Below are 144179 nucleotides of genomic sequence, written 5' to 3' on the forward strand. Positions count from 1 at the left end.
ATACACAAGTTCCGCCTAGGACCACGTATAGCTGAATGAACCCGCCTTATATCCTCTGGCATGTAAGGCTAAGCCGACAAATGAACTAACAGGTTAAAATGTCCCGCTGTGTGCACTCACATGACATGCAATCAATCCAGGACTCCGTCCGGGCTTGGGTCATACATAAGTGCTGCGTGTTTGGCTTTAAACATTGTAGGCTACCCGAGGAGTCAAAAAGAGGTGGAGTTCTCTAACACTGACACTTGCCGTGTCCAAGAGAGTTAATTGATTTGCTCACAAGCTATTGCCTAATGATTTGAAAAATATAACAGACCACATGGCGACTGACCAATGGATTTGTGAAAAAATATGCACCTACTATATTTAGACTATGGGATTTCCGCTCGACAGCAACGATGTGTGTTGAATTAATTTTATTATTTTAATAAACCCTTTAATAACCCTTTTCTACATTACAAGAGGTTCTGTATCTGCCTATGTGGTTATTATGATATTTTTACGGTCCTATTCACATAGAAAATGTTGGCGTAACCTGATCACCTGACAGTGCAAGGCTTGTTTGTCAATTTGCCAGACTGGTTTCTGCCAAGCCCGGGGTTCCGGCACAGTGTGGGAGTGTCCTTGGAGTCAGTCTAAACAAACACCTACTCAGACCATATTTAAAATGGAAAATTGCCAATAAATTAAATTACTTTGTATTTGTGTGGAGTAAGCGCTATTCTTAGCAGGAAGCTTATAAGGACCATTGGACAAATGAATACCACATACTGTTCCATATGTTCAGCCGCGGTAACATTGTGTCAGACATCAGGTTAAAATCTCGGTCATCACGAAGCAGAGAGTGGGCTTTGTTTGAAGAAGCCAAATGAATCGATGAACCAGTCTGACAGTGCTGTGCATGTTTGGTGTGGGCTTGGATGGAGGGAAAGATGTCTGATAGGCTGAAGCTAAGCGGGCCAGCAGGCAGTGTGCCATATGGTCAGGTCTAATCTGGGCTTGTGACATCACGGCTGATGAGTGCGCCGAGGCCCACCATCCGTTCCCGAGCCCTCATTTCATTATGGGGTTTGCTGGTGTCAGCTGTAAATAACAACAGTGAACCCGTGTGAGCCAGACAAACATAATGTCTCTTGTGCTTCCTTTTGTGAAAGCTTTCTCTATTTCTCTCCCTCTCTGCTGGTTTACACATGAGCAGCATGAGCTCCTACACGGGAACAGGATTTCATTCAGCTATGTCATTATTTATCTTTTCAGATAATTTCCTTGACAGTTCATGACTTTTACCGTAATTGTACTGTGATGTAAAAACTACATAATTAGACATGAATGGAAGCCTTTTATGTTTTGTCATACCCATAAAAACAGAGCTATGCAGAAGATTACCAGGAATTTCTCAGAAATGTCTCCGGAAATACCAGTAATTCATCCTGTCCCTAACAAAACTAAACAATACTGTGTATGATGCATTTTAATAGCAACAACCAGCACTCGACAATCTTTTAATAGCAACAATAAGCACTTGACAATGTTTTAATAATAACAGAAATGTAATGACTTAATTCAACATGATTTAATGCGGCGAACCAATTCACAATAATATTAGTTCACAGAGGGTAAAGAAGATGTGCATGTAAGTATTGTGATATTTTCTTTTTCTCTTGTTGCAGGCACGTGAACACAGACCCCAAAGGGGGCTTCGCTTTTTTCTTCCTCAAGAAATTATGGCTTTTTTAACTAGGGTGTTTTTATTTGATGTGAATTTTTATTTATTCGTTTTTTAATGAATTAATTTTACTTTGATTTTACCTATCGCTCTATTAAACACTGCCCTGCCGCCTTCGCTCTCCCTCTCTTGCAGCATGGCTGCGAGCACAAAGGAGTGGTGATGATGGAAGTCAACAAATGACAAGATCAAACATAGTTAATGTGTGTCTTGCTAACGTGCACGTAAGAGCACGTTAGCTGATGTGTTTGGTTTACCCAAAGCTCTTCATTGTCAGCGAAAATGTGTGGCTACTGGTGAATACAGTTATAGTAGTTGTATCTCATTTTGTCATATGTCTAATACATATATACTAATTAATTAAAATGCCCAATATGCATGAAGTTGTAGTTGCCAAATCATTGGAGGGATGAAGAATGATTTTTTTTTTTCTCTTCTCAAATGCACTGTGCAATCCAGTATGCTCAATCGAGTGGGGGTGTTTTTGCTCAAGAGGTACATAGTGTTCTAGTCAAATGTTTTTCATGCAAATGTTGTCAGACTGTTCATTTTCATAATGCTTTTTGGAGACGCTATTGGTATGGTATGCGAATGCGTCATGCCACTTCCTGTCCAGATAGTCCCGTTTTCCATGTGACTTATAAAAAGCACCCAAACACAATAGGCCCACCCCCTCCTCAGCGGCACAGGTGTTTCCTGGTTTGCCTCCATGTCCCAATAGGGCCGTGTGACTCATTTCAATCACATGACTCGATCACAGTTTGCACCCAAGTTTTAAAATATCAATGTTTCAAAAATTGATTAGACACGGCACGCAGAAAATATCTGGTTACTTCCTTTACTGTGACTGATTACTTCAACACAGATGAACAGCTAAGCACATTTTCAAGGTCAATTGCAAAAGTGTGTCGTATAGTGAAGCCAAATGTTGCAGCACTGAATTTTCTGTAGAGTAGAAAGTTGCATGTCATAGATTGCCAGTCTCTTGCCAGATTCCGAATACAACAGGAATGTTTGGTATGTATGAATTCAAGTCATGATCTGATGGCACATATGACACATAATGCACACAAACACAGTCAGCCACATACGCACATGCTTCAAAGGCTTGAGTCACTCCTCAGTCCCACACATTCGGTCGGCTCCGTTATGACTTGACTCTTCCACACGAGCCAATCCCTTGGCAAGACAAACGAGGGCAGAGAAATCAAATAAATACATGCGAATGCAGTAGAAGTAAGCTCACCCTTTGGCTGAAATCCATTATTGTTCTCACAGAACGTCACTCCAAGTGAAATTTCAGTAGATTAAAAATAGTTCGGGCCTCGGGATGTGACACATTTCGGTTGTTTGCGTTCCAGAGAAATGCGTGTGGTGGAATTTCATTAAGGAATTCTACGTGGTGTTGTTGTATTCTTCACTTCATGACACATATCCATGGATCACTATCCAGTGTCATTCTGTAGTTTGGGTTTAATTGGAAATCTTGTGTTCATTATAATTTTCACATATTGAATGTGCATTTGTGAAAATGAGCCGATACGGTAATCTTGCATGCTCACACTTGAAAAGCTGTGTCATAATTGCCTATAAACAAGGTGAGGCTTTATTGTTGTTTCTTGCAGAAAGGAGAGAACTCATTCAAAATATATACTCTCGCATTTTTTTCTCATGTTTATTTGCAAAAGTTGCTGCCAGAATAATTCATAGCAAAATTAACAATTTAAATTTAATAGTAGTCCAAACGGTCATATTTTGTAGTGTTTTAGTGAAGTTGAATGAAGTAAATATTGGTGTTTTCATTTTAGTTTGAACAAAACTTATAGTAAATTGGTCTTACTCCTTCTCAACTGGTCTAAGTTCATAAACGCACAGCCATGAACCTGTGATGTCACTTGCAAAAAATGCTAGCTCCTCAATTGAAGTTGCACAAAGGATGATAATGCTTTTTTAAAATTAATGCCATTATGTTTTTTTTTAATACAAGGAATGTGAAATTGAAACGGAAATGTATACTGTATTTGTATTTAAAAATTCCCATGAAAAATCTTTACACAAGAAAGTTGATGCTATGTACAGTGGGAATTTAATAAATAGAAACTGTTATAAAAGAAGGGAAAACACTGGTCAGTCAGTATTAAATGAAATGTTTTATTTTCTCTTTTTTATTTTCAATTGCTCTGTAATCAAGCAAAATATACTATTTTATCTGACTATTGGATCATTTTTTCATTAGCATACACGATACAAGATACTATTTAACACTTTGTCCTACATACATGAAAAATTACACAAAGCTCTTGTTTCTACCCAAAAGGACCTCTGCTCCATATTTCTCATCATCACAGACATTATGGCTCCTCTTGCACTAAATCCGTTCCCAGAGCCTCTTCCTGTTCCGACAGGATGTTGGATTAGAACATTAGAAGGTGAGAGGATCACTGACAAATATCACATCAACACCTACGCTTGACATTTCCATAGCAAACACCATTGCAACTCTTTTGCAAAGTTCAACTTTTTACAATGAATAAATGCACATGCATGTACACCATATCACTGCATTGGTTCGCAATAAAGAATGAGGAAGGAAGTCAGAGTTTGACTTCATACAGTTTACACAAAATAAACCAGGCAGGATGATGCTTTAAGAATAGAATACACACTGAGTGTGAAGTTCTGCTCCAAGATTCCAAGTCAGTCCTGTACACTTATGTAATAATTTTGTATTACTTTTCAGGCAGTAAAAGTAAAGTAATACATGCATAAGTGCCAAACAAATGAGAAGAGATGAGATATTCCTTTATTTGTCCCACATGAAGAAATTATGGTATACAGCAGCCATCTTTTACAAAAAAAAAAAAAAAGGTGTGAGTATTAATGCAAAATTAGAATTGGCTGTGTTAGGAATTATTTACTCAATGTCACTCTTCTATTAGGATTATATTTCATTTATCAGTGAAATGATAAATGTTGAATACTAATGATAAAGTGATACCCTAAACTCACTACATATTTGAGTAGCACAAGAAAATGTCTACCCAGAGCACGAGACAGCGGATAGGTAGTGATTCTGAGAACAGCCACTGTTTATGTAAACCCCGGAGTACGTTACGGTAATGAAAGGAAATGTCACAAATTTTCCCTTACACAAATGCTGATGATGACATAAGATTTCTTGTTTTCGTAACGCAATATTGTCGAGTGCCTCCCACGCCCTCTCTCCTGCCTGTTATTCGTTTCCCCCCTACACCGCTTGTTCACCCCCCCTGATGTCCAGCCGGCTTCCCCTCCCATCACCTGTGTGGGAGGCACAAAACCCAATTCACTCAGATGAGATTAAACTCACAAGGACCTTACAGATTGTGCTGATCTGCCGTACAGACAGACAGACAGACAGACAGACAGACAGACAGACAGACAGACAGACAGACAGACAGACAGACACGCTGACATGTACATTAACACTGTTCTCACAGTGACACAGAACAGAAGTGCTCCCACTCAGTGGATGGAAAGACATGCAGAGGCAGGGTTGGAAAGATGTAATAGATAGGAGCTCTGGGAGAGGGTGGCGATGCGATGGGGGAAGTAGCACACGTCACAGGAAGTGGGCACGGCTGTCACACGTACGCAAACCGCACACAGTGTAGGCACACACTGTTATCATTGGAGGCAGGTGCCAGTGTGTCAGAGAAAGGAACGTTTTGCACGGGAATACACATGGGCTTGCTGGAGAGTCGTGCGTTTGAAAGGAACATTAGAGTGGAACATTCTAAAAATGTTATCTGGAATAACCTCAAGGTGGATGCTTCCATTTGAAGAAGGATAAAAACAGACAGCGAACATGTAGTAGAATGAGAGTGGAATAATTTTGCTCATGATTATGCTTGTACGTAACACTATAAAAAGTGGTTTAAAATAAAGCAAGCAAGTTGCGTTGCTTTTTGTCACACCCTTTTGGGAAGTAACTAGGGCTGAAGTGCCTGTGGTGCCAGTGCCAGTATCAGTTTCTAATTTTAGTCTGGAGCTTGCCGTAGGCGGTGTAATGATAAACATTTCTGACTAGCCTGTAGCTATTCCAATCTCAGATGCGAGCGAGCATCACAACACAAGTCAATAGATCACACCAGTGCCAGTCCCAAATCAAGATAAAGCCGAGAAAGAGAAAAACAAATCATGGGAGATAAGAAAGCGTGTAACAGAATTAGTCAGACTCCATTTTTTATGGCCCATGATTTCAGGAACCAATTTTGAATGTGAACAGAGTTTTGAAACTTCTGCACAACATTGGCAAAGTAGGTCTCTAAGGTAGGGGGACAGTCTGGTGACTCATACGACATCTAACCTCCCCTCAATCAGTGAAGGAGGAGGGAGTAAAGGGCGTAGGTGGTTTTGACTCTAAATTTCCTGTCGGTTGGAGCTCCCAAGCCAACCACTTCAACACGCAGAGTCTACAGGGAAGGCTTGTTTGATTGAAAGGAGTGAAAGGTTATAATTTTCCTATTTTGGGAGCAAACCCATCTCATCGCAATCCTTCTTTCTTCTCATAGAGCCATCAAATGGAACAAGACACTACTTTTATCGCAACCCACAGTCTTGATTGCGAGGAACCGCTGCATCTTGATAAAGTTGTTCAGTATGTTTTTTTTTGTTTTTTTTTTTTTTTTTGTAGGGCTGTCCAAAGTAGAGGTTGAGTCAAAGGTCATCAAGAAACTGTTCAGGTGGCAGCCAGCATCTGATTTAAAATACAAAATGGGAGTCATGAGAGAATGAGAGAAAATGTGACCATTTGGTTGATTGGTTTGAAAAAAGAAACAGAATGCTCTTATGGATTAGTAAATAAATACAGTGCAAAAATTAATGAAGATTTCATCAAAAATTTGCTTAAGGATGCAAGTGGGGTTGCTCCAAATTGAATAAATGCAAATTGATTATACGTTATATCAAGGAATTCATTCTGGAAAAGCATGTCAGACTCAACTACACCTATCTGGAATGCGAGCATGTTACAAAATAACTATTGTGTTTAATTTGTTTTCCTTACTATGATTTTTTTTTTTTATACTGATCAAAGTATATCAATTCATGGTGCATCATTTTATATGGAAGCATTTGAATAACTGAACATGATTGTGAATTGGCATTAACATGTGATGAACGTGAATGACTGACTCACGGGCAATTCAACCATTGTCCAACTTAAACCACCTTCATGGTGATCTCTGGAAAACGTGACACAAAGTATCATGTACACCGGGTCAGATTGTGTAAGAATGGGTTCGATTTCAACAAAGTGCTTGTATCTGTGTATTTCAATGACACATACTCTATGTAGGGAGCGCCTTGAAATTGCAGTGGCAGTGACTGACAGGATGAGTCACTGTTAGCATTGACTATTTGCCATATTTATGTACACAGGACTGACAAAAAAAAGTAAAAAAAAAAAAATCAATATTATCCCAAACTGTCCTCCCCACGGATATTATGACCAATGCCAATCCTTGTCCATGGTCAGCTACCACTGTCATGACTCATGAGTAAGACTCATGAGTTGGAATGGCAAACGGAATGAACGTCAATTAAATAACAAACTGAATAGGTGGTTAAAGAAATGATTGTGTCTGAAAACACAATACAGAATTACATGGTTTTTAATGAGTTGAGGTGACATTTAAAAGACACTCTATGACTCAGCATGGGAGAAAGCGAATCCCACTCTTGAGTCAACGATGAGAGAAATGACGTGCAACAACAATCATAAAAAAAAAACTTCAACTTAGTGGTCAAGCTGAAATATACACAACTGAGGACATCCAGCTCTTGAGGGAGCGCCTCATACAGTCATCATGGGGGTTGGACGGCAGCGACCGGTTTACTTCCCAAGCAACAAAGAAGCAACAACAGCACGGAGGAGCTACATTAAAAGTGATGAATCTCATCTTAGTCATGTTGTTATTCACTGAGAATTCACAGTGATTTTTTTTCACAACAATCAACCATAAGGAACAATAAATTAGTAAAAAAAATAAAAGGCAGAAATTTCATACATTCGTTCAAAAATCCGAATCCACACAAGCTGTTAATATTGTAGCGTGCTCCACCTTCAAAGGCACATCATGTTGAGACACGTTCTCTGATGTTCTAAAATGAATATCTTCTAAATTTGTCACACCGCAAAGAATTTTATGCATCACTGGGCGCCATTTTACACGTTAAAAAAAAAATACAATGAAATGGTGATAAATAATTCAGCATGAAACGGTTTTTGCAAATGTTTTCAGGAAAAACAAATTTATGGATTCACTTCACAAGATGTTTCAGGTTTTTATAAAATGAACTGACAATATAAGACAAAATAGCAAGTTGATCCAAATAAAGAAAAAATATATAGCTATATACGACAGTTATTACGCAAACTAGAACCAAACATTTGTCATTTGTTTTTCACCGTTGATCATTTATTTACCCAGTTTATTTTCTGTTCTTCCTGTTTGTCCACTTTTCTACCTCTTATGCCAGAACAGTGTGAGCGCACGCTACATGCCATATCATTAAAGTCTCATTTTGTGTTCTCTGAATTGCTTGTAAATGCTTTGTTTATGTGCTTCACCAATGTCCCCTCCAGCTACAAGCCAATCATAATTTTGTAGATTGCCAAAAAGCAATTGGGCTTGTAAAAAAAAAAAAAAGGATGAAGAAAATAATTTAAAGTAATTTCCTGTCTTTTGTAAGACAAAGCAGTGACGTTGACTGATGGAACATTTAGCAGAAATCCCTCCCCTGAGATGAGAGCAAACTGACTTATCTCTTGTCTTTGTTTTACTGCCATAGTATGTAAACACTGGAGTCTCGTGTCCTCGAGATAACTTCTGGTCTTATATATATATATATATATATATATATATATATATATATATATATATATATATATATATATATATATATATATATATATATATATATATATATATTATATATAAGACTGCCATAGTATGTAAACACTGGAGTCTCGTGTCCTCGAGATAACTTCTGGTCTTTTATATATATATATATATATATATATATATATATATATATATATATATATATATATATATATATATATATATATATATATTAAAATGGACTTGACTTAATGTGAAAGGCTCCGTGATGTCTGCTCACAGAGGAAGCGATGAATGGCTGCAAATGAGGCCTTCTACCTGAATCCAATCAGGGCTGCTGCTCAAGCCTCTTATCATGAGCTCTTTCCAGGTCTGATGAAAGGGGACAAGGCAGGCAGACGTCCTCCAGGGAGCAGGAGTCGGGCGGGGTTAGACGCAGAGGAAGGAATTCGCTAGACAAATGGGATTCCTTGAGCAAAACGGAGTGCCGGATCCAGGTTGTGAACGTTGATGTTTAAACATTACGGTTTCTACACCAGATGGACAATTTGTGTTATTATACGTGACTTTACATAGTGTACGTAGCTACAATTTGACCCATTAACACACTTTTTGACAAAATCCAAGTTAACAGCTTTAAAGCTTCAAATGAAATACGCAACTATTACGATATTTATCGACTAAAACGACTGGCGTATTGACCACGCTACGTAATGAATTGTCACAGTTGATTAGTAGCCCATATTGATTTATTGATTCATGGGTTGCTAATCATTATAAATGAGTGGGGAGCAGCTGGAGAAACATGATTAGGTTTCCAACAATGTCTTTGCATCTACAGATGGATCCCTGTGGAACTACAAACATCCATGAAAGAGAGGGCTAATTATTTTTCCTATCATGTCATAAGACCGCGTATAATAGATTGTTAATTGACAAGTTAAATGGCAGGGAGAGGCTTTTAATTTTCCTATGCAATGTTGCAGTCTAGTGCCAAAAATGATGCCGCCAAAGCGAGAAAGCTTGAGTCAGAGGAATGAGCACCTCCTCCCCACCAACACCTAGCAAATGTGTCTTATTTTCTTACGTTTAATGACACTTACGTACCTTGCCTCTTGACTCATACCGCCATCTTGTACTTTCGTTTCATCCACCACTGAAAACCTGATAAATCTCTCCTCAAGTAGCTTTTAGTCTTCTCGAACATCTCCATCTGATGTGCGCTCTTTCTCATATAATTTATTGGCTCATATCAGTCAATAGGATTCATAGAGCCGGTGAAGCATCCGCACTCACAAAAGCAATTATGTAGCTCATTCCAAACTTCGATCTATTTTCCCTTAAATTGGCATTTCATTTGGCCAGGCTGCACGAGTCGGGCTTCACCCAATGACTCACCGCCATGCTGTTGCTTGTGTGAATTTGGAGTCATATTAGAAGCTGCCGTCGGCAGCGTGCTAATGATGCTTGCTGCTGAAGAGGGCTGATGCCTGTCTGAGGTCATGTTGATTTCGGTGGTGATTTCTGTGTTTCTAGTGTGTTCCTTTGAATGAAGAAGGAGGGAATGCGTGGTGATGTAGACACCGTGATGACGTGCAAGAATGTTTTTTTTTTTTTGCATTATTGATTCATCTTTTTTTCACTCCTTGCGTCCTCTATACATAGACTCTCTGTGGTATAAATCCATTTAAGGATTAGTAACTTTTGGTGCAGCATCAGCGGCAAAAGGGGGTTGTCTTGGGTTGCCTTTGTGAGATATTAAAATTGTGTTGATCAGAAAAGGGGCAAATAGTTTTTTATGGCATTGGATATTATTTCATTTGAGATGACTGTTGCAAGAATTCAAAGAAAAGCGAACTTAATTTATAAAACTCTGCGATGTATCATGAAGTAATCTGAAGTTAGCTGGACCCTAGAGACATAAAAATAAAATGCTGGATACATCATTTTAATTCTGAATATTACTCTTCACAAAAAAAAAAAAAAAAGAGGAAGTATTTGGACACTGTTGTAGACGCACAAAAAAGGAGGAAGGTAAATAAGACAAAAAGGTAGACTTCCTGTTTCCGAAACAACTGAAATGAAACCCTCCCTTTAGTGGAAATTGCTTATAAACTATGACGCCACTACAAATTTCACTGTGACGCTTTTATATATCAGATTTAGAATTAAACATTGTTTTTATGAGCAAACAATCCATTTACGCAATGTCCATTTCATTGTGGATTTTTGCGATTAAAATGACACTCCTAACAGCCTGCTCATTTTCATTTCATCATTATTCTAATTTGCATTTAAATTATACTCATACATGTGCGGCTATTATGATAACGTGGAATTACAGATATAAGCTAATCATTTATTCATTCAGTCAGTCTTTAATAGACTTTAACATTAGTCCCTGCTCATATATTGTGACTTATGATTGACTCCTATTACCTTGAAACAGGTTTGACTAGTTGTAGACTTCCTGTGTGGGTAAACAAAATTGTACATCCGGTAAGTACTACCACAGCTGATTATAAAGCTCATGGAAACAACAGAGTTGGACATTTGGCACGCTGAAAGAAATGAGTCCCTTCTGACCAGCCTACACTTCCTGCCCTACTACATTGCGGAATGACACAGGACCAGCTATGCATTTCCTCAACGGGAAGTGGACCTGCTTTTGTCGGGGGCTCGAGGGATGGCAAAACTTGCAATTATGATCCTATCCTGAGTTGAACTGCATGAATATTTTTGGTTTCGTTATTATAAAACGATTCTATCTTCCTGTCATGTCTTACAACCAAAGTCTTACACAGAGAATGAATGTAATGTAATAATATTCACATTACGGTTTCTCTTGTGTTGTTTCCCTTTTAGTGTACTTTCACCAAAAACACTTTAGTTCCCCTCTTGCTGATTAAAAACAGTCATCAGTAAAGTTGGCCACATGCAAAATAGACAGTGAAGAACATTTACATAGGAAAATCTTATAACAGCACTTATAATAAACAGTGACAACTGGAAAACGATGATATGGAGTCTTTTTGTCTGGAGTTTCTAAATTTGATTATCTATCCTGGTACCAATAACCCATTAAAAACTATATGGCAGCTTTTCTCACACTTGGATATCAAAGCCTCAGATTCTAGGCACTAGCAAATAATCCTGGCTCAGCCTTAGAGTAAGACAACAGAGAGAAATTCAGTCCAATCTGTTCATCAACATTCAAGTGTTTCTGCTCCTTTCAAGCAGTCTGCAGCAAAATGGAAAATTCTGCATTTTCAGTATCGGGCTCTTGTGTTATACTGAAAAACATAACCATTCACGTTTTTACTTTGTCATTTTTATGTCAATAGCCCCGAATGTGTCTTTTCCGGACTCAAACTCAGATTTCCAATCACCACCTCGGTTTAGACTGTTAGGTTTTCCACTTTAAAAGATTTCTGTGAGAAACCCAGAAAGCCACTAAATGTATTAAACTTTGAAGATATTGGACATAGCTACATTCCCTGGTAATTTCAACATATATATATATTTTAAAATAGTCAAAAATTCATTTATCTCAGAGAAAGTGTGTGGTTTGACCAAAAATTCCCTTTGAAACCACTTTCATCTTAATTTAGAAATAAAGGGGAAATAACATGACTTGTCAAATGCGTAGTGATGTTTTTATCAAAGTGTTTTCCAGACAATCAACAAGGGTATTTCCTACAGTTCCTCTTATAAATGCCACAGTGCTTCTCATTTTGCTACATTATGCAAATGACCTCAAGCATGGTGGTAGTATGCAGTTTTACATGGGTGGAAGTGATGGACGGGAGGCGTAACGGGCATTGACTCAGCCTCAAACAAGGTTTCCAGCTTAATAATAAACCAGTAAACGTTCCAACATTTCCATTAACGTGATGACGCATAAGTAGGAAATACAAGGCCTCGCATAAATAATTAAAGGTGTGCTTAGCCATCATCTGCACGTCTCGTGTTTGTAAACGGAAAAACAAACACACCCTTGGTGCTGTGTCTGAACGTGCCTTTCATGTGAATCCCCTGTCTGTGTTGTTGTGGATATATTTGCCATGTGTCACGTGACGCTCCCTTGAGAGAAATGAAAGTCTTTTGAGAGAGATGATGTGACCCATTGTCAACCTGTCAGCCCAAAGGTATAAATAAATAAATAAATAAATAAATAAATAAATAAATAAATACATAAATAAATAAAGATAGACTAGATTAATCACCATGTCTTTTTCTCAGTGGCGCAAGTATGAGAATCAATATCTCCCAAGTAGCCTTAATCATCTGCTCAAAGAATAACACCTAAACGCCAACCATTATTGTCACACGTTCACACTCGCATTGATGCTCTTCCTGTTTCTGAAGGGAACAGTTTTTAATCTCTCGGAAAACCTGCCTTGACGTCTGCAGGCACCAGTTCTCCCTTTGGGCCTTTGGATGACTCAAATCCCTCAGGGATTGATTCCAACTCTGCCTGGTCTCCTTAGAGCTGGAAGGTTCTGTCTATCATCTATTATCTCACAGGTTGGCTAAGTGTGATGTTTGTGACGTGTGTGTGCATTTAGTATTGGAAGGATGTTGTTTTGCCTTCTTACTGTATGTCAAGGAGGGGGTGGATGTTTATTTTAGATTTATGTTGGTGGTGTGAGTTGGGATGAAGGTTGTATAGTCTGCGTATTGGACAGCTTTGAGGGAGTCTGCCCATGCGCCTGCTTGGGAACATGTCATTGAGCTACATCATGGAGCCATACTTGGAAGACCATAAAAGGAACAAAAGTCTCTATTCCATCAATCCAATTTATTCCGCGGCTTATGCCAAGGCCTTCCTCCCGATGGCACATGTCCAGAACATTTCCCCACCCAAGTGGTGTCCAGGAGTCAACTAACCCAGCATCTCTACACCTGAACCCCGCCTGGGTGATCTAACTTCTCACCCAATAGCTACAAGAACTCCTCCGCTTGATTGAGGAATTTCTTTCCCTATTTTCAGAGGACACTCCATCCTTTTCTGAATTCTAATTGAGGACCTTAACCTCAGATTTGAAGGTGCTGTTAAACTGGATGGCCATATCCAGAAAATAACATATGTTAAGTGCATTTTGGGACTGCTCAATCAAATGTAAATAGACAAGCCTGCAGGTTCGCAAACAAGCAATGTCACAGCACCTCAGATAGTGGAAGGGACCCCTTCCTTCTCTTTGTCTGCTTTGCCTTATCTGTCTGACGCACATGAATAAATGACATCATTAGGGGGCGACCAGTGATCCACCTTCATGCTGATGTCACGTGTATACACTCTCCGCCCAGCCTCTCGCTCCCAATTTAGATGCAGTTTTATCTTCTAATTATGTCTTCAACATTTTTCTGACGTCAGACAGCATGAGGTTTTTGGTTCATGCACGTGTGTGTCTCTAGGTGCTGCACACTGAGGAAGCGATTCTTCGACTGGTTAGGAATATTGCATGGATGGGTGCGGGAAAATAGGACCAAATTGTTTCTGCTTTGGGGCAAAATTCTGTCAATTATCATTTCTATAAAGATGGTGATTGTTTTTTTAGAAACAGATAATGTATATTGGATTGGAAATACTGGAAATGATTGATTTTGCTGAAACATGCACAGCCCGGGGGCATACTCATCTACTAACAAAGAGATAATAATATACGAGGGGAAGGAAAGCCAAACGCAAGACAGCGAGGAAAGAAGCACACACACGTTCAGCAAGCCGTCATATATAATCGAGTGGTGACTCATCTTCGTCAAAACATTAACATGGATGTCACATGCGCTTGCAGAGACACATTCTAAATATCCTCTTTGAATGGCTTCGCTTGTGGATGTCTGAAATTGAAATATAGATTATATCTGAAAAAGGAAAACCATTTATTGCCTACTTATGAATGGCAAAAGTGATGTCATTTGTCTTCAGGGCAGAATGATGTTGCAGATTTCTGGACTCCACTTTGGACTGGAAGTAAAACAGAATTTACTTCTGAATTAAAATTTTCGCTATAGGTCGTTTTGACTAGTCACAATTGTGTTATCAATATCTTCAATGACAATTGCAGCTATTAAAAATGCAATCGTGACGAGTCAGCAAGACGTTTCGTTTCTATCATCTACAATCTCAAGTTAATAAATCCACTTATCATAAGAGTCACACACACAGGCAGATATCTGATGCATGCAAGGCCTACTAATTCCGATCTCAGAATATTTCATTTCATGCGTCCACACAAACAGACAATGCTGCTTTGAAACATATCTGAATTGTCACATGAGAACAAAAATTATGTCACTCCAACCATGCAATGTAAATCCAGCCAGTTCTTTTCTCCGGTTGTAACCAAGCAGTGTTTGCTACTGATAGTGACTGACCTTTCGTTTCAGTTGCGAATGAAATTACAGTTTGCACTTCAACCTTAAAATAAAGTCGATATAAACAGACAGCCTTGATATGACTTGCACAGTATAATGAAGTTCTGTATCAAATATTCTGATAGTAAAAAGATGCTTCATTACGAGTTCACAGTAATATCAGTTGAAAAAGGTATCCATTATTATCTTCATAGAACTATATTAAATATCATAATGTATCACAATGAGAGCCGTGTGTGTTTTTCCAGTTGTGTTCTATTTTTAGATTGTATAACCCCCCCCAGTCATTGTTGAAGATGCAACAACGGCGCCTTCGAAAAGACATTATTAAGATGCATGCAGCGTGATTCAACTTTTGTCACTTCCTGTCGGCCACATAAACATGAGAGAGGGACAACCGGAGTCTCTAATCAACATGTCAACTGTGTCACACCAGCAAGGTCTCATTAGCAGCTGTATGGTTTTATGATTAAGTGCCAATGACGTCGCACATCGGGCATATGACCCGATTCTTACATTGCCACGGTCTCACCGTTAATCGGTTTGGTGCTAACTACTCTTGAGTTATGATATTGTCGTTGTTGAGGGTGCTGCGGCTGCAATTGAAGGCTGCTCGGAGACAAAGGAGCAAACAATGGAATGTTTGAGAGACTCCTTTACACAAAGGACTCTCTAGTTCTGGCTGATCAAAACAAATACGCATTCTTTGAGGTATTAGGAATGCAGAAAAGCACACCCACATACATTCACTGTGAGAAATTAGAATTTCACTCACATCTTCACACAGAGGATGAGGTGAACTCTTGACATAGGTAAAATGATTCTTGTCTTCAAGTACCATAAACCTATCTGGGTGGTTTAAGTGCACAGAAGAAATCGTCAGCTGTTATCCGTGTACAAGTAGCTTTGCCCGCTCTGAGTAGGTGGTTGGAAAACTCTCCATACGGATTTGCATGAAGGAAGTGTCTTATTAATGCACAGCGGTGGCGGCAGAACTTCAATTCATTGAGCTATGTGGACACGTCTTGGGTAATGGAGGGTCACAATCTTGCTGATCAAAGGAAATATTGGAGCTATACATATTTTTGTCACAAAATTGACATTTCATTTGTACCAATTTATGTGGACACAAAGTAAAATAAAGTATACTGTTTTTTGTGGCCCATAACCCAAACTGTCCCAAAGTCAAAGATTACTATTTATTGTTGTGACTTTGAAATTGTCCCAACAGTCACGGTGAGTCACTCGCATGATTTGCTTTGCACTGGATTCCCTTCCTGACACAACCTACAAACTTCTTTCTTTCTTTTTTTTATTATTATTTTTTTTATCTGGCCTTTGGACCTGGAATGGCAAACAAATAAACTATAAATGAAAGCAAATCAAAGGGCACCAAAACTCGCAGTCATATAAAATATAAAAGCTGAAGCCGTTTCAGAGCTGCAATTGTCATTGTATCGTTAATTATTTATTGACTGAATCATAAAATGAATGATTTTTATTTTTTTTTATGCTGACAAGTTTTTTCGTTTGTGACTGATTCAGGTTATTCAGTGCTTGAGTGATTGATTGCATGCTGACAAGGTGAAGTGTGTCTTATTGATTAATTTGCATCTGATTGAGGTATTTCCTTGTTCGACATTCCGAGTATCTGTTTGGTGATTTCCATTGCAACCCACACGTGTTTTGTTCTGCCTGCACTCAAACCTGACAATTATTAACATACAAAAAAACAAAATTGAGACATCACATGATGTCATAATTTTGTTCATTTTGTCTGCACGATTTGTGTGATGTTGCAATGACAAAATCATGTAGCTGGAAAATCTTTTGTAAAACATTGTTCTGGTTGTGTGTGATTCAGAAACCTGATGGAATTCGAGGTATTTATTTTCTAACAATGGATTACTACAAAAAGACACAAAGCTAGAAATGGGAGAATTTGAGAAATACTGAGGCCGACGCTGCGTCTTGTGACATACACACACACACAGCAGCAACACGGGTGAGTCATCAAGCACCCATCCACGCCCCCAACCCTCCTTTCACATCACCAATACATTTCTTCAATTGTACTCCTTTGACTCATTCACTACCAGCCATTTTAGAGCGCTGTGACATTTTCAAGACCCACGGCATATTGTGGTCGAAGATTAGATACTATCATCAAATTAGATATACAAAGCAAACGGCAATAGGAAAGAATAGACCTGGGGAAAAAAAAAGATGATTCTGCCTTTTAGGAGAAAAATGTAGGTTGCACAAATTGCTGCTTCCAAACTGTACTGATCTAAAATGGGGCTTTTTATCATTTTATCAGCGCAATGTGGTCCCAGTGAAAACATCTTCTAAGTCTTCTAAGGTCACATACTTGTGGTTAATTTACTTCATGATGCATCCATGTCGCATCGCTGACACATGCCGTTGTGGTCATGCCATTGTTCTATCACAGACACACAGCTACATTCATAAAAACACATCATCGTAAACCCCAAAGCAAGAATGAGGCCTATGTGTGTTGTTGTTATACAATACTCTTCCATTTCATGACAAGCGACAGAAAGGAGTACTTAAAAGAAGTCGAAAGACACTCTAAACACAACCCACACCACAGTATAATCGCTCTGGAAAAATCTATGTTTGCGACATCCGTGAATTGGGCCTTTAATCGCAAGGGAGGAAAAATGCTCAATTAGGTCCAGATTGTCGGCATGCGTGTACATATGTGACACAGCTATCACCATCCTGCCTACACGCCCAGACATGGTGTAAACGCAAGCCAAACCAGATTACAGTTACAAAGTTGAAAACAACTTGATTTTCTATCAAATCATATGAATGTCATCTCTACTTTCTTAGTCAGTTCTTATAAATTATTCATGATTTGTTTTTAAACAACTTCTTTCTGTCATGAAGCCTCGCCACGCCTCGCCTCGCCTATCTCATCTATGACAGATTGTGCTCATCTTGCGGCCGCACACATCACCTGCCAAGGCTTGCAAGTGTGAGTCAACAGCACGAGTGTGGATGAATATCATCTGAGACATCACTCGGGCAGCTGCTGCAACGGCCGTGCCCTTCCATCAGTTTTTTTTTTTTTCCACATTAGCATCACTCTCGGAAATAAAAAGTGCAAACTCTCAGAGGAAAACAGGAAGTCAGATGCATCATTACAGAACATTAACACATTACAAAATGCAAACAATACTGAAGAGCCTTTCCACTCAAACTAGGAAAAAAAAAAATCACACAATAATCCCTAGTCAATCCCAATCCTTGTAATGGTTTAATGAACCAGGAACCGAGAATACCTCCTATGGGAGAATTCAAATACAAACATATTAAGAAGTTCCGCTGTTCAAGCTACGAATAAAACAGTAGTCGTGCTTCTGTTTTTCAGGTAAAATGCAGCCGCATTTAAAATGGAGACACATCGGGTTGGTTATGCGTAGAAATGACTCACGGCTCTCAGCGAACCGTCAAGTGTGAACAGCGCGGGAGCAACGAGTGCAAAGATTTAAGAATAAATGCAGCCGTGAGATTGAAGGCTGCCCGAGGCCCTCCTCTAACAGCTGAGTGACCGTCACCCCCTCGGAGGGCTGCGAGCAAGCCTCAGGCTGTCACACTGCATAGAGATGGCAAATTGTGAGCAAGGAAGAACTAATAATGGTCAAATGACATCGTGTGGAGGAAGCGTAAAGCTGAGCGGAACATTCACCTTGAGTGTCAAACAAGGTCAGCATGTGACATGGTGACCGAGTCAGCTCAGTGGAAGTATGCTGGTGTGTGTATGTCACCGTGTGTGTGTGTGAGCAAGAAATGACATGCCACTCATCAGCAAAGTGCTACTTCCCATTCAGCAACAATCCCGCTGAAGGACAGCAAAACAGGGGTGGGGGTGGGGGTGTGAAGCAGACTGAGACCTTGTCACTGAACCATGCATGACTAGCTGGCTGTCACAATGCATGGCACACAGGAAGGTAGTGTAGGCGGTAGATTGCTATGGACAGGAAGCCTGCAGTGAAAAAATGTTCAGTTGCTGTTTATTTGTCGGTCTACTATTTGTATGCAGTCATTTACAAGCATGTGGTTTTAGACGAAAACTTCTTTACTTGCTAATCAGACAGATGACTTCGCTAGTGAAGGGACAACGGCAGCATTTTACTATTATTTACTTGTGTTATCCTTAGTTTTACCGTCACGTACTCCACTTTATCTAGCTGAAGTCTATTTCAGTTGAGTTGTTTAACGTGTTAAACTTCCCTTATTCAAGCGTCTTGCACTGTATTTCCTTTAAAACAACATGGGAAGAATGTCTATTTAATATGTTAAAATGATGAATGAAATACTTTCAAATGATCAAAACAGGTTTGAAATCCTTCTGCCAGAGCGATGTACCGCAATTGGAATGAGAAATGAGATGGCACTCTTAATTCCAACACAAAGCCTCAACTAATGAGCAGCTTCAAAGTGCAACTGGTGAACACTTTTGAAAAGGCCCTTTCTCATGAAACCTGGTCCCACTTCCTTTCCGACTGCCAAGTACGTGCCTGCGGGTGCCCACTTCCTCCAAGCATGAATGATCCATCAGCTTGTCATCACGACCGACTGCCCTGGAGGGAGAGATAGAAATAGAGAGATAGCGATAAAGAGAGCGAGGGAGCATCAAAGTTGCTCCAATGTCAAATGACCAGTCGCCTTGGGTACAATGACTCATGCTTACCACTGGAGGAACCCCACCCACCTCCTCATTTCTATCACACTGCCCCGTTGGCCTCCTTTATTTTAACTCCTGGCAATCCCCATGGACTCCCACTAAGGACTTTCAGCATCGTAATTGGTGGCATGCGCTCCAGTGAGGCAAGGGGAGAGAAAACAACTACAAGATGAGCTACTGAGGATGAGTCATGATGGGACTTAAGGGGTTGGGGGCGAGAAACCCCAAAGCTCGCGCCCCCCCACTCCACTCCCTGTTTGTGATGCTCAAATGTGTCATCCATCACTCTTATTTCATTCCAACAACCGCAAAGTATGGATATAATGCTTCTATTTGGCAGCAGTCTATTTGGTGTCACGATACCAAAATTATGACTCCAATACAATATGTTGGACAGCTGCATAGTTGCAGTTTGGCATATATACATATATATATACACATTTACCTATTTGACAATTTTTCAGGCGAACCTATTCCGCTTTATTTAATATACCTAGATAAGGTTACTCACAACCAATGTGGAAACAATACAATGCCAATTTTTTTTTTTTTTTAAATTGTAATTTAGCATTTTTTTCATTTCACCTTCATCTCATTTAGATAAATATCTCCAATGCACATATTCCACTTTTTTTTTTTTTTGATAAGGCAATTGACAGAGCAAATGGTGGCGGCGCTCTGAAATACTGTGCACCTATAGCATAGCAGTGAAGACAAGTGCATAATTGCAAATCCATAGCTCCAAAAAAAAGAGTGAGTGTTTTTAATTATTAATAGTCGACAGGCATGGCAAAATGTTTTTAATGTATGTAATGGTGGCACTCTTAGAATTCTGTACACCTATAGCATAGCAGTGAAGACAAGTGCATAATTGTAAATGCATAGTGTTTTTAATTATTAATACTCGACAGGCATGGCAAGAGTTTTTTAATGTTTGTAACTCGTAGGAATACAGAATGAAGAGAAGTTAGTTAAGCATGGAATATCAAAGCATGGTATAATATTGAAAATAAAATTACTTACCCTTTGTAGACTGACAGACAGGCCAATGAGGCAGAACAAGCAAGGTGTTTGTAGAGCGATACTGACACCTAGTGGCGTTTGCGGTATTACTGGTATTACACGCTATTGTAGGTAGATAAATTAAAAAAATAACTCGCAGTAAAATGAAAGACTTGTTCTTCAGGCAGACTTGGTCCACAAGGTAGCCGTATTTTGTACAAGCGGTCCCCAACCTTTTTTTGCGCCACAAACTGGTTACATGTCAGACAATATGTTCACGGACCGGCCTTTATATAAATAAATAATACACCTATAAATACGATGAAATAAAATAATACGACTGGCATGAAAACAAATACAAAGTGCATAAAAATAAAACTCACCATTCAGTATCTGCTCCGTAGCTTTGTTTTAGTCGCTGTAACCGCAGAAAATCCCGTTGGAAAAGGAAGCAGGGTTTTCAGTGCTTTTGTGGCAATCTCGGGATATTCTGCCTTGATTTTAATCCATTTTTTTTTCTTAGAAATTGTAGCCTCTTCTGTCTCCACATTGGGCCTTTTCCTCTTTCCAAACATCTCGTTTTCTTACTCATTTTTGGTAACTTCGGGACGAGCGTCTTTACCTGAATTCACCTGTGTCAAGAGGCACAAGTGCACCGATGGATGTAATTGGGAGAGAATTCCCAATTTTTAATATATTTTTCAAAATAAATTCTTACTCATTTTTGCTAACTTTGCGGGCTCGACTGGGGAAACATGTCATGTGACCGTGACGAGCGTCTTGACATGAATTAATTGATCGTCGATAATATATTATATATACTATGTATATATATATATTTTCTGTGCGGCCCGGTACCAAATGATCCATGGACCGGTACCGGTCCACGGCCCGGTGGTTGGGGACCCTTGCTCTGTACGCTCCAACTCGAAAAGTACTACTGCTCACGGGGTTAAAAAATATTAGTGGGTCATCGATTTACGACAAGGACGACGTAACCCGGAATGCGCACTGGCGTCGGAACTCGCGTCTTCTATCACTACTACGCTATCAAATATTTATGCGAGCAGCCATTCGACGCCAGGACAATTAATGTAAAGAAAGCGGTAACTGGGCGTACATTATTGTGCCGTTTGACGTATTTCTGCAGAAACCAGTTCTTTGCGACAGTTCGTAACATCAAATAATATGTCAAGTCAAGTCAAGTCACGTTTATTTGTATAGCCCTAAATCACAAACAGTCTCAAAGGGCTTCACATAGACAAAAATTGACAATTATTTTCAAAGCATCCCCTGATCTTAAGCTCACAAAAGGGCAAGGAAAAACTAAAAAAAAAAAACCTACCAGGGGAAAATGAGAAACCTTGAGAAGGGACCACAGATGGAAGGATCCCTCTTTCAGGATCACCAGGTTGTAATGGATGCAGAGAGAGCACAAGTAATACATAATATGAAAATCAATGAAAAAATGGATGTCGGAGGTGCCCTCGATTGTCCTGGCAGTCCGTCAGCTCTACACAAAAAAGATACTAATGCTCACATTGCATGGAAAATAATGGGTGCATCAACTGTATCATATTTAGCAACAAGGGAGGGCTAAAGGAAAAAATAAAAAGATTGCAGTATGATCAAAACATAGGATCTGTCTTTGAAAGGCAACATTTTTTAAATATCGCCTTAAGCGAACGTCATTAGTTTGAAGGTGTATGATGACCTTTAGCGCTCTACTCACTATAAAGAGGATTTTCTTTTGTTTGAGATCTAGGAGGAACTTGTTGACTTTGACATCATTGAAAGAAGACTCTCTCCATGCAGTGACATGGTGCCTTTGTTCAACACGGGAGGTCGAGCCTCCCTTAAAGCACATTTGAAAAAACCCCGAAAAGGTCGTCACCGTTGCGGCCTTGAATTAAACATTATGTGTGTCTGCCCCAATTGTAGTAAATAAACAGGCAGCACAGTGATGCATGGGTTAGAAGCTCACCTTCACAGTTCAGAGGTGCAGTATTCGTTTCCGACTCTGGTCTTCCCGTGTGGAGTCTATGTTCTCCGGTCTTCATCCATTTTTCATAACAGATGACCTCACAGGGTTACAAATGTGCTGCAACTAACATAGTTTATTCTAGGTAAATAAATAACATTCAATGCATATTTTGTTAAATAACTGCTCAATTACATTTCATTACAATTAAATCAGACAAAGTAGAAAAGTGCTGGGTTTTTTTTTATGATCAACTCTTTCCCATAATTCACTTTATTTATTACACCTCATCTGCAAAAGATCTGGCATCGCTGTTACTTTTACAAATCTTGTGGCCCTACAGTGAGGAAAACGAATTAATGCCCATGCATGCAAAGTATTAAAATGTATTCTTTGATTTTGAGTTAAAATGTTTGTGCATAAAATGGTATTCATTTCAAAATGGTTATTAAACTTCAATTGAAGCGTAAAGTCTGCACATCGATCATATCATACATCTGTGTAATGCTATGGAAAGGTCGAGTCAGTGGTTTAGGTTTGAAAATCTCGTTTTTATTGTAAGTATTGCATTTCCAACTTTGCAACAAAACACGTTCATCAGAGTGCATGTTATACAAAGGATGGTCACAGGTTGAGAACAACCGGACGACTCCCCGCAAGGGACTCATCTCGTTGCCTTAACTTCACCTCAAGGACCCGTTTTCTTCAACGACACTTGAATGGAGTGTGGTTTCCCAAAACAAAATAAAAACTGCAACATCAACTTTTGGGGGGGGGCTCCCTGGACTCTTAAAAGCAGAACAAAGCCCATTTGCAAAGTTAACCACACGCTCAAGGTTGCTTGTTCGGGACCATATCCTCAGATGTAAAAAAACAAAACAAAACAAAAACCACGGTTTGTCAGAATAATTCTAGGACTTGTGTCACAAAATATCGCAATTCAAAACCAAATGACAAGTTTATTCCTATGGAAGTAATTTCCTGCAGTTACTAATACCGAGCATTTGAAGAGGACCTTCTTGAGCCCAAGATGTAATATAACAGAAATAAATCATAAGGTCACGAGAGTAGGGCGCTTAACATGACGATGTTCTTCTCGACCAGGCACTGTCAGATGCTCAGCGCATTGTCTATCTCGGCTTATAAATGCAATCGGGTTACCTCTGTGCATGAAATGATGTCTATATGCAGGATGTATTCAATCGGGATTCTTTAAATGTACGTTCTGTCCATTGAGGCATGTTATTCCAATTGTTTCACAAACCTGAATTCTGACCCGAATACTCACTGCATGTAAATGTCGTCCGCTCCACATATTATAATGAAAAACAAATCTTTTGTGACATAAAGTCCTGAAACATTTCTGACACACCCTGTAGCGTTGAAACAGTCAGAGAAGTGAAACAGCAGTCTTGGGAAAGTAACGTGAGAAGAAAATGGAAACAAAGATGGCTAAAAAGTCACAGAGGGGCAGAATCAATGTATGCTGTCCCTCAGGTAGAATGATAGAGAGAGAGAGCAAGAGAGCGAGAGAGAGAGAGGACACTGAGGTGTTCTGATGTGGTTTTGGCATTTGTGTTTGTAGGATCAAGCACCAGTGGTCACTTTCTGATTCAGTGCCAACAAGTTGAAACCCTACTGTTGTTTTTCTGTTGAATCACCTTATGGGGGTGTTGTAAGTCTAAGACACGTTATCAACTAAAAAGACAAGTCCTCTTGTATGAGGAAAGTGGCGTTTTGAAAGACCCCAGTTTGGGTAGTAGCTGGCTCAGCATATGCCTGTGGCGAAGACCCGTCCCCTTAGCCTACTTTCTCACACACACTCACAATAGTCTCCACTTGACTAGCAGACTGGCTTTGGAGGGAAGCCAATCCAGTTGTATAACATGTGGACGTGACTTTGTAGTGCGAAGCTGGCAGCGGCGAGGGGGCGGGGGTCAACCTCCAACCAAGACAGGTGACTTAAAACAGGCTCAGCAACTAAAGAGCAGCTTTGGGGTCATTTACATTTCAAGTGTCCATTGAATAAACATCCAAAGCAAAAGAAAATGGCTACATTATGTTACCCTCCCAAATGCCCCCAAAGACCAATAAAACATAAAATACATTATTCTTAAAATAAGGAATCAGGAATACGCATTGAAAGTTAAAGTAAGACAGGACAAAAATAAGTTATTTTTCTCCCTCTTGTCTGTTGTTAGAGGGATGGAGAAATAAATATTCAAATGATGTTCTGTTAGAAATCAAAAGGGCAGAAGAGAGGGGAGGAAAAAAAAACAGCGGGCGAAGTGCAATTCTTAATGCCAGTGGAGTTGGGATGGCTAACTTTGACAACCCGTTTATTTTCCCCAACATGTGGGATCACCTGACCACCAGTGGAATGCCATACGCGCACACACACACAAACGCGCACACACACACACACACACACTCCAAGAGAATATCACGTGTAATAAATTAAACTCTGCAGCTTCCAACCCGTTACCTTGCGCAGCACCAGACAGCAACACACTAAAGGATGTCAACCAGCAAAAAACTAAGTGTCCAAGCCACATCCACCGCGCTTCCACTTTCAAATGCACAATAAACACAAGTCAGCAACAGAGGCAAAAGTTCTATCCATGAGCTCTAACTTTTTTTCAACTTTAACATTAATTCAGTAAGCTATTTGTATATACAAAGGGAAAAAAAATAAAACATGACTTTGCTTCTTTTTGGACGGTCACAAAGGGTAAAAGATGAAGAGTTATTGCTTGTTACTGCTGGAGAAAAGGTGGACGTCTATTCCCATCGTATCTTGTTGCTGTAGTTTGTGCCGTGTCAGCTGAAAAGTATTTAAGTGCAGGATCGCTCATCGCTTGAGAGAGCATGAGAGAGAGAGAAGGCGCCGCATTTAACAGGAATGACTTGTGTGTGGTCGTCTTGCTCCGGGCTAGCGCGTGGAAGCGGACGCTTTTGCTTTACCAGCTGATGGAGGACTTGCACAATAGCACCGAGTCAAGTGTCCAAGATAAGACAGATTAGGCGGCGTGGGGTAATGTTACCGCTCTGTGTGCTTTCCATCGGCCTGAATCACCCATCAGCTTGGAGCGACTTCAACAGCAAATGGGCTTCAAGTGCATCTTGGGTCATACATGGGCTTGTATGCATGGGTTTACATTTTTTAATTTAAAGTATTTTGCCATAAAAACAGATTTTAGGGGTCCTAGATCAGGGGTCTCAAATGGGGGTCTGTGAGCCGCAAAATAGTTTTCAATAAATTATGCTGTGGTTTCTTTTTTTTTTTTTTGAAAGTGCAAACCTAGACATAGGGACGGGCTGCCCAATAAAACAATTGCAGTAAACAAATTATTCCTCCTGTGATGCACCACATTAATCTGACTAAAGGGTTGGAATTTGCTGAATCTTTCTAGGGATGCGTCCTTTGTTATTTGCCGAATTATTTTGCTATTTCTATGCTTGGGCCAAAGCAACAAAAATGGAAAAATTAAAAAAAAAAATGTTTTGGTGCCATCTTGTGGGATCGTAGTGCTTAAGTATGATATTAAGTTGAGGAGCTTCATTAAGACAAAAGTAGTGCTTTTCTACCTTATGTCATCTGTAGGCAATTAGAACCATTTATGGGGGGTGGGGGGGGGGGGGGGGGGGGAATTATTTGCAGACTTTTACTCTCTGGGGAAAGACTGCGTTTAGGTAGAAAAAATTACCGTATTTTCTGGACTATAAGACACAGTTTTTTCAGTTTGGCCGGGGGTGCGACTTATACTCAGGAGCTACTTATGTGTGAAATTATTAACACACTATTATATAATTTCACATGTTAATTTCACACTAAACCAGTGTGCCAGAGGGCGCTCTAGGCCTGTGGAATAATTGGAACTGCAACTGACGATGAGTCTGCCGTAAGCAACGTAGAAGAGGAAGTGCCGCATCTTCTCCCTCCAGAGTTAGTGGAGTTGTTTAAAAGTGTCACAGAGGATGAAGCTTTCAATGTATTTAGTGATTTGGAGTGACACGGATGATTTGGTAAACTTGTTGGCACGTTATTTATGCTATAGCTATCTGAATAACTTTTAATATGTTACGTCAGGCACGTTCTCAGTTTGTTGTTTATGTGCCGTGTAACATCAGCATACCGTACAATTATTCAGCCTGTTGTTGCCTCTATTCTATTTTTATTTTAAATTGCCTTTCAAGATGACATGTCTGTTCTTGGTGTTGGATTTTATCAAATAAATTTCCCCCCAAAATGCGACTTGTACTCCAGTGCGACTTATATATGTCTTTTTCCTGTTTATTATGCATTTTATGGCTGGTGCGACTCCGGAGTGACTTATAGTCCGGAAAATACGGTAGACAATAATTATTTTTGCTTCTAGGGGTTCACGTGGTAGCTAAAATATATTTAGTAGGCATAAGGATTAAGAGGGGCTCCTCATAAAAATGTCTCCCAAGTAGGTTCCCAGACTCAAAAAGTTTGAAAGCACCTGTCCAAGATACTGGGTTCGGCTTTAACAGTGCCTTTGCATGGTGATGGGCACACTGCAAGTAGGCGAACAGAGGCCCGTGGGCACGGCAGGATGGGAGCATGGATATACCGGGTGGGAGGGCTGGATGGGAGCAGCAAGAGGAGGGGCGCGAGGAAGAGGAGGTGTTTGCAGTGGTGGCATTGTGTGGCTTCTAGGAGGAGAAGGCAAGTTTGACACTGCAAGAGGAATATCCCTCATCACTGGCCATGCTCTGCAGGCTGCTGTGGTCATCCAGGTCGCTGGTGCTGGCTGTGCTCAGACTGTCCAGCTCTCCGTGGGATAACTCCGTGCTCTCCACGTCCACCTCGATCTCCTCTGTGGCAGAGAGAGGAACGTCAATTACTCGAGCGACGCTAGCAAGAAAGGAAGCGTGTAATTCCTCTGCTAACCACTAGATAGTGGCACATGATTTAGTGAGACTACATTTGAGTTTAGAAAACTGAAAAAAGGAAGTACGACAAATTCAATTCAAAGCAGTTTTTGCTGCAGATGATTAAATGTCAATTCTGCTTTTGACGTCCACAGAAAGCAACGGGGTGAAGGCGAGTTGGACCATTAAAGTAAATTCAGTTGATATTAACTTGGCGGCTAGCACTAATGTTACCTCATTTCTACTCGTATTTGCTTGGTCCTTTGATAAAATGTCAGTTTCAAGCTCACACACCCTGTCATGATGATGTCGGCTTTACTGCAAGTAGATCAAAACAACAACTGACCCTGGTCGGAGTCGGAGCGCTCAGAACCTAGAGTGGAGCCCACGCTGTTCATGCGTATCCTCTCGCCCTCCACGGCCGTTCCGCCGCCTCCTCTCAGCAGTTCTAGTTGGCGTTGGAGGTGCCTCTGCTCACGCTCCAGAGACTCCAGCTGGTACTGGCTCTTCCTGTCGGCTTCTTCAAGTTTCTGGAAGCAGGAGACAAAGTTGACGGGGTTAAATTGACATGTATTGACAGGTGAGGCAGAAAAGTTACTTTCACTGAAGAACTTATTGAGAAGCAAGCACTCCAGAGTGTATCCTGACTCTTGGCCTCAGAGCCCCTTTATTTTCATTCGTGTTGTCACTGGTGACAAGCGCGACTCTCGGAGACAAACTAAAACAATGGGGTCATCGTTGGTGAAACCAGGTGACAGCAGCAGACGAGTCGAGTGTTGGTGGATGTTGCCCGATCAACTAGGCAGCAACAATGTGGCCTTTGTTCCATCTCCCACCCTATTACACATGCACACTGCGCTCACATGTCAGGTTTTGAGTGCTCATCAACACGAGGTAGTTGAACTTCACAATTTAGACGCACACGTTTTCTCGATACGTTGAGCTTCTTTGGGAATCTTAGAACAAATCTTACACTATAGATCTTAGGTTCGGGTTCAAATCTCAGTGTTTGCATGTTGTCCCCACGTTTTTACTGTGGCTTCTTCTCACATTCCGAGAACATTCATGTTTGTTTAATTGAAGACGCTGAATTGCAAATGATTTGTCTTTTGTGATTTCCTGGCAACCAGTCGAGGTTGATCCGCGCCTCTCACTCACTCAAGGCCGAGCGAGGCTGCTCCAGTGTGAAAGCAGTACAATGGATAAGTGTCTAAAATCAGTTAGAATAGGATTAAACTCACCACAGGAATTCTGGTAAAAAAAAACTGTGGATAAAATGGAATAGCTGAATCACCTTTATATGTGCTTTGGCTTTGTTGAGCAGGCCCAGGGTGGTATGGCGGCTGCAGTCCGGTCCCAGCGGGATGAGGGCCTTCAAGCGCTCCAGACACAGCCGCAGATGAGCCCGTCTATAGTTAAAATAGAGAGGGAGGGGAATTTTTAGACAACAGGGAAGAAAACGATAAAAGCAATGCATGCTGTTAATGTTAATGAGTAAGGATTATCATTTAGACATGTCGCTTGGTCTTCTACTTGCTGGGTGATGTTAAATTTTTTTTTAAATTATTGCTGATACAGTTAATAAAGATTTTAGGATGGTGATGGATAAGTCTCCAAAGTAATTAAATTTAATGGCGGAATTTTCTTTGAAATTCCAACAAATCTGACGAAAACTAGCATCAAAAATGTAGATACCACTTTGCCCCTTTAGTCATGAAATCGAGGTTCTGCTGTACACACTTTTTTTTTTTTTTTTCCCCATCGCATGTCAGTGTGAATCAGTGAGCATTTTAAAAGGCTAAACACAGATGTCGACCGTTACGGACTTTACCGTAGCAGCAACTCATTCACAGTCGAGCGCTAATGAGGAGATGGGAAAGACTTGCACTTCAGCACCCTAACGCAAGATGTGCTATGTAATCTTGAGACATATGAAACGGCACACATTATGCATACTTGAAGAAAGCAGAAGCTCTCCAACAGTTTCCTGCAATGTCAACAAGCTTTAAGTGATAGCAAGCACCTCAGCAAGTTGCATATGGTTTCAGCCTCTGGGCGATACATGAACCTTTGTTGGCATTTCTCTCAGGCCGCTTAGGTTACCCCGCTCATCTCCATAACAAATATGTTTTAGATGATAGGTGCCGTGAAGAGAGGAAAGGTGTAATGGCATTTCCTGGACCTCTCTCGGCCCATACGTTCCATCATCTAGACAGCACCTTATTGGGTGTCTGGGGAAAGGCCCGGGGTGACATCTATCCCGGCTAATGGCCCGAAGTTGAGAGATAAAGAGAGATAATTATGGCTATAACGCAATCAGTGCTCCATTAACAGGAGCTGCCCTTTCAGCCCGCCTGAAGGGCTGGGCGGGGGGCTATTAGGAATCTGGGGGCTCAGTCTAGTGACCCACACTCAGGAGATGACAACAACTGGGATTCAACTCCTTTCTGTTGCTTTAAGACTGGTGCAGAAGAATGCAGCCCGGAATATCCATCCATCAGTGTGCATGAATGGAAGGTTGAGGTATACATGGATGCCGCTGATAAGAACAAGAGTGCAAACCATTAGAGCGGTATGTATTGCAAGTATGCATGAGGGTGCGTTTTAACTCGACACCAGCAAGAAAAGTGGTCTGAATGAAGGAGGAGGTGCCATGATGCAATCTGTAGTGCTCAAAGTTTGGAGGTCAAGAGAAACACGCGTGAAGTATGCTTCTAATCTGGCTATGAGCATGATGTCTATCAGTCTGGCTCGGGTCTTTTGTCAACGCCTTATCTTCTACCGACGGGGCCTAGCAAAGTCTGTCTGCCTCACATGGACACCCACAGCCCTGCTTCAACCATCATGTTATCAGCTGACAGTTCATCTCTCTTTCCAAGAAGCCTGGCTCCATCTGGGACCATGCACCGTGCCGGTCAGCTCGCTAATGCATGGCCAGTTTTCGTAAAACAAATGAATAAATCAATAATGCTTGGTGAAGAGACAGATCATAAGCCTGCTAGTTTTGCTCTCCAAAACTCAGGCTAAATATGGATAATGACGCTACAGGCTGCTCAGGATTGTTTTTAAAAAAATGACTTGGTAACAAGAAACAGACACAAGAGATTTAATTGATTCACTTGATTTGGCCAATCGTATTTAAATGTCTTGATAAAAATAGTAATTTACATCCGTGCATTTTGGGTTGCTCAGCTACAACGTCATGCTAGAGGAGTGATAGATAATGAAGGTAAACGTGCAGGTCATTTGAAGACCTGTCTGGCCATGTCAAAGTTCAACTAACAAATTCCAGACCCCAAACACCATGCTGTTGTTTTCCGCTCGGACCAGGACTAAAACCATCACAATGGCATCTCAAGAGGCATCCAATCACCACGGACCCCACTGCCCATTCCTATTTTTCCTCAAATACACTTCTTTCGGATCCGCAGGGGCATCCACAGAGTACAGCCTGCTGTCTTGGCAAATTCAGTTTTGGTTTCCTGCACCATGATTTCTATTTGAGACTGTGAGGCGTTACTTGTTGCGCCATTTTTGCCAAGGCCGTGAGAAATCACAAGAATCATTTAACACTCACATGGCAATGATGCTGTCGTGCAGTCATGGAGGAGAAAAAAACCCTACATTGCTTGTCTGGATAAAGACTAAAAAGCGTATGGTCCACTAGGCCAACAATAATTCCAGCATGTCAACTGTAGGACGAGTAGCTTTTGGGAGAACATTTTGATCAATGAATTCAACTTGAGCGATTGCAGATTTTTGCCGTTTAAAAAAAAAAGCACCAGAACATGCTGTATCCAAACAGACAATAAATACAATTCACAATCACATGCATCGTTGTAGCTGGGCCGAAGCCACATCCTGAAGCTTAGTTTGTTTTATCATTGCTACAGGACATACATGTAATTAACATAAAGACCTGGGAAGAAATCTTGGCAACTGATCAAATACTTCTGCACTGACTTTACTTTATAGACCTGCATATCATGTCCAATTGTTGATCCAGTCTATATTGCCAAAGCACTCTGAGTTCTGGTTCTGTTCCTTTTGTCAAATTGTTGATACAGTCTGTAAACCCAAAGCCCTCCAAGTTCTGGTTATGTTGCTTTTAACACTATCTTGTGTACCATGTGATCTCCTGTTTTAGAAACACAAGTGGTCCATTGGCAGCATGTTGCCTTCAAGCACTCTCAACGTGTCTGTCAGTGATAGACAAGATTGCAAAACATCTACATGACTTTTTTGTCCTGAAGTCTGGACACATGCCAGACTCTTGTAGGGAACACTTTGATGATTGAAGGAGAACTCAGCTGATCACGTATGACCAGGAGGAGGACAGACAGTCTGTCTGTTTACTGTGATGTCAAACGAGCCTGAAAAGCAAATATTTGTTAAAAATATTATCCTTTCGTTTGTGGTTAGGGAACAAGCTAATGACTAAAGATAGCTAAAAGCGGATGCAGGTTTATCATATACGTTTGTCCTGCCAGCACTATCTTGAAATGTGTCACCAGGAGGTTAAAGGCCATGAGTTTGTGGCTTATTGGGAGGCCCCCCCCAAAGGGTTCCTAAGCCCTGCAATTGATACGTTATCATGGAGACACACAGTTTAAGCCATTTCCTAATAACAATATGAGAGCTGTCTTGCTACCATAAATACACAGCACAGCCAGAGTCCTTTCAGTCCTCAAAAACCAGTGACACCCTCAGAATAGAGTGGTGGAAAAATACAGTGCCATCAAAAAATGGATTGACAGTAGTCAATACTAAAATTACAAATTGTATTCACTTTGAAAAAAAAAATAATTACTAGTAATCTGTATTACTATTCATCTTTTTAATTGTTTTACTAGTTTTTACTAGTCTATGATTTCAAAACTTGTTATTCATAAATTTGGTGTGTAGCCTATACTGTATATAATATAAGGTGTTAACAGTCGTAATGGCCCTCCGAAAAAAACTATGACTATGATGCGTCCCGCGACACAAATGAGTTTGACACCCTTGCAATACAGTGTCAATTAAAATAGAACATTTACATGTGTGCTTATATTTATACAGATCTGGTAATGCGTCACTTTGTGGTAGTTCTACTAACCCCATTCTCTTCATGTTTGTGTACATATGTTTTCCTATGGCTTGTGTTCTTGACGGTCCCCAGATGGTTACGCAGAAGGGCAGCTCTGCCTTTTGGCTTCGACATGTGAGCGAGGAGCCAACCGACCATGGGTCACTGCACCCCAGCTCACCCCACCTTTGCTCACCTCCCCTCCAATCACAAGAGCAGTGCCTTTTCGATTGCATGACTAACTCCTTCCCGTTTACAGCAACATGTAAATGCAGTGTTTTTTTGTTTGGCTGGTTTTTGTTCTAAAATGTGTTTTGCAGCAGCTTCACTCCAGCTTTGAAATGTGAGCAAACAGACTTCAATGTGGGTTTTATTTTTACAGAAGCACTTTGATTCTTTCCCCCATCTGGTATAGGAGAGCTGCCCACCTACTGGTACAGAACCAACGCACATGACATGTACATCTCTTTTTGTCAATTCAAAGGAGTGCAGTTCACCACTCGCCTCCTTCCGCGCTCTGCTATCATCTCTGAACACACATACTGGTACATATGATGAGCAACTGTCTAGCATGTTAACAGATGCCGCGAAATTCTTTTTCATTATGATAAAGAGCCGTCATTGCCTCCCTTAGGAATAATCCGACGAGGTATCAAATGAGTTTAAATGGGAATCTGTTTGTACTAATGTAGTTCAATATTTTAGTTTTGATAGCATGAAGGTAATGTAAAAGCAAATTTGACTATATTACTCACATTGCTATTTCAGCAAATGTTTCTAAGCTTTGAATAAATTAGTTGCAATAAACACAAGCCTAAGGACAAATATAAAGAACATTGTAATTTGTTTTTAAAAGCTGCACTGATAAACCAAACCGTGTTTCGACTTAATCAAAACCGTCTTAAAGCAACACTTAAAGCTAAAGCACGAGTGACGGAGGGGGAAAAAAAAAAGACTGCCCTAGATTCTAAAACTTGTGAATACATAAATAATAGATAACTTCGCAGAACCGAATATGTCTGACATTATCACTGGCTATGCTCTTAAAGGCAGGGTCACATTTGCAGCCCAGATAAGAGTCAATACACATCTTCATGGCAAATCCCCCACGCTCTCAAGCCCTTTTAACGTACACACACTTTGACCCAATTCTACTTCATCTTGAGGGAGAGAAAATCTGACCCTTCACCCAGTTATTACACTAATTACATATCAGCGCTGTCCGTCTCAAAGGTGAACCCCCTAAATTGATTTACAAAGGAAATCATAATTATAACAAAGGATGATCTTCATGGGGAGGAAAAAAAAAAAGAGCTCGACTTTCCCTCGATGCTCTTACAGCTTCTTTATTGTCAAGGCTCATTTGAAGCAGTCCCAAAACCTAATTCAGAGTGATGACAAAGACATTTAGAATATTTTGTAATGCAAAAGCTCATTTGAAGCAGTCTAATCCACATCCACTGGGCACAACATGAAGTCAATGTCAAATTATCTCCCGTCACGGAGGAATGCAATCAAATCAACCCCAGTCAACGTGCAGGCAGTTTGTATTCTATTGTACTTGCTGAGCTGAACACATTCCTCATTTGATGGAACAATCCAGACCAGTCATCAAAGCAAAATATGTATGACAATTTCTTCCCACATCATACACAAAGAAAAGCGCATGTAAACATGCTACACATCATGAAGCCACAGTGCAGATGGTGACATGCAATATATATGGCGAGAAGGGAAGGGCTGAGCTCACGTGGTAGCTCCATCCATCCATCCTGCATGATGCTTTACTGTCACTGACTGACTGCTCTTAGTCCCAGCGAACTGCCGAAGGTACGTCACTGGATGTACAATCGCTATACCAAGTTAACTTCATACTGCTCCTTAACATACTGTCTTTGTTCTCTGAGCTGGTGCAGCAAGATGATGGGTCGGTGATTAGCAAAAAAAAAAAAAACAGGACATTTCTTTTCACAAGAACCTCATTGCTAGGACAATAGTGTTTCACATCCCCCCCACAAAGTATTTCTGTGCCTGTGTTTCATGGAGCTGGGCATCCTTCTCTCACTTTCTCGTTCACATGCGCATTGTCACATGTTCCCCGATACAACACGTAGCACCTGACTGAATGGGCTGTTCATGTTGACGGGGAACCTACCACTCACTACTGCTGGAACAGTCATTAAAGAGCTACCAAGCATAGCTGCTAAATTGGGGCCTGACGCATGGGCGTTAACCCACAGCTTTATTATATGAACCATAAAGTTCAGTAAATTGCACTTACGTATGGATGTGTGGCATAACTATGTGTAGAAAACCTCTGGATTTGTCAGTGGGCCTATTTTTAGGCATGCTCACACGTCAGGGTCGTTATTTCCCTTTAACCTTTAAGTTTTGTTCGATATCGCCTATAGAAAATCTGCTTGAAAAACAAAAAACAAAGAAAAAAAAAACACCTTCAGATTCGAGTAAAACTTGTTTAATTCTGAACATCTCCTGGAGCTTTTGGTTTTGTCTGCTGCTCAGGGAACCTCTTCTCTTATTGGCTGACAAGCTTCAGTTAAAAGTATCCACCAATAAGCTTGTATGGGGCCTTCTCCAGGCGACACATCAAAATGACCGTGACGTTTCAAACAGCTTCTTGCCCTAAAAAGTCAACTCAAATAGCACAAATGGAACATTAGTCATGAGGAGAGCAGTGGAATAAGTCATGTCCTTGAGTATTGAATTTTTTTTTTCTGAACTGATTTGTTATAGAGGATTTCAGAGATGTTTGAAGTGCTCATTCTATTTTTTTTTTTTTTTGAAAATCCCACAACTACAGTGGGTACTCATTACATTGCTCATAACATTTCTCCTTTCTACTTGTGCCTGAGTCAAAGGCAGCTATGTGTACTTGTAAAAGTTGTTTTTATTTTCTGTAAACAAAAGTTAGTCCATCACGTCTGCGCACAGGTCAGATTAGAAGAATAATTTCCCTTCAGAAACTGAAGGCTCTTCTTGTTGGTCTGGCCGATACATCCCTCTTGTCTTTATGAAATCCAGACAGATGGGAGAGATACAGGAAGAGCTGGCGCGAGATAGAGCAGGTGAGAGATGTAAAGTGTGGGGGAGGAGAGCGGTGCGTTATAAGTGTGTGTGTGTGTGCATGTGAGATCTGCCCAGAAACTGCCCATTGGCACAAAACGGGAGCTAGTCAGGACTAATTCTGACTTTAGTAATGGTAAGTGAAAAATAGACCATATATAAGAAGAAACTTTTATAATAGTCTGAAAACTACTTTAACTTTTTTCTAGCTCTGATAAAGACTGATTAGTAGTTTGAAATGGAATACTCTGTTCATCTCACTCATTCAATGACATTGACGAGTGAAGGGATTCCATATGATCCGTTACTGACCTACTGTATATTCTGCTCACATGCCAACAAACGCAAAGGAAATATAGAGGGGTAAAATTCATGGCAGCGTTAGAGTGGGTTGTTTAATAATACTTCAGCATGCAGTTGTGACCTCAATCCCCAGATGGAGATTTATTGTGAGCAAGAATATTTGGGTGAGCAAGAAAAACCTTAGCAAAATGCAACTATATATTCAGTACGACACTGCAAACTGGGGACAATAAAATGTTCAAAGAACCTCCTGCCCTGCCTAACCAATACCATGACCACAAGTAGTAAATAACGTGCAATTGCAGTTGATCACTAAGCGGACAAATATTGTTGTCACGCTCATTGCCGAGGCCACCCTGAGAGACAGAGCAACATGACGCATCGGGACCAAGGACTGATGGGCAAAAGGAGGGGGAAAAAATGTTAGAATAAAACAATAGAGCAGCAATTGACCCTCTTCAAGCAGCGCTCACAGGCAAAAACACACGCTTACACACACAAATGCTCGTGCAAAGTTCACTGGTGAGGGAGGAGGGGAGCGGCGGCAGGGGAATGTGCTAGCTGCATGACGGGGCCAAGGGACTCCGGGGCTGAAACCCATCACTAACTCATGGATTAGTTCACACGTGCACACTGCCTTTTAATCTGCTCCGATGAGAAACAAGCGATGGAAAGAAAAAAAAAAATCAAAACAAGGGCAAAGAGGTGGCTAGGTCTCAGATTAAAACCTACAACAAACAAGCATAGTATGAAAACAATTGCATATACTGTCCAAATCTCTTTCCTAATCACACGTACAGATCATGTGATTTGAAATTCACTCGCCCCCTAATCCCTGTCCTGCACTGTACCTCCGAGTTGTATCCAAGCATGCAACATCTGATTTGAATAATCAATACATTAAATACAGCATCTACTTTTGTCTTCAACTATGATTGGATGAAAGCCTCCAGATGAACGCAAACTTCCCATTTGAACCCAGTGTGACCTGAGGGGTGTGGGTTAGGAGCTTTGGATTACAACACTAATATGGATGGGCTTCTAAAATGAGTCTGATGAAGAGAGATTTGGCCAGATGTTGTCTCTGGGGGATGGTAGTATAACACATGTAGCTGGTTCAGCAATGGCTGTATGTAATCCAAATGTCAGAACTAAAGTGCAAATACATCCTTGTGTTAAGGCACTTATGTTTTTTTCCACTGTCCCAGTGGGCTGGGATGGTAGCACTGAGTCATGCGGAATTGTGTTTTGATTCATGTTCTTAAAACTTGTCGGACGAGAGTACTCATATTTTGGGTTGGAAAATTAAGGGACGTGTTCTTTTCCACGGCCCAATTCCATCCGTGTGAGTCAATCGGGGGTCACCTTTCCGCAGAGTGCTTCGAATGACCTTACAGCTAACTATCACATTTGTCATCACGTTCGTTATGAATTCTCTGAGCAGCAGTACCCTAAAAACTGATTTGAACCTGCGTCTTGTGTTAAAAACCCATGCCCTATCCCAAGAATTCCACTGGGCATGTCATGCATGGCCTCGTGAATAATCATCCCACTTCGGAGAGCATTTGTAACTGTCAATCTGGATTTGAACCCGGGCCTAAGGGGGCAGATTGAATCCTTCACAGAGTCACCAGCAGCGCACACTCCTCAATTCATCCACATAGGCAATAGACACTTGCACTAGGGCAACAGGCTACTAAAAACGTAATCATTTTTTTTCCAATGTTTCGTTTATCGCAATTGTCTGTGGTAGCATCTAGATCCCGTTTAACTGAAATAAGGAGTGACAACCTTTTTCACTGCTTATTCATCGCAAGGCTCTCATTGGTGGCACACAGCTAACCTATGTGATTGGTCAGAAGGCGGTGGTGTTTTCTCTCTGTTGCCCCAGCTGTAAAGCTAAAAATAGAAGCTGGAGTCAGATTTAGTCTAATTGAGTCATGTTTCTTCTGCTAGCATCTTGTTTTCCTTCCTTTCTGCCTTGTTTCATTTTCGGGCCCCTCAAGCATCTCCTGATGGTACAGATTTGGATTTTGACAGCGATAAAGGCAAAGTTGCTTCTCTGGTCGCATCACTGGTCAACTGTCAGTCTATCAACCCAAACCGTGTTTTCTAAAAGCTTTTCCGATAATCTAATCTTCTTACAGATCAAACCAGGGGGAAAACTAGCACATGCTACATACAGGGCTTCCTTTGGAACTTCTCTTGTGCTCAAAGGAAATTAGAAGCATAAATACATGAATCGTCGACACAATTTCACCATCCCTCAAGCGTAATTTCATCAGGACTGAAGTTGCAGCCTTAATACTGGCTCATATTTCATTGCGTTAATTACTGTACAGGGTATAAAGGCTCACCATGCACAATCTGGCACACAAGGGAGCATAGATTAGGCTTGCGTGCTGCTTTAAGTAACCCTTATTCAGGTGTGTTTGACTACGTCCCTGCTCATCCTATCAGCTTGTCAGTTAGTTCCTTGTCCTCTGACTCGATCGTTTGTTAATCCAGCATCAAGCGAGGCTATTAAAGAATCGCACCGGGCGGCCTCTGTGCGCGTGCGTGCGTTTGTTAGGGAGGTTGATGAACGTGCCCCAACACGTGCACATGCTGCAGCTGGGCTCACCAGACTAAAGATCAAGCCCCTTAAGCGGCTTTTCTCAGCCAAGAAAAGCTTACAAGTCGTCACGTTGGTCGGGACAAATGGTCCCAGTCCCGGGGCTTGCAGCAAGGCCTGAGAATGGGCTGCACTCACTGGGCAGGGAACAGAAAGCTTTAGCACAGCCACAGAAAATGTAGCCTGGGCTTTTTCATGCTTAGCGGCTCATCCTGCCCCGAGGGCTCTCGCAACAAAGCTCAGTTCAATTCTCGCTACAGAAGAAAATGTTCAACCTACTATAATGTCGAGTCGCTTCTTAACAGGTTTGCGTTTCATTGTACGCACTCGAATAAAACAATTATCCATCTTGTGTGACACTTGGTTTTCAAGAATGATTGAGGTACACAGTGAAGCCCGACGTTGTGGTGACGGAACCGATGAGAATGGAAGAGACTATTTCAACTGGCATGCGAGCAACAACAAATCCAGGAAGTTCGTACTGTTCTAAACGTGAATTCCATCATGGTTCAGCTTGACTGGGACTTTTTCACAACTTGTAAGTCTGCCTTAGAAGAATCGTGGTATAAGCCTGAAACACTCGGGTGAACAACTTAGGCTGATACATATATCTTACAGTGGGGGCATGTCCTGAAAGGGAATTGGATTAACCGCTGGCAAAGACGGGGGATTATAAATTATTTTAACAAGTGCGCTTTCAAAAAAGATGGATTACCACATCAATTCGACTCACTTTCTTTGGTACCAGAAATACATTTTTACTTATACAGAGAGGAGAGGAAGTGAACTACTAGAAATATCAGATGATTCAAGATCCGAGATCCATTTCTGTGTATCTAACTTTTGGCAGAGTTGAAGGCCTGCCTGGACCAGCGAAGGACAAGCAGGACAGGGAGGATGTGAAGGGAATGCTTCAAAGAATGAAAACAAAAAAATGTGGAGGGACTCATAAACAGCACTCGGTATGTTGTATGAACAAACAATGAAACGTGCTTGTATAAATGAAATACTACCCGTAAAAAAAATTCTAACCAACATGGGAGCTCCAATCTGCCAGAGCTACTCGTCCGCCAACTGCGTTGCCATGTGCGACATCACACATCAACTGGTCTATATTTAACACACTGAAACCAACGTTCCAATCGTTTTTACTGGAGTCCGCCAGGGAAGATGGTGAGAACAACAGGCCGAGGTGCTATGTGAATTACACCTCTTGCATCTTTTCAGTGTTCCCACATCCTCAAAGATAATGAAATGGAAGGCACACTCTTCTCTCCTCAATACTATAAATCGTGCAAGTCTGTTATTTAAGGTGTCACAGAAAGCCATTTGCGGAATGACGGTTGCGGTCTACAATCTTCAAATAAAATAGTAAACAGCAGCAGGCACCCAAAATTCAAATTAGATAATGGCCTTCAAGATACCAGAGATGGCAATGTTCAGAGGAAACCCCTAAATCCCACTGTCCACCATCTTACATAAGAATATGACTGGATACATGAAGGCATGTTCAGGCTCAAAACATGACACTTTTATGATTTGTATATAAAGCTGACAATAGCATGTACCAACTCACAAAAGATCTAATCTTCCACAGACGATTACTGTATGTCTGGTCTGGTGGTTGCACTCGTGTTTAATCAAAGACCTTAGTATAAAAATGTGCTTTGTAAATGTGGTGAAGAATAAAAAAAAAAGAAAGGAAGAGCGGGTTAGTTTTGATTACAGGAACGTGTTGAGGAGCAAAGCTTGAATTTAAAAAGGCAAAAATAAAAGGGCCTATTAAAGTGCGTCAGGACTTGAAGATGAAATGTTTGGGAGGGTCCACTCACCTATTCTTCTCCAGCTCGTTGTGTGTGGACCTGCAGGGGAAGAGAACATTAATAGGTGTTTAAATACACTATATTAAGAACAAAAACAATACATGTTGTACACAGTATGGTTGACAGAGTGCAGTATTTCCGAAAGCATTTTTTTTTTTGGTAGGGTTAAGGGCCAGATGTTTGAACGCTTTAATGTAGTGTATTAAGCAAGCCAAAGCATGGTGTCCTAATAATGAAATGTGATTAACTGAATTATTACTCATGGCGAATGATGATAATGATGATGATGATTAAGCTCTGCATTGGTGTTATGCGGTATGGACAAAATTTTATATCCCTGTACTGGTATTTTTACATCCTCATAAAAACAAATATCCTGATATAGTGAAACGTATTTGCTTGAAATTACATTAAATTAATTGCAATTGTATCTAAGTTTATTTCACATATTTATAAAATATTTGATTTACAAAATGAAAAAAAAATGGAATAAAAATACAACTATCCAGCGGAAAGATAGACAAAATACATATCTCATAGTACAGCCAGTTTCCAAGGAATGTGCACAGCTTGATCCGATAGACATCACTAAGAAGAGACTCTCCAACAAAGTTCGAGCAGAACCCACTGAAGCCTTTGCACCGTCAAAACATCAATGTGACAGGCAGGAGAGCACTATCATCATCTCCTCCTCAATAATACACAACACTGCACAGTGGGGCTGCACATGTAACAGTGACTTGCATTCACTTGAGTTGACACTGCACAATGTGTGTGTGTGCGTGTGTGTGTGCGTGTATACACACACGTGTATGGGCTGTTGGGGAGACTATGAGGAACATGTGCATGCCCTGTGTGGGCAGCAAGCCGGGTGCAGTGCACCGTTGAAAATTAAATGTGATCGAGATGGTCCCTAACACTGCCTTTGTGGGGCAACATACTGAAAGAAGACAAAACACCCCCTCCCCTTGACTGAATGGCCGGGTTCCCATCCACTCCTCAACTCAAGGATTGCTAGATTTGAAGGAGGGTGACATGTGTAACTTGCCCTCGAGGTAGGTAAACAGGCTACAATATGTCTCCTATCACATCTCTCATTGTTGTAACCTGGATTTACAAGGAGGAAAGTGCAATTGCTCAGTGCGACTGCCTTGGATGAAATGATCTCTTCCGGATTAATAATTGACAAATTGAAACACCATATGTCTGCATTAGACTATATTAGTTCATTTACTTAGGTATGCAAGAGTGGCTGTGCAGTCAGCTGAGGCAGTGGATATGATTTTAGATGACAAGGCCACTAATGGCCAGGTTGACTTGCTAATATATTAGGCCAAACAAACTCTGACTTGGGATCGGCTCAAATCTCCAAGTGTTAAATCCAAATGAATATGTGGGGAGAAGAAAAAAAAATAAAATAACTGGAGCAACACTGATGTCACCTACACTGTCCATTACTCTAAGAGACACCCCATTATTCAGAGTTGAGCCATGAGGCTGGCACTCCCGACATCCTTTATATAGTCACGCATTCATGGGGATCAATCTAAGTCAGCTTGCTGTCCTATAGCCCTTTATCATCACAAAGACTTTCCCTTCATCCTGAATCAGATAGCAACATGTCTGCAGCTCACCAATACTTCAAACCAGATAATGAACTGGCTCCAGGCCATCCACAACTGCAGTATGCTTACTTGGGCGAGTGGGAGGGAGGACACACAAATGCGTGCGTCTGTGCGAGTGTACTTGCATGTGCATGTAGACACGGAGACCGAGTGGGTCAATGAGATAAAGCGCCCAGGCTATAAACGGTAGGCAAGTGAGGACACTCAGATAAGCCCATCACTTGAAGCGTTATCACGTTACAGAGAAGGCAGTAAGAAGGCCACAAAAACTTAAACTGTTTGTGGAAATTGGCAATGTTCTATCTCCTATCATTTTGTCATCTTCCTTATAAAACCACCTCAAGCATTATTTCAGAAACCCAAAAAATAAAACAAATACTGAATATAATTTTATATTTATTAATTATTTCATTTCATTGAATGACCTGTCAAGGACAGCGCAGAGGTGCTCAGTACCCCAAAAATGTTTAGGGGGAAAAAAAATATAAAATATGTTTTTGTCAAATTATGCGTTGGGGCGATTTGGAAAATCCTCATGTTAGGTAAATGGGCTTGTATGGTGCTAAAACAAAAAAATGGTTTGTCATGCGTGCTGCCAAATGAATGACGTGAAAATTAAACCAGCACTACTTTACTGACCTCGTTTTGAATGCGTTTGTGCGATGGTGAGCAAAATTGAAAACAAACATGTAGATAGATTGATAATTTCATATGTTTCCCATGAAAGGGAATAATGGTAACTATAAGCAAAGTAATGGTAAAAATGGAGCATGAGACATTACACAGAAAATATAAAATGTGAATTGCATGAAAATCAAGGATGTGATCACACTGGCCGGCACTCTCACTTTTGCATTATCACTCTAATGAAAACATCTTATGAGGAACTACACATTTGAAAATATATTTGCAGTGCTACTCCTCCCCGTACCGGTGACTTTGAGTCTGTATTCAACCAGCTTATGCAACATCATTAGCATTCTTAAACAAATGCCCTGTTCATCGGAAGCATTATGAGGAGCACCTCAATCCAATTATGATCCTGACTGTTGCCATGCAGAAGTAGGCAGCATTCTGTGCTGATTATGAGTAATGCGCAGTTCCTGTTTGTTGGCTCGCTCTCACATTAATATTAAAGCATTCAGAGCAAGCGAGTGGGGCTTTCGTTTGATGTATGGCGATCAGATGACAGATTCACGTGAGCAGCCCTGTACCAAAGAGAACACGATGCCAATGGGTCTTCATTTGGGAGACTTGCTTCCTCTACTAAATGCAAGTTACATTCATCAACAGCAAATACTGGGACATACATGTCATGCATTAAAATCAATCCTTAGTGTTCATGCATCAGACACTTCATTAGGAACATCTGCACCAGCTAGTGAGACACAATCGAAGACCTATGTGGATGACCTAATTTAGTAACATGAGTGGTGCATTATTAAAAGACACCGCTCAATAGAATATGGCACAGATTATTGAGGAGTAGTTGTTGAGATATTCAATTTTCCATAATGCTGGAGCCCACCCCAGCTGAGTTTACCGAGAGACAAGGTACCGCCCTGGACTAGTCTGCGATTGCAAGACACATATTAATAAGCAACCATTCACAGAAATGTAGGCAAGTTCGAGTCTTCATTATGCCCAACATGCAAATTGATGGAATGCGGAAAGTACCCAGAGAAAACGTTCACGAGCACGGGGAGAACAAGCAAACTGCACACAGGAAGGCCGGAGCTGCGATGAGAACCCCTCCTCGCCTCATGTGAGGCAGCCGTGCTAATCACTTGTTTACTGTGCTTGCCAATCCAAATGATTCATCATCGTCATCATGATTGGTGAGCTGAATTATTGGTGCTGTGTGAATTAATGGTCTTGTATTTGCTCTAATTAGTTTAGTGTAATGTTGTGATCAAGTAACTGAGGGGCTCAAGTATTTAACTTTGGGTCAGTGCAAACACGAATCACATGGTATTGTTTCCGCCTTAAGTCAATACTTTAAATCATCAGTGACCTGCATTAGGGCAACACCACCATGTTAACTATAGAAACAATTTCAGGTGACTCAGTTTTGCAAAGGACGAGCCCTACTTTGGCACTGTCACGAACACAGGAGTTTTCTTACCTGTTGTGGTTACTGCTGAATTTCTTATTTCGGAATTTCCTTTGCCTCTGGTAGTTTGTGTCCTGATTTGAAGGAAACGTCGATGCATATCCGTGTTCACACTCTGTTTGAAGAATAATATATTTGGTTAGCATTTTAACCATGAGCGAAATTCAACATCACTCTTCTAAGAACCCTGAATGTAAATAAACTGGATGTAAATCTTCCTTTTGCACGGGGACTTTTCCTGGCAAGACTTTAATAGGCTCCTGTGGACAATGTCACATGTCTTTTACCTCTTTCTCTCCTTTCGAGATATTCCGCGGCTTCCAATAGACGCTGGATATTCATTAGCTGAACAGCCGTCATTCTTTCCTGAGCCTTGCTGTCGTTCACCTTATTGCTAGCGTTTAACATTGACAGCAGTAATACAACGATATAAAACACACGGAAGACAGTGCTTCGGTTATCAGTGCAACAAATTCAATATATGTACATTAAAAGCAAAAAAAAAGTCCTTTAGTTCTCTTATTCGGAGTCTTTTGCAAGGATGGGAAATCGTGTTTCCAGAGTTGACAAGCTAGCAAGCTGCAGCCAATCCTTTGCTTGGTTGTCAGAAATTCAGCGTATAAGAATAGTAAAACTTCCACATTAATACGATTGTTATTTGCTACAAACTTAAAGGTAAACAATAAAAAAAATCCCCGGGGGGGTGACTTGCGCCAGCAAGTGCCTGCTGGTGCTCGCTTCTTCTCTCCTGTTTGCTTTCCATAGCTGTACAGCTCGGAGGCGGGGACATAAAGAAGGAGGGTCCGGAATCAGCGAGGGGCATTCTGGGAAAGTGTGTCTTTTTCCGACTAAGGCCATTCAGTATGTAAACATATATGCATACATACATCATATATGCATGAATATGACAGTAAAGAAAACGGAACATTGATGATATGAATCTTAGTAATGAACAGTGAGTGACTTCAAAATTCAAATATGTACTCTTTCTGCTCGATAAGACCTACAAGTCCCATGAGGCAACAAGAACTAGGGGCGTGGTTAACAGACAAAGCCAGGCCCAGCAACACGTGACATAGCTGCTGCCCGTGTCTTTGATTGGCAGATATCTTTGACAGACTTCGAGGGTTGAGCTCGCCTCTATCCAATCAGAGAGCGATTTTGCGCCATGTGGAACCCAGCGCGACACGCCCACAAATAGCAGGAAGCAAACAATCGAGAGAACTGTGGAGAAACAGGAACTGTACGAGCGAATCTTCCAGTAATTTACCTAAAGTACTCATTTAATAAAAGCTGCATTTCCTGTTTCTTTATAAAAACTTTAGAACAAAATTCATCACATCTAAAAGACATCCGGGGGAACATCAATAGAACGCAATGTAAAACTCATAATTTTAAAATGCTGGTTTTGTGAATGCACCTCTTTCAATATCGCATCGTCCTACACGTTTGCTCATGCGAGTTGGAGGCTTTTTATGACATTCTGCGGGGGCGCAATGACATCATCCTAGAAGTGACTCGCAGCGCGCTGCAATGTGGTCAGATGTATTGCATCTGAGTGAGAGCCAGTATGCACACCCACTCATCCAATCAATATGTCACATTTTGCTATTTTCAACTGTGCAAAGATCAATAAGAGATCCCTTCCTACGTGGAGACGTGCATACACACTCCAGTGTGGATCGCATGCCATTTAATGCAGATAGAAGATCCACGTACGAAGGTGTAACATCTTTTTATTGTAAGGAAAATCCGTCTTGTGAGCGTGGTAGTGACCAAGCGTAGACAATACTCTGAATCTTAGTTGAATTAACTCAGTTCTTTGTTGTCTGACTGCACATGATAAAGTGTGTTCGTCAAATGCAGAACGACATCGCACAGCACACATCAACTCACTTCCGTCCTTCCTCTCAGCGCTCTCGAGAAAGCGAGCAGCCTCCAACAATACTTGCACATTTTTCAGAAAAGTGTTGATCTGATCCATGTGGGAGTCTTTGGGGTTGAAGACGTCATTGAAAGGACAACTGGACATCTCCAAGTCTTGCTGATCCAAGACAGACGCCTCGCAATCAAAGAAGAACTCCTCGCTCTTCAAACTTCTTCGTTGACTCTCAGTTTTGGCCATTTTTCCCCCTGTAAGTTTGCGTGGCTTCTGAGGAAAAACCGTGAGACTTGTGCCAGTGAGTGGAAGCTGTTTGTGTCAGATCGATCCTGAGCTTTTTTTTTTTTTTTTTTTTTTTTTTATTATATGAATGCGGGCTGTCCAATGTGGAGCAGCAGCCAATGTCAGTGGATGCTGGTCCATGAGAATATTTAATCCCGCCCCCTCGAGTCGAGGATCCCTGCATGGTCCTTGTGCTTGTCGGGTTTAAATAATAATAAAAAAAAATCTATGGATTGAGGCTCACCTGTACCCGCACACGCTCACATGTAAAAACCAGTAGGAGTGAGCAAGTCTCAAGTTATGGGAGGAATATCAATTAAGTCAAGACGCAATTAATACTTCTTGCTCATTCAATATTTATTGGAGTCGCAATAAATCTTATTTTCTCATTCGTCTGTCAGGTTTTTTTCTCTCTTTGGACACTATTAGCAATTCTAATCAACACTAAACACACCTCGCAAACAAGGATATTCTTATAGGGTTAGGAGTATGTTAATATCCAACCATTCATTTTTTTGTACCGCTTGTCCCCACGGGGGGTTGCAGGCATGCTGGGGCCTATCCCAGCAGTCATCGGGCAGGAGGCGGGGGACACTCTGAACTGGTTGCCAGCCAATCGCAGGGCACACAGAGACAAACAACCATCCTCACTCGCACTCACACTTGTCATTATTTTATTGTCAATATTTTGCGTTTTAATTGCTTGTAATGTGCTACTGTAATTGTAGTGATGATAATAATCACAAAAGGTTGTGCAAGTTTCTTCAACGAATCCTCTTTTTGAGAGATCTAGGGCCATTTCTATTATGTGGCTCAGTCCATTTTCAACCAGAACATGTCAAGGCGGGCCTGTGTACAGCTCAAACACCCACCTACTTTGCCACTTCAAAGTGCTGGTGGAAGCCCGTGTTCGTTTGATGTAAAGTTCACATAGACAGAAACTTTTAAGTGCAACACACAGGGGAATCTTTGAAGGTCCCCGCTCCACCTTTTGTAAGGCCCGGCTGTCAAGACCGAAACCCGTTTGAACATTCTTACGGTGGAGCAGATACAAATGGTGTCGTTTTTGGCCAGCAGGGATACTACTATACTGTACTCATAAGGAGGTATTCCAGAAAGAAGGCTGACCAAATTCTTAGGGCTCTATTTTGCTGACTGGTGCAAGTCTGGCATGATGCACGGTTTAAATCTGCACAGAGCCATGTTAGACCGGATCAGTATATGAAATAGAAGTGCACAGAAGCAAATCAACAGAAAATAAGATGTCATTATCAAGTAAATTAACTTGAGCAAAACCTTGGAAAAATATGTTATGCACCTCCGCCTGCTGCAGACCTTGAGTAGATCAATTTATTATTTTGCCACATCAAGGACATTGCAATGTTTATTAGGTCAAACGTCTTCATGTCCACAACAGAGCAAGACGGTCCTAGAAAGGGACACCAGCAGGTCTCAAGTAAGTAATGGAATGCTGCAAAGAAGATGCTTGTCCCACGAGCCGACGGTGGTCACAATGTGAAGGTTAAGATGGATGTTCCTTGTTGTAGACACCCATCAACAAGAATTCAACAAATTCTCCTCATGCTATCGCTGCGATTAAAGGGAGCACTTTGCTTTAATTACTTCCAGACAGCTCAGGCATCAAAAGGAGAAATGGAAAGAAAGGGGTAAATCATTTTATTGTCAGTGTCTGACACGAATAATAATTACAGCTTTCTTACATTTCATTTAAATGTGTATTTGTTTGGAATGTATATAACATAATATTCTTTACCTTTAAGAAGACAAAAATAGACACCCAGCTATTATTGCATCATCATTTTTATTGTTGAAAACAACTTCTTGATGGTCGACTTCTGATGCTAACGTTGAAACATTTCACACTGCAAAGACTGCGGCAGCAGTTTGGCAAATGTTTATCTTTTTTTAACCTTTCGAATGGTATGAGAAAAATCTGATGCGGGTTTGTTTTGCTGGAGTCATTCTGCGTCATTCGGCAATCTTTAGGGGTTCGAGATAGAGTGCGCCCACAAAATGAAACCCTCAAATCATATGCATCATCAGAACGGATGACAAATTGACTTCATAAAACGGTGGACTGGAATGGATCTTTTTTTTCCCTCACCCTTTTATTGCTCCCTGTGAAATCTCACATTTTCATAAATGTCAATGACTTACATCATTCTCAAAGACCATTTCAGCAAGCGTTTTTCTGAGAGTATTAGGCAACATTCGTCACCGCCATCACTGAGCTAGCATGACATGAATCTAAAAGTTTAAAGTAGAAACACTTGTAGAAACTCTCTCAATACAGCACTCCAAAATGGACACACTTGTCCTAGCAGAGATTTCAAAAGTGGTCGTTCATAAATCTGACCTTTTTACAGCCACATTTTCCAGTGTGTTGGACTTTTCAAAACAAAATGAGCACTCTTGTTTTCTCCATTCTCGTTTCATCCCAGAGTGGAGTTTGTGAAATAAACTTTGAAAGTGTATTGCGTAATTTCTAATTTACGTGAAGTCCGGCGTCAATAAAACATATGATGTAAACGTTACTTCATGCATTTCCCAAATAGTATAGGTGACGCGTGAGAGTTGCACAGTTCTAAATCAACCTCTTTTGTTTCGGCCTGTCTTATGTGGCTGTGTGGTGTCGCTAATAAGGGCCCTGAAAGCAACCCTCATTCTTAACCTCTCATTCCTGTCCTCATCTTTCTCATGCGGTACTGCTTCTCGGTGGGAGGTCAAACCTAAACACACAAACACTGAATACGTGTCATGCCTGCTGTTGTTCCCTCCATGGGCCAATTATGTAATTCTTTGGCTCTCCACCAACCAAGCCAGGGTGGCTGTCTGTCGTTTACATTCACAGATCCGGAGGCGCAATTGCCCGCAGCTGCAGCACAATAGATGCCGCTGTCTGTCTTTAACTTACATTATAGTGACACTGTGCAAACAGACAGTGAGCAAGCAAAGGTGCTTTTGTACTGTGCGCTAAACAAAGTGCATCGGCGCTGAGGGGAGGCTTAATCAAGGAAAATGACAAGGTGAGAGTGACAAAGCAGTGTCAGCCTCTTTAACTGACCTCACATTGACACCACCGCTGACACTACGGTCCGTTTTTTCCCAGGAGCTGTGATCTGTGTGGGTCCGTGCTTTGTCAGGGTTTTCTAATGAAGATACTTATCTGTCTTCCATCAAGATCCCAGGCAGCTTTTGCTTTTGTTTGGCTCAAACCGAGTGGCCGCTGGGGGGGAAAGGCTTCCTGGGTATTATCTCCATTCCAGGATATTCTCAGCCCTTCCTTGAGATACTGTATCAAAACAACACATTAGACAAATGCACCCCACCCAATTCCTCATCTATAGGCTGCTGATGCAACTACTGTTGCAAATCTCAATTCTCACCTCCATGCTGTTTCGAGATAGTTCAGTCAGTGTTAGCACAGACATTTGAAAAAGCTCCAACTTACTGACAAACACTGCTGTACTGGCAGAAATGGTGAAGTACAAACCTGTGAGATGACATGCTGATGTCACCCTTCCCCGAACATGCAGTTGCCCTTTGGCTCTCTGTGACTATTGTTCACTTCTGTTCCCAGGCACTGACATCTGGCAACAATGGACACGGCGGGAAAGAGGGAAAAAAAAAGTCTGCATTTGCACACATGCAGAAATGTACACAAGCAGACAAATGAGAAGGTGGCTGACTCTACTAATGATTGCTCAAACAATCTTTCTGAGTCACACACACAAACAAACCAAGAAATTGGAGCAATTCGTGACAACTATAATCTAATGGCTGAATAATACTGTGTTAAGATGTTCACACAGAAAAACATACATGCTGTCAAACGCAGTAATGTACAGTATTTATCATTTTATATGTTTGGTAAAGCGCTTTGTTATAGCTGCAGCTGTTGTAAAAGCGCTATCTAAATCAAGATACATTGGATTGTCTTATAGAATTTTGTGATTCATAGTTTGAGTTCCTGAAGCAAATTACAGTGACACGTATGAAGAGTCATCGGTCAATGTGTCGTGCAGTTCACATGAGTATCACCCGTTGTCAGCAATGTCTGAGCCGTAAATGATTACATAGCTCAGTCCAGGGCCCTAGTTACACATATTGTGATGGAAAGCATCACTCATGTCAGTCACCCTCCCCCTTTTGATACTGTAAAATAGCAAATGTTGAAGACAAAATGTAAAAATTATGATTATAGCAAATTTCCTAAAAGTCCACTTGGGCCAATTCACGACGTAAAAAATTAAATGGCATCAAATGCTTAATCCTTAACTGATTCTCAAAAAGTAATACTAATTGTATCGGTGTCACAAACTGTTCAATACGCCCTAGTTCGATATACGTGTGGTTTGATTTCTTGGGGCTAACATACCATACCCTAGTAAATCATCGCTTTTTATGATCTTTGGTTTTGGACAGGTGTGATACTGGTTTAGTTGCCATGTGCATGTCTGATGTTGAATAAAAGACCTGCATTACATGTTGAAATACAATATGCATTTTATTACTCATAATCTTGCTAAGAATCTAAAATTACAATATTAAGTGGCACGAAAAGGCCATTAAAACCACAGTCTACTGTACATAGCTGCAGAGAGTTCAAAGTCTTCTAATGTCAAACAGGAAGTGTGAATTTATTTGCTCCTTGTCTCACTAGCCTGTCATTTATTCTCTCGGCCTCCGACAAACTGTCTCAGGTCATCTCACTCCCCTAAAACTGTTAAAGCAAGCCCTCCAGTCTGATGTAGGATGCTGCCACATTAGCTAAAGAGCCTTGGGGCTGTATGCCGGCTCTGGAAATTACAGAGGAGATGGAGAAGATGAAGAGCAAGGAAGGAGGGCGTGTGTGGGACGGATATCGAGAGAAAGAGAGGGCAGGTTCAAAGGACCTGTGTGGGAGGGGAGCAGTAGTGGGGGTCATGTCTGCGGGGGGACTTTACTGGAGGGATGAAGAAAGGGGATAGGAAAAGAGACATGAGCTCATGGTTGTTGCTTGTTCAGCTTGGTCAAAGCAAAGTGCTTCAAAAGGACATCCTTCCAAAATAGGTGGGGTTACAAAACGTGACTTTTTGTGTCACAAAAAAACGATGGTGGATGTTTGCATAGGGAGGATGAAATAAAAGTATATAGATGAGGGGGAAAATGTATGTTAAGAATAGAGGTTACAGTTCATTCAGTATTTCTGAATTAACCAATGTAGTAGACCGTAGTCTTGTGGCACATCTCTTAATTCATAATCAATACAGACTCCTCTGTATGTCAGCTGTGAGTTTTAATCCTTCAATTTATCAAGACAGTTTGGACAAATTTGTAATCAGTGTCTGAACTGATGAAAGTTCCTCTGGATGAATCTTGTCAAAAAGTCAATAAAATTAGGGAACAACTAAGTGCATCTTTTTACTTCCCGTGCGTCACGTGTCATGTCCAGGAGTCCCATTGCTGTTGTTGATCTATCCTTATATTTGAGCAATAGAAACAAAACCTAGTTAATATCATTCCACATATCCTACCATCTATTGCTTTTGCTAATGCCAAAATACTGCTGTGAAAAAAGGTCATTCAAGCACGAGTAGTGGTTGCCCAGGATTGTCATCTTCAGTTTGCAAAGCTAAAAATGACCCATCACTCTTCTCAAGCCATTTCTAAATGTTGCATTTGCATCTGAATTGTTTTATTAGGGTGTCTGTGATGGTGGTGAACATCTGACAGATTTGATCAAGCATCTCATTTTTTCTCCTACACTCCGTTTTGCCACTTACTTCTTCCTTTCCAACTCCTGAACCTTCCCCCCTGCCTGGGTACTGTCGGCAAATCTCCTCGTACCCCCCTCTTCCACCGCCCCTAGCCGCCCAGTGCTTTTCTGTCTGTGATTTGAGCTGGGAGGCAATAGTGTGTGTGTATGTGTGTGTGTGTGTGTGTGTGTGTGGTGGGGGTCCCTGCAAGAGGAGTACAAACCTTTCTTTGCGTTCTTGCTGATTTAATTATTTGCATTATTGGGGTACTTCCACCGTAGCAATCCCATTAGGATAAGACGGAGCACAGCGGGAGGAGTCGTGTGTGTGTGTGTGTGTTGTGTGTGTGTATATGTGTGTGTTTGTGTGTGTGTACCCAGATGGTCAGGGGTTCAAATTCCAAATGTCTTTGTTTTGCCTCTTCAACTTTGTTACATACGCTAATACTAAAACTCAAGTTTACATTTCTACCTCCGGATACAGACTGCACAAAGAAGTACATTTGTTGGTCATCTAGTGTTTGCACACAATTGATCTATTGTATTGTGTTACTGGTTTCGGGAGATGACTTATGTCTAAATGTAATGCACTGGGAATGAAAATGACAACATAAAATGTGCTTGATCTAAAATGGTAAGATGTGTGAGCAGCATGGTGGACAAGTAGTGAGCATATCTGCCGCACAGTTCCCACAGTGAAGCTTGAATTTAGGGTTCAGATCTCCTGCATTGTCTCTCGTTGTGTTTTCCAGGTACCTCAGCTTCCTCCCACATTACTAAATCATTCATGTTAATGTGTACAGTCATGAAAAATGTCATTGAAGATTCTATATTGCCCAAAGGTGTGATTACGTGAGAATAATTGGAAGTCTGTACGTGCCCTGGAATTTACTGGTTACCGGTCCTGGGTGCACCCTGCCTCTCACTCAAAGGTGGAATACGCTCCAACGAGGCTAGCCGATACAGAAAATGCATGGCAGGATGGTAAAACGTGTAATCTCAACATGTAATCTTTCTGATATTTTTAATGGCCTTGACCACTTGCCCTATCAGAACTAAAGCTGTCAATGTGAAACCTTGATCTGCAGCAATAAACCACTGGAGCAGTGAAATCAGATCGTGATGACGACTATCCATCTATAAATATTCACAATATCTGTCCATAGAATTAAATCATCATTTTTGTCGAAAAATGATTAGGACAAGTTGACTAACAGTGTAGGTGTGGCGTGGAGGCTGAAGCTTTGCCCACAATACATTTCAAAACGGAATCTAGTGAGGAAAGATTGCTCTTCAGATCCTAGAATAATTTTTTTCACGTGTAGTCAAAGTATTGCAATGACTCATGCATGAAAGGAGCTCCCACACGTCTGTTCCTCCCACACGGGGTGTTTAAATACTGTAAACTACATGACTTGGTGTTATCGTTACAATTAATCATGACATCATGTAATTACCAGCATAGCTCCACCCATTATCCTCCTGACAAGTCTAATCAGTAGGGTTATTGTGGGTGTGCAGATTTTTTCGACACACTAGGGCCATGTTTTCCATTTCGTAGTGAAGCACCAGCAGCCGGTGCAGTGGTTGAAACATTACTTTAAGAGGCTGTGGCGACGGCAGTCAGACTGGAGCCATCTTAAAACAAACCAATAGGCTCATCTCAGTCAAAGTCTCTTTGTGGGGTAAACACAGAGATCAAATGAAAATGCCATTCAGTTGAGAGCAGACCTCCAGTGTAATGTTGAACCTGTTAACAAAGGTAAAAAAAAAAAAAAATGTCAACAAACAATTTCCTGGTTCATCGAGTATGACAAAAGACAACTGTACCACAATACATTTGATGAGTAGGACTGAATGGATGGATTATTTCATTACATCGACAGGTTTTGAAATGGTAGTCTTTTAATTGGGGTAATTTATGATAGAAATATTCAATAACAAATAAAGAGGCTGATACTTCCTTATAATTTGATCAATCACAAGAAAAGGGTAAGATTTTTCCACATTTTTTCAAGACTCAATTCATCCAGAGGAACAATTTTTTTAGGTCAGACTCAATGGACTTCAGTAAAGACCTGCTCACTCACAATCTCTGTTCTAGTTCTAATCTAGTTTGAGTAAACGCGGAAGGAGTTTGGTGGGGTTGGGTTCTTCAACACCAAACACATCCAGGTAAGCTTTTATGATCCTTGATTAGCATTACACACAAAAAAATGGTCTTTCCAATATTGTGTACACAAAGTTGACACCATAGAATAGTTCGGTTGAAGAATAAAGATCCAGAGGGAACGTTGTGGTATACCAAGACTCTTGCTCACATTGACAATTCATTCATCAAATGCTGCATCTAATTAGTCCCTGAAGGACTAGTGCTGATGCAACCAGGGGCATATTTAAAGCTCAGTGGCTTCCACTTTCGGATCCCTGTTCAGAGAATATCTCTGTCATATAGGCACATGCATACAATGTCATATTCTAGACAGCCACTGAACCCTATGATGGTCTTGGGCACAGTCTGCTCCCTGCACCCTCAATTCATGACTGCAGCTGCTAAATCCTAATCCTTCCTTGATACCGTCAGCAAAAGAAAGCACCCCACTGGCATGCAAAGCGCCTGGGTCAAGCAAGTTATAATGCCAGGAAATGGAATGTATTGACACTGTTTGCCAGTCTTCCAAAATGACGAGTCGGGAATAACATACAAAGACAGGTGTGCCAGAAAGTGCTGAGTAATGATATTAGACTGCATCATGCTTTTTGTTATCCCCTTGGTTACCACTAGGGTTGGGATCAAGGGCTCAATGTTTGTGCCCAGTGCAGGTGTAACGCAAAGTGCTAAGTGAGCACATTTCTTTCGTTTGGCGTTCAGATATGGATGTTTGCGCCGTCGTGGGAGTAAAAGAAGCTGATTTGAATCCCGGCCAATCAAAGCGGCTTCCTTCGATCCTTTTGAATTCAGTGCAGGTGGGGCGCACGGTCTTCAGGGCAGAAACATAATGGACTTGCTGTGCTGCCAATCAGCAAGTAGATTTATAAGGAACTGCAAGATCTCCACTTGCGGACGATGTCAAGTGGGGCGCTGTGAAACATGGACACTTCTACCCGCACACACACACACGACTTTTGTGAGTCAACCTCTATATCTGTGTGTCATAGCCTAAAGTAAACCATCAGCAAACATTATGTAAAATATGTCTTTATTTATCATCAAGTTAAGAGGAAAGACTGAAAAACAAGATTAGCAAAAGCAATCTGGGAGACATTGTGCAATCATGATAAATGCTCTCATTAATGTTCCCCCTCTGCGAATCGTTCTGCTTTTGGCCAACAAATTGGATACATTATAATTAGTGTCATTTCCAGAACCAAGTTGCCGCTGCATCTTCCAAATGATAATGTCTGTAATTAGCAGGTGATTAAGGTAGTTTAGGATTGAAAGTGAAAGGTACTTCAATTAGAGTTTGTCTGGGGTGGAAAGTTAATATCAAGCTTGCATTCACTGGGTGGGTAGAGGCAATAGCACATTACTTAATACAAATTTTACTTCCGGCTCATTAGATCCTGACACTTTGGCAATTATTTCATGATTCCCATCGTGATAGCCTGAAAAACAATCAACCAACCAATCAAGTTGGATTTTCCAATGTTTTCAGTCTCCAAAACTTGAGATAGATAGCTAGTCAGTGAAAACGGCCATGCTTGGCAAAAACATGAGTCTCCATTGACCTTCAGTGGCTGCAGAATAACCTCAGCAGTTTGCTGTTTGTGGGTAAGTAGGTCTGGGGTGGGCCTCAAGCGAGGCAGAACCCCAGCCAAACAATGAGGGCCAATTGGATAGAGTGGCAAAGCGGGTCCTCCAGACCTCCACAGCCCTAAACTAGGTCTTCTATTCACTGAGCCATCCTGCACAAACAATGGGACTGGAGTGATAACATGCTCAATATTCTCAGTTCACTGCAAAAAAAAAAGCCAGAAGGATCCAAGTCTCGTTTAGGAGTGGCATCCCTATTGGACATCTGTGCTTTATCCAATGCAGAGATCTCTTCTCTATTCACATACGTTTATAGCCCCTCAATGGTTATTTGATGTGCTTTGTACAAGCCTCCTGGCCATGAACCCTGCTCTGTGACCATTTCCATGCTTGATTTCATGTAAGATGCGACATATTGGATTTCATTCACTTAGTACAAATTAAATTGGGTTGAAATGTAATTGACACGTAAAGTGTCATTGACCAACCCCCTCCTTGCATCATGTTTTATATTAAAATATGACACTATTTTAGTGCGAGTGACATTGGTAAGAAGTTATCATCAGTCTGCTGAGTTATTCAAGCGTGATCCTCCAGGGAGACCGAGCCCCCCCCCCGTCTTAAAAACATAAAGGTCTGGACAGACACAATGAGCTATGTGAACAATTTCGACAAGTCACTCGGCAACTCCCAAGCAAACACAGCCGCTCATTGTGAGCCACAATGTGTGACGGGAAAGAAAAAAGACGATGCAACGTTGATATTCCATACTGAGGGAGGGAGTGAATGAGTGAGAGGAGGGGCTCTGGCTAAACAGACTTCTTTCTTCTTGAGAAATATGCTTAACTCCATTGCTGCTCATGTGAGCTCTGTATGTGTGTGCGTAGGGGTGCAGGAGTAGCAAATAGGGTGCGCTCTCCCCCTCCTTAGACAAAGGGTGCAGATGGCTGGCCCTCCTTGGCTTTGGGCGGGGTGGTGCAAAGCAGACGCCTGCGATGTTGCGTTGTGCCCTCCCATGGAGTTCATTTCAGCTGCTCAAAGAAAGAGATGGTTGACAAGGGGGGCTCTGCTCAGGACAAGAAAGGCTTAGAGCCGATGGACCCTCCATTCCAAAACCTTAACACCCCCACAACACTGGCCCATGACCCTTGCTCCTCGCCAGGTCACGTGCACAGTTACGAAGGTGAAAAGAATGCAGGCGGGAGGGAGTGCTGGACTTAAACCCCCTTGTAAAAGTTATGTAAAGTTTAATTTGTGCTGATAGGCAGCAAGATAATTACTTTGAGTACTGTATAATAAAGATATTTTTATGTTTCACTTTGGAATAGCATTGCACACTGTTTCGGTCTGACAAAGCAAAACAAAACAAACGGGCTGTACTGTAGAGAAATGCAATGATAAGATTAAGCTGACCTGACATGAACAAACTCTTCCAGCTCTTCAATATGTTTTTCCCCTCTGTTAAGCCTAAACACCCCAAAACAATTGACATGTATGATAAGAAGTGTTACAGTAGCAGATAAACCAGAAAAATAAAAGAAATACATGCATTGATTCAAATGCGGAAAAAACACTACTACCCTGAAAACTGAGCACTTGTGTGATCAACTATATTATTCGGGCTTGACATTGAGCGTGCAATGGCATCCCATGGCAACGTGTGATCGACCATGCAGTTTTTATAATACTACTACTACTAATAATAATCATAATCAAAATCATAATAAATTATTTATTAATTGTTGATTGGTTAGAAAAAGTCAGATGGGTCTAGCGAGTTGGTTTCAATCTGATATGGTTCTGTCACCTGTACTTAAGTGGCTAGTACATACAAGCGTGTCCATCATTTCAGTGAAATAACCATCATTGTGTAACCAAACCCAGACTATGCCTGCCTATGAATATTCTCATCCATCCAGATCATTTTATGGAATTGAATCAATCGCAACTGGACTGTTCTGGTTGTCTTAGAGGACAACGCTTCGGAGGAGCTCGACATGTTTTCACAAAGCTTGCCCTTGTTTGGAGAAGTGTACTAAGATAACACTGTCACAGTGTTTCGATGTGCGTAATTAGCTGTGAGCCCACCCCAGCCATGTTTAGGCTACACCATAACATGTCAACATGCTTTGTGTACTCTCCCTAAGCGTACTTTGATTAAGGCCGGCATTCAGTGTCGGATAATCTGCAGGTGATTATAGCAGATATTCAAGATGAGGGGAGGCCGAGTCATAATTCCGATGTAATGCACAGCGGTGCTCCGTCCCTTTGACCCATTAACCCATATCCTGTCTGGTAGGAGGGGGAGCTTTTATTGTGATATGGAAAGGCTTACAATGGCTTATGAGGAGGGACCACGCTCACAGTGAGGCGCTTGTCAGCCCACTTCAGACTCACAGGGATTTCATCACAATGTGTGCATTATAATGGGCAGAGGGGACGTACGTAGGCTCTCTGGCAGATGTCCCTTACACTGTACAGAAAGTATGTAGCCTATCATGTGTGTGTGTGTTTGTGTGTGCGTGCGCTGGTTGAGCAGAAAGAAAAGACAGAGAGGGCTTGGAGGGCTGTTTACACTTCAAAGTGCGCTCATGATAAAGTCCCAAAAAGATTGGAATATATTGCTTGCCATTCAAAAGGAGCAATGTAACGTTGCAAATATGTGCCCCTAAGGGCAATTGCGCTTGTCTGAATAGAGTATGTGCGCACATGCAAGGGTGTAAAATCTCAGATGAAGGCTAAAGTAATTCATGGGAGGAAGTCTAATAGCTTTGAGTGTCTGTAGAATGTGTAGGTGTACAGTATGCCTATATGACGCTTATATGAAAGCTGAGGTGAGAGGGAACATGAGACATTCATGGCTGTCTGCCAGGATTCTTTTCAAATGATTCCCTGCCAACGTTTATTAGTGATTGCAAAAAAATAATAACTAGAATAACCAGAGAGTGTCTCTGTCCAATAAAAGGCATTTTACTCCATGCAACTACAAATTTTGCTTCAAATTATGATACATTGTGGGTATCGTGGGGTGACAGAACCCTCGTTAGTATGCGCTGAATGGAGGTCAGTGTGACTCCTGAGTGGGAGGGTAGAGGGAGGGTCAACGTGACAATGAGAGGATGAAGCTACAGCTAGTTCTTGTATCTCGCCTTCTTCCAGCCTCCTCCCCCATTTTCACTCCTTTCACTCCTGCCAACAAATAACCACATTTCGTATTCCCATTTCAAATATAGTATTTACATTCCACACATTTACTCTCTTGTTTGCGTTTTTTCCACCTTCGCACAAAAACGGTCACTGAGAAGTCACACGTTCATTCCTCCTCCCCGCTGCTCCAAATTTCTACAGCCCAAAGAGAAGATGCTCATAGGACCGTGCCCACTTGATTAAATAGGTCTGGGTGTGGTCAGTGAAAATGAACTGTCAAATGTGATTGACTACAGTAAATTTATGATTTAACAAGGGCGGCAAGTCGTTTTGCACACAAGGTCAGGTTGCTTTGAATAGATTCTTCACCCCTAATAAAGAAAATCATCATTTAAAACAGCATTTTATGATTACTTAGTTTAGCTGTCTCTACTTTACTATTTTTGGGATTGTGTTACACATTAAAGTAGGGAGCATATGCAAAAGAGCAAATACATGTTCATGTAATTCTAGTCATGTGACAATCATGCCTTTTTTTTCTCCAATAAAATTGCATTCTAAAGTCTAAACATCTAGTTTTGACATGAATCTGGGAAAATATAAGCAGTAACAAGAAAAGTCTCTTCAGGGCAATCTTTCTGTCAGACTTAAAGGCGTGATTAAATTCTTGCACCGATAAGAGAAAGAAAGATCTGCCTTCATTCTCAACATTAATCAGTGTCACTTAGGGTAATCTAAGTCCCCCATTAGTGGGCCATTGTAGACATAGTGGCTGATACAAAGAAGACGATCAGTCCACAAGACCCAGCACAGTAGCCTGGTTGCACCTCATTGACCCCTTTTATGACAGGAACACCCCTTTTCCCAAGTTTGGCGTCTGTCTTAGTCATCTTCCTTTTATTTCTACCCTCCTTGCTTCCATCCAGCTAGAGGAAGGAAGGCAAGAGGGTAGGAAGACGATACAGTGTCCTTGCTGAGGCATTGTCAGCAAACGTGTACATCAGGAAGTCGTGTGACTGGGAGATTCATACCCTGTGGAACGTACAGCACACTCATCTATTTATTTATCAAGGAGGAAAGACTGCATATTCTCTAGGGCTAGAAGACAGGGTGGGATGGAAGGTATTGGACTCAAATCCAATTCAACCTTGTCAGTCACGAATGCTTAATTGAAAGGGGAGTTACTTGCCGTTGTCTGCAAAAAATGAAACAAGCAGGTGTTGGCTAAAGAATTGGGACACGTCAATTATTTTTGCTTCACGGGCTTGAGATCATGTCTCTCTTAAGGATTATATTGGAGTAAAGTCTTCAGTAATTAGATGGATGTCTCTCAAAGACCTCTTTACATATGTATGTACGTAGCTCCTCCTCAGGTAACCTGACCTCAAGGCTTTCTATTTATTGAATGACACTCTTGGAGTCTATTTGCAGCTTTCCTTAAAACATGTTTCTTATAAGGTCTGGCCAAGTTCAAAGTGGAGGTCAATTTCACACAGTCTGGTCCAATCAGTTCATCCAGTGGAGTCAGGGCCTAAGGCAATAAAATGATGTGCTAAAGTCCATTGCAGTCCAGTCCATTTCAGTCCAGCAGTCTGGCCCAGTTCACCCTCAAAACATCTTAGCTACTCAACCTATAAAAATGAAACGGAAAACCACCCAGAACATAACTTGGTCAGCACACTTTTGTATCGTGTGGGGCTTACTTCCTGCAACATGGTTTATCGTGACAAGCGGGTTAAAGGTCACTTCGTGTGTGTGTGCCATCATTGGACTATAGATCACAATGACAAACTGAGGGTGAGCTTCAGTTTTCTGCTGAGGACGCATACACTCACACCTCAGAGCCATCCTGTTTGTGTCATTGGTTCCTACAACTGTTTATTACTACCGATATAGTCAATGTCCCCCAGTGGGAAAGAAACTTCCGAGCCCTGTTTTAGCCACTTTAATTGCAAAATCTGGGAGAACAATACATAAACGTCATATATGTGTGCAAGTGTATGCCATAATGATTTTATTTTAAACCTAGTATGGCACACAATAATCAATTCTGTATAAAACATGACATTGATTGAGGCAAAGTGTAGCAATTATAGACCGCAATGCTGCCTATGCATCTTTAACAATGAAAAAAATCTGGCCAAAATCTGAAAGTTTGGACAGTTTGTGTCAAATGAGTCACACTAATTCAGCAGACGAGCAGCCCAGTCCACGGCAGTATTCTATTGAGTCCTCGACAAGTGATGAGGAAATAGGAGGCTATTGATCTGGGTTGGAGGATGAGATTTCCAATAGAAAAAGGATACAATCTCATTGTACAATGGGAGGAGGATGTGACAGAGTGGCCTATATATAAGCCATAGCAGAGAGTCAATAGTCAGGACAAATGATTGTGCGGCCCATAGGCAATCTATGCCACTAATTCTTGTGTGCAGTGGCCGCATTTGTCACAGGGATCCCTTGATTGTAGGAGAGCATAAAGTTGCTTTCCATCTGCTTCCACATCTTAAGTCAGCAGGAGCATTGAGGCCACTTCAACAACTGCGGTATATTTTCTTTAAGGATCATCATCCAAAACCATCCGCCTGAACCTACAAACTAGAGCTATATAAACCACTCAATCACAATGCTGCCCATGCCTTCAATTAAAATTTTTCATGGCAACTATAGAAAAAAAATTACTCCTTCCACAGATCAATCATGTAACACCACTTCAATGCCACTATTCATCCTGAGATTTTTTTCCCCCTAGATTTTCAAAAAGAAATTTATTATTAGCAACCCTGAGCGGTATAGGTTTGAGTCGGCATTCCTGACAACCAGGTCTAGTGAATTATAATATGATGCGTTTGACTTTAGATTAATTTATGTCGGAGGGAAAAAAATGTTCAGGAAGCCCATGTGCATCATACGTATAAATATATCATCTTAGAGGATAACATTCCATATACTCTACAGTGCAAAAATGTTTTACACCTTCCTGAGGAAAATAAGGGCTTTGACGCTTGCATTTTCGATGCATTGTATTACCCTGTGCAAAACATGAACACTGTAATTCATTGTTTGACACATCCTGTGAAATCTGCTGTTCATAAAACATCGTCAAAGAGCATCTGCTGTGCATGTAAAAGATGACTAGAGTTCAATTATTTCCTCACGTCGCTCCCTCTGAATGCAGTCTGACTTTCCCAGCCAACTCAGGAGCTCATGCCACAGACCAATCCATCACCTGCTTGTTCCTTCCACTGTCCACTTTTGTTCTGGATTTTATTGTGTCTCTGTCCCTGAATACTAAAAAACGCCTGGCAAGCAAGAGGGAAGAGGAATTATAACACAACAACATGATACGACCTGTATTTTATTTCCTTCAAAAGGTAGTCCATCTATTATCTATAGAATTTGTCCTCTTTCAGGTCACGGGTGATCTAGAGCCTATTCCAGATGTCTTTGGGTTAGAGGCGGCAAACGTTGGAATGGTTGCCAGCCAATCACAGCGCACATATTGACAAACAATCACAATTTGGAGTGACGCAACAATGTAAAGTAGTAAACTTGAATCTCTGATCAAAAAACAGAACATTTGTTGATCAGTGTTAATTGTACCACAATACCTGCAATACAATAACAAAAGGCTTATTTGTGATGCTATCATAGACAAGAAAGCCGGTGTGTGGGTGGTCCAATGGGGTGTGGACAAACTGCCCCACTGTGTGTGTGTGTGTGTGTTTTCCTTCTGCTGGCATGCGCGAGCTGTGAGCCTGGGAGTCATGTCGAGGTGTCTGCGTGGGCATGTTTGAGTCCAGGCAATTGTGCTCGCGGGTGGGGGTTTGCCCTAAAAAGGTCTAGCCTGTTTTCCACAAAACCCAACAACAGTAGCACATGCATCATGACGGAATCAGGCTCATCGTTGTGACACTCACAGCATGATGCTGTCTAGTGCAGAGAAACAAATCACCCTCCTCCCCAAACAAGCACCTCCATCTTAATACCGCTCAGAATAAAATGCATTAATAAAACAAGTCTGGATGTTGAGGTAAAGGGATGTTCATTTGTTATTTACTTTTGTTTTAGATCTAAATGACAGAAAATATTTGATTGGTAGACACAAGTACAGGAACGCAAGCAAGAAAACCCAGGAGTACGTGTGCTAAAACATTTTTTAATGACTCTCAAAAAGGCATATTTATGATAAGACTCTAGTAGGAACATTACACAACTCACTATTAATTTACTTACAAAATACCAACACCATTGGTGAGTCGGTGACAACAGATGACAATAAGCCTAAAAATCGGATTGGATGAGCAAATAGAGAATTTTTAAAATTAACATCAATTAATGATCACATTTTCATCATTTTGATTTAACATTTTGAAACTAATGTGAATAAAGTGTACATCGTGACATTAGGTTGACATATGAAATCTAATCGGATGTAATAAAAAAAAGTGTTGGTTTTAAACTAAATGAATAAATAACAATCCACCTTCACAAACATACAAAATCTTAAAATATTATTTTGGTTGTAGCTTGGAGTTGTCTTAACTATTACTTTGAAGAAAGCACCAATGAAAGTGAGCATTATCAACTTTGTACAAGCTTAATTTTGCATACACTTCTTGTGTTAAACTGTGAACTCATACATAAATAAGTGTATGTTGTGTGTGTATATGTGATTTAATGTAAAAATAGTGTTATGATTGAAAAGAGTGATCAGTCCTTCTGTCACAATAAATCGCAATCACCATGATGGACGTGATTGAAATTGGAGGTGTGCAAGGCCAATAGCATTTTTTTTCTGGAGCAAAACCAATAAACAACCATTTTCCATCCTTTCTATTATGTTTTCCTGCCACAAGAGCACACTAATGTAATGAACCGTTATTGATCTGGAACCAATTTTCTCCAAAGGGGATCCATAGTGTAATCTCTTTTATTGCTGTGTTTCCATATGCTGCCACGAGATAATGATCACAAATCAGATGAGCGTCCTTTGAGCGCACTGGAATCACCTTGATGGAGGGAAGCGCAGCGGATGTGCGCGTGACACTGTCAGCAGCCGCCGTCGAGCTGACGGAACGAGCCGCAGTCATGACACTCGCAAAATACTGCTGAGTCGTCGGATCTGGTTTTATTGTTTATATCAGGAGCTTTGCCAAATCAAGTGCTGAACTAGGGTTATCACATTCACTGGGCATGCTCACACACCGGGCTGTAAATAACACAAGCCACAGCCGTGATTCTTCACAAAGTTGTGACCAGGAGAAATTGGGTCTGGTCCATTTCATCTTCTCATTCCCCTACTTGACGCCTTTCTAATAGGGCTGCAGTGGAGTTAAGTTTCTCTGTTAGCTTCCAGCATGCTGCCGTTCTAAAAATAGATTGTTGGCTCGTGCTCGTGGAGGATGACATTGTTTCTTCTCATGCATGGAAGGTATGAACTGGAAAAAGGCAACATTTTACAGTGTAACCTGCAAAGTCATGAAATATATGCCTCTTAAGTCACAAAAGTTAAAGGTCGCCTTTATTAGGCGTATGTGACATCATGCAATAGCACACTTCAGTTAGTATCTAAAGCACAGGTGTCAAACTTAAGGTCATTTTACGTGACCTGCAAAAGCTTGCCACATTATTTTTAACACTGTCCAAAACTATTTATTTATCATACAGATAATTGGATATTATGAAATATGATGGGGTGATAACTGAAGTTCCCTAAAAGTGCAACAGTCTTGCAGATCAGCTTCTGCCTTGAATTGCGGCTGTCATGGCTGCTGGCTAGCAACTTGCTTTGGGCAGAACATCAATCTGATGAACACATTTGAAACACGGCTCATTGATTGATCAAGCCGAAGCCATAAGAGATGACATTATATTATAATCAAGAGTACAATTCATTACTGTACATACTTGTCTGCATTGTTCATTTCCTACAGAGAAGACAAACTATTGTTAAGCTTTCCTAAATAGCAAAGATTGAAGATGTTTTGTTTTAAAATGTCAATGAATCTGTTTACACAAACATTTTTCTTTTTTGTCAGCTTACTTTTACATCCTGATGGTGTCATGGATCGGAATGGAGCCGGACGACCAAATGCAGCTTGGACCAGGGTTTATTGAACGGAAAAGGTAGTTGGAAGGAGGATAAGGGGAACAAGCCAACAGAACCGTCAAACTAACATAACTCAACGGACCGACCGACGGACTGGCTCACCGAAACAGAACTGACAAATACAGAAACCAAGAAACAAGAAGACATGAGACGACATCAACGATCCGACGGGAGTGAGGGGCAGACAGGACTTAAATACAAGACAGGTAACAAGGGGCAGGTGACTGGTTACATTGATTGCGAGGTAACACAGGAGGGGAGGGGTGACGAAACCATGGTAACGGGGACGAGTCGTGACACATGGTTACACAGTTGTTTATTTGTCATTTTTGGGGAATCACCATTTTAAGTGTCTAACTTTGATTTGATGAAAATGATAATGACACCAAGTTTGACTTCATCAGATTTTTATTTTAAAGAATGAAGCCACCACCAATCACTATGTCATAGATAAGTACATTTGAAAAGCAGAGTCTTGTTCTGGCAGTAAGACAGACTATCCAAAGGAATAGATTTTATTTGTTGATTTTACTTTTTCATTTACAATGATAATTTAAAACAAATAAAAGCAAAATGATGAGAGATAGTAATTTTAATTTCATTAATCTTATATAAATTATATCATATTATTTCCAGAAAAAAAGAGGTACTAAAATATAAAATAAAGTTGGAATACTACTCTATCAGAAAACTTTCTAATTTTAAATCATAATATTACAAGAATACATTTAATATGTTACAGCAGTGCCTTAAAGTGCCAAGATCTGATTTAGGAGATACCAGCCGTCATCTGACTGCTTCATTTTTCCTTTGACTTGTGAGCGCAGACTTGAGATACGAGCACTTTATGGTTGAACTGATCGCAACACAATAATCCATCCTCCTCTGTTCTTATCTTAACACAGAGAATTGCAGACTCATATTAATGCTTATATCACCACTTTGTAGTTTTTTGTCTTCTGTATGATATACAGTACATATGTTACGATGCACATCAAGAATAATCCAGCAAGGTTACAACACATCATTTGGATACCATTTTTTTCATATTGGTGTACGGCAATGCAGTCAAGGCACACTGGCTGTGCAAAACAAAGACAGGCAGCCATTGAGTAGTGGCATGGAATTTCAGGCGTGGGGGTCATTCTTTGGAAGTATCTGTTGGACTTTAAAGGGCAAGGAAACATATTTGGCTATTTGCAGGAAACAAAATGGTTGCCACATGCCTCACAACAATGTGACTACTCACACACAAGACTAAATAAGAACATGTTTGAAAAATAGACAGTATATATATCAACTCAAAGCAGACAATATACATGCATACAGCAAAATATTTGACCTTGCTGACATTTTTGGCTTAGCCATGTGGTGGATCTGAGCGGCACGATTCTGTTAAAAATCTGACTGTGTGCAGTTCATCAAATATATATGAACTCTCTAAAATATTCTTTTTATCATCTCACTGTGACAGAGTGGACATGCTAAACTTGACAACATCTAACTAGGCACATGATATGAAATATATGGAAATATTTTCTCTGCAACGAGATGTCTTAAAGCGAAACGGGAATGGCAGGGTGGACAGCAATTTCAGGGACACTGAAAATAGTCTACATTAAATTTGGACAAGATATGGTCAAACTCATTTTACACTCTAATAACAGCTGGATCAAAAATAACCTAATTTTCTTGGTTATTTATTTGACCCTCAAATTTCAAATGGAACACCCAGTAAACAAGATTTTTTTTTTTTTATGTCAGGGAAGGGGTGGGCAACAATTTTGGGGTGTTGTTTTGCAGGTTATTCATTTGACCCAGTTTTTGCAGTATGGGTGGCTCAATGGCAGCCGCATTATGAAATGATACACAGTTATTTGGAGAGCAACGAAGCTTGTGCATGTCTCTCACGATATTCTCAAGGCCTCTTCTCATGGCTTTGGTATTCCTGTCAAGAAGGTCCACATATCCTGTGCCTGTTATTGTCCAATTGTCAGACTCAACAACCATTGTCGCAAATGTGATTGAACATTTCACAGACACACAGGTTGTATATCCATTCCCATCCAAGACAAATAAAAGGAGCCAGTTATTTCCTCCTCACAGTAGAGCTCTTCCAATTTGTAGCGCTACGATGCAACCAATGATCATTGTGCAAGCATCAATGGATTAGACCTAACTTGGCTCACTTGAGCATGATTGTGAATGAATACAGCGCAAGGCAAAACAATACATGGAGTGACCTGGATGTATAAAAAGATGAAAATGAGCATTCATTTTGGCAAAATACAGTTTATTTGTGAATGTACACTGATTAGCAATACATCTAAAAGCAATTCCATAGATTAGCATTTATATAAGGGGGTGTTCACAGATCAAAAAGTCGCTTGGCTCATTGTGGCATACCAAAGCAAACTTTTTTTTGTTTTTTTGTTTTTGTTTTGGGAAACAGAAAAGATGAATTGGGAAGCATTGGTAGCGCAAGGTGCAAAGAAACCAAAAAGTCAAACTGAAGGAACGCACATTCAGTCACCCGGGAGCAATTTATGCCCATACAATATTTAATGAACAAACATAGAATAAATATAGCCACACAAATGGAGGATGACAAATACGACGATGCGATGAAAAAAGCTGAAAGCATGCTACAAGCCCTCCCTCCCTCCTTACACTTGGAGTTCAGGTCAACGACGGGTCATCCGACAAATATCACATTTACCCAAAACGTTGCACGAGGGGAGTGAAATGGGCGTACGAGATTGAATGCGCGTGTGAAAAGCTGCGTTTTGAGGAGTGAAGAAGAGTGCTGGTTATTGGACCCGAGAGAAGGGGCCGTGCAGTCATTAAGGGGATTAAACAAGAGGTCCTGTCAGGGTCATTAAAGCCTCACAACCCCTTGTCCAAAAACAATACAATATGGCTTTAAATCACACACTCTTTAAGCACGTATATCAACACTATACAAAAGTCATCCCTGCTTCATACTTCATTCGTGACACAGGAGGATTAGGGCCAGACTGCGGGGAAAAAAAATATACTACACAGATAAAATATTAGAAGAACTCTTAATATACAAGAATAAAATCATCTTTTTTTCCTCCCTAGAGGAGTAAAAATGTCAGGACAGACTTAATTTGAACATATAAAACACAAATGAAATCGAAATGTTGCGAGGTGTAATTTTGTGACAGATGCTGGATTACAATAATTAAATTGAAGAATAATGTTGTAAAAGAGAAACAAAGAATTCAATCATTTTACAACTGTTGTAATTTTACAAGAAAATGATAATCATTTTACAGGGAAAATAGGTCAATCATAAAAGATGTAATTTTGTTTGTAATATTACGATTGATGTTTTTAAAAAAAAACAGTTCCTCATGATTGAAGATTACTCCATGTTGAAATGTTTTAAACCATTACTTAATACTAATTGCAGAGAAAAATTCCATTTTTATGGAAATACCGGCCATTTTTTTTCTCCCATTACAACTTTGTATCTGGTAATATCCCTTTTTTTGCCACTTCAGTGAGGTCCTAATACTCCTGTTATTCTCAGCTGGCGACTGCAGAGGTTAGACATATCAGCACAACACACTTCCTGATTTTTGCTGAGTGCAGACATCATTTTGCACATGAAAAGCCTATTTATTTATTTTTTTTCTCCTTCATACTGATTTCACTTTCTGAGTCTTCACTTGTCTCAATTGCTTTGCTACTTGCTCGGTTTTTGACCACATACGACTTGACAGTCTCTTTCACGGGTGAAACCATCCTACTACAGTGGAAAGTGCAGCACAATAAAATAAAAAAATATATAGTTACAAATCTATAGCCGACGTATCCAGTTGTCAAATATATCTGTGTTATATTTATGTACTCTACTTTAAAATATAGTGTGAGCAATCACTTCTCCTCCTGGCAAAAGACAAAATAGGTGCCTGGAAAAAGCCTAGAAATGAGTACAAAAGGATGTTGAATACAAGCAAAATGTTCAATAAAAAAGGTCAGATTTCATGCAATGACTTCAACTACACTAAAAAAAATTCCGGTTCGTCCCAAAAGTAAGTAGGAAAATGCTACATATGTAAATTAATAGTATCCGACTGGCTCTTTTGAGATGTTAACCCTAAAAGGCGCATGACTCCAGTTTGGTGAGTAAATGTGTATCGATGCCGCAGAAGCGTAAAAACGAGAAGAATGGTGCAAAAGAAGAAGAGCCAGTAAACAAATGGACACATACCCTGTGGCCACTGATGGGGAGAAGTTGTCCAGTGTGATGTCATCGGTCATGAAGCCTCTTAGTGATTATAAACTCAATGCAAAGGCAGAGGACCACCAGATGAGGATTTAACAAAAAAATGTGCAGTATACAATCTTGACTTGAGAATTACGTTGAAATGATCGTACTTTTAACAATTCTAATTTCAGCACAGTTGTGCAGATGTCACTGAATCAAATTTGAGTACTGCATTTGTGATTCACTTGAAAATGCTCGACCACACTCTATCTGTCCATCTGCGTGGGAAACGTTTTTTTTTTTCCCCAATTCTTTTTTTCTCTCCAAATCATTTCTTTGTATATAAAAACTCTGAAAAGGATTAAACACAAAAATCAGGAAAACAAAGACAGCATAAAAGACAAAACATAAAAAGATGCCCTCCCCTTTCTATCATCTTGGTGGCCCTCAGGCTTCTGTCTTCTCTTTCTTTTTGTTCTTCTTGAGGAAGGACGGCGTGCGGAACTTTTTCTTCTTCTTGCCGTTGGGCGACTTGGAGGGCGAGCTCTCCTGAGACAACACCTCTTCGATCTTGTCGGCCGAGCGCACCGTCATTTGCACGCTCTCCGCGCTAGTGTTGAGCTGGCTGACCCGCTTGCACAGCTCGTCGTTGGCGTCGCAGTGGTTATCCTTGCCGTTCATCAGGCCCCCGTGGTTGACTGCTGGGGGAAAAGGACCCCGTGAACACACGAGATTGTCATTCATACTAATCAATAATGAATCATTTGTGAGCCTATGGGAAACAATACAGATCCAAATCTAAAATGCAGCATCTGATAACTGGGAGGACTTTACTTATTTAAGCCTTGCTTCATTTACATGGCGATTTTTATATTCATTCCAATGTGGCAGGCTCGTCAACAACACTCCTAATTATGAAAGAAGAAGAAGAAATTATAGTGACATCATCTGAGTTCAAACTGTAACACCGGCACTTTAAATTCAACTTCATTAACATTTACCAAGCATGCTTTTAATACCCTACACTGCGCTCGTGTCGTAAATATGTCGCTGCTGGCTCGGACACACAAACACCATTTCAGGTGTTTGCTGCATTGCCACTGTACTTGTGCTCTACATATTTCATAACATGGCAGCGTGAAGCCCATTGACCTCATAGACTAAAGAGCCTGTCCTACTCTCACTTTAAAAAAAAAAAAACAGGCCTCGGTTTTTAACAGCAGACTATATCCTCTGTTCACTTAAGGGCCTGCGAGTGTACAACTCCTCCTATGGGCTCAACAACACCAAGAAAGCAGGCCACTGGTATTAAATAAATATAATGAAACGTTATCACCACTTCTCAGGTTATTTTCGTGGTTCAAACAAAAAGCAAACAATACACTGAGGCCATCGTGAAAATGGAGCATGGAACAACTGACCCGGATTCAAGCACAAGTATCTGACCTCACAGCAGCGCCATCATAAAAGATAGCTCCCGCGAGTCCGCACGGCGCTATGGGTTAATTGCTACTGCTGGTGTGTGGTTGTGTGTGTTTGGGCTATGAGGGAAGGTGACAGGAAGTAAATCCTGTGATGTTGTCAGCTACTATTTAAGTAGGAGCGGCCCTATGAGGTAATGCTGCTGGCTTCACACGTGAAGGACATATGGAACAAATAGAAGAGAAAGGTACAGTGAACACACATTTATGGTGGAGGAGGTATTCCAGACCCTCCTGCAAAAGCTGATAACAAAATGTAAACATATTGTAAATGTACCGCAGTGTATTAAAACTAATTGCAAGCCCAAGATGTTTAGAAAATGCTGTCTGGATAGACGTGTCTGTGTACAGTACATGCATATGCCTTTAAGAGGTGGATCCTAGTGAGGTGGGGTGACTTGGCGAGTGCACGTGAGCACCTGCGTGTGAGCTGTAGCCAACACAAGCTCAGGTATTACGGTAGGTATATTGTAAGAATTCATTAAAAGGTCACTTTTGAAAACATCATAATGCTTTATATCGCAATTGGCTCCAAGTTGCCATGGAAACAGGATAGCGAGCATCACTATTCCCCCAAATTAGAAATGAACTGCTCGAGCCTATTAGCTAAATAACAGTAGACATTTTATATACGGAACGCATTTTAATGGTGAAGCTTTTGGTAAGAATGGCGGATTATTTGTCGTGACTGAGGTGCTAAACTATCTGCTGCTTCGAAGTTGTGTCATAGTTTATTATTAAGATTTGTGTTGCAGCTAGCACAACTGCTTCTAATGAATATTATAGATTTCCAAGTGTGTAGCCTACTAAAGCAACACTATGGATATGAGTGATAGCTACCGTGAGAAAGTCGTTTGAATTTAACAGATGCACAGGGCAGGAATTTAAAGAGGCGGCTCTGGTGCCGTGACTGATACCTTTAGCTGGAGTGCTTTGTGGGGACTGGGTGAGCGACACAGACTGAGAGAGCGTGGAGCCGTCGTCCGAGGTTAGTTCGTGCTCGCCATCTGTGTGGAGGGGGGAGGTAGTGGTGGCGGGGTGAGCGGGTGTGGGATGAGCGGATTGCGAGATGGTGGTGCGTGGACGTGGATTGAAGCAGCGGCAAAACAGCGGGGGCGAGCCGGTCCAGAGAGGATGCGGGGATTGGGATGAAGGGTCAGGAGGGAAGTGGGGGGAGGCGAGTCAAGAGATTAGTGATAGCACACACAAGTTAGGATTCAGACATGGACAGATACTCTTCTGAAAATTTGACAGAATCCTTTCAGGGTTTTCTCTTTCCTGGACATTATTATCTTGACAGGAGTACACTATATACATGTAGGTCCTTCAAGATGTTCTATTTCGCCATGCAGTTAACCATCATAATTGATGTAATTATTTTCTTTCTTTTTTTTTCTAAGCATTAGAACAAGACTGGCGTTGGCATATGTATTTATAGCTTCTCAAAAAGTGGTGTATATATATATATATATATATATATATATATATATATAAAATGTAACAAATGTAATTTTGTTATTAAAAAATATTTTAACTAATTTCTGTTTTATATTTTTGGGAATTTACATTTTTACATCATCGATAGATGACCTGGGATGGATGACCTGGCCCATCAGTTAAAAAATATATAAATAAAAAACAAAAACATCCAACTTGTTCTTTGAGTAAAAATGTTAGCCTTCCAGTTTAAAATGTTATCGTCCTTCAAAGAGCCTTCAGATTATTTTCTTTTTATTGCAGGAGTTAGACCATTTTTATTTTTTTTAACTTCTTAAACCTACCGAACTGCCCAAATCTTAAGCTATGAACATATTTTTAAGAGGATTTTCTTATCTTATGCATTACCATAATGTCATATGAGTGCCAATGTTAGTACAGTTAATGTGCCAGGGCAGCCCAGCAAAAGTGGCTTGAATGAGTTTAACAGTGCACAAAAGCTGCACCCAAACCACAATGACACATTAATTAGCACGTTCAGGTTTACACACTCCGAAAGCCAAGGCCTGGCTCACAACACGTACATGCATTCATGTTGCATAACAGGCTGTGGAATAAGTTGATTTGCTTTATGTCTGTGAGTGTGTGCCTGTGGAAAACCTATATCCATACAAGTGAGATTTCAAGAGAGCAAACATCTTATTTCATATGCACTTTTGAAATGGCTTTTTGGATGACCATATAGTGTGTGTGTGTGTAGCCAAGTCATGTTTTAGGCCAGTCCAGACGGTCTCCAGCTGGCATCCAGATTGGCCAGTGGGGATTCACAGGGCTGTGGGGGGCAACAGTGTCATAGCAATGACCGGCAGTCTTGAGGCTGGTGTGAAGACCTGCTGTCTGTTCGTTCTGCCATCGTTTGGCTTCTTGTGCCCACACGCTACACTGACACTGTATTACTGCACTGTCCGCACGCGCATACATGAATGAACACACGTACTAAATGCAAGGTGGCAGGTTCAAGTAGCATGCAGACTGTTGAGACCGCCTCTTCTCTATTTGTTCATTATTGATTTTTCCCATGCCTCTCAATATGATTAGCATTTGGTGTTTGGTGTGTACGTTATGTGTGTCTGTGAACAGAAACAAAGGGTCTATTGGGAGTGTGTTTGTTGTGTTTTTTAGCTCCCTAGTGGCTGCTGCTAAGCTACATACTATAAACACACACAACAAACACATTAAGTTACTGTTTAAGAAATCCACATTTAATGAGCCATTATATTAAAATGTTTGATCTGATAACTAAACCACTATAAGATGATGTTTGTGGTTCATCTGGTATGGAAACAAGATAGCGACGTTGTTACGTTTCTCAGAGCGCAAGTGTGTTGGAATTTTTTTTGTTATTGAGCATGAAGTAAAGCACCAAATGGCACAAAAAATAAAAGTAAATTTGTGTGTGGCCGTGCACCACCTACCGAGACCCAGTTGCCTCAGTTCCACGTTTTTGTGATACTCCTGCAAATCTTTCTCTGACAGCTCACTGAAAGGGTTGGGAGGCAGTGGGGCCATCTGCTCCTCCTCTGTGGGCACGTATGGCTGCCGTGGACACACACAAACACATATACACACACATAAACATTTAGGAGGCACTAGTAACCCCAAAAAGGCAAAAAAGAATGATACAGTAAGTATAGAAGAATGAATCTACTCCAGTCTATATTTTATCATTACCACAAAAAAAGCTCCTCAACTGAGGAAAACTGAATAACCACTTCAAACTTGACTCATTTCAAGACAGAAACGTTCTGACATCTTGAACGCAGATGGGAAAATCAAATCTGCACAGACTAGACAATGAAACACACACACATTGCCATTGTGGTAACATGCAGGCTATGCATACAAACCACGAGCCAACCACATCAGTGAAATAAAATCTGTACATTTGAGTATTCAAACACACCATTACATGTTATCATCCAATTAAGAACACAGCACAATGATTTGTTGTACGAATACAACACACAGTGGGTGAATGTGTTTGTGACTATTCGAAAACAACAAAACATGCTCTTGGTGCTGTGACACAAAACTATATAAAAGTGAGAAAAATTTTGAAATATATTGCAAACAACCATTCATTAATATTTGCGGGTATTTACCAGAACATGTATCTGCACTTCAGCCTTCAACACAAGATACCAACCAGACTCATGTCAGCATTAAAAGGTATGGTGTGGATCATTTTTTATCATTTTATAAAAATAAAGCATTTAAGCAATTTTCTTATACAATTAACTCATTGAAAGATAGAAGAAATAGAAAATAATTGAATATGGCACTTTGGTTATCATTCGCAGCAGGATGTTGTTACTTGTCTCCCTCTAGTGGCCTTAAGGTGTTACAATTTAATCAGTTTTGTGTACTAATCAGATTGGACCTGCAAACATTTAAGACTACACCCTAAGATTGTCACCGGCAGTCAGCTACAATAAATCAGCTGCATTCAGTGCTATGCATGATCTTTGGCAATAAAAACCTTAAAGCAAACCTACAATGGTAATTCCTACAAATTAGTTGGTATTTATTTATACTTTTAAATGTTTTCTATCATGATGTCATTGTTTGTTTTGCATCTTACCTGTCGTGGTTGATCAATTGGGATGCCAGCAAGGTGCTGTGAGCGCGGCCCTGATGTTGTCAGGTCGCATCGATTCTGCTCTCTGATCTGTGAAACAAGAATAAGAATACGAATAAGAAGAATATTAACTCTAACCCACACTCATGGTCTGCATGTTTCTCATGTGCATATTTTTACTATTGATCAGAAAAGAAAAGCTGCAGTCGAGGCAACGTTAGCATATACTTCCCCTAACCTAAACATTTCTGCTGGGTAAATTGCAAGGATTGTAAACATAATATCAGATTTATGGCAAAATAATGAAACTTGCAGTCATCAAAAACCAAAACATTCAGAAAATTGCAAGGATTGTAAACACAATATCAGATTTATGGCAAAATAATGAAACTTGCAGTCATCAAAAAACACAACATTCAGAAGCACATCTTTAACTACACAACATTTGCAGGGTCGTTGAATCTTGGCTGTTAAAAGACCTCATCATCCGTAATTGTGTGACGTGATGTCAGACTCACTTTGTTTCTCTTCTGCAGTACCTCCTTGGGGTCTGTGTTGAGAGGGACAAATTGATTGGGGTCCTCAATTCTGATTGGCGTTCCAGTCTCCTCTGCTTTCATCCACTATAAATGGAAATAATAATAATAATAATAATAATAATAATAATAGGTATGGTATTGTCAAATAATTTTAGAATCAATTATTCTGCCAATCATCCCATGAACCTGCCCCTGAGATGGATGGTTGGAGGAATTCCATTCCATTTATAAATATATATAGTTATTTTTCTAAAGGAACCATAATACCTAAAAAAAAAAGACCTGACCTGGTGAGTGACGAAGGAGTCTTAAGTCTTAGACTAAAGGTCAATGATGGCAAATGAAGTTAGTGTTCCATGCAGTATAATAGTGGTTTGTTTAACCAGCAGATGGCAGTATGATGCTAGAGTGCTATGGTAGCCAGACCCTGACATCTTTAGAACAATGATTATAGTGATTATTATACGGAAGAACTACACCCATATTCATGTGAACAACTCAAGTTGTGAATCTTGTTGATAAGAAATTTGTAACTTGTGTTTACCGTGGTTGTCCTGTTGTGGTTGTACCGGTCATCTCCGCCCTCCACGTTGACCTTGGTATAACTGTTAGGTGAGTTGAGCCAGCGCGTCTTCTCCCGCTGCTGCCGCTGCTGCAGGAACTTGAAGGGAAAGTGCGTGGCGTCCACATCCTCTTCGAACATGAACGCCGTAACAGTGGCGGGGATCTCCACGTCGCTCTTGTGCCTCGGTTTCTCACGCATGATGGGATGGCGGTAGGCATAACCTGTCCTGTAGCCCTGGAGAGCAAACATCAAGAACATAATCAAAGATGGAAGCTCAGTCACAATCAGGATAAAATCATACATGGTTACCAATTGACCCACCAGGTTATCCAGCATCCTCATCAGTGACTCAAACTCCAGTTCACCGACCTTCCACTTGTACGGGCTGTTTACATTTTCGGAAACGGTTGAGGCCACGGCGAACACTCGCGATTTGTATTTCTCTTGGTCAAGCACAATCAGGTTGTCTATGCTGCCAGCACAGGAGATGGCATTTACCTAAAAGCAGCCACAAAGAACGAGGGGTGATGGATGTCAGTTTGCGCAACACACTTGACAAATGGGCTTTTTTTTTTTTTTTTTTTTTTTTTTTTTTTACCAACAAACATCTGTCAATCAAATGTTGCCAACTAAAATCCTCCGTATACTGAATTAGTGCTAGAAATGCTCTTTGTTAATCTGCTCAAGGACAAAATGTCATTTTGCAAAAGACACGGGACTTCAACAACACTAAGGAATAAATCACACAGCGCAAAAAACATGCTTGGGAGGGATTTATTTATAGAAATTAAGCTGGGCTTTGCTGCAGGATTACTGTTCTTTTTTTTTGTTTGCTCTACCAAGCATTTATGTAGGAGATTTAGACACACCGAGATTAAAAAAAGTGAAAACAAAGATTTGCAAAAATGTGAAAAATCCCCAATTCAAATGGCTACTAAATTTATACATAGTCTTCATGCATTATTGTTTTTGTTTTTTTTGGTATGTCAGCCATATTGAGTGTTGTTCAGTTTGATTGTACCTGAATTTCACAGGCATATTGCGCATTGTGGATGTAATGAAAGGCCTCTTCCATAGATTCACCCAGAGCAACCAAGCCATGATTGCGCAACACCAGAACCTTTAAAGAAGAGAGCATATTATTCATGGTTATGTTTTCAATTGTTGTCAAGTCGAGTACTGGTATTTTCGCCGTACATATTTGATATCGGACTGATGGATGGGTTTTTTTTTTGTTTTTTTTTTGTTTTTTTTTCCCAGTCGTGGTCCGATAGTTGTCTCTCTGTTTCTCTTAAAAGCTAAATGTGTGAAAAACATCCACCCTTTGCATAATTTAAATTGTTTTATGTAGTGTGTCCAAAAGGCGTTTTCACCTTTGCTGTAGGCCCGAGTGCTTTTTGCAGCTCTCTTCTCTCGGCTGGCTCATCGAGATTGCCATTGTAATTGAAATAGGCGATGTCACCCAGGATGAGCGCCTCCTGAGAAATGGGCAGGATGCCGCACTTCATAGAGGACACCTACAAAGCAGGGAGGAGAAATAAGATCAAAATGGGTCAATGATTCCCAACCACTGTGCTGTGGAACAATTTGTCATTAGATATCCTCAGTTGTATCAAGGGAAATTATCCAATTTAATTAATTGGTATTAAAAAATATTTATCGTCAACAATAAAGTTGCTTTGTTCACCAATCTATGCCACCAATGTATTGTAGGCGTGTGAAACAACTACACACTTTTCCACTAGATGGCAGAAGCTACATAGTCAGTAATCTGTGAACAATAAACAGCATAATTTGGGAGAAAATCACATTTACCCCATTTTTTTAAAATAATAAATTAAGATTAATTAAGGGATAAAGATTAGGGGATGTTGTTAATATCTGTCAAATATGGGTTTGCGAAGCCCTTTGAGACTTTTGATTAAGGGCTATATACTGTAAATAGAGTTGATGACACAATAGTATGTGTTTTTATTAATAATTATATTCATCTGATGATTATGTTAATGGTTTCGGGAGCAGAATATTTGTGCATATATAGGGAACAGGAAAAATATATGCAACACACAAATCTCTGTTCACATTTTTAAATGATCACTCCTATTACTGGTGACCTCACGGGCTACCTGGTTGTACGAAATTAAAGAGACTTACAGCAGCCGTGGCAGGAGTGTGCACATGGATGACACAGCGGGTGTCTGGACGTATCGAGTAGATGGCGGCGTGGGGGCTGAAACCGGCTGAGTCGATGCTCAGGTTGGTGGAACCCTGCTCGATCACCTCGCCGATGATGTTGACCTTCAGCTGGGGAAGGAAGGAGAGCAGCTGGAGTCAGCATGACTTTTTCCCAAGTGTTTAATCTGAACCTTTCTCCCCCAGAATCTTTGTACCATCAAATGGTTTTACATTGAAAGCTCACATAACTTCTGTTGTAACACATATGTTAAACAATCTAGCAGATAAATCCATCCATCCACAAAAGCAATAGAACCAACACCATAAATCACGCTAACAACCGCTCCTCACGCCGACAAGCCCCTCCATAGGAAATGAACTAGACTGTTACATGCAACATGATACAGTAGCGATAAGGCAACTGCATTACCATACCCTTATTGGATGATTGGGAGCGATATCGGATTCAGCAGAGAGGTACGCGACCCGCAAGAGAGAATAGCAGACATAGACAAACGGGAGAGAATGAAGACACCTGGTCAGAGAGACAGATGTGTGAAGCGGAAGAAAAAGAAATGACCCAAGTGTGTGCAGATGTGAGGGTCCGGTTGAAAGTTAATCGCAAACAGAAAGCCTCTGTGGCCTGCAGGCATCATGCACATGTTGTTCTGATAAAAAGCAGAAAACCACAAGCTCGCATTTCCCTTTCACAACAAAAACTGTGAGTGTGAGTTGTAGCAACAGGAAAGGGCATTCATCATGCAGTTGGACGCACATGAATCAATTTTACATCTCCCTGTTGAACACAGACTACAAGTTTTTTTCTGTTTCAGTCCTGTGTCCTTTCCAGCTAAAAGAAGCCCATTCAAAAAAAACCAAGCAGAAAATCCATTTGGGGTTAACTAAATTAACCAGCTTGTGGTTAGTCCAATGTGTAGCCTTTTAACAGGATAAGCAGTAGAAAATTGTTGCACGCTGCAAACATGTCACTTTGGCATTTGACACAATTTACACTCAATATTCTGTTTGGAGTTTGCTGATTGTCGAGCACACCAGTCATTTTAAAATGTTAGTCTGGCCTGTCCTATCTCAGATGGAAACTACATTATGGGTAGAGAATTCATCGATCTTTGAAAAACCCAACCACCACCACTGATGTCGAAACAGTCAGACAAAAGCAGCTGTCAGACAAGTGAACATTGATTTGCGTCCATCACATGTCCAGTAACTTTTCACCGCCATGACCTTCAATAGTTGCTGCTCACTCACACAACTCTACAGCAAAGAGGCCCCTGTGATATGCACAGCATGTCAAAATATGTCAGAGGACGTGTCAGAAAGCTATTAAATGTGACATGCTTAAACGACGATGATAAGAAATGTCTAAAAATGGCAACGACACTCGAGAGTGAGGGGCATTGGGGGAGGGATTGGTGTGTGTTGACAGGAAGCAAGCTGACCACTTCAACCTGGGGAACAGAGCCCATCATCTAAAACAGTTGGCTGGGATTTGGATCAAACTTCTAACATTTTTGCTAATAACTGCCTGGAAACAAAAGTCCATAATCAAAATCTCAGTATTCTAATTGACAGTGGATCTCAAACAGACATGTGGAGGTCGAGGCAGACTGGAAGTGACCATCACTGACTAACTTAATGTTAGTCTGCAATAGAAAACTCACAGCTGCAAAATGTAAAAATGACACATTCAAAGTGAATGATTTCCCCTGTATTTGGGGCATTTATCTTTAATAGCTGGATTTGAAAGATGCAGTGCAGCCACATTGCTCAATCAAAACGTTAGAACAGATGTTGCACAGACAATTACAGTATTTCTTCTTTTTTGTACTTTGCCATTTAGGGATCAGAATCGAATTAGTTAGTCACTGTCAGATAGCTACAGTATGTGCTTTTGCTCATTTTATGTCTTGAGGCAAAGCAATGATGGTTACACTTATGTCAATACTAAACCAGAAAATTTTCCATGTAGCCTATTTTCAAAACAAAATATACAGGCAGTAAAATATTAATCCAGTAAAACTGGAATGCGGTGAATTCAGTGAAGGCCAAAGGCTTTTTAACAATGTTAATTATTAACATAAACAGCCAACGAATATGTGCGTCAGTCATTTTAAAAGTTTGTTGAAAGCAAAGTCCAGCCACAGGACAAAGCCAAAAAAATTTCAGGTTTCTTCATTTTGTGTCTTTTGGTATAAGAACTAAATTGTGTTTCTGTGTCTTAAAAACATGTTTGACTTTCTGCAATTAAAGATTTTTTGAGTCTTACCAGGTTTGATGCAGACGCCTCAGCAAAGGAGAGCCCTCTGGGGATGATAAGGATGTGATCTTGCTCTTTGCTGATTCGGGCCTTTGGAATGAGAAAATACTGATTTTATTTCTCTAAAGTATATACTCAACCAGATAACATAATAATGAAGTTTTACTGAATGCCCTGCATCTCCATTCCACTGATAACACTCAGCATTAGCCAAAAAAACCACAACACAAAACCAGCAAAGCAACCATCTAATTTGATGCGGCTCTGTAAAAAGACTGAACAAATTGAGAACTTTATTTGAATTGGACAATGCACCAATAGACCCGACAGATGAAGCAGTGATGAAAAAAGTACTGTCATTGTATCTCATGATATATTGTGCAAGTAGACTTGATAAAAAGAGTGACCTGTCCACCTGTACTCTAAATGATAAATTTAGGGACTCTTACGGTGATATAGGAGCTGGCAAAGTGGGCCCAGTTAAACAAGTCCACCAATCTGTAGAGGCTGGCCAGTTTACAACGTGTTAGCTTCTCTCCTTTTACCATGGCACTCGCTTCCACGTTGTACAAGTCGTTAATGGGTATGACCATCCCCAAACCTGAACAGGAAAATACAAAATAAAATGCATGCAATAAAAAAAATATGCTGACTGAAGTACAGTACTTAGTTTCCTTTTATTTATTGATATAGAGGTGTAAAAATTAATCGAATAATTAATCGCCTTGCATTTTGATAATCAAGTAATCGCTTTGAGACTTCTTTTTACAAAATGTGCAAATGTTATGATTTCAGGCTCTCAAATGTAATAATCCTCTGATTTCTGTAGATGAAAGAAGACTTGTATATCTTTTGTGTTTAGTCAAAATAATTTGGAAAACAATGATCGATCTTGTGTGATATTGCTTAACTGTTGTTTAGTTCTTTTATGATCACTAAATAATACAAGTAAAAAATATTGGTTAAGAAACAGTAATTGCGGGGGGAATATTTTCAACACAGTTTAATGTAAATAAAACTGTATCCAATTAGTTGATTAATTGATGGAATAATCGATTCAGAAAATATTCAGCATGTACTGGCTCATTTACTGCTGCAGCCTTTGATATACTAACTTAAAAGACTGAGCTGCTCTGGTCCCTTTAACATATGATCCAGCATTCAGTTGCACATTCCACATGTGCAAATGGAAGCAGTTTGCAAGTCATAACTCCAAGAGAATCTAAAGGGAGAAAAAAATGCATGGCTCTTCCGGTGTCTGGGCCTAGATCAGCACATCAGCCTTCAAAAAGGGAAAGTCTTTAAATATGCTTCTTTTTTTTTTTTTAACTCTGGGTGTGGGTTATGTTGTTGACTGGTCACCATGGTGACAGGTCACATGGCGATGAATACTCACTTAGTGGGGAAGTGTTGTAACCGGCCATTGAACTCGCCATGAAGAAGTCTGCAATCTGTCTGAGGGCCAACAGACCAGCGGGATTGTTCCCTTTGCATTGCTGCTCTTGGATCAAACTTTCCAACTCCTCCTTGAAGGCCTGGGGATGGAAGTCAGGAAAGGAAGATATTAGATGACAATGTGCTCAATTTTCAGGACTTCAGGATAAATGATGGCACATGTGCACACTTGTGTGTAAAGATCTTGAGGCATGGCGGATTAGAGCACACGTAGGGAAGACAGTGGAAGAATGACTGTGGGAACAAGATGTGGGACACAAGCAGCACTTAATCACAGATTAGTCATGCTCCTTAGGTGTCAGCAGGAAGGCAGCCTCAACGAAGCTGATTGGCTGATCAACAAGCGTACACTCGATGGGCTGAATAGCTAACAGCATGTGCCGTCTTTTGTGTTTGTGAAGCTAATCTTGACATCCAGATCAGAGTCACCCCTTAAATCCGTGGAAAAGCATATTAACATGAGAAACCATACAAACATCCAAAGTTGAGCCAAACTTGTCATGAAATGAAAGACCGAGCAAGGCTCTTGTTGATGACTACATTACAAATAGAAAGGTGGACATACGTATAGAATGATATTCATCCTATGTGGGAAATCGAATAGCAACACACTATATATTAATTGGGTTCTGAATATAGTGTTCAGCTGCAGTTTTAATCAATTTTGTTTTGTGAGAGACACAGTGATGGAGTCATAAAAAAATGAAATCAATTTAATGCATTATGTATGTAACTTTAAAAGAATGAGAACCGCTCAATATTTTCAGTGTCCGAAATTGATCTGGATTGCACATTTGGCATTCATTTACATTTAGAACAGAAGATTCCCTTCACTTCTCATTCTATCAGGTTGTAATATGTTGCACTTCATTTCTGGATCAGAATCAAGGTTTACGTAACTCACTGATTGAGCCTCTGGGCTCAGTGAGAAATGCCCGAGGTACTTAAAAATGCATTGCAAAATGTGGGTTATACATACAGTAAAATATTTTTGTATAATTAGCAAAATGGGTCATGGAACCATTTCCAGTCTAGTAACAAGCATACCCTAAAACAGTATTGCTGTTTTGATTGCAACTTCTCTGAACTGTGTCTGCAGAAAAGAAAATCCAGCACTTTGATGCTGCCTCCAACACGCCAACCACAGGCTCATCCGTGGGCGGTCTGCCAACAGAACAGGCCCGTGTGAGGGTGTTTTGTGAAAATTGGAGCAACCCCCTCTATGGGAGCACCTAGAGTCCCGGTGCACTGCTGAGTCTGAATCATGACCAAACATTCCTCTGTCCCTGGTGGCGGTGTTGCTGTGGTGACCGCCTCAAAGCGGATGTCTGACTGTGAACGGTTCAGGGTTGTGTTTCGGAGAGTTCTTTTTAAGAGACTCGTTTGCAATCACATTTGTGTTTGAAAGACAGAATCAAAGCCCAGCTGCAGAGATTGGTATTTCGGTTTTACTCTCAGGGCATTGGGTTGACTCTAATTGGGCTGTTCTAGTGATTTTAAAAGTTATTTCGCCTCCCATCCAAGCAGGCTTCATAAAAAGAAGAGCGAAAGCTGCCTTTCAAAAGGCACACAAATGCGCACATTAGAATGACACACACACTAGCAGGCATCTGTTCAACAGTTTGTGTGAGTACTAAATTCTCAAAAAGATTATGACAGCAGGGATTTGACTGCATCATGCAAACAGATTAATTCCAGGGCTGAAAGTGGATCTATCATTAATATTTGGACCACCCCCCTGACCGCTGCTGCACCAACAAAAACAACAACAAAGAAGTTGTTTATGCTGCTGAGGTTTGCAATAATCATAAAATAAAGCATCGATAAACAAGAAAATGTCACCCATTGCTCATTGACTGATTATTTGGCATCAGTTTTCCTTCCCTAATAAGTCCTAATAGTACAATTGATTTCTGTAGGGTAGCATAAGTTACATTTCAAGAAAATAATTTTCAAAAGCCACAAAAATATCATCAAATCTATTTCCTAAAACTTGTTGAGACACAGCCTGTTTTGTGAGCACAACGTTGCTCACAAGCTAACAACGTGACAATGTTGCAGAGCAGGAGAGCGTCTGCCTGCAGGCCAGGCAACGCAATCGATTATACTAATTTAACCTCGATGAGTGCATCCGTGGAACAGGACCTGGTCTATAAATATCATGCGGCTTGTTTTAAAAGCATGTTGCTTCACACACTATGTCTATTCATGAGCTGCTGCTACATAACCAGATAATTGCTGATGTCACTAAACAGATTTTTTTTTTTTATCAAATATCGTGTTTATCAAGCTGAAAAGAATTTGATTATGTGATAGCATTTTGTCAGATACTCAAATACTAAAATATTCCCCATACAGCAATATTGTCATATTTTTATTGCTTCAGGTCCCCAAATTGAACCTGCAGAAAAAAGGTCACTTAAATTGCAAAGTAGCTCCTTAAATTAAATCACTGCTATGTAAAAATGCTCCTCAAAGAATTGATTTTTATTTTGAGCTTTTCCAAAATGCTACTCAAAGAAAAAAAATAGCATAATGTTGAAAACAATTAACAAGTGCAGAGTAGATATTTCTACAGCCATACATTTCTTCTTGAAGCCAGTGAGATAAGAAATTATTAAAATGCATCATCCCAAATCAATTTTCCTTTTGCACAAAAATATCCAACCCATTCATGCTGTGCGGGCCATGAGGAAATTTCATTAAGTTCATCACCCAATAGATGCTGAGGAACGACTCGGGAAACACAGCTGGCTCTGCGGGAATAAGAGCGGTTTCAAAAAGAAATCTCTGGAGGAAGTTCAACCACTAATGTTCTATCAAAGAGCCCATCGGGGCTTTAAAAGAGAAGAAGAAACCTAATAGAGGACAGCCGTTATATGAAGCCTCACGCAAGACGGTTTTCAGCACAGGCTGCCAAACCACATCAATTATCTACTCATGCTTGCTGACAAGTGGCAGAGGAAGCGAGTAATATTCATACTTCCTTTAATTCATAATAAAAATACTGCGAGATGAGAAACGTCAAGTTTCCGCATACGGGAAAAATGCAGGAGAGTGGAGAACGCATTCAGAAGGTCAGATGACAAGGTGCAGAAAATAGAAGCAGCATGAGAAACTGCGTCTGAAATTCAATTTCAGGCGCTCTAATCTTTCGACCTTTTAGACGACAGAGTGAGTCACGGCAAACTAATCTTCAGAAGCCCCCCAAAAAATTTGCTTTGCAAATCTGCTGCCAGGGTTTGCATCCAAATACTACATTTTTGTTTTGTATATATGTAAAAAACAAGCAAATAAAAACAACTCAAACCCCCTCAAGAAAATGTCACAAATTATTTTGCTCCATTTAGCAAAAATAAATAAAGCGCACACTGAAACTGGACACGTTGATTAGTTTTCCCTTCTCTAAGCACCTATTTAGTTTCACAGTGGTGACATCATCTGAAGTACACAACCTTTTCTAGTTTATCTTCAACTCACAGATCACGTCTGTTTAAACTAAATCTATCTGTGCACACAGTCAGGTCATTGTCATAGAAAAGTTCAATCGAAGCTAAACACATTTTCTCTCAGGGAGGCAATTGCAACTAAATTATTTCATACACACTTTTAACTGTGATAATTACGTAATATGTCAGTGTAAATAAAAAAAACAACATCTGTGCAAGCAGATTTGATAGAGCTCTTGTATTGGCTATCATTTTATTGTGTTATGTGGTCATAATGTTATGGCGGGTTGGATCTTCAATGTCTATAAATCCAGACAGTGTCAAGGATTCAATGTTGTCGACTTCCAAAAGTAAACATGCTTGCATGATAGATATGGCTAAGTTGCTCCAAGCCTGGTCTATATTGGTCTGACTTTAAACGCAACCTGCAATCTGAGCACCAGAAGCATGTAATCTACGACTCCACTAGTCCTTGAAGAGTGGAATCCAAACAAACAAAAAGAGGAGGAGAGACTTCGAAAGGAAGACAAGTCATGAGAAGGAGGCCACTGAGCTACTGACGCATACACAATGTTGTTTTTGTATTGCTGCTAAAAGATGACTTGGATTAAGAGACTGAGAAAGCAACACTTTGGGACTTTTGGGCCTTATTCCAAAAGAGACAGTTATAATTACATTGGTTGACTACATGTAAAGTGCATAACCATTCAGTTGATGTGTCATGTCACAGAAAATTGTCCAAAAAAATGATGTCATCAATATTTACTATTAATCCATTTGGTACTCTGTACTGTGCAAATGTCATAGGTCTCGATGGTTATCTTGGTCAAGGGCAAATTTTAGCACTTGCATTGGATTTCAATGGCCATATCTAATGTCCCATATACGTCAGTGTTACTGTAGCACTGAATGTTATTAGTTTGTGGTTGTATTTTTGGAGGGGAATGTACAATCGACTGAAATTCAAATGTGCAAATTGTAAGCGAACAAGTGATGCACTTTTTATTTCGGAGCTGTTTTCCACCATAGTTTCAGCAATCCCGCTGACATCCAAACTAAAAGGTCAGCGCGAATCTGCAATTCAGTTTGCTCGCTATGGCAATACCCACAAGTGCAAGGCAAATGATTGACACCTTGGTGATTACGGCTTCCATCTGTGATTGGCTGTTTTTCTTAGGTATGGTGGACTGACAGTTTTAATAATGATGACCCCCCCAATGTTTTTTAATTGCAAACCACCTCATTTAAATACATGCCAATAAAGAAACACACCATTTGGATATATAAAACCAGTTCAATACACTCCTGTTTTATTCTCCAATCATCTGTGACATTTAGTCACATCTTAGATAGCATCTGACCAAACTTTGATTGACCTTTTTTTATCATTCGTCATCGTCACATCTGAGTGACTCAAGTTGGACACAACTGAGAGCAGTTGAACACCAGCCTTGAGTCAGCAGTGTTGAACAAATATTCCAGACACTATTAGGGCTAAAATGACAGGTTAGGTTAGGTTTGTTGTACCATCTTGACAAAATGTGATGTGAAGTGTTCAAGGGGCAAATTACAAAGCACAGTGCACAAGCTGTGTTTAAATCGTGTTGCTATGAAGGTTTTTGCCTTGGAGCCAATTCAATCTGGGGACAACAGAGAGACAAGACGATCCTAATACCTTGTATACTCTTCACGTACACGGCACCATTTAATTGTGTCCTCACACAAACTTGTGCATCAAAATAATTGCTAAAGAGCTCTGACATCACAAACTGTACCTCCAGTACTTATCTCAAGTTTATCTGGCACAACTCAAATAATTCTCACGAACCTGGACCGCCGGGGATAGAAAAGCAAACAACAGCATTACGAGCATTGGCAAGAATATGCCCTGCTCTCACTAGGATGCCGACGACAGCAAAACCTGATCCAACGTGAAGGCTGCTGGCCTGAAGGGCATTTGAGGAATTCTGGAGGCAAAGGGTGTGGTACATGGTGCTTCTTTCAGGATTTTAGCTTGCCACTGGCATTCCGTTTCCAGTTGCTAAAAAATACAGCTAAATATGCTATGCATGGGGTTTCAGAAGAGGGCAAAGTCCATCGGAAGTGCTTATCCAAACTATTAGCGTGTGGGTTTTGAAAGAATTCATCTGGTTTTTCATTTCATTCTAGTCAGTTGTAGACCCCAGCATTGATTTGGGAGATTTATTGTATACTGACAATAGCAACTATAAAATGCCTAAGAGGAGTTAAATTGTCTCATAAGACAGCAAATAGTACAGTTTTGAATGCATTTCAAAATACCTGAGTGGTACAAAAGAGTTGTGTCAAGTGTGCTGAAGTAGTGTATTTGAACTTACAGGGCTTTGTAATATCTGCGTGACCCGTTTCTTCTGTTCCAGAACGTTGAAGTCCTGTCGGAGGTCAGGCGACATTTTCCTGGCTCGGAGGTACTCTGGATCGTTGACATTGACTCGATCAAAGTAGCGCTCTTTGGTCTTGCCACTGGGTGTGGGAGGGGTGGTCACAACCCCCTGGTGGCTGTCCACACTCATCCCTGTTGCCTTTCACTTCTTTGATGAATGGCTGCCGCTCTGAATCACGTCTGAGGATATCAAGAGAGGTCGAGAGGTTAGACGAAAAATCCAGTCCATAAAAATTCAATACCAACTATAAAAATGGCATTTTGTCATACAGCATGGCTTGTGGCAATCCAAATCCCAACACTCCCCCCAGTAAAAAGTATTTTTGCAAATAACTCCTTCAATTTGAAAGCAAGCTGAAACTGAGGTTCAAATGAAAACAAAACTATTTTTGTTCCTGTTTTTGGCATCTTCTAACAACCTGAAGAAGTTACACATGACACTACTAAATCAAATCTGCACTCCAATTTAATTAGCTTGCACTTATGACCATATAAACCGTACAAATTGAGTCACACTCACCAGGACACATCAACACAGCAACGAGTATGCTCTTCCTCTATAATTATTGTTTATTCTCATATCGGATGACAGCTGCGACAATTTTACAGTTAATTAAAAAAGATTACGTTAATTTAATTACCGTAAGTAATAGGTCAAAGGATGCTAATGATAATTGCACAATGTTGCCTTCTTATGCAAAAAAACAACAGGTAAACTGATGGGTAGCTGGGATTTACCTCCTTAGCAAGCAAAATTGATGGAGGAAGGACCAGAGAGAAAATACAAATTTGCATCAGTGGCTGTTGTTGCTGAGGATAAGCCGCCAGTGTATTAGGGAGGGGTGGGGCCAACGTGAGCCCGAGCAGATGGTGTTGGTTCAAAGGGTGAAGGAATGAGAGGAAGAAATTTAGGGAAGGAATCCAGAGGATGAGAATGAACAAAAATGAATACAAGCTGACCGCATTCCCTCCTAAGGGAACCGCGCATGGATAAGACTGTTATGTAACCTGATATTAAATTCACCTCCCCTGCTTGTCTGTAGGGGAGTTTTTTCGACAGCCATAGAAAATCTTAGTGCCACCGACAACAAATACTTGACACATCAACATTTAAGGTTTTTATTTTACATTAGAGATCAGCCTGATTGGATTAACTCCAGAAAGTAAAAGACACACGCTAACAGTAAAGTGCATAAAAATGATATCTGGCAAAATGTTATTTGTCTGGATGCCAGGAATTTGCTAAATGCCTTGAATTCAGCATGTCAAAAAATACAACAGCTGTAGCCTTACCAAAATATAATAAGCCCCCTAAACTCTGGGAGTGGGAACAAATACAGCACACACACAGGGTTGCAGGATTGTGTAATAAATCCAGCGGCATGAGTTGCCCCCTCCCCTTGTTTTACATTCTCTTTTCGGTCTCTGTCAATAGATTGTTGTCCCCTTCGTGACCCCGATCTCTGTTCACACCCAGATAGAGCGTGACTGTTCGGGAGCATAAGGGGTGGTTAGCCATATTGAGGGGCGTTCTAACATGACATGCTTGTAAGAGAAAAAAAATATATATCCAGCAGTAACTTGATCAATATTTTATGACAAATTCAGTCATATTCACACAGGTTAGCGATAAATAAGATGCCGTATGCAATGCCGAGTAACAAGTTGAGTTCATATGAAATGTGATGTTGGAATACAGTGCTGCATTGTGACTGTGTTTATTCAAGAGGAATCTGCAGGCTCAGGCAAGGTGACCATGACCTCGAAAACCTGTGACAATGGTGTGTTGCACACCTCACCCCGCTTAGTCACAATTTGTGCTTTTATTTTTTCTGGACCATTGCAACAGATGGGAGCGGACAGTGAGATCAGATTTTTTCTGCACGTATGAGTTTGAATTAGTCCAATTAACATAACGCTGGTGATTGAATCAGTGTTTTCCACTCCACTCCAACGAATTAGGGCTGACAAGACCAGAGCAGCTCGGCAGCAGCACCAGCGCTAATTGCTGCCTCTAGAATAACGATTAAATGAAACAAGACTTCTTACAGACATCTTCATGTCAGACCTGCGGCACTGTTGTATTACGCTTGTTGATTGTAACATGAAACCTGAGTGACATTGATGCACGACTGCATTCCATCTTTCATTTAGTTGACAAAATAAGCTTCCCCTTCGATCTCAATTACAACAGCTTACTGTTTATTAGCAGGAATGTTCACCCATCATGCACCAGTGCTCCACTGACATTTGGAGCTGGTCCAGAGCCAGCAGCTCAGACAACACACATCACTCCATCTTCCACATGAATCAAGCAACCATGCATTATCTTTTTGTTAGGGCTCTAAATATCATCAAAATGTATTTAAAATAGAACGACCGACTTTGAGCTTTAATTTGAGGACACTTGTGTGTACATCCAAATTAGGTGTAGGAATAACAACAATTCGCAAATATGCTTTCCATTTATTAAGGGCTCAAAAGGACAACTGGCTGCTCAACTGTTCTATGGCCAGGTGGGCATGTATGGCTGCCAAAGAAGTCATGTGACTTCTGATAAAAGCAGCGGAATAATTCAGAAGTGTTTTAGACAGATAATGAGGCATCATGTGAAAGCAACCAGAGGATTGGCCAGTGGCCATCAAGTATTAAAAAGTAGTAAAAAGAGCAAGTTTGATTTAGGAGTTTGTCCCAACAAAGTGAATATCATTCATACAAATATAAATCTTGTTCATTTCATTTCAGCCAAAAAGATGAGAACTGTTCTGAATCATGGTCCCAATAGCACAACAGTCAACAGTAATCACGCCTATGTGCGTGTGTGTGTTAGTGTGTGTGTGTGTTTTGTCATGTCTGGGAAACTGAGAGCCCCACAGTGTTTTTTGTCAAGCATATGGTTATCAGGTTGGTACATTTGGAAGACCAGCTGGAAACAGAACGTGTTAGTACCTGCGTTTGCCAACAGTCAATACTGATTAGGTTCCACATGGTGGAAAAAAGAGCGTACATTTTGTGAGATCTTGGAAACCTTCCCTCATGGAACAATCCATCACAATGTGGAGATGAACTGGAAAGAGTTGGTCAATAGTTATTTAGAAAGGGTTACGTGACATCAAATTCATTACCGCTTCAACATACATCAACTGACTTGCAGAAAATTTGTGGAGGTCAAAGGTCACCTGGAGCCTATCCCAGTTGATTTTGAGAAAGGTTTGCTACACCCTGGACTGGTCGTCAACCAAATGTAAGGCACCTCATAAACAGACGTTTTAATGAATTAATATTAATAGATTCAATAAAAATGAGACATCAGCAGGCAGTGATCATGTCTTAAGGTTTCAAATGTGATACGGAGCTAAATTAGAACTGTCGCTGGCTTGGTGGAGGCAATACCACTGATAAACATCCACCTGCATAACTTTTTCATGCTTGGGGGAGACACCAAATTATAACTGCTTGTGTGGCTGCCACCTCTAAATATAGACAGCCTTGTGGGTTACTTTACAACCTCAACAGTAACAATACCAGGAAAGAATCTCTAGGGCAGCTAATTATATCCACACATGCAAAATCCACACATAGCCTTGCAGTCCGATACACACATACACACACACACACACACATGCAGACACAGGAGGGGGCGTGTTTCCACGATTAAGCAAGCCAGTATGACAAGGAAGACAGAGCTAGCGGTGAAACCAGAGGACAGCATGTGAGGCAAAACCGGAGCAACTAAAAGCCACACACAGCATGCAGGTCTGTTTTTCGACTTGCATAAACTTTTCAGAGTCATTTATTTGTATTTCACAAAATAATGCACTGGTGCCGCAGTGAGGCCAAGTTACCTCGTCTGAGTTGCCTTTCACATAAAGACTCCACACATGGGATAATAAGTAGCGCTAATCTCCTCTGGCGCTCACACTCACTGCACAGTTAGCACCATGTGTGTTTATAGTGCGGCATTGAAGGCCCAAGCAACCCAAGTTAGCGTGGAATTCCCCTTAAACTGAAAATCTGTCACAGGGATGGAATGACTGGGAGGTGCAGCTGCAGTGCAACACAACACGAGACACGTTTCAACAACAATGTGGCTGTGTAAAATAAACTCTAGCAGACAGTTTGAGGACAGTCTACTTGGAAAGCCAAAGCAGGTGTAAATATACAAGTCCAACCAACCTTTTATTTCCTCCTTGGTCAATGAATGGGAGAGAAGCAGCAGTGGTGGTAGGTGGCAAAACCAAAAGAAAAGCACATGTCTCTTTTTGTCCTCTAACTTGCTGCCTGAAATCTTGCATCAACTCCCACAGATTCAGAAAATAAGAAGAGCAAGAGAGCGTGTGTGTGTGTGAGAGAGAGAGCAAGAGCAGAATGACCCAAGGGAACACCAGGAAGCGATCGTAAAAACAAATCAGTGCACTTGTCAATCTAGATCCTCCATGTAGCTGCTCTCAAGTGGAGTCGCGATGGAGCAAACGGCAGAGCTGCTTTCTCCTTCAGCTCCCTGCAGGGCTTCTTTGCTCCTCGCCGTTCATCAGGGAGAGATGAATCAACAGCTGTGAGTCGATATGTGAGAGGATCAGTTTGTGTGTGTGTGCCCTCTGCAAATGACGGTATGTGTGTAAAAGAAGCTAAAGGAACCACGTGATGCAGGCTTAATCCCCCGCCCAGTGGCTCTCACACACACGCACATGCACACACATCCGTGTGCAAACACACACACACAGCAGCCAAACACGGTGACCAATCAGAAGCAGGCTGACACAATAATCGCCCTTCCTGCTCCACCCTTGCCTCCTCCACCTCCTCTCTCGTTCGCTCTCTGCCTCTCTGCACTTTTTACACCCCCCTTTGCTCATTTTCTTTGATCAATTCAAAGCCTAGACACTCTTCCACATTCCACAATCCTCACTCTCTTTACATCTCTTACTTACACGACCTCACATAGCCCACAACTGTCTCCGGGCAACTATACTTAGAGGTCGGGGATTACGATGCCGTCCGGCCGCAGACCGCACAAGCTTCTGCAGTTGACTGACTTACTGTAAAGTTGTTTACAAAAGACACATATTAGACTCAGATGGCCTCTCAGGCGACAAATTTGCCAAAGATCAATATTTAAATGTAAATGATCCTCTGTTACATCGCAGGTCAGCATCAAGGTCACTCGGGGTTAATTGAGCATATGTGATGTTTAATTAAAATTTCAATTTATCTTTAAGCAACCCACACCTTTATTTTGTTACACTTTTGAGACAAACTATAATTTCATACAGTTTCCTTAGGGGATTGGACACATTTACGAAATTCTCACTTTGACATGGCTTAATGTGCTGCATTGTCTTATTTTGGCACACGACATAAGCAGTAAGTTCTTGTGCAAAACAAATTTGTTTGGGGATTACATACTACATAACTAACGGCTCTCAGTTTAACTGTCAACGAGGCTCTGTTTTTCTGATATCTTAAAAAGGAAGTAATTGCACCTTCTTAGTATCGGTCAACTGGTTCTAATGCCATAAACCTGCCAGGGTGAAACATTGCCAGTAACCTTACTCAATCTACAACAATGCCAAATGTGCTTTGAATAAATGTCTAAAAATGATTTCTAAGCTCTAAAACCTGCTGTTCCAACTCATGTTAAGCAAGATGTTTCAGAACTTGTATTTCAGAAAGCAATAGTAAAAAGATTGCGCAATACAGAATTTCTCATGCATTGTATGGAACCAGCAGTTGTTTTTAGTACCTGCCAGTCATGGACCAAGGCCAGCCTTTTAATCTTAATATTTCCGCTTCACTGTTTTGAGTCATAACTTTTACTTAAAATAAAAGTGGCAGGCTTTAGCCACACCCAAAGCTTGTTTGGACTTTTTTTTTTAAACACATGTAACAGTTTTGACTCTGCTAAAGCAGCATGAATCTCTTGGCAGAGAGTGTGCATATAAGTTGTGAGTCTATCATGCATTTTTAAATAAGTCCTAAAATAAGGCTGCATGGCCCGTAGGAATCAGAAATAACTATTTAATCCAGATTTCACTCTTTAAGTACATTGACCAAGGAACTTCCAATTACAATTTACTGCACATCATGATAAAGCAATTAATTTATTTTCACTTTTTATTGCAGCCTGTTCAACAAATGGAAAAACAATGAGTGGGTGTTGACCCATATTTCAACAACTGAAACGTTAAATTGTGTTGGTCTTTAAATTACTGAACAGATGGGAAACATTTTCTACCTCATCATGAATGATGACATCACCATGTGCCACAATCGTGTTTAAAAAAAATGGTAGAAATTCTCAAGCTCAAGTACGTGGCTGTGAATTTTCACATTATATGTGCCCCACATCCTTCTCTTAATGCTACTGATGAAAGAAGGGTGGCGAGTTTTATTTTAAACAGCTGGAATGCTTTCTGAGCCTATCCCGTTGTATGCTAAGGCATTTTCTCGTTTCTTTAATAGACCATTTTTAATGACTGTGTGACAGTCCCCAAATTTTGGGATCCCGCCAGTCACTCCGGTCTAAACTATAAAATCCGAGCATTGCTCTCATTTGACTGACTCAAACACAAAACACCAGGACAACTACAGCAGGAGGGAGGTGGTGACAGACGTGACTCACTGATAAAGCTCGGTCCGTCTCCCCCAGATACCTAATCACAGGCTGGAGACGACTAAAATCACTGCTTCATGTCAACTTAAAATAAATCCCAATGACGTCAAACTAGATGCATGCAGCAAAATGCGGCCTCCGCTGTGCAAACCTTTTGAAAAGTTTGGTTAATGAATCATCTGTCCACCCCTACACTTTTAAGTAATCCCATACAGTGATGAAGTCATTCATCCCCTCCATGACCCTTGTGACAAAAACAAAACCCAAGAGAGGACAACCAAGACTAAATGCATCCTGGCATCCATTCACTGGAATGAAAAACATAAAGTTCATGACTTGCATTTTTTTTTCCTCCAAGAACAAAAAGCCATAGTGGTGTGGAGACCTCTCAGAAAATTAGCAGAAATGATCCTCGTCTATAAAATAACTTAGTAGCTATTTCTTCACTTATAAAGAAGTTACTTATTAATTACAAAATATGCTGAAAACCCTCAGTAGTATGTAAACAGAAGAATACCAGCAGGTTTTCAGCCTTTATGACTCATGTGGGAGGTTGTTGCCCTGACAACTTTAAGCCTGGAGGCTTGAACAGGTCCTCGTATTACATCACCTAGTTTGGATATCCAAATACACATCCATGTGTACACCTACAAACTGCGAGAGCTGTCACTCCAGCCATTCTTAACAGCCTGTCTACTTTCACACTAGCGTGGAAGTGATCCTCAATCACCACTAATCCATTTTTGAGGATTAAGCAGGCATTTAGTCGGATGCACATGTTTAATGCAATGAGATGGGACCAAAAAAACAAAGCAAGGAGAATGCAGTCAAACATTGTGTGGAAGGAGTCTACCTTGGCCTTGTGGCTCAAATGTTAACAGCAGACAGAAGAGGACAAGTGATGGAGCAGCGTGTGCGTTTGGATCTGCAAAGACGTCAGAGTTATTGCTTCATTTCCTCCATTGATTGAGACTTAATGAGTTGTGGAAGTGACGACAGGAAGTCTCTGCCTGGTCATCATCTCATCAGATGCTCAAGTTGAACTCAACTGACACGAGGTCACTCATTGCATCTACTCATTTAGGCACTATGCAGGACTGACGACGCAACATATTGAAATTGTTCTCATTTGCTGCCAATATTTTTTCCTTGAAGTGCATGGCATGTTATAATTATGTCACTGTGAGATGACTCATATACTATAGATATAGAGAGAGAGCATATCCAATGTCATCATCAATGGTTAAAGCAGATGTGACCTTTTCAAAGTTAATTAAATCCATGTTGGGGACTCTTTGGTTAAGACTTTGACATGAGAGTCAAAGAAATGTGGATGATATGTTTGTGTTCCATGAGTGGTTGTCAAAGCCACAAAAGGATAATTTTGCATCTCAAAAATTAAAGTGGCCTGCAATGCCTCAAACCCAATAAATGTTTGTGCATTGCGGGAGAAAATGTGTTAATTTGTTACTAGAAATATCACAAAATGATGTCATACAAGCAAAGCACACAAAAATGTGGACACTAATTAAAAAATGTGAAGACTAAAAAGAAGTCAATAAAAAATAGACCAACCTGCAAGGACTGTAAAACACCAAGTGTATAAAACAATTCATTCTTTTCATTTTCTGGCTTGGCCCATATGCACACAAAGTCACCAGCTTTACGATCAGCCACAGAGTGAATAGCCAAACGATCATTGCAGCTCCATGGATACGTGGCACAATGAGGAGCTGAGTGCTGAATTAGCTTTTGTGTGACTTATATGACTTTTTCAAAGTGCCTGTTGACATCAACGTCTGGTTTGAAGAGACTTTCAAAGGCCACTGCTTCTTTTACATAGACTCCACTGTTCTGCTCGTAAGACTATCACTGATGTTTTCCGCAAACACCTTCCTGTTTGTTACTGACTATATTTGGACAGTACAAACTGTCCTGTCTATTTGCACTTGCAGCAAAAAATCTACTTTAACCAGGAAGTAGATTTAATGTTCAAGTCATTATTGTATGCACCAAAATAACTGAGCAATCCCAGTGATTAGTGCACAAGCATCTGTGATACAATTTAAGGGCATGCCAAAAGTTGCTTTCAGTGTGACGGCCCCTACTTTATTTGTCTCCTGGAAGAGTTTATATTTTTGAGGCCGTTTTTTTTTTCTGAGAAAATAAATAAAAAGTTAAAAAAAAGGCGACTTCTAATTCGTCATCATTTTCCCTTCAAACTTTGAATTGCACAAATTGAGTTTGTATTTGGCGCTGCACATTTTCACACAGAGAGAGAGACATTTTTATCAATGATGAGTCGGTACAATGCAGCACAAACGGCACACTCCACGAACACTGAAGTCCGTTGTCAGCTCATGAACTCTATTTACCCTTTTCGTCTTCTCCTGGTTTCGGAATTTATTTCCAATGAACATAGTATTGCACTATTAGGGAATTAAATTTGAAATCAATTATACTTTTTTTTCCCTGCTGTCAAAAAAGAATGAACTGGTCTCTGGTCAAGCGCTCCTTCTCTCTCACATGCAAGCACACGCACGCATTTTGAGGGGGCCGGAGTGCTGGCTTGTTTTCCGGGACTATCCATTACACAATTTGACGGGGAAGACAGATTTGATATTTTGGGGTCTGTGTCTAAGTGAGGTCATTATTTGTGAACTACAACTGCAGTCTAATCATGCTAGCACACACACATTTGCACAAGGGGCCACTTACTCACAGTCGCACTCACCAGTTTCCATGGCGATGGCAAACAAACATCCGCAACGAGTGATGAGCCCATCCGAGCAAGAAAAAGGGCAAGAGTGAAGACAGTGAGACAAAATTAAAGTGGGGAGCACCAGCCCAGGATCTCAAAAAAAGAGTCTGATATTACAAACTGTACACTTTGAAGACTTCAAAACACCACACAAACCTTCAGGTATCAAAATCATCAAGTATCTGATGAACCTTAGATTAAAAACCACGAACAAAGTCAGCCTTGCAGTGATTCCAATCAACTATAATTGGGAAATTGTGGTCATACAAAGTTATCAACATAATTGCATTTTGTGTGCACAATCCGTTCATCAAGTTCATCGGCTTATCTTTATGATTAAGGATAAAAAATAATTGCAATATTATTTAAATTGTTGCTCAATAAAACAGAAAATCTGTTCCATCTTGGACCCATGTGTGCTGCACTGTAGATCAAAAGGGTGGTCTTGACACATTGGAATTTGGCCAGGGGGCTTTCGGGAGTTTTTGTTTTGTATGAAAGAGAATCGCAGCACGTCCGTACCATGACAGGAAGGGAAACAAGAACAAGCTTTTTTCTCAGCGAGTCACTGTCCCCGCTCTGTGCTTTGACCCTTTCCATCACATCTGACCGCTCAATAACAAGCTGTCAAGTGAGAGAGTGGTGTGTCCGGAGTTCATGTGTTCAAGCGAGTCCCCCGTGATTTCGACCTCGTCAGCCAAAAGCCTGTTGGGGTTCGCTACACAAATCAAAACAAAGCATCCATCTGTGAGAGGGAAAGTCAATGACACGGAGAAGGTCAAGCACCTTGTTGGAGACTCCTAAGAGTCTTCTTCGCCTCAATTTATTGAACATTCATGTCACAACAAGTCAAGTCCGGCAAAAAAAAAAAAAAGACTACATAAAACAAACACACACACACACACTTTGGTCAGGATGACCAAAGTCAGAGGTTCTTGAATGCTCAAGAGGGGGGTCAAGGCTGGGGCATAGTTTACGTAACCATCATTTCCTGAGCTTATCTGTCTGTGTGCTTTGTCATCCGTGTCTGATTATCATGTTATTTGGCAGTTGCCTGGGTGAGGATCCAGCTTAGATGCAATGCCAGTTACCACAGATGCAAGTGTGTATGGGCACACATGCGAGCATGAAGGAAGGACAAGCTTCCTGTGAGGATGTGGGGTTCAGTAGAGGAACAGGTTCAGAAGTCACAGCTTTGGTGACTGTGTGGGTGTTATCCTTTTGAAAGTATATTCATTCATGTGAAATTGGCAGGAGCTGACCAAGCATTTGACTGAAGATGGGAAATACTTCTCCAATGTGGAAAGGGACTTCAACACTATTCTACACAAAAGTTTTCATTCATGATATTGTGGAACGCAGCCTTCCAATTGAACCTGAAAAAGACCAATTATCAGCTTCACTCTCTGGGCCTCTAAAGCAACCACACACGGTGAGACCACCGTGGAAGAGAACTGGGTTTCATGCAAGTGCTTTCTTGCAATTTTTTCAAGACCTTTCAGCTTTCGACATTCAAGTCCATGGATTGCCCTGACTCACCCCAGCCAGAAGTTTTCTCTTAAATGCCATACACCCCGGTTTCAAACTAAGGTTAGGGTTTCAAAGTAGGGTCAGGGTTTCAAAGTTAGGGTTAAACATTGTCCCTATCCTCCCCCCCCCCCACTTCCAAAATCCCATCTGCACCTCTGTGGTGTAGTATTTATAACAAAAACAAGGGTCGGTCACACTTGATGATCCAACACAGAAAAATATGTAGGTAGGAGATGGACAGATAGAGAGTGACGTCAATAATGGCAAGCTGCCGTAATATTTGTCTCTTGTCCCACGATGACGGGAGTATCTGTAGCAACAGCGTTCACACTGATACATTTTTCAGCTGTTGCTGCTTTGAAACCATCGTTATGCTCCAACAAAGCAGGACCTGATTTTTCTTTCTTTACCCTCCCTGCGGTGTCATTACAATCCGACCCTGGTCCTTTAAATCTGCTTTTTAGATATACAAGAAGAGACGGTGGTATCTGCACATTTTCTCAGTCATGACAACATTCTGAACAAGTTTACTGCGCTAAAATCTTCCAAATTGATTTAGAAACTGGCTAATGGAGCATACAGACTGCTCTTACAAAAGCTGAGAATTAATATCTCCTTCAAGAGCTCCTGTCTGTTTTACCGATCAGGGAGAACGCCCGGCCAGTGTGACTTTAGAATGCTCATAGACAGCCCAATATCCAGACCTCAGTCTTGAACGCAAGCACACTTTGCGACTTTGTGGCTTTTCCACTGGCAAGTATTACGGCAGATTTAGATTAGATCAGATTTTAGATTTTCTAAAAGCAGCTTGGTGGCGGGTACAGCCCTTTATGCCATGATGACGGTTGTGATATTCGATTTTTTGTTTGAAGATGAACCTAAGGCTTTTTTACAATCGCACAAAATTCAAGCAAAATAACTACCGTAGGTTCCGCACTATAAGGCGCATTGGATTATAAGGCGCACCTTCAACGAATGGCCCATTTTAAAACTTTGTCCATATATAAGATATATACATTTGGCCCGCTGACCGGACTTTGGAAACGCCTGCTGTAGTGGCTCAATATTGGTCCATATATAAGGCGCACCTAATTATAAGGCGCACTGTCGGCTTTTGAGAAAATTGGAGGTTTTTAGGTGCGCCTTACAGTGCGGAAAACACAGTAATGATATACATGAATCGAAATAACCGAACCAAACACTACTAGTTTATTTCTCAACTTGAGTCTATTTCTTTTCTCATGTCACTAAAGCTATTCATTTTCACCGCCATTCAGCAGGCAGTGTTTTGCATTCATCCCTCCATATTCAACTTCATTTCATCCTCTAGCCGTCTTTCTTCTGCAACTGCCATTCTTCCTCCCACCTCACTTTCTGTCACACCACTCGCATCTCCTCCGACGACAAGGAAGGACAGTGCATTATCCTGGCAGCCCGCCATTCTCAAGACAGGCGGAAAAATAAACAAGTGTCCACATGTTTCCAAGGAATTTTAATGACTTCCATAAGACTGATCCATTTACCTGCCAGACCCCAGGCAGCATGAGGCAAGCATCAGACTCAGAATGAGCTTCTTTCCATGCACTGATGGCGAGTGTTGTGGCCAAAAGCCAAGATGTCCGCTTTGAAGTGGTGAACTGCATTAAGTGCACTAGTTATCCGAGACACAGACATACCTGTGTACTCTCATTTAAGTCACTTTCCACATAAGATGCCTCTGAGACTTTCACTTCTATAAAGCTGACATTTGACCCATTGACCTTTAGCCTATATTCATAGTTTTAACACAATGTTATACTGTTGGAAATGCATATTGGTCAAACTCCTTCACTTTTTTTAGTTACTTAACTGCAAAGAGACAATATACGAGCAATCGCTGACAGGGTGGAACTTTTTGGCTAATGTCAGCATTTAATGTGAACATTGTGGACAAGCATCAACATGATTCATTTGGCAAGCTGACTATGTATTGTCAAACAAATATGTCTATTTAAGATTTCGGAAAGATTTTCATATGAATTGATGTTTCACTATGACTGAGTTGATAAGTGTTACTTAAAAAAGTTATTTAGATACGTTTTTAAAAACGTTTTAAAAGGATCTGTGGAGTAAAAGTATATTTTAAAAACCTGTGTATGCCCTCGTTCTGTCGTGAATGTTTATGTGGATGGATCAGTAAGCCTGTGATATTGTGATAATCAGGTGTTGCTGCGTATTTAAAAAAAAATGTGTGGGATGGCTTAACTGTTATTCAAATACCACAACACTTGATCACTTGATGGTCCTGAAGGACTACAAGATCTTGTTGCCAAAGTTATATTTATTTATTTAAAGACAAAACCGCTTTTTGTTTCATTTCCAGTTAGAAGTTGCATAATGGTAATTATTTTTAACTTTTAGTGTCAATTGTGGTTAGCATGTTTCTACATTTGTATGAGAGAAATGACTGGGGGCAATTTATTTCATTCAATATTTGCCGATGACAAATAGTTTGTTTCACAACGTGCCCATTGCCAAACATTCAAAAACAACAGTTGTGAAATGACGGAAGAGCTTTGTAAAAATAATAAGACCGTAACATATTTATGAAAATATTCAATATTATTCACATTTACTCTCAACAGTTTAATTTTCACGATCTCAGATTTCTCAATCTCCATTGGCTGTTCAAAAAATGTATTCCCTTAAAGCAAATAGAATAATTTTGCACAGGAATATGTTCTACTGGAGTAGCTAGTTTTTCTCTCAGGATGTAAAGAAGACATTGCATGATTGGGTTTGGATGTTGCCCAAAAAATTATGCTAACAAAACAAAACACTATGACCGTAAGGCAAACTGGTGAGCCGTTGTCACACAAATACACTCGAGAACTGAGTAAATATCCAATTTTTTTACTATCCTTAACAATTAAGTTGCCTTGCAAAAATACATTGCAGATCTCCCGTTTGTGGCAAGTCGTAGAAGCAGGTTACTGTCAGGTGTGAAAACCTTCCAACCCCCGTTAAGAGAATATTTTATTGGGGCCATGGCCTACGAGATGTCAAGTGGAACCTGAGTGAACCCAGTGTCTGCTGAGGGTCATGGCTGCACTGTAAATCTCTGGAACTGCTTGTCAGTACAAATAGAGAGAGCTATTTCAGAGAGCTGGACAAATTGACACCTCTGCTCCCACCATGTTTAATAGGTACTTTGGTGCCCTGTGGCTCACAGTGTTACTGTACCACAATGTAATTCTGACATTCTAAAACTTGGTCCAAAAATTTCAAATCAACATTCCCATTTTTTGCAATATTAGCTAGTACTTTGTAAATGCCTATTTCATAAACCTGCAGTGATCACATCTGTGACCCTGCCTCCTCAGCAGTGTCATTAGCTTCAGATTACGAAATAAGAAAGTTCATTTGACTGTACATGTCTCAGCAGTGGGGAACGCCCAGCCCACTGGCAGGACTGCTGTTTAGACTTCTCATCTCCTAAGTTCTGTTTTTCTGTGACGGAACCAGCTGCACAGGAAATGGCAACATAGTGAGAAAATAGAAATGAACCATTCATTGTCATTGGATAATTTCTTACTTTGTTCACATCAAACTGGGCATATTCACTCCAGATGGTTTCAATTCCTTGTTTCGTCAACAAGTCTGAAATTGATATTTCAAGTCCTTTCATGGAAGGAATTTGAGTAGAATTGATACAACAATAACAAACTATCTCATCTGTCCATATCCTGTTCAAGTGATCTAAAGTCTATCTCATCAGAATTTGTGTGAGAGGCAGGATGGGTCACCAGTCCAAGGCACAGGCACAGGACACACTGACAACTATTATCTCTCACATTTACATTGTTGCATTAGAGTGCTTAATCACCTTGGGGTACAAGTTTTGGGAATGTAGGAGTAAACCAGGATAATCCCATTAAATGATAAGGAGAACATGCAAACGCCACAGAGACAGCTACCAAGCAGAGACTGGAGAGCAGAACATTTTGGGCATGCTTTTCACAACACACCACATTGGCGGACTTGCAACAAATGCTGAAGAATAGGATGTCATTCATAGCAGTGTGTGGCCAGGCTGGTGAGCAGCATGAGAAGGAGTGAGAGTCCTGAATATTAAATAATGAAGTGGTTAAGTTGTTTCTTCAAAAGTCAATTATCCAATACACCAAAAACCAAACAAGAGCAAATAGCAACAGCAAAATAAGCTGTCTGGTATTGGCAGAGAAAACGTGGGTAGTTTTTCATAGCCGCAACTCACATACCCATCTCTGCTGCTCATCCCACAAATACATGCTCCTTACAAATGTGGCACTATTTAAAGGGGTAATAAACAGGCTCCAATATTTATTGCCAAGTATTGTTACATCAAAGAAATAATCTAAAAACAAATGCTCTTACTTTTGTGCTGTTTATTTAAAAAGTCTTTACAGTCACGGCCATTTCAGAGTGAATCATTATTAGATCATTTTAAATCTATCTAATAAGATCTAAAAACAGTTCAGAAAAACACTCCCATGACCTCTGAAATGGTAAGTGAGGGGGTAATTTCATCCAACACGTCATAACTCATGATGGTAAAGGCTGTGTCAGGGCAGGTTAGGGGTTAGCACCAATGTGGCATAATTCATCCATTTCAATCTATATTTAGACATGAGTAATTTACTATGTCCCAACAATATACAGCAATTCCTTTCTAAAAACATTAAATGACCAAATCTGATAAAACGCTCAACTTTTATTTCAGGGAAAGGGAAACCAAGACTAATTTGTGCAGAGAAATTGAACTCTGAGCAACCTCAACAATAACAAAACAAAGTGATCTTGACTGCTAGCAGAGAAACTTGATCACATTGAGTTTGAAGCCCTGAGAGCAAATTCACATGAAAGCTAAGGGGTATTTAGTTCTTCTATCAAAGCCCACATGTAAGCTTCGTCTTGGTCTTTTTCGATAATATACTAGGTTCAGTGCTCATTCTGAACCGGTTTGCAAAATTTCACCAGTGGTTTTTTTCTTCTCCCCAATGGTCATAAAGAGAAACAAGGCAGAACATAAATAGTGCTCTTGCGGCTCAATGAGGTTGCTGGGCCAAAATTCTGAACCACTTTGATGTGGAAGTATTGAACAGAGTCATTTCTAACTTTGGTTAGAATTAAAATACATAAAAACGTATAAAGCGTCTCACTTGGAGTTATAGAAAAAATTGGGGTAATGAATGAATTTGAAACTGATGTTTGTAAAATGCTAATGACAGCATGGTTAAGGCTTGTCGTGGGTGTTTGATCTTAATTTGATATTACAGAAAAGCGCACTGTATTACCACTTTCAATAATTATTCATTCGTTATACTAATTTCATTTATTTTTATCCAGCACCATTACTTGGAAAATATCTATTATGTGATTTTTTTGATGTCTGACAATTTAAGTCGATAGCAATATTGCGAAATAAACACAGCAGTTACCCAGCCAGTGTGGGTCAATGATTAATGTTTTATGGCATGTAGGTGCATGCATGAATGATGTCAGCAAGTGTAGAAACACCCATTAGTGGCAACACTAAACACCAGTTTGAAAAGGTTCTTATCTCAAAATCGACTGCAGAACAAGACACAACTTGGACCCTAATCTCCTAGGTCCCTCCCCAATCCCAATGAGAGTAACCATTGCCAGTCAAAACACACCGCAGAGATTTGTGGCAAAATTCACCCAAACTGAGGAGGTGGTAGGCAGATTTCTGTACTGTGGTTTGCAGGCAAAGACTCTGGATTGATTTCATGATTTGTGGTGTCAGCTGTATTTGTTTTATTAATTTTTTGGTTTTTCTTTATCACATGACTTTAAAAAAACTGCATGTCTAGCACTTAAATGTATTCATTCATTAATTTTTACTAATTACAATTCAACAAGTGGTCATTCAATTTCAGCTGCATCATATTTGGTGTTTCCTACTGCAGAGGGAATCAGATCATACACAGGCATGTATGCAAGGAGAGATGTCATAGGGAAGCAGCACGCAAACAGTGCTGCAGAGGCACTTCAACAGTAGTCTAGCAACAGATCTTTCCAACAACTAGTGGCTTTATAGATTATTGACTGCCACTAGTGGCTTTATAGATTAATGACTGCCACACCTTTAAACATTCCTATTGATTGCAACCTGGAGTTTGGAGGACCTTTGTATCATATGTACAAACCCAAATATCAATGAAGTTGAAGCATTTTGCAAATCCTTTTCCAACTCTATTCTATTATACTACTAATAATAATAATAATAATAATAATAATAATATAGCAAGAAGAAGAAGAAGAAGAAGAAGAAGGATGTTCAATTTGAACATTCCCGACTTCATTGGCAATGGGGTTATGAGATGAGCCACTGGTCACCCAACCCCCATCTACTGGGGGTGGGGGGTGTTGCCAAGTGAATTCAGCTTTGTGTTACCATGACAACCAGAAAAGGAGAAGTTCTGAGCTATGAACTTTAATTCCAGGAAAAAAGTGAGTGTAAAGCACGTCCATCCCCATGAAAAGGCAGACTAAACTTGTGGTGATATGTTCCATTTTTTAATCATGTTTAAACTAGGGAGGATCTGTGCATGTGGTGCATGCAGCAGACACATTGCTAGACATAAATAACACTACCAGCAAGCCAAAGGGGATACTGTAGGGCTAAGGGTTTATGATAAAAAGAAAAAATAATCTAAAATTTCATATGAGCCTTTGGCATAACACATACAGCAACTGCCAGAAAAAGCAAGGAGTCTTCTCACTACAAACTTCAGACACTGAAGGTATTGATAAAATCACCTTGTCATACGTATGAGGGAAAGAATGGTATGAAGCAACTTAAAACTCTGCAACTCTTCACACATATGTGATATGAAGAGGGGAACACAGGTAATAGCTTATCTTTTATCAATGAGGGCCAGTTTCAACAAGCCCTGCCCCCATCTGAAAACTGGACCCCCCCCCCCCCCCCCCCCCACACACACACACACACACACACAAATACACACTCTGCATCCACTGGCTAAGCATGCTGACACTTGAGAGGGCGGCACCTCTCTTGTGCACACAGAAAGCGATGTCGGGTCCATTCATCTCGTCCCATTCTATTCATCTCTGTATTTAAAAAGGGGGACCCGTGAAAGGAGGGATGAGGGCTATTTCATTTAGTGTGCTAGACACTTGAAGCAGCCAAAATGGAATGTTCACCCCCTCTTTATTTTTTAAGTTTATGACTGAATCTCAAGCATTGCTGCATGAGATTACAGCAACAGCCAAAGAAACAACCTTAAAAACATGCATGCAGTTCCCTGGCACTGGCAGCTCTGGGAACCATCACAACTGCACGGTCAATAGGAATGGAGGGCAGTGAGATAACAGCCCTGTTGGTGGAGAACACTGTGCTCATTATGTCTGTCACAGAGCAGAAACCGGGCTACTCTCAGTTTTTGTGAAAGGGAAAAGCGCAACAAACCTCTGTCCTCTGTGCCTTTGAATCTTCCTCTTAAAGCAAGCAGGAACGCGATCCACCTGCACTGCAGCAAGTCCGTTGCCAGCACTGCTGCTCACTCACTCACCCTCTCCAGCAAGCAAGCACGCCTGTCTCATTCTAACTCAACTGTCAAAGTCGCCTCCTGCTCCAGCTGCCCTCCTTTCATGCTCCTCCCATCTTTCCCTCCCATCTCTCCCTCTCTGCCCCCCTGTGCTCTTCTGCCCTTCCCTTAAAGCAGGAACAATCTGCCTTATCTAGTTCTATGCTTAGCAGACTATCTACTGCAGAGAACTAGACCTGTGATGACCTGGGGTAGTGTTTGGAAGGGTATCCAAGGAGAGGGAAAGGGGGGCAAACAATGTTAAAAGCACACATAGTTCATGGTTTTTGGAAAGGAGAGGGTAAAAATAATAGCACTTAGAAGTAGTAGAACCAAAAACTGCAGAAAACCACCTTGCATGGAACGCATTAGAAGGGATCAAACCTATTTAAAAAAAATAATAATAAAAAAAATAGAAGGGTCTGAGGGTCACCTGTTTACCATATGGTTTTGACCACGCCTTGATTTGACAACATCATTTTGGAGAGCAAAAACACAAAATAATAGTTTTCAAAATCCAATTTAAAATATGACTTGATAGATAGATAGATAGATAGATAGATAGATAGATAGATAGATAGATAGATAGATAGATAGATAGATAGATAGATAGATAGATAGATAGATAGATAGATAGATAGATAGATAGATAGATCAGCCTTATGAACCAATGAATGCTTAAATTTGACTCCAAAATTTGTTGACTCTAAAAAATTTGATACAAAACAAACAATTCATGATTCGGCTTGATGCCCAACTGAAATAATATCGTGTTGTCAGATCTAGACTGGCACGGCATGCTTACACTCTGTGTGTAGCGGTTATGGGTACTTGTTTTTCAATTAATCCGTTGATGGGACTGCAAGCTATAATTTGACTGCAGGCTATAATTGTCGTGGCATGTCTCTAATTACAAAACGATTCATCAAAATAACATTTGCTGAGGCTTCAGAATTCTCTGTTGGTTCTGCAAAGATAAACAAATGAGAATGCTCAAGTATCACTACGGCACTTCTGCTTGCCAAGCAAACAGTGAATGCACAAGTGAGCAAAGCGTCCAAATCCTCACCCTAATATCTCTCAGTGCAGCATTTCACTTTAAAGATGCCAACATGTACAGAATGCAGCAGACTACTTATGTGGAAAGGTGACCACAAACAATCTCTCTGAAGAAGCACATACCTGTCTCAAAATAAACTTGCTACTCTCAAGAACCATAGCAATAACTGCATGCCTGGTCTAACATTAGAAGGTTTGCGGCAAATGTGCAGAAGGTCAAAGCTCTCTCTGTGGGTTCAAAAATGGATGTGCATCTAGATTATTTATGACCACCTAGTTGTTTTCGGCAGGCTTCCTTTGAGGAGAGGAAGGCTGAACATAGTAGTAGTGAATTGTACACTGGAGATACTCTGCTATTCTAAGCATTCCAAATTCACGTAGTGTAAGACGACCACTGCACATACTGGAAATTTGATAATGGAATCAAAAGATGCTTGGGGTACAAGCATTCTTTGATAAATGATAGCAAATCAACAACTAGATGAAATGTAGCCCAACCTATTTAAAGGTACAGTCCTGTTTATGGTGATGGATTTTAGAATAACATTCTTTAATGGGAACAGCAAGTGCAGACCCGACTTTGACAACAGAAACTGCCAACAATACAAGTGTGACCAGGAGAATAAAATTCTTGCGTGATAATTGCACGCAAAATATAAAGCATGCAGCATAAATTGTATGGAATTTTAAAACTGATTAATTATGTTAGGCAAAATGATCTATGCAAACAGTAACAGTGCTGCTAATAAAAAAGTCTCAACGAGTCTGCAGTCTAGAGCGTAAATTATGCTATTGCAAGTTGAGCTATGTATGACATTGTTCTGTAAATGAAAAAAATATATATAAAAAAAAGAGAAATAGCATTGAAATAGAAGTTAAGAAGATTCACAGCTGAAAACCTTTTCTGACGTCACCCCAGCTCAGCTGTGTTTTTCTGTGTTTCCCCCATGACATTGAACAGTATTATAAAATGCATATAAATGATTCCCATTTATTTTCTAATAGTGTATTGTAGAGTTATCGACTCTCCTAATGACCTTTCCCCAATCCGGTGGATGGAATGGGCATACTCTTGTATTACAGGGAGGGGCAGGAGTGCCGGGGGGCTTTAGTCTCTTTAATTCCTATGTTGACCGTAACCACATGTGACAGAAGCAAACCTGGCGCTTCATGTAATGAGTCCATGTCTGGTACAAGGTCATGGGGAGCTCATTAGGACCTAAATGCACACTGTGATTTGGACTTTAATCAAATTACCACCGTGTGATAGCACATTTCAGATAAAAATAACTTCTGTCTTCCGACAATTCAGACAAAACACATCACAACATAATCCCTGCTGTGTTACTGGAAAGAATACTCTCATCTTTGCAAGCAATGCAGTATTAATATACGTTATGGAAATAAAAGTGTAATATTTTGTCCTGTTACATCTAAATGTGTAAAATGTGTGCTATCAGCAGCTTGCATAAAATATTCATCCATTTATTCTTTTTAGATTGAATTGATTGTACTTGGATCTTGTCTGCGTTTGGGGGAAGTTTGGGTTGCTGCATGCCATTTGCAATTCGAGCTTTCACGTCTGCCTGACTGTAGTGCAGACTGTGAGAGGGACACAGACGAAGAGAGCCCACAGCCAAGTATTATTGCTCACTCCATTTCCAAGCGTGTTTCCATTGCAGACTGCCAGAGATATTTCATGCATTTTTACATTTAGTCTATCCCAACAGGAAACGTTGGATTTATTATCATTTGTTCGCTTAATATTTGTACACTGCTTGTTTTTTCTATTGGATTTTCTCGGTGTTGAAGCTGTAATTTACCACCATGTACACTAGGTTGTAGCAAGTAGTCAGGTTAGCACCTGTTCCATGAACTGTGGTTTCATCTACTCAGATCTCGGAATGTAGGAGCCCTGTTTGAATACACATTGTGGGCGCCTGGAATATAAAGACAACTATAAAAGGAGATTTTGCATAGGAATGATGCATGTCACTCTAAAGCAAAATTTATTTAGAGCAGAGGAGAAAGCTGCTTCTGATGTGCAGAATGGGAATCATTACATGTTAAAGGAAACCACTTCAAAAATCAAACAATGTGGAAAAAAATGTAAATGGACATTTTACACATAAAAGTGAAGTGTGTGTACTATCTTCATCTACTTGCCGCTCACTTTCTGTCTTGTCCTTTGTCATTTTTCTGCTTGTGACACGAGGAGGCACTAATGAATCATCCAACTGAGAAGCGCAGGATTGTGAATGAACTCACCCGACTTGCCCAATTGAGCACACAAATGTGAAAGTTGATTTTAGTGGTTGTGTATTAACCTGCCGCGCCTATCATCATCTCAATTGGTCATTTAATGGACTCCTTTGTGTGACATAATCATGAGCATTCAAGTGAATGCGTCAGAGTTTTCAAAACAACCACAATGATTCAGCTTTGTCTGAAATGCTCTCATGTAAAACTGGTTTGTATGTGTATGAAAGGATTAAATAAATTCCCATAATATGTCATCATGGGTTAGTTTCCATTAGTAATACAAAATGTGGCTGCATGCACCTCAAAGGTACCACTTATCGCCACGGGGGTTGCGTGCATGATGGCACCTAACCCAGCAGTCATCGGGCAGTAAGCGGGGGACACACTGAACCAGCCAATCAGAAACAACCATCCGCATTCGCACCTACGGGCAATTTGGAGTGCTCAATCAGCCCACCATGCATGTTTATGGGAAGTGGGAAGAAACCGGAGTGCCCGGAGAAAACTAACGCAGGCACGGGGATAACATGCAAACTCCACACAGGGAGCTGGAATCGAACCCTCATCCTCTGAGCTGTGAGGCGGCCGTGCTAACCAGTGCCCGGCCATGCTAACCAATGCCCCGCCATGCCGCTCTGTAGCAATATATGTAAATAGAGCATAAATAGCTCAGTCACTGATGCCAGACACGTCAAGTTCAAAAAACGTAGCAGGGGTCCTTATTGATGGTGTATAAAAAATATACTAAAAAAGATAGCACAATAGTCAAAGTAAGTAGACCATATATTAGATTAGTCTGTATGTTTTTAACATAGAAGCGGACTTATACATTTTAGGTTAAAAGAAAATGTGTCTGTGTATGTACACTATTCGATAGTGATCAAGTACACCAGAAACTACAGCAATACACCAACACAACTGTTAAAAAGGCACAAAATTAAACAGTGTGAAAGATTTTTTTTTGTATGAAAGAGTTATCTGACATACGATGAGGAATTTTAGCATTCTCCTTCACTGACCTTGCAAGCCTTGAACCATGGATCGCTGCCAAATATGAACTGGAACAACATTTAACAGACAAAAGCCTCAGGTCTCTAAATTCAAATAAAGTTGAATTTATGCACACAAAAAAATAAAGATAAATCTGAACATACCATTGAGCTGGGAGACTGACTGTACCACCGTATAGTTGAAACTGTTTCCTGCCACTGCGGCCGTTATGGTGCAACATAATTCTCAAAACAGCTGCTCTGTTGATGCAATCAAAAAGGATTTTAACAGTTTGAAAGAAGTTCAAATGAGAGTGTGTTGTTGACACAGCAAACCTAATAGACACATTTGAGGTGACCACTCACCAACTGGGAAAGAAACGGACAAAAACAGTTCCTATGATGCACCAATTGATTTAAAAGAACAAAACTAGGTGATGTTATTTTATCACTTGGATGCTAGTAGGAACTTTCTTTACATCTCTTCTCTACTGGAGGAAGTTTTTTTTTTTTCAGTTTCATCCAGCTGTCTTTGTTTTAAGTTACCAGTGGTTTTCAATTCTTTTGTTGTATTGCCAACTTTTTTTTCAATTTTGTAGGCCAATGATTCCGTTATCTACTTTATAACATATTACAACTTTTTGGAGGAAAATACATTGACTAATCTTCAATGGCCAAGTAAAGCCAGTGTGAAACCTCTTAAAGCTTCATGAAACTTCAAATAAATTTTTCGGTTTCAAATGCATTATCGTAGTTTAATATAAAGGCAAAAAACATAACTCTCTAAATGATGAATGTATATACATGCGCTTATGGGAGGAAATCACGTGAACCATAGCTCTGCTGTTGATCAGTAGTTTCCACTCTGAAGAGGCCACTTTACTAGTGGTTTGAATGAAGAGGGTCAGACAACCCCTGGGACTCAATGTGCCCTTGATAACCATCATTGCCATATGCATAAACACCAACTGTATCAACACCAGAAGGCCTGGTTCAATGTTTGAGAACAGCTATTGATAGAATACATGACGCATTATTTTGGAAGGTGCTGCGCCTGCATTCCTTTCTAATGATAATGGGCACCTTAGCTGTTGACACCGAAACAATGACCTAAATATTTAAAGCAAATTGAAAGTAATGACTTTCAAACAACACATAGTGAAAACACCCTCAACGTTGTTAACAGACCTTACTGGCCGTGACAATCGACTTTTCTTTGAGAGGTTCCCATGGTAGCACAAAACAAAACTTAATGGAGGCATTTTGTGCAATGTTTATCTCCCTGTAGATCACAGGTGTCAAACTCAAGGCCCGGGGGCCAGATACGGCCCGCCACATCATTTTATGTGGCCCGCGAAGACAAATTGTGCATCAAATTCGTGTGTCATTACTAGAATTGCAAATTGTCTTCACTTTTAATAATATCTATTTTTTTTAATATTTGACCAGTTTTTACTTGTCTGAATTGAAAACGAGTTATTTGTCAGTTTGTTTTGTAGCTGTATATAATATGAGGTGCTCATACATTTATTTGGGTTGACAGTCATAATGCCCTCTGAAAGAAGCTATGACTACAATGCGGCCTGCGAAAAAAATGAGTTTGACACCCCTGCTGCAGATCAAACACACATGCACAAACACACACGCACACACGCCTACACACGCACACGCGTACAGACTCAAACTACTTGACAATAGGAGCACTGAACAAAGAAATGTTTTAGATTCTTATCCGCACATTGCAGTTGGTAATAGCTGTTCTTCAAATAGAACATTTTAAAATACCGTAGGTCATGCAGGTAACACACCTAAGTAGTTACTCTTCCGTTGAAAGAGGGCAGACACATTTTTACCGTTCCAGTCAGTACCGATGCCAAAATGTTCCATTCTGTACTTACGAACAACAATCTTGGGGCATCTGGATTTTACATGATCTATTGGACATTTTGGACAAGTGACCATTTCATTAACCAGCTTCTTTTGCTTTAGACTTTGGCTAGTGTGTTTTTCCTCAACTACAGTTTGACAGTTTGGTTATTTCGTGATTTTGGCCACCATGGAGTGGAGCAATTGAATGCAAGAGGGTGAATATTTGCTCATAAATGTTGGCTTACTCTGAACAATTATGTAGTCCGTCTCGCTTCTGAAAAGATAGCTCCCATCCAGACCATGATGGATGAACTCGTATCACAAACTACATAAACGCTTATGAAGACTTATTATAGAACAGATGAAAAATATAAGCGAACCCCTTCACATCTATTGTTGGCTCAGTTACACTGAGTCTCCTTAACAACCCAAACTTAAACTACAACTACTTGAAAAGGTTTGGGGGAGGTAGATCCAGCTTTAATCAAGACAGGCATTGCGTTTGTTCACATAAATCATAGCAGCCAGTACAGTTACATAATCCACACTGCTGACCACTGTGGTCGCCTCTGTGACGTGATGGATGTGACGGTCAAACCCCACAAGCACTGGCATCATCAACAATTACGCAACAGTCTGACTGAATGCAGTGAGAATTGATTGAGGAGACGTGAGAGACCTGCTGGGTCAAGTCTGTTTTTCCTGGATCTGCTTTGTGTTGTGAAAATTATGGTTATTATGCACTGAAAAGGGGACCATTGATAGTCTTGTTGTTCAGATAGTTTATTTGGGAATCTGGACATGATTTAGTAAACTGAACAAGGGGTTGGATGAGATGGAACATCACGTTCCAAGATGAACTTAAACACTAAGCAGGCATGTTCCAATCCTCACATCAACCACAAACAGCCATGAGATTATTTCAACATTTATTCTAGCAAATCAAAAATAGCAGTGCTCATTGTTCATAACAAGCTGTACGCAGAAGAAATGGATGTGACGCAAATGGCTCCAATGGCCTGCGAGACAAGCACGCACATCCAAGTGTTTTTTTTTTTTTTTAAATTATGAACTTTGAACTGTATTTCTTGTAAAAAGATCAAATAAGACATAAGATTGCTTTGGATACTGTCGTGGATTCTCTTTGCTCAAGGGCACCAATAAATCAACAAACCCAATTTCTATCAAAAAGTTGAGCATACATTTATACTCCCTCCTCCCCTTACTGTCATCACCTGGAGGCTAAGGAACCGATTTTTCTGCAACAGAGTATCAGGCCAAGCGTGATGACATCATCCAACGCACTGTTATTGACAACAAAATGACATGACTCAACTCAACAGCGTTCTATAATTAACACTTCAAACACCAAATAGTGTCACTTGCCCACTAAGGACACAGAAACATGGTTCTCGAGAATATCACATGGTTGTGATCTTACTACATTGTTTTTGTAACCTCCAACCCGGGAGCATATCAGTGGCCCTCCTGAAAGAATCGAACAAAAGATGGGTCCTATGTCGCTATTTCCTATGCTGAGAAAAAGGAAATACAGCCTCCACATCCTGCGACAGTCCCAGCAAGGCGACACATGTCCAATTGTGTATCTCTGCCTCCCTCCAACCAGACACATCCTCTATGGAAAATTGTACGGCATGCAAAATCCTAATCTGCAGAGGGTAGCTGTCATGCTACATGTGGCTTCACCGTTAGTTTGGTGTTTGTGTGTCAGGCCGCATGCACAAACAGTGTATGCACAATAAAATTTAGGGATATTCTGCTTTCAGGTACATTTAATATATTAAAATGATCTTGAATAGAATTTGTGACAATTTCTGTCCACACAGCCAAATATCATTTTGCCATCACTCGAACAGGATGTAACGCAACATTGCTTCTTGAGTCACCACCACTACACAACACTGGATGTGACAATCCACCTCAATCAAAATATCATCTTTTTTGACTAATTTTCTTTGTTTGCGAAAACAATTGTTTTTACTCAGCACCTGAAGAAAACCCATGCAAGCTCGGTACAGGACGGCTGAATCTCCGAACTGTGATGCAGACTACAGCTCTCGACCACTTGGCAGCCATGCATGACCAAATGGAGGAAAATTATAAACATTGTGTAAACACTTTGTCAATTCTGTTAGAACTGAACTTGTAATATTCTTACTAAAACAGCACAGAAGTACTTTAGTGCAATTTAATTATAAATTATATTTTGTCGATTGCATGGATGTTTTTTTTGTAATATATTAAGACACTTGAGAAAAAAAAATTGTGTTTTATGCTATTCTACTCAGACAAAATAAATTTAGTTCACAAGCATGTTGCTGAAGGTGTGGGGGGGGGGGGATACTCGCCTGACCTGTCTGTAGGCAGCGTTGGACAAATTCCCACTCAGTGACAATGGGGGTGAGGGTGTGACTAGTCTCCAAATGCCCTGCCCTGTAACTGGCATCCAGTTCAGGGTGTGGTTCACCTTTCACACCATGACAGATGGAATAGGCCCCACCCCTCCCCGTAACCCCAAACAAAATAAGCGCCAGAATATATATATAAAAAATATACAGATATCGCAATATTGGCCCATGCCATATGACATTGCAAAGATGTGCAGTAGTTTCCTAATAGAGGTGTCTGAATATGACCAGTGAGACGCAAATTTAAATGTACACCGCCAGCCAATAGTTGAACATTATCTACAGCAATTACAATTAATTAGCTAAGAGCACATTGAGCTTGCTCATTTTCTATGCATGAAAACAATGTTGCGGAGTGCTGTTGAAAATGGGTGGATGGAAAATGAGCAAGCTACAAGATGCAAATTTAAATGTACACCGCCAGCCATTGGTTGAACATTATCTAGAGCAATTAAAATAATTGGCTTTAAGTCAAGTAAGGTAAAGTCAAGTTTATTTATACAGCCCTTAATCACAGGCAAGTCTCAAAGGGATTCACACGGGCAAAATTGACAATTATTCTCAACATCCCCTGATCTCAACTCTCAGGAGGGCAAGGAAAAACTCACAAAACCCCATGGGGACAAGAGGTATAGAAAATGGATGGATAATAATAATTTATAAAAGTAAATTCACCTTCCCTTATGCATTATTTTCTTAACAACCAAAATAGACCTATTGCATGTGGCAGCAAGAATTCTCCTTTCGCTTTCACATTTACAAATTCAAAATGACAGCTTTGAATGCACCTGAGATGGATGACTGGAAATTGTGTGGCTCTAGATTGCAAAATCAGAGTTGGCAGCAGATCAGGTTACCACACCCACTTGTAATAATGTTTCATGTTGTTAGGTCAAGAATCTGTCAAAAATAAATAAATCAGTGATCAAGCCTCATATTGGGTCATGGAAATTTTTCACACAGAATAAAACTACAGAGAAACATTATTGGTTTAGAAGAAGCTCCTTGCAGCTGGAGCTTCTTACATCTGGACATACTCCACAACATAATTTTGCTTTATTTGGGGAATAGGCTAAGACCTCCACCTGTTGGCTTTCTTTCCCTTATGTTTGGACTCAAAGGGTTCTATTCTTGTGACCAGCCTGAGTCATGCTGCCTAAAGCAGTTGAAAACGAGCTTTTTGCACCATTGAGGGCTTCAACACAGGAGGCTTAATTTGCCACCAGTATTATCTGTTCTTCTCATTCTTTTAAAATCAGTATGCGCAAGACATCGTTGACATGTCGGAATGAGAAGCTGATTTGCTGGAGTCTATACAGGACGTTAAGCAAAGCATTGTCAGAATATTCTGAATTTAACATTACGTTGCCAAAAAACTCTTGGGAAGTGAACCAAAGCTGCGGCACCGAATTACACGCAGTGATTATCACCCCAGAAATAATTACATTCTAACATGATAAAACATACAGCCAACATAATAAAACACAGAAAACAGTGTCTAAGAATCAATCACTTTGCAGTGTGCATAGCAATGTGGTTTTGATAAGGCCGCGCAAAGCAGCACAGAGTGAGGTCATAATGAAGTCATCTCTGTCCTCTGAACAAGTTCACGTCCAAGTTTAAACCCATTGGGATCACTCTCCAACCCACAGGCATGTTTGTCTAGTCAAAGTATTTAAAAATCTTTAAACCAAATTAGTATATAACTTTCAGTTGATAAAGGGAGCAGAAAAAAAAATCCACGTAAATTTCCATCTAAGATGATTCCACCGAGTTTTGTCGTTTGTACATATGATCTTACCCATGGATTTTTTGAGCTTGTATGAAGTGAGGTGAGTTGACACGCAATCTTTTCTAAAACAAGTTTTTTTTTTTCTTTCGGTGATAAGAAGAGATGAGCACTGATAACGTGCGTGCACACATACACACACACACACGCACGCACACAGACACACACACTCACGCACAGGACCTACGAAAATCATTGACGTCTGGATGCAAAACAATGCAGTGTGCATTCCATTCCTTTCCATTACCATTAACGTATTGGCGGGAACAATTCTACTTTTGCTTTCAGTTACTTGAAGTTAACTTTTACCAACCGCTTGTACAAGCCATACACTTTCTTAAACAAACTTGAACACATGAAAAGCAACTCGAATGTTAGGCCAGGGAGCCAATGACCATAGAAGCCATTGTAAACCCTCCATCCGTCTGTCCATCCATCCTTCCAGCCCTCCACACGTCATCTGAAGTTCTTTATCCTTCACAATGTAGGTCCTATATGCAGTGAAGGTCTCGGGAATGAAAATTCCGATTTTTTAAATACACTTTTAAAAGGCCACTTGGAGTAAATTGAATACCTGCACATTCAGTGAATGAGACCACAACTAGTAAGGTGATTTACAGTCAAAAAATATTATTTTTATAGAATTAATCATCACTGGGTGTACCCCAGCTCTCGCCCAAAGTCATCTGGGATAGCAAGCATGATGGAAGGTACTAGATAGACAAAATTATTTTGATTGCATCTTGCAGCCAGTCAAGGGAAGAAAAAAAAAATAATCTTCAGCCTTAACAAAGTTGAAGACAGCGTGTTATTTATGTTTAGTTGTAATGGAGGCCTTACTTTTAGAAATGATAATTTCAGGATTGTTACGGATCTGTGGAAAGCCTCCAGACATGAGAGACTGTGTGATTTCAGCAGAAAAACAACTAAATAAACACATTGTACGTGATAGAATAAAAATGATCAAAACAATAATAGTAATATGGTTTGAATAATGAACATCCATTTTTGTATTTGGTATTGTAGTTTTGCTGCAAGCTGGAGAACATTGACGCATTGAAATATGCTGCACTGGCTCCATCTAGAGGGCAAGAACAATTGAAACTGTTGATCAAAGTGCACAACCTCAGATGGTGTCAGTAGGGAGACAAGTCGAATAAACATTGAGTAAAGCGCTGAGGTCTTCTGTAAAATGGGATACGACCTCCTCAATAAAGTGCGCTTTATTCATTTGACATTCAAACATAAAAATAGCATTCACATCTTATTCTAATGCAACGTTTTTCCTAAAGGTTAGAACATGTGTGAAAAGAACAAATACATTTTGAAATATTAAGAAAACAAAACATTGTTTCAAACTGTTCAAATTACACTAAAAACATAAGCGGACAGTAAGAAACCGAAACAAAACAAAATCTCGTTTAGTTTCTAATTCAGGATGAGTCAGAAAGGTGTGTGCCGTCTTTCTGTGATTTTACGTGAATAGGCGCCACCCATTCATTGAAACGTTTCTTTGCTGAATCACAATTATAGAGAACGCTTTATGGTTTTAATTAGATGGTTACACTCGTTACGTGCAAATGTACTGCATGCTTCGTTTGGACCACACCCAGGGAATCAACACAAAACTCCTTTTCTGGCTTTGAATTATTTGTTCATTTTCTCATGATTTGATGCGCTTACTGTTTTTATTTGACCATGGTAACTTTCATTCATCATCTGAGTTTATCCTCATGAGGTTTGCAGCAGAGCTGGAGTCTATCCCAGCAGTGGGAAGCGGGGGACACACTGAGCTGGTTGCACATTCTCACCTACACTCATGCCAACGGACAATTTGGAGTGTTCAGTCGGCCTCCCATGCACGTTTTTTAGAAAATGGGAGGAAACCGGATTAGATTAAAGAATTTTGGATACTACCGCTGGATTCCTTACAGACTAGGATCCTATCTCCGCCAATCATCCACACTGACATTCAATTCTGTGCCGTACACATTTTGACTGCGGGAGAAGGACGATGTGGAAACTTGCCAAAGCTCAAGCATAAAAGAGTTTAATTCTGATTTAAATGTACATTCAGCTGACACCAGTGCTATGCCTCTGCAAGCTTAACAATTTTTTGTTACAGTGCATATTTTCAAGTGCAAACCATAGCAGTCAGCAAACCCGCAGAGGCACAGAAATAGTCACATAACAACTGTAGCCTCTGCAGCAATCAGTGATCCAAACAAAGCAAATGAAGGACCTGATCCACTTCACATGCACTCTAGGGTATGTAAGTAAATAACTGTATGGCCTACCACAAACAGAACCAAAATGATGGGCTATTGGGGTCTATTCTTAGAACATGTTCCTATTTCCGTCATTTTCTTTCCTCGGCTCAGTCACAAGGACAGATGATGCGTACTCTGAGAAGTGGAAGGAAAAAATCAATTCCCAAGACCCGTCACCCAGACACCTCAAATATTCCAACTTAACTTTTCTTCTACCTCTATTCATTTGGTCAGAGGAGTGAATGTGAAATGTAAACCAACCCCACCCATCTGAATTATTCCTTTTTTTTCTTTGAAGCATTTTCATGAAGCATGACAGTAACACCGGCAATGGCATACTTATGTGGTATGTGGTTTATGTGAACAATTGACCATATTCAAATGTCAAATGTCTTCCTATGCTTTCATTTTGCTCTTTGTGGAAGCCACCTCCATCCATACCGCCTTGAGCCCTCCCCTATCCTAACCAAGACAACTGAAACAGCCCTGATAACCAATCACAGGCTGACATGGACAGATGGCTCAATTATTGAAGTATAAGAGAGCTGTACACTTCTGCAAACCAGTCACGCAGGACACATTCTTAGAGAATGCACTTGTGTCCCCACACTTCACACCAAGATACTGCACGGATTTTTCATTTGACTTTTGTCATCCTGCCACTATGTGCCTTCTGATTGCTCTGCTAATTAGCTTCACTGGTGAGTATAAAGTAGCTTTTCCAGAACTGAATGTGCTTTCAGTAAGCTTTTATTTGTAACCTTTAATTGTTTGACTAATTTTTTAATTAGATAACTGAGTGCTTTATTTTGCCCGCAGGATGGTGCGTGTGAACAAAAGGGCTTCTAGCTTAAAAAACATTTAAAGTCTCATTCAGATTTGGCTGCTAATTTTCTACTTTTTATAATTTGCATGCATGTCAATTGTGGAAGTGTGTGTATGTGCTGTGCTCACATGATGCATTTAATGCAATCATTGTATGTAATAAAAAAAAAAAAAGTCCAGTGACCTGACTCTAGAATGAATAAGTGGAAAAAACAAATGGACAGATGGTTTATACCTGACAGGGGCAACTGAGTGGAAGACAAAAAAAAAGGAAATTATTCAAAATTACCTGTTTCTATTATTATGATGCCATTGTGTCTATATTTAGCAAAGATTGTTATTGCACATACATATTTGGGATTATTAAACCATCTTAAATTCTGCCATTTGAGGTATTACGCTTCTGGTTCAGTGCAATGTTTCAAGCTTTCACTTGGAAAATAATTCCTTCGTAAATAATTCACCGGTCTGACAAGGCCATGTCTATTTGATTTTCACTTGTCCTTCATATGCTTTGGTGCAGTTAAATAAAAGATGTATACCAAAGTCAAATAGGCCAGCAATAGCTTTTTTTAATGTATTTGTTTCAGAGCAATTGTATCGATTCAATAGTATGACTAATGCAGTACAAAAAATGCAAGAGCAAAATAAGTTAATCTCCGTATTACCACATTAGTAAGGTGATTTTGGGTTTTTTAGCCCAAAAAATATTGGCGTATTTGAAAACTTGGTATACTGTTAATAAGTAGCATTTGTGTTAATATTCTCCCCATCAATGCATAATTTCTTTGTTAAATGTGTTGAACTTTGAGAATAAATTAAAAACATTACCCTGCAAAATCTGTAACTTAAATGATGACTCGAGTACAGTATGAAAATTATTTTCAGTTTTGCTTGAAGAAATTATTCACGTAGGTTACTTGGAGAAATAACAGCTAGATGTTAACAAATGATGTTAAAAATTCATGAAATTATTGACTGAAACGATGCTGAACTGATCAAAGATAAAAAAATAAAAAAAAGTACTTCTACTATTATTCCCCAATCAAACGTTTTTGGTGTGGTGTGTTTTCTTTTAGGTTCCGCCTCCAGTGTTCAGTTTCTAGCTCCAATCAACATGGGTGGAGTTTTAGGTCAGGTGCAATTTGACTCAACGTCACAGACGGCCGCTGTCAACGTCACTGGTGCTGGATCATGCGGTACCATCAACCTTTCCCTCACTGAGTTTCCCGTCATGTACGGCCACTTTGTTGATCCGTGCTCAGAGGCAAACATTGGCTCTAGTGTTTTCACATTCACTGCCAATCCCACGTCAGACGACAGCTTCAGTGTGTCAAGTCTATTTGATCAGCGCTCAAACCTGGATGATCTATCGCTGACTTTGCAGACCTGCGACAATCGTCGTGTGTGCACAGTTGTAAGTCGCAGTCAAACAGTCTTGACAAGTCAGGCTCGGTTCACTGGAGGGATTGCAGGTAATGTTTATATTCGTCGAAACGCTCAACTAAGCAACTCAAGGCTCCTACTAGATCTTGTTACCATCGGTCAAGTCAATGCATCCTCGACCAACATGACGCTCTTTGGCTCAGTAAGCTCAACTACAAGCTGCGATGTTCTTCTTGGTAGTTTAGATGAATCCGCTTTAACAAATCTGAGTGTCGTCGAGATTGGAACTCCCTTGCAACCTAAGAAATCTCGCCTGGACTTAAGTGACTATGATGACAACACAGCGTTTCTCATCCTTCGCCAAGCTTCAACCTTCATATGTGCTCAAATCTATAATGTACCAGAGAAGCAAGTGAGTGCCCAACTTGATATGAAAGGAATACACGGATACGTGCGCTTCCGTCAAGCTTCCCCTTTTGATCAGACAGAGGTGAAGGTCAGCCTGAGTAACTTGCGGAGCAGGGTGGGTCCTTTTCATGTCCACAATTTTCCTGTTCCTTCAGGCAGGTCATCTTCTTCTAACCTGTGCTCCAATGACAATTTGGGCCCCCATTGGAATCCATTTGGTGTCAACGTAAGTGCCCCGACATACCCCAGTGGACCTGGATCGACACATGACCTTTACGAGGTTGGAGACCTCAGTTCCAAGCATATGTCCCTCGCAACTACAAATGAAGTGAATATGACATTTATAGACTTCAACCTGCCTCTTTTTGGACATAATAGTATTGTTGGCCGATCCGTTCTGATTCACCTAACAGATGGTGCCAGGTATGTTTGCGCCAGCATTGGCTATCCCGGTGAAGTCATTGTAGCCAGAGCTACTTTTAGGAGCCCAGTGGTTGGTGAAATGTGGTTCACCCAGCTGAAGGACCACCCCCTCTCTGATGTATCCAACTTTTTGGTTTTGTCATATGGAAACCCCACAATGGCCTCAACCATAAACCACAACTGGCATATCCATAGGTACCCCATCAGCTCAGAGCGGGACGATGATGAGACACGCTGCAGCACAGCAGGTGGTCATTGGAACCCTTATGACGTTGACACACAAGATAGCAGTTATGGTCTCCACTGTGGCCCATCCAATCCGCTTTCCTGTGAAGTCGGCGACCTTTCCAATAAATACAGTACCCTCAACCTCAGTGCCACAGTTGGCGGGGTCGAAGCGAAACATTTCTTCACTGATGTCACTTCGTGGTTGCAAGGCTCAGGCGCCATTGGTCGTTCTCTGGTCATCCATCAGGCGGGAAGAGGAGGGCCAAGGATTGCATGCGCTAATATCACTATGCTGCGTGTACCCAAAGCAAACCTAGGACCTTGGTTTGGCCCTGGCTCATCCACTGGAAATATTCAGTTATACCAATCTGTCCCCAACGGCCCCACAAATATAGCGGTGTCCTTGTCCAACTTGAATGCCGTAGCCGGTGGCTACCACGTTCACATTTTGCCCATCAAACCAAACAGCACAGAACCATGTTCCGATGCAAACATTAGAGGACACTACAACCCACTGTCTGTCAACATCACACTGTCCCCTCCACCTGGAAATGGCACTGTTGACCAGTACGAGATTGGCGATCTCAGTGGAAAATTTGGGCTGCTGACTGACTTGAATGAACTGCAGGAGATGTATGTCGACAGCAACCTACCACTAACTGGGCCCCACAGCGTCGTGGGAAGATCTATGACGCTTCACTACAGCAGCAACGGATCAAGGTGAGCACACATGTCGATGGGTGTGTATCCATAAAGAATGAATAAAAGGTGGGGCAAGGAAAGGTCGTGCTCCTAAAACAGAAAGAAAGGCTAACTACCATTAGAAGTAATGGGAGATTTTTTTTTTCTTTTTCGCAAAATTCTGGCTCTTGAACAACTTGGCATGAATAGGCATTGTGTGTTCAACACAGGCAAACCTGCTGGGATAGAAATAGAGCTTACTTCCCTTTTGAAGGCAGTCAGGTGTAGAGTTCTTTGTAAGAGAGTCCCCCTTGTTTTAATATAATGCATAAGTCTCCATTTATTAAGTCACTCAAAATATTGTGTGAAAAAAAGGCCTTTCACAGACCTTTGATTGATATGCATAAAAAATTCACTTTTTTCACAGACTGCAGTGTGCCGACATATCTGCGGAGAGAAATGCAGATGGAGAATGGATCCTTGCCAAGGCTGTGTTTAATGGTCCTTTAAATGGGACAGTCAGAATGGTAAGCATTGCAAGCATCTGCTCCCGCAGGTTGGAGCGCACTAGTTATGTAGAAAATCTTCACAGTAATCACAAATGTGTGATTTTCAGTCCTCCTTGACAGCTGTAACTTAACATGAGCCAAACTGCCACAAAAACATGTGAGACTGCATTGTGCCTGTGGTACCGTAGGTTACGCAAGGGAGGTAAAGGATGAAAATCTTAACTTGTCATCCATTTCTGGCAGTAAGAATCTAAATGCCCCTATGAAGCGCAAAAGAGAACAGCTGTGCCTGTCAGCTATCCTCCTGAGACACCATGCTGAGCCCGGCAGCATCTATGGAAAAGAGCTAACAACTTAATAGTATTTGAATGTGAGGTGATAGCTTGGAAACAATCAAAAAATAAAACACTTCTTTAAATCCGAATTCATTCTGCTTGCAGAGCAAAAAAAAAATGGGGAGGACATCAATGCTTTCTGTGAATAAGCAATTAATACATCTACTATCTCTGGTTGATCTCTTCCAGGTCCAGCAAATGTTTCCTGATGGAAGTAGCAGTGATACCACCCTGGAGGTGAATCTACTATCTGCAACTGTAAGTATTGCATACACGTACAGATGTTTTGCTTGTTTGGCTGTTCACACCACTGCATACGGTGATATTTGAAACTTTGTTTGAAGTAAAAACTCATTTTAAAAATGGTGTAGTTTTTACAACATTAAGAATTCAATTGCGACATACAAGTAGGTCAGAAGCATTTAGTATGCTGTGCCAAATTAATAAAATGGGTATGGTACATAATCAACATTAAAAATGTTGTTTTGTGCTTTGATACAATTCTGTCTGTAGTTTTTTTTTATTTTTTTTTTTTAAATTCCTTCTTTCTTTGTCAGGCCGAGCATGGTGGTATGTGTAGGTAAAACATTCCATAGAGACAAAAGAAACACTTTTGTTCGACTGTTTGCTGTGACCTGAATACGCTTGCGTAAATGAGAAGCAATGGTTCAGTGGCTTAATTTAATATGCATCATTACAAGCAAGTAAACGAACATCTGACATTTGTAATATTTTATACTTGTCAAGGACCTGATTTCAAAGGGATAAAGTTAATTTAAAATGCTCGATGACTAAGAAAGCAATGACCTAAATAGATTGCATGAAAGTACGTGTCATTTACCGAGAAATAGTCTTCCCGATTAAGGATGACAGGTGTTTTTATTGCTAAGTACTCATTGAAGGAAATATGCACTCATAACTGGGTGTGTTGTATGTGGGAATTCTCAGGGAAAAAAAAAAGCTTGAGCTTATTTTTTTGTTGTTTTAATGTCTCTTTGCAGCTGACCGAGGCGTCACTGTTCATATCAAATAACCTTATCGGCGCCATTGATAACAGCCAGTGTAACAATTACCAGGGAACCTATAACCCTTTCAACATGACATCGATGGTAAGACTCGAAAGCTTCAAGTGTGATAGCTAATCTATACTTAACAAAGACAAACACATATATTCATTTTTTAGAGTTCTAGCTGCTCTATTGACTATCCTTTGAGCTGTGTGGTTGGGGAGTTATCTGGAAGACACGGTGCAGTCAGCCTGAGGGAGAGACAGCTCTACACTGACAGCATCATTCAACTTTCTGGGGATCACACAGGTGAGGACCTTCAGTCACGTGCCCATAAGCAACCACTTCATGGCTTTTCTCCACATGCTAATAATTAACTCAGATATAAACCTAGAGTGTATTTAGAATGAGACTGAGACACCATCACTCTGTTTATTTAGGTAAGCGAAAATGCCATGCCCTAAAAATAAGTTTGTTATAATATATTCACAGTGGTCAAGAGATCTTTAGTGCTGAAGGATGGTGAGAACATCATTGCATGCGCTGACATTCTCCCAGAATCTCCCTTTGCAGACCAGACTTTCCCCAGAGTTACAAATTTCAGCAGGTGAGTGAAAAAAAAACATCCACAGTCGGTATTACCGTAATTTGTATTAGATCTACATGTCATACAGTGGAATACAGTTTGAACTTTCAACTTCACCTATCATAACCTAGACATTATCACAGCAGTCGAAATGTGTATCAGTAAACCCCGCTCTTTTCCCCAGATATCAATTCCGCAGTCGTGTTGCTACTGTCGTGCAAGTTGAAACGGCAAGAGTGACCATCTTGGGTTCCTCTCCCATGTCTGAAGCTGAAGGAAGATGCCAGCGAGTAAGCTACATGATATCAGGTATGCTGTTGTTTTTCATGCAATAAGACAAATGAATAGCACAAATGAAGTATAGGCTTTTGTTTGAAGTACTAAATTCATTTTGAAATTTGCCCATTATCACAAAAATCTCCCACAAAATACCAAGTTTATTTGCATTCTAATTCTCAAGATGCTCTAGACCTACTCTGATCGTGGACATTTGGACAAATATCGCTTTGCATGAGTTTTAATTCACCAGTAGGCACAGTCTGCTGTCCATTGTGTGACTGAACGTTGGCTTTTCCTCTAAGGTAATGTCAGTGAAGAGCTTCTGAGAGCTGTCAAAACCAGTGAACAAATGGGCAACTTCCGAGAGTCCAATGATTGCAACTTCAGTAAGTGTACTTTGCCTATATATTCAATATTCAAGTGTAACTCAAATAAATGATCCATGTGAATACGTGTGTATGTATGCGGTCCTAAATAGTTTGTGTTCCATGTAAACACCCCTGTAATCCTTACTATGTTCCCAATTGAGGGTGCAAATATTTGAATCATTATGACGTGTGTTACAAAGCCAGATTTTTTTTAATCTTATTTTTACGTGATGTGCTAAAGGAAAGACGGCTCAGCTTTGAAATCAGCACAAAAAAATAATCTAGAAATGTTTACTTGCGTCTCTAACTTTTTTTTAAATTTGTTGACAATAACAAGTATAATTATTATGGTTATTTTTAGTAATGTGACTAGCCCTTGGTGTACCGCACTTTTTGGCCCAAGTCACTTGGAATAAAACTATCTTTTTAATTTGTTGACAATAACAATTATAATAATTGTATTATTATTATGGTTATTTTTAATCATATGCCTTGGTGTACCGCACCTTTTGGCCAAAGTCACTTGGAATAGGCTCCTGCTCACCCATAACCCTAATGAGGACTAAAAGTACAGAAAGAAAGAGAAGAAAGAACTGAAATGCTAATAATAGTTTAGATGTGAAGAGATTTCTAAACGTTTAATCCCTTCTGTGAAAACCCTCATCTGATGTTTACAGGGAGTGCGGCCGGAGTCCTGGCACCCAAACACATTGTCGTCGGCTTCTTATTTGCTGTGGGACGTCTACTTTGAATGTCATAGGCCACTACCACACCACCGGGTTCATCCACTGAATGTAGTTGTACTATGTTCATTTTGTTTTTACTTGTCAATTATTTAACTGGTTCTTTTATCATTTTTGTGATAAAATAACCAGTTAAATAATCCACTGAATGTGTTTATGGAATGAAGTATGGCATAGCATCATGACCTCATCTGCTCTTTCTGTAAATCCAATCAACAAACTTGATTTTTCATTGAATATATTTCTCATGTCATTTACACTGTTAACAGTACCGTATTTTCCGCACTATAAGGCGCACTGGACTATAAAGTGCACCTTCAATGAATGGCCCATTTTAAAACTTTGTCCATATATAAGGCGCACCTTCAATGAATGGCCCATTTTAAAACTTTGTCCATATATAAGATATATACATTTGGCCCGCGGGCCGGACTTTGGACACGCTTGCTGTAGTGGCTCAATATTGGTCCATATACAAGGCGCACCTGATTTATGAGGCGCACTGTCGAGAAAATTGGAGGTTTTTAGGTGTGCCTTATAGTGCGGAAAATACGGTATTTGCTGTTGTTTATTTGAACATTCCTAGACTTCTGTCTTAAAGTATGCACTCTAATTTTTTGTTTGTACAGTATACTGAATAAAATCCATGGTTTGTATAGTGAGTCACTGATCTTTAAATAACCATACATGGTGCTTCTCAGTGCTTTAATAGGGTGCTGCAATAATAGGTCAGTTCTGGCCACAACGCATATATGTATAATATGCTAATGTACGGCCACCAAAATACTAATTTATTGCTATGAAATTGCTCTTGTTTGGTTACTTGGAAAATTTAGCCATTTGACATTGAATGTATCTTACAGTACACTGAAGCTACCCACTAGAGAAATGTAGCTGAGCTAAATTAAAGCTTCCGCAGTATGTTTTGTATGTAATGTGAAAACACACAAAATGTGTTTCACCAATAACTCCAAATTGAATAGACCTGCAGTGCGAACCGCACCTTTGACTTGACCTGTTTGTATTGTGTGTTTTGCAAGGTTTGCATTTTAATGAGTGAAACCTTGACTGTATATGGTATAAGAAACAATGAGTTTTGGGAGTTTTCAAGAGTTTGAATTATTTGTGTACGTGTGTGTGCGAATGGCCACCCCTCAGTGAGTTATTTGTTACCCTGGCAACCACACTGAAAAATATTCTAGCTATGCCCCTGGCAACATCGTCTGGTGTCGCTGAAGTGGTTTTGTGGGAAATGCTGAAAGATGAACTGACACTTAAGCTTCGTAGCTAAACACATGGATTAATACAGTATGACAGCATGGAAACACGAAAGGGCTGCTTTCCTTCATTCCATTTTTGAAGGAGCTTTAAAACTTGCAGTGATGTTAAAATAGTTTTTGCAGTGTGTAATTTCCATGTTAAGCAGTGTTAGCAATTAATTTAAAACTCTGTATGGTGAAACTTCGCCACCTCTTGCAGGTATTTGAGCAATTAGGGCTCTGCAGGAGTCTGTCATTATTCAACACTAGATAGTGGGAGCATGTTCATTATATTATATTATATTACATTATATTATATCCACCGTGCTCTTAAAGTTTACATTTTCAAAAAGCTTGTGAGGCTGATTTTACCTCTTGACTGTTTCTTTTACCTTTGCATTATATTTTACTGCTTACCGTTGCCTGTATTGTGCAATGTGAGATTTGTCTCCCAATGTAGTAAGTCACATAACATATGATTATTAGTGTTATGATTTTTATTCATATCAACTTGGGAGGCATAAAATGATTGCACATAAAAAAATAACGCGGCGAGGCCACGGATGTACTATACTGTATATACGAGTACACATGGCTGGGCGAGGCTGCATCCCTCCGCTGTTACTGGAACAAACTGTAGTCACGTGAACGTCGACGTCACCAACGAAATGGCTGCCTTCTGTTAGTAAACCAAACCCCGAAGACTTGTTGTTGACATTTTGTCCGCTTAATCGCAAGAACCCCGCGCACAAGGCGAAAGCACCCGGGTGTGTATTCATTATTTTATGTACTGCATATGGGGCCATTTGAACGTAAAGCGTGGAAAGGACTTCAAATTCGAGTCATTTGGCAGATGCGGTCTAGTTTCGAACGAACGACACGTTTGCTCATCCCACGTCTGTTACTTGAGCCCACGTTATTGTTCGTCATGAAAGCCGAGAGCGAACTTGAGGTGCGACGTGCTGGGTGTTTAAAACATCCCGATGATGTTCTCCTGTTTTCCAAACACACCCATAGCACACTGTTGTTGTTGTTGTTGTTGTTGTTGTTGTTGTTGTTGTTGTTGTTGTTGTTATTGCATAGCTGGCCTTAAAACACACTAATCCAAATGTAATTTTATGACCCGAACACGTTAAATAATTGTGTCTCCTAGTATTAGCAGCTCACGATCGCAAGGAAAATGAGTTTTTATTTTTAGAAACACATTGTCAATTTACAAACGTCAGTTGCATGCGAAGCGATGGTAACGCCCATCGATGTAGAAGCCTGCAACGTGATTGGGCGACATTTGGCAGCGTTAACGTGTTGTTAATGTGACTGAGCAGTAAATCCACTTTATTACACAGCGTTCAACACTTCATAGTTTATGCTGTATTATAACGAGGTATTACAATACCAGAAAACACACAAATATGTACAATGCTGCAGTATTACAAAGCATTCCCTTGATTTCACATGAAAAAAAAAAATTGTTGCAAACAAAAGTATGGCAACATAATTGTGATTTAATCACTAAATTTTAGTGAGTCTGCATCACAGTCAAGAGTGCCTCCAGTTTTGGCTTAAGGCCTGCTTGGCATTTGGGGTGTTCTCACTTTTGCCAAATTATTCAAGCTTCCTCGGCATTCTTAAAAATTTGAGAATTCTGAATTATTCATTTGTGTGAATGCGAATGGTGCTCGGTATGCGCCGTGTGAGTGAGTGACTGGCGACTATGGTTTGTTCCCCTTTTTCTCACACAAACTCAGCTGAGATTAGACTTTGCACAGATCTGATCGGCTGGAATGGATCAGCCCATAATATTTAGTGCTGTCTGTTGGAGTTGGCCATATATCGTACTAAGAGGTGTTTACACTTATTTGGTTACCTCCACCAGAAAAGCAAAGTGTTCAAGCTGTTCACATTAGCTCTAAAAAGATTGTTCTAATGGTACCTAATCAAGAGTCCTGTGAGTGTACTACTTCTAAGATTTTTAAAGACACCTGTTGCTGAATCAGGATGTTACAGGGGTTAAAGATCAAGACGTGATCTGTGAGCTCCACGTTAATAGACAGCCAGTTAGAGTGAGTCACTCCTCCAGTCGTCCGAAGTCTTCATGTCCTCGAAAATGTCTGGTAATATTACTGCCTCCGGTTTTAAATGATCAATATCAGAACATTGTGGTTAATTATTTTTGCTTGTATACTTTGCAAACACCCAGACTGAACTGTGTCTTGGGAATGTTGTTTCACTGTATTTCCCACTGAATTAAGTATTTTTCTCGTTCTCGTCCATTCAGACAGAAACATGTCTCCAAAGATCACAGGAGAGCTGCTCAGGCATCTCCGCCAGGTGATGAAGAATTGTAAATATTTTTCTGAGCCTCTTCAAGCTTATATCATCCCATCTGGTGATGCCCATCAGGTAAAACATTATTGCCTCTTTACAAAATTGATTTACTAGAAACTTGCTCTATGTAATAACTCACACTACTGGTGCTTTTGTGATTCTGCACCCATTTTCTGTTTGTCTGATCTTTTGAAATGAATTCTTGCTTCTAACCTTCACCGAATTGTTAATGTGGTCTTCCTATGATTTATGTTTGTAACGTCTTTGTGTCTTTAAGAGTGAATACATCGCACCATGTGACTGCAGGCGGGAGTTTATCTGTGGTTTCAACGGCTCAGCAGGTACCTGTTCTAATAGTACTTGTTTTTGTTTGTGCACTTTGTCTATGTTTGTCTGTAATTTATCCATTTTTACATTTTACTCTTGCACGCTTGTACGCTGCTGTGGCAAGAAAATGTCCCCACTGTGGGATGAATAAAATTCGATCTAATCTAATCTAATGTAATCTAATCTAATCTAATTTAATTGGGTGGTTGCAAGATACAGGGACTTCCTGCCCTTGCATTGTTCAAAACAACACTAGGAAAACCATTTTGATGCGTTCTGCGTAATAACGAGTGTAACTTCCTTTTCGCGCAAGTCTAGCGCTCCTGCTGAAAAGCATCTTGCTGGGAGAGAGGGAGCGAAAGGTTCAGAATATGAAACATTTGAACAAATGCTGATCATGCCAGCCTCAGTTGTGCTTTCCATTTGGGTTATAATTTATAAGGCAATAATGCAGGGTGACCGCCCGACTTTTAGCTAGTTTCAAGTTTTATTTTTTTACTCATGGGAAGTAAATCAGAATTAATCCATTCCTCAATGAAAAATTCAAATTCTCATCCATCAGACTTTATGAACATTTAATTTAAGAGATTTTAACTGTGTTTTGTAGAGCAGTAATTCTCGTGGAAAAGTGGAGTGTCACTGGGGCTGTCTCTTTCGATATACAAAAGAATACTGAGTTAAATATTCAAACAGCAACAGTTGCCTCAGTTTTAAAAAATATATATGTTACCATACATTTAAGTGCAGGTTAGTTTTATATCACTTAAAGTTACAGTAGCTCATAAGCTGCCTCAAATTGTGAACACTTAGGCTTGCTATGCTACTGTATTTTAATGTTTGTTATTTTGCTGGAACTTGGAGAGGCAAGTATTTTTTGGGGTAGTAAAAATGTAAAAAGTTTAAGAACCACTGTTGTTGGGACAACAACGAGCCTTTTAAGACATGAGTGACTGTTGTGATGTATAGGTACAGCCATCGTCACAGAGCAGTACGCCGCCATGTGGACTGACGGCCGTTATTTTCTTCAGGCCACTCAGCAAATGGACAACAACTGGACCCTTATGAAGATGGGTAATGCATTTAAAAAAAAAGTGCAACCAAGTACTGTCGGATTACCTGCTATGTTTGTTTTTGTTTTTTAACATAACAATAATAGATTGAATTAACAGTACCTTTACCTGCTAATTGTACAGTTGTTTTTAATATCATGATGTCACATCATTTTATGTGGCCCGCAAAGACAAATTGTGCAAAAGAGTTTTTGCTCTTGTCACTGACTAAGCATTCTGGCGTGGCCTTAGGCTTTTGTTGACCTGATGTTACCTTACGCTGCTGCTTTAGCTGCAGCAGTAATGCTTCATATGTTGCCTGGAATGTCGGTGTTGGGGAATTCCTTGTTGTCTTAATGCACTAAGTGGTTATAGATGTTTGTCGCGTTGCCGTGTTAATGTGACCTTAACGTGCAAAAAAAGCCTGTGATCTATTTCAAGCAACTTTATCTTTGCAAAAGGCAATGTGTACCGACACAATGGACTGCAATGGTGGCTTGGGGAATTCTCATCTGCGTCTTCCGCCATCCGCTATGCTAACTTGTCTGCCAAGCAACTTTATCTTTGCAAAAGGCAATGTGTACCGACACAATGGACTGCAATGGTGGCTTGGGGAATTCTCATCTGCGTCTTCCGCCATCCGCTATGCTAACTTGTCTGCTGGCACGTGATGATAACATCAACGACAGGAAGAATAAATGCTCTGTCCAGTTCACTATTTCCTGGTAATAGTACTATCAAGATGAATCAAGTATAGTTGGATCATAGATCCATATACAGATACAAATAGATCACAGGTGTCAAACTCAAGCCCTAGATACGGCCCGTCACATCATTTTATGTGGCCCGTGAAGACAAATTGTGCATCAAATTCAAGTGTCATTACTAGAAATGCAAATTGTCTTCACTTTTAATATCTTTTTTAAAATATATTACTCGTCTGATTTGAAAACGAGTTATTTGTCAGTTTGTTTTGTAGCTTTTATTGTATATAATATTAGGTGCTCATACATTTATTTGGGTTGACAGTCATAATGGCCCTCCGAAAGAAGCTATGACTACAACGCGGCCCGCGAAAAAAATCAGTTCGACACCCCTGAAATAGATACATCAATGTCTGCGATAGATTTTTACGCACGTGCCTATATTAATAAAAATATTGAAAAATCTTGGAATTCAACAGCTAAATAGGCATACCCAAATAATGTATTTCTTCAACTGTCATACAGGACTGAAGGAGACGCCGTCGCAGGAGGACTGGCTGATTAGTGTCCTGCCAGAGAACTCCAAAGTGGGGGTTGACCCTTGGATCATTGCCGCAGGTATTTTCATTTCATGCTTCAAAAATTCCTTGCAGGAGATGCAACCGATAGCAGTGTAAAAGCTTATCATCATTCACACTGTGCTGTGGTAGAAACAGTCAATGGCCACATAGGTTACACACAGTAGCATCCAAAGAAGTCACCTGACGGTACTTTGCTGAAGTACTCTGGAAGTAAAGCTTTTAAGCAAATAGTCACAATTTTTATATAGTAGTTGTCATGGTATTGAATGCAGACTTGTGTCCATACTTTTGCCTGTTATTGTATTTTAAACTTTTACCATGTGTTATTTTTCTCCCTGCATCTGTTTCATGTCAGATCAATGGAAAGCCATGTCCAAGGCACTGACCAGCGCGGGCCACTCTCTCATAGCAGTGCAAGAAAACCTCATCGATGTGGTGTGGAGTGACCGTCCACAAAGACCAAGCACGCAGCTTCGTACCTTGGGATTGGACTACACGGGTCTGTACAACACGTATCACTTAATACACTGTTCTCTCGCTATTTGTGAGGAATAGTGACCAAGCCCTGACACGAATGGTAAAATGGCTGCAGGGGAGTAGCTCCACGGTGTGTTCACAGGGCTTGCTTAAATTAACCATCACAAACGTAGATTGCTTTGAACCTTAAAAAGGGTCTAGCTCCCTCCCAAAAGCAACGCAAACAACATCATGGACATTGCTGTGTTCCGACATGGACATCGTCATGTAAATTCAACAGCGTTTTAGGCTTATTGTCCCAAAAACTGTTATTCACAACACTGCAGTGCATGAAAATGTTAAATTAAAAGGAGTAACGGACTCATTAAAGAAGAATATCAATGACTTAAAGAAAAATTTACATCTGGATTTTAATGATTTGCTAGATCTCTGATGGTAATTTTAACAATATCGATATCGATTCTATACGAGGTAAAAGCTGCAGATAAAGTAAATTATGTATATAAAGTTCATGAATGAATCAGACAAACATTTCTTACTCTTCTGCGGTTTGAAAAAGCCTCACATATTATGTTGTGCTCATCTTACAGGTAATGAATGCCTTGTACATGCTGAAGTTCAAATGGTTACACGTTTATTTGTGTGCGGTGAATTACTGAGCATCAAGAGTGATTGTCAGCAAACATTTCTGCGAGTTGCTCATCAGGTCTGGTGGCAGATTTCGTTGGTAGTCGAATCAAGTAATTATTACCCTGAAAACGTTCTGTTTTTGTTTTTGCTCAAGAGTTTTCCACTGAATATTTTTCTCCGGAGTCAAGTTCAGACCTTTATGTGTGTTGCAACGGTGAACTTCTCATAACTAATACTCATTATCCATTAAATTGGAATGATGATGTGCACACTGGAATATAGCAATGCCCGTAGCACCATGCCACCCCCGGAATAAAAATCTATTAAACAAGGCCTCTCTAGCATACATGGCTTGGGATAGGCTGTTGTGTGGCTGTGACCTTTTCCCTTGCTTGTCCTTCCTTAGCCTTCCTTAGCTATGGCATTCTTGGCACGCACACTAGTTGAATCCAGTAAGCCGAGTCATACGTCGTAACATGAGCAAGGCGCCGATAACAAGAAGCATGCATTATGAATAGATTAGATCTTTATTTTTTATAATTTTTTTGGTAGTTTGTAAGAAAGCATTAAAGAAACACATAAGTTCCGTCTTCAAATCTATGTCCTATTTAAGGCTCATACTCAGCTGTTTATGTGAGGCTATGAATACACGGCTGTCATATTTCACGGAACCAGAAAAGGGTAAACTGCATCATGTTCGCTGTATATGCGAAGAACCCCCTTTTTTTTTTTTTTTTTTTTTTTTTTACACCTGAGCACAAAAACTCTGAACTAGTCAACAGGTAAATTCACAAGTAGAGAATCATGATTACGGGAGATACTCTAAACCTTTTACTCTTTCCTTGCCAATCATGGTTTCTGTTGTTTTTAACTGATTTGATTAGATCAAGACCATGTGATTGATCGAGTCGTCTTATTTAGGGATGCCGTGCCAAGAATATCACATTGCTAGAAAAATTTGCGAGTAATTCAGACCGCCTTCTGTATCCCCTTTACGAGGTTTTTAATTGCCTATAGATGCCGTAACATGTACATGAAGCGTTTCTATTCGCCGGGGCAATGGCGTGGCTAACTGAAGCTCAACACAGTTTTGGGCACCAAGATGCAGCAAAGAAATACTTTTACACTAGCAGGGCTTTAGCCTTATCTCAAACAAAAAAATAACAGAAGGTAGTTTCCATAAGACAATCTGTAAATGAATAAATTAGCAAGTAGCAAATTGTAAATCACTAATAGTATATGCAATTGTCTGAGATTGTCTATGATTTTTTATATGTATTTGTATTCTTTGTCAGAATTTAAAAAATAGGATTTACAATTAGTGATCATATTAGACTTGTTTTTCTTCTCTTTTAGGTATATCCTGGCAAGACAAGATCACAGCGCTGCGCGCAAAGATGGCAGAACGAAAAATGTCCTGGTTCATTGCCACAGCTCTGGACGAGATAGCATGTAAGAATTCAGTCATGCGAATGACCTCAATTGCCGATGTGTTTTCGCTGAGAAAATGCAATCTTGCATTGGCATATCTGCGGATGGAAAACTAGGTTTTAGTTGCAGTGTTGTATAAACAATTGCCAGTGTGTTTTCGCTGAGATAATGCAATCTTGCATTGGCATATCTGCGGATGGAAGACTGGGTTTTAGTTGCAGTGTTGTATAAACAAGAGTAACCAGAGTTCACACCTCTCCGTCAAGGTCAAACGCCAAAGTGAAAACATGGAGATGCAATCTCACCACTTATTTATACTTATTATATTCATAGACTTAATAATTGCCTCTTAATTTTATGCATTGAAAAAATTTTAACCTCTAACATATTTAAAAAATGGAGTTGTGCCAATCCAATCTAGTGATTTTTTTTCAGCTGACCAGTATCAGTTAAAAAGAATATTCATTCATTCATTCGTTCATTCGTTCATTCGTTCGTTCATTCGTTCGTTCATTCGTTCGCTCGCTCACTCACTCACTCACTCACTCACTCACTTACCTGTTTATGTATTTGTTAACGTTGTGTTGCTTTTGTTGTAATTTGTTTGGTTTTGAAGTCACACTGAGATAAGAATCCTGGGGTGCAAAAATATTGCCAAATTGAGAGTGGCATTATTTTATGCGGCACCAAATATATATGTTAGAAATTAAAAATATTTCCCTAATTTGCACAGTTGCTGCACTAGAATTACAGTCATATATAAAAGTATAATGTTGGGATACTTTTAAGCTAATAACAAAAGCGTGTGTGTTATTCTTGAGAAATTACCGGTATGTCAGACGTGTAATTATATGTATGAATAAATGCGAAAGGCACAGTGTAAATAAAAACTGTTCTTGTAAGCGGATTAAAAATATCTATGCACCAATGGGTAAATGAAAGAAATATTATGACAACTCGACTATGACAAAAAAAAACTCAGCATGCATTTTATTGCAACTTAACAAAAGATCCACTTGCAATAACCATATTTTGAAACACACAGAATCTATTGTGATCACCTCTTACTAGTTTAACGTGTGCATCAGCCTCACTTCTCTTGCATAAGTCAGCTTTGATACAAGATCACGATCCAAGGACCCCGGGACGTACGGGTGTCCATTTGAGCATCTTGTTGACCGTGCCTGAAGAGCTCTTAGTTCTGATTGTTTGCTTGGAAAATTCATGATAATTACATTGATTGTGATTGTCATCAGCTTGTATTTGGACTAAATAGACATTTGGTTTGAAGGGGAGTTGCTCAGGCATCTGCAGAGGATCATCACAAAAAAAAAAGAAAAAAATCGGGCTGTTTATAGGTGAATTTCCTAGATTTAAATATTGTTAAAAACTCACTTTATTCCAGCAGTTCAATGAAAAAAGTGAAACTTGTATAGCATATGCTGTATACATATATACTACCTACCCACAACATGAACTCATGTACAAAAGTTGCAGTTCTGCTTATTTTATCTCAAATGACTTAAGATGGTCAATCAATCAATATATTATATAACACAGAACATTGAATGATCATACAGAATATACCGCACAAGGCTTCTAGTTTTTAAAGAATAATTATGATTATGGTGTTTTTGCTTTTTATTCTAGGGCTTTTCAATCTCCGTGGTGCAGATATTGAGTATAACCCTGTCTTCTTTGCATATACTATTGTGGGGATCAACTCAATAAGGTTGGAATTCAATTCATTTGTTGCCGAGGTTTTTTGTGCGCATTTTGAATTCATTTAAATATTGTGTTCTTTATTGCATTCATTCTCAACCAGTGTGACAGGTCATAAGGTGTGTGCATGTATGTGTGTATAGGGGAAATGATCCAATTTAATTTAATTGGCCTGATTTTCAGTGACCAACATAGTGACATTTAATTTGTCTATTTTGTTGCTACTTTGCCCAACTGCTAGTGGATAACTTATTTTGAGTGAATGTGTTCTTGAAACTTACTAAATACATAAATAAATAAACAGTATTTTCAGTCCACTTTCTTTTCACCTGAATCTTTCTGCAGGCTTTTTGTGGACTTGAAGCGTCTCGCTGATCCAGCACTGAGAGACCATCTGCAGCTGGATGCGCCCAGCTTACCTGAGTTTCACATTCAGACATTCCCATACGAAGCGGTCTTCACTGAGTTGCAGACCATCTGCACCGCACTTGGCCACAAGGACAAAGTTTGGATCTGTGACAAGGCCAGTTGTGCTCTCACGCAGGTCATCCCCCAGGTGAGGGAGGGTATGCATGTCGTTTGTCCAGAAAGCAAGAATTTTTAAAGATGTACTGTATATGTTTAGTTCCCTAGCTGAGAATCTTGAAAAAAAGCTGCATATTCGTTTCCATTATATTTTGTCCAGGATAAAAAAAAAGACTGTCCCATGACAGCTTTTAAAAGGCTTTATGTGGTATCATAAAAAGTAATCCAAGTATTGATTCTGAAAGGAAACTGAGTTCTTTAGAATATTTATTTGAGATGTGGAGCACCATAAAGTTGATATTTTTATTCTGGTTGAACTGCACCGCATCATATTGTTAATATGGGGCCACTTCACATGGGTGCTTGGAGCTCAGTTGGTAGAGTGAATCATTCGCTGACTCTAGGGTCGTCAGTTCAAATCCCAGCTCTGCTGTCAAAGCGTACCCTAGGGTTGCCTCTGTCAGGGTTTTCCAGATTATCTTGATCGTATGATTGTGTTGGAATGTAACCTGTAATACATAACCTAGCTAGATTAGTTTTATGCTTATATTGGAATGTAACCTGTACTAACCTAGGCTGTCCCATCCTACACAACGTCGTACAACACGCCCTGCAATGCTCATCGCTGCATGCACAGCGACGAATGGCTCTCCATTTGCAAATGCTTAAAAAGGGCATACTGTCTCCGTGTGGTTCTTGCAAAAATAAGTTCGAGTGAGCACCACTCTAACAGCCTCCAGGTCAGCATTGTAAATATGACAATGTTTTCAATTATCTTGTTTGGCTGAACAAGATTGTCTTATTTTATATCAGTGCTCTATTGCAAACTGCAACCACAGTAGTAAACATCTTTATCACTCTCTGGCAGTGTTTTAGTTGTCTCCCCCATTTGCACCGTATTGAAGTTCATGCTTTTCAACCAGTGACCGTTCCATTTTGTTGTGTATACAGGCGCACAGGTCCACCATTCCTTATACCCCTCTTTGTCTCGCCAAGGCAGTGAAGAACACGACAGAGATTCAAGGAATGAAAACAGCCCATGTAAGATCGACCACCTTGCTTTTTTTTAAATCCACGTAAAACCATGCATGCGTTTACATATTAACATTTATAAACCGCATCTGTGGCTTTATTCATATGTCACAAATAATCTGTCATTCTTCTGATAGATCAAGGATGCTGTCGCTCTGTGTGACCTCTTTGCCTGGTTGGAAAAAGAGGTACAGTTGTATGATTTTCAACATTACAAAAATGATCTGGACTATATTCATAAAGAATCCTCAACTTTCTTGATTTTCAGGCTGAACCTTAACCTACGGTCTAATCACCAATGTCGATAATGTTATTTTCCTTTTTTTTTAAAGAATGAAATGACATTGCAAAACTTTTTTTCTTTGAATGTTATGGGTCACTCAGGTGACTGCTCCAAACAACTCCAAATACCTTTTCAACTCCACTTCTAGTAATTAGCTCAGCAGCACTTCTTTTTAAATAACTTTCAGCTTTTCTTTGATCAATTCTTACAATTGTTACAAACTAACTACACTACTTAACTACTGTAATTGAAGGTTTGCCCTTTCTGAATTGTGTCATGAGGAGCCAGTCTTGCACAAGGATTCTTTAGAATTGTGATCTCAGATTTCTAACCAAGTTTATTCATATTGTGGTTGAAGTTAATATAGTAAATATAATACTTGCAGATCTTAAGTACTTTCTTCAATGTTTTGTGCCTTGGGGAAACACATACTATTTACTGATTTTGCTGTCATATTGATCATTTTATAGATTCCAAAAGGCACTGTAACAGAAATCTCAGCTGCTGACAAGGCTGAGGAACTACGCAGGTGATGTTTGTATTTCCAAACAAATTCATTTTATACTTTACAAAACTGTCTAATGAGAGGCTCTCGACTTATAACATCCTTTTCTACAGGATGTAGAAAAACATCCATCCATCCATCTATCGACCAATTCAATGTATGTCTTAAGTTTGAACCCTAACCCTATGCACAATTTAGTCATTAAACATTTTAGTTTTGGTCTATATGTAAAGCATTTTGTATTCTTGGGGGCAGCGCATTGCACCAATTGTTAGCACATCTGCCCCACAGTCCAGAGGTTCTGGGTTTGAATCTCAGTTCCAACATCCATGTCACCCTAAAGGGATTGGATTGAATGTTAATCTTTGAAGCACCAAAAGTAAGCCAATTGAAAATTTCCAATGTGTTTTTGCAGCCAACAGAAAAACTTTGTCGGCCTCAGTTTCCCTACAATCTCCAGCGTTGGGCCCAATGCAGCAATCATACATTACAGGTCAGAAAAGTCAAAGATGCACTTTGATTTGTTTTGCGTTTGTTTTGGTGTGTTTCTAATACGTTTGTCTTTGTAGGCCTCTGCCTGAGACCAACAGAACGCTCACCGTCAATGAAGTTTATCTCATCGATTCCGGAGCCCAGTACATGTAAAGTCATTGTTCTGACGCAGAAACTTAATGGGTATATGGTTTGACTTGTCTGCTCTTTGGCAGTGATGGCACAACAGACGTCACACGCACCATGCACTTTGGAATCCCTTCTGCGTATGAAAAGGTGCCAACCGCCTAAAATCTATTTTTGTCCTGAGCAATACTATAATCAGAGCAATTTCCAAAGAAATGACGTCCTTTCTTTATTCTCTAAGGAATGCTTCACTTATGTACTCAAGGGACACATTGCCGTCAGTGCTGCCGTTTTCCCCAATGGAACCAAAGGTACCACTTAAATTGAAGTTTGGATGACATTTTGTTCAGTATTCACAAAACAGTGCCGAAGTTTCTATGGATCTATGGATTTCTGGTTATTTAAAACTGATTTAATGCTGAATGAATGAATAAACTATTGTCTTTCCCATGCGCCGTTTTAAATGAGGATAGACTTACACTGCTGAAGAGTGATGTTGCACACTTCACAGCAAGTAAACAACTTTGACTGGATGCTTCGTTTTGACCCAAGGTCAAGGCGCAATAAATGGTGTGCTCTCCAGAGCCACTTTCTTAGTAGGTGTGGCTTGCCAGGCTACCTGAATTTCCTTGGCTGCCCATGGCCCGCCCCCACAAGGAAAAAAGTCCTTGCCTTGCAAGTGGTCGACGTCGACTGTAAAAAGTAGTGTTGTGTATTGAGAGCACGGAATTATTGGAAGCCGTTCTCATGTTCACTTGAAAAAGCTTGTTCATGATTGTCATTTACTAATTGTCAGAGACTAATTGTTAATCACTGACTGCAGTAGCCAAAGTGGCGACATTTAAGCGAGTGCACAGGGGAGAGAACATTAGCAATAGTGAAATAAATGAGGGACAGCACACTTAAACTATGAGAGACAAAATGAAAAAAAGATCCAGAAAATCACATTGCCTGATTTTTAAAGAATTTACTTGCAAATTACGGTGGAAAATAAGTATTTGGTCAATAATGGCCTCGATCTGGGGATCCACGCAAGATCTCACCCCGTGGGGTTAAAATTATCACAAGAAGGGTGAACAGAAATCCCTGAAAAACACAGAGGGACCTAGTGAGGGACCAAAATAACAAGACTACCATCAGTAACACACTACGCCGCCAGGGACTCAACCCTGCTTAAGTCAGTACAGGCCCATCTGACGTTTGCTAGAGAGCATTTGGATGATCCAGAAGAGGATTGGGGGAATGTCATATGGAAATGTCAAACTTATATAACTTATATGTATGATTCGCCACAACATAGGTGCTTAACTAGAAGCCCGCACGCATTTTTTTCCAGGCGTGTGACGGGTGTGTGACACTCAATCTGTCGTTAAGCCTTTTATTTCTTTAATTGCTTTGACCTAAATGCGCAAATGCCGGCACTAAATTCATCTCACTTTTGCGGAAGCTGTTTAATGACACTCAAGTGAAGATTAAATGAAGGCCAATAAATAACAAATAAGCAAATAAATTATGCTGCTTTAAGAAAGATCCCCACTAGTTTGATAATAACAATATATCAATACATCTAAAACTGATATACTAAGAGTTATAGATAGTCACCGTTCTGCAACCTTTAAAATGTTCAAATTTAAATAACAACACATGTTGACAGATGATACAATAATATGATAATATACCTCATAGGCTTTATATTATTTATCCTCTACAAAAAATGACTTGTTCCAGAAACTCACATCGAGCATCTAGCTCTGCATGATGGTATTATACTGCCTTCAGTGGTCAAGGTCGGCACATCAGAAGGAACAGCAAATTGAAATGAATAGCAGCAATAAATCATGATGCATAAACTAATGCATTACATTCTACACAATCTTGGTAACGCACATTAATATAGAGTTGTATTTTTCTTTTCAAAATGTCTTATGTTTATTTTGGGGGTGGGGGGGACAAGGATAAGATGAGGGTTGTCACAGAAAAAATTAAACATATATTATGGCACCGTTGTTTTTAATTAGTGAAACATTTAAATACATGACCAGTGTGTGTTCACTTTTATACTGTGCTGAAAATGAAAAATTTTGTTAGAGTTTTTTCTGATGACTTAGGTACATTTTGAGAACCATTGAAATTTTTTGCAAAACTCTTGGCACAAATAACAAAACCATGAACCAAATTTCAAAAACTGTAATCACATTTTTCCTCGTCAAAGCAAACAAGTTTTGCTTAACTTTCGTAAGAATGCTATTTATGCTGCAAACAATGAACACAATTCATCGAATTAGCAAGAACGCAATGTGCCAGTTACACACTGATGGTAAGAATAAATAACAAATTTGGCTCTTGCTTTCTGACAGAAAGTAGGCTATATGTCTTGTTAAAGTTATACTTTTATCATAGTTCTGCAAACACATACTGCTTGACTATGTGCCTTTTTTCCACTGTCCAGGCCACCTGCTGGACTCATTTGCGCGAGCAGCCCTGTGGGAGTCGGGCCTGGATTACCTCCATGGTACAGGTCACGGCGTCGGCTGCTTTCTTAATGTTCACGAGGGGCCCTGCGGCATCAGCTACAAGACTTTCGCTGATGAACCTCTTGAGGCCGGCATGATTGTCAGTGATGGTATGGATTGACACACTAAGGCAGAGCTCACAAACATTTTTCAGTTTTAGAGCCAAAATATCATATACAACCCCCCAGCCTTATTAAATATAAATAATCTTGTTTAATTCGTAGAACCAGGGTATTATGAAGATGGAGGTTTTGGTATCCGACTTGAAAATGTGGTTCTTGTTGTACCAACAAAGCCCAAGGTATGAAGTAAAACAAGTTCTACAGTTTGTACAATCAATTTCTTGATTCGAAATTTGAGCTATAACACGGTGTGTTCTTTGATCTCCCCTAGTACAACTACAGAAATAGAGGTAGTTTGACATTTGAACCCTTGACGCTGGTTCCCATCCAAGTCAAGATGATGAACACAGAGCTGCTCACCCAGAAGGAGGTAAACACGTTCCACACCGTTTCAATTGCATTCTTTTCAAATACTTGTTTTACAAGTAGAATGTTTACTTGACCGAATCTCCTACGTGTAGTACTAAAAGCTTGTTTGCGTGTCCTTGTGTCACCAGCGGGACTGGGTGAACAAGTACCACAAGATGTGCCGCCAGGTGGTAGGGGCGGAGCTGGAGCGTCAAGGCAGAAAGGAGGCGCTGGAGTGGCTCATCCGAGAGACCCAACCCATCGTGTGAAGACCACGATGGCCGGGAGTACTGTGCCATCTGGTGCTGTGCAGTCATCAGTGTTTTTACATGTCTCAACTTCTTTCATGTCTCTTCTTTTTTTAACACAATGTCCTATCAAGAGTTTTATTAAAGATCAATGAAAATGAATCAATGTTTTATTGGTGTTTCATAGTCTTACTGTCAAATGATCATGCTGTTGAGTTACAAAAAAGAACAATTGCAGAAAACGGATCACTTCAGTTCTTAAAGTACACCACAGTATATGTATTGTATGCTAGCAAAACATTTTGATCAATCTGAGAAAAATGTACACACACCAGTTTTTTAATCCACCAACTACAACCAAAGATGTCTCCACAAGCATTGGTGGTTCAGTGGTAGAATTCTCGCTTGCCATGTGGGAGGCCCGGGTTCGATTCCCGGTCAATGCATATCCGTTATCAAATTTCCCTCTAGGGATCAATAAAATAATTATCTTTATGGGGACCATTGACAATGTCGCGATGCACTTGAATATCCAGTGAGCCAGTCTATTAACCAATTGTACTTAATCTTAAATTTAACACAATTTTGTGCTCATTCATAGAAAATCAGAAAGTTGTGGCACTTAAACCAGGGGTGTCGACCTCCGGTCCTCAAGGGCCGCGTTCCAATATGTTTTCCAAGTTACCCTCGTTAAAC

At 40.3% G+C, this 144179-nt stretch overlaps 4 protein-coding genes, 2 long non-coding RNA genes and 1 other non-coding gene across 19 annotated transcripts; 5 read left to right on the top strand and 2 right to left on the bottom strand.

Annotated features, from left to right (window-relative positions):
* Positions 1-23224: 23224 nt before the first annotated feature.
* On the bottom strand, positions 23225-46473 carry mxi1 (max interactor 1, dimerization protein). Of its 2 annotated transcripts, none has more exons than XM_049720075.2 (6): positions 46120-46473; positions 44236-44338; positions 40495-40524; positions 28888-29002; positions 27940-28123; positions 23225-27538 (listed from the first exon to the last, which is right to left on the bottom strand). In XM_049720075.2, exons 1-6 carry the CDS (start codon positions 46346-46348, stop codon positions 27375-27377), a joined length of 825 nt encoding a protein of 274 aa, XP_049576032.1. In that variant the 5' UTR covers positions 46349-46473; the 3' UTR covers positions 23225-27374. The 2 variants fall into 2 exon arrangements, with proteins under 2 accessions (XP_049576032.1, XP_049576033.1); XM_049720076.2 differs by lacking the exon at positions 46120-46473 and adding an exon at positions 44511-45176.
* Positions 46474-53992: 7519 nt separating this feature from the next.
* Positions 53993-68175, top strand: LOC125968398 (uncharacterized). Its single transcript, XR_007481308.2, has 3 exons — positions 53993-54137; positions 54250-54320; positions 65088-68175. It is a non-coding gene; the product is annotated as an uncharacterized lncRNA (long non-coding RNA).
* add3a (adducin 3 (gamma) a) lies at positions 67431-110700 on the bottom strand. 11 transcript variants are annotated; one of them, XM_049719400.2, is made up of 17 exons: positions 106219-106375; positions 95304-95375; positions 87773-88017; positions 81908-82046; positions 80961-81112; positions 80521-80601; positions 78213-78362; positions 77432-77575; positions 77080-77178; positions 76380-76556; positions 76038-76292; positions 75473-75577; positions 74958-75044; positions 74479-74502; positions 73792-73912; positions 71797-71886; positions 67431-70099 (listed from the first exon to the last, which is right to left on the bottom strand). In XM_049719400.2, the coding sequence occupies exons 3-17, from the start codon at positions 87965-87967 to the stop codon at positions 69846-69848; spliced, it is 2073 nt and encodes a 690-aa protein (XP_049575357.1). In that variant the 5' UTR covers positions 87968-88017; positions 95304-95375; positions 106219-106375; the 3' UTR covers positions 67431-69845. The 11 variants fall into 11 exon arrangements, with proteins under 11 accessions (XP_049575357.1, XP_049575359.1, XP_049575360.1 ...); XM_049719402.2 differs by lacking the exons at positions 95304-95375; positions 106219-106375 and adding an exon at positions 110677-110700; XM_049719403.1 differs by lacking the exon at positions 95304-95375 and having other exon boundaries at positions 67431-70096; positions 106219-106382.
* Positions 91469-93693, top strand: LOC125968397 (uncharacterized). Its single transcript, XR_007481307.1, has 2 exons — positions 91469-91593; positions 91861-93693. It is a non-coding gene; the product is annotated as an uncharacterized lncRNA (long non-coding RNA).
* Positions 110701-119537: 8837 nt separating the features above from the next.
* Positions 119538-127437, top strand: cusr (Copper-only SOD repeat protein). The gene is made up of 10 exons (XM_049720287.1): positions 119538-119704; positions 120908-122993; positions 123382-123481; positions 123988-124056; positions 124800-124907; positions 124982-125114; positions 125298-125412; positions 125576-125700; positions 125973-126056; positions 126716-127437. Exons 1-10 carry the CDS (start codon positions 119668-119670, stop codon positions 126787-126789), a joined length of 2931 nt encoding a protein of 976 aa, XP_049576244.1. The 5' UTR covers positions 119538-119667; the 3' UTR covers positions 126790-127437.
* Positions 127438-128645: 1208 nt separating this feature from the next.
* xpnpep1 (X-prolyl aminopeptidase (aminopeptidase P) 1, soluble) lies at positions 128646-143645 on the top strand. Of its 2 annotated transcripts, none has more exons than XM_049721136.1 (20): positions 128646-128807; positions 130319-130443; positions 130646-130709; positions 131662-131766; positions 132974-133066; positions 133385-133528; positions 135493-135588; positions 137218-137299; positions 137635-137845; positions 138766-138855; positions 138984-139034; positions 139600-139658; positions 140050-140127; positions 140204-140275; positions 140342-140402; positions 140494-140563; positions 142702-142875; positions 142990-143066; positions 143159-143257; positions 143385-143645. In XM_049721136.1, exons 2-20 carry the CDS (start codon positions 130327-130329, stop codon positions 143502-143504), a joined length of 1863 nt encoding a protein of 620 aa, XP_049577093.1. In that variant the 5' UTR covers positions 128646-128807; positions 130319-130326; the 3' UTR covers positions 143505-143645. The 2 variants fall into 2 exon arrangements, with proteins under 2 accessions (XP_049577093.1, XP_049577092.1); XM_049721135.2 differs by lacking the exon at positions 128646-128807 and adding an exon at positions 129719-130154.
* A 213-nt stretch (positions 143646-143858) lies between these two features.
* Positions 143859-143929, top strand: trnag-gcc (transfer RNA glycine (anticodon GCC)). The gene has a single exon. It is a non-coding gene; the product is annotated as a tRNA-Gly (tRNA).
* Positions 143930-144179: the final 250 nt, after the last annotated feature.

Source organism: Syngnathus scovelli, chromosome 5 (genome assembly GCF_024217435.2).
Source record: "Syngnathus scovelli strain Florida chromosome 5, RoL_Ssco_1.2, whole genome shotgun sequence".
NCBI lineage: Eukaryota > Metazoa > Chordata > Actinopteri > Syngnathiformes > Syngnathidae > Syngnathus > Syngnathus scovelli.

Bases quoted from the DNA above. Each gene is read 5' to 3' on its own strand.
- cusr (XM_049720287.1), top strand. From the start codon at position 119,668: ATGTGCCTTCTGATTGCTCTGCTAATTAGCTTCACTG. The intron at 123,482-123,987 runs GTAAGCATTGCA...GATCTCTTCCAG, and splicing joins TAAATGGGACAGTCAGAATG to GTCCAGCAAATGTTTCCTGA. The intron at 124,908-124,981 runs GTAAGACTCGAA...TTCATTTTTTAG, and splicing joins CTTTCAACATGACATCGATG to AGTTCTAGCTGCTCTATTGA.
- add3a (XM_049719402.2), bottom strand. From the start codon at position 87,967: ATGAGTGTGGACAGCCACCAGGGGGTTGTGACCACCCCTCCCACACCC. The intron at 75,578-76,037 runs GTAAACACAAGT...TTCCATTTATAG, and splicing joins ACCACAACAGGACAACCACG to TGGATGAAAGCAGAGGAGAC. The intron at 70,100-71,796 runs GTATCAGTCACG...CTTTTCCCCCAG, and splicing joins ACAAAGCACTCCAGCTAAAG to CAGTCAACCACGGGGGCCTG.
- xpnpep1 (XM_049721135.2), top strand. The intron at 133,529-135,492 runs GTCTGTACAACA...CTTCTCTTTTAG, and splicing joins CTTGGGATTGGACTACACGG to GTATATCCTGGCAAGACAAG. The intron at 142,876-142,989 runs GTATGGATTGAC...TTTAATTCGTAG, and splicing joins CGGCATGATTGTCAGTGATG to AACCAGGGTATTATGAAGAT.
- mxi1 (XM_049720075.2), bottom strand. From the start codon at position 46,348: ATGGCCAAAACTGAGAGTCAACGAAGAAGTTTGAAGAGCGAGGAGTTC. The intron at 40,525-44,235 runs GTAAGAAAACTC...CTTCCCCTGCAG, and splicing joins TTCAGCAGTAACCACAACAG to GTCCACACACAACGAGCTGG. The intron at 27,539-27,939 runs GTCAGTTGTTGT...TCTCTGCCACAG, and splicing joins GCGCTCCGACTCCGACCAGG to AGGAGATCGAGGTGGACGTG.